This window comes from Diadema setosum, chromosome 12, assembly GCF_964275005.1.
Source record: "Diadema setosum chromosome 12, eeDiaSeto1, whole genome shotgun sequence".
NCBI lineage: Eukaryota > Metazoa > Echinodermata > Echinoidea > Diadematoida > Diadematidae > Diadema > Diadema setosum.
Window position 1 is genome coordinate 16,424,402 of NC_092696.1, and position 144,179 is coordinate 16,568,580.

Here is a 144,179-nt window from a genome sequence, read left to right on the forward strand (position 1 = left end):
TGTTTGTTTGTTTGTCTGTTTGCAAAATAACTCGAGAAATTGTGGTTGGATTTGGATGAAACTTGCAGGAAAACTCCATAATGACACAGGGAACAGATGTTTAAATTTGGGTAGTTACCCTGGAATTTTTATGAATTTTGAACTAGTTTTCTATCTTAAAGAGTCAATGAACGTGGGAGTTCAAGCAACATGTATTCCAGGTATGCATATGTGCACTATAGCGCACATGCTGCTCAAGGCGGTGCTGCACAACAGGAATTGTGAAGTCGATGACATAAATAAAAGGGCTTCTACATTGGGAAATTGGGCGATTTTAAGCACGAGTACTAGTATATGGGTGGACACGAGTTGCTTGGTGGAGGTATGTGCTCTCTGTGTGCTTTTAGTTATTATCTTTTCTTTTTTTTTTACTACCTCTGCCATGGCAGGTGGTTATGTTTTCGTTACCGTTGGTTTGTTAGTTAGTTTGTTTGTTTGTTTGTCTGTGTGCAAAATAACTCAAAAAGTTGTGCACGGATTTGGATGAAACTTGCAGAAAAGGTTGAGAATGACACAAGGAACAGATGACTGAATTTTGGTAGTGATCCAGAAATTTTTATGGATTCTATGACGGATTTTCAATATTTTGGCAGGAAGGGTCAATGAACTTGGGAGTTCAAGCTGCGCATTTTTGAGGTTTTCATACGTGCATTAAAGTGTGTGCTCTAGTTTCTGCTAGGGCGAGGCGCGCTGCGCAGCTGAGGGTTTATGACGTAACAAAGACTTCTATATTGGGAAATCGGACAATTTTTCAGCACGCATACGTACGATGGATATCACTGATCTCTATGGAAGAGCAAGATCACTGGAAAGTAGCTGCTTGGCGGAGTTCTGCGCTCTCAGAGTGCTTTTCTAGTTAATTCTTAATTTTTTAATTTTAATTTTGTATTTACACGGAGCCTTCAGCAGAATCAAGGAAAGATGGCTGCTGTGTGAAAAAAAGTCTTGTTCTACCTCTTTATAAAGTTTTCTTTAAAAAAAGTTTTCTTTCTGAAATTTGCAATGATTGCTCCAGTAATTTACACTGAAATTGACAATGAGATTTAAAATTGAAACAGGCATTTCACAATACAGTAGTAAGAAATTAAGTATCTACTGCTTTAATACATGTATTACAAATTTTTCTCTCATTTTGCTTAAGTTCATTTGTTTGCTTAAGTTCATTTGTTTGTTGTTGTTTTTTTCCCAAGTGCCAGTACAAGAAAATTCATTCAATTCACAAACAGGATTGTTATATTGCAGAGTACTATCTCTTTCTTTTAATGTGCATTTCATCCACATTCACTACCTACCACGAGTTTTGCACCAAACTTTGCTTTACAATCTTGCGTAAAGCAAAGAGAGACGTTGCCCACTAACTTAAAGCGAAATGAAAATTCACGGTTTGAATTACTCGCGTGGTCACATTGTAGAAGTCTACATATTACTAACTGAAAGTGTGCAAAATATAGGCAAAGTGATAGGGCAGTTTCAGCTTTTTTACAGAATACTAGAACAACCAAAGGGAGTGATCAAGAAAATTTGTTACGAGCTGTGAACAAAATTGCACCCGAAATTCCTCTATTGTTGAAAGATTCTCAGATCTTGATATCTAGAGGGCATTTCACGAAGCCTGTTGTGAGATATTTTTTCTGACAAACTGTTATAAGCGACTGAAATCCTTGCTTCAGAGTGGCTGAGAGGAAATTTGTCAGACAAGTTTGTTGGACAAAACTGTCAAAAAGTGCAATCAGGGAGGCAAAATGCATTCCTTCATGCCATATTTGGACTTCAGAGGAGGTATGCTCATTATTGAGAAAATCTGAAAAATGTGAAATTTGATGAGATGTATTACACCTTGGAGACATGTCCACAAATACATTACAAGCTGTCTGCTGCCCTCTACTGACTGCTGAACTTTGCAAAGCTGGGATTTCCTTAAATATTCCTCGTCTGTTTTGGTTCAAACTTGCAGTGATTAATTCAAACATATCAAGCATTTGAATAAGAATAACTTCACTTGAAGGTAGTGGTTCCCTTTAACTTTCGCTTGTGAAGACCGGCAGGATACTGAATATCATGCAAGTTGCAGGTCTCCCAACATTCCCACATCCAAATCAGGCAGATTCTGTGTGTTACATGCACTTCAATGGGTGAAAATAACTCCCAAATCAGGGAGATTTTAATATTCTCTCATTCAGACATGAACGGATTTTGACATTTTCAGGGAGACTCCTGCAGAATCAGGGAGACTTGGGAACTCTGCTTTTGCAGCCATTGTGCTGAAGGCCCCACGATGGCGTTAAAGGGAAGATAAACCCCAAGAACAATGTGGATTGAGTGAAAGCAGCAACATTAGTAGAACACATCAGTGAAAGTTTGAAGAAAATCGGACAATCGATGCAAAAGTTATGAATTTTTAAAATTTTGGTGTGGGAACCGCTGGATGAGGAGACTACTAGAGGTTATGACGTATGAGTGGACTACAATATCAAGAAAATATAAAGAAAATACTACAAAAATCCATTTTTCATGAAAATTACAAATTCCATCAACTTGATATTGACATATGTTAAGGGTAGCAATTATTCCCCCTGCTTTCTGAAAGCGGTTGGTCCACTGCTCTTTCATAATTCTAGAAAAGTGAATTTTTGTTGAATATCCTTTATATTTTCTTTGTATTGTTGTCCACTCATACGTCATATCCTCTAGTAGTCTCCTCATCCAGCGGTTCCAACACCAAAACTTTAAAAATTCATAACTTTTGCATCGATTGTCCGATTTTTCTCAAACTTTCACTGATGTGTTCTACTAATGTTGCTGCTTTCATTCAATCCACATTGCTCTTTGGGTTTACCTTCCCTTTAAGTAAACGTGGGAACCACCTAAGAATCTACAGTGAGGACTTCCAGGATGTCACGCATAGTACATCCGCTGAGGCATGGTGATATCACCTTCAAACAACTGTGCATTTACACCTTCACCTACGTGGAAAATGCATGTCATCCCGATTTGGTTTGTTTGTTTGCTCTTACAGTAGGTTGTGCTGTTTGTGCTTTAGTTAGGCACTGGACTTGTCAGAAATGATACCAGCAAGGGGGAAGTTGAAACACCTTTCTGGGATCATATGCCAAATGTGACAATTTCAAGATTCCCATGTCTGACGCCAGGAAATCGCACATAATCATTGCACTTGGAAAACATGCGACTTCCCCCACTCGCAATGCGATTCAGCTAAAAGGGGAAGGGGTACTTTGCATATAGAGTGCATAGCAGGAAGCTGGCCTATGAATCGGGAAACAATCATTAGTATACTGAAGTATGTCTACGTACCTTTCAGAAGTTTATACAGTTTGCCATTCTTGGGGTGCATTTGTGACTTTGTTCCTTAAACCCGTTGAGGACGAGTCCTAAGTATACTTGGGCAGGTGTCTATGGGAAATGCGTGTTGCAGCAAAATCAGTTCGTCCTAAACGGGTTAACCTCATCTCTTGGTTTGTGAAAAGGTCCCTCCCCCCACACAGTGTGGGTGTAGTAAGGGAAGTAGGTAGCCCCATCTACAGAGACATCTGAGACTAAGGCTAAAAAGTCCATAAAATCCCACGGACTTATGAAATTCATAATCCTATTCCCCCTGGCAAAAAAAAAAAAGTGGAATAGAAGAAATATACAAATAAAACTCATTCACATGCAGCGTCCAGATAGCTCCTGGTCAATTTGGCAAACATGATTTTCATCAATCCACTCAAAGTTGCTTACATTCCTGACGAGCGCTTGTGAAAAATACTACGGCTGCGTGAGATGATTGGCAAAACTTGGGCTACTTGCAGGACATGAAAGGGAAATATTGCAAGGCAATATCACAGACATACATGTACTCAGCAAGACTCGAGTTGATGAATGCAATCATTATGTACAAGACATTTTATACATGAAAAAAGAAACATCCTGCTCTTTACATTACTGTATTTGGTCCAGGCTGAGCTGCTCCATGGTTCGTTGTATTCATAACGGTTACTTTCTCCAAAGGTCTTTGTCAACCACGAGAAGTTCGAGTCGGGGCGTGGCAACATACGATCTCTCCCAACACGAATGAATAATGCCCAGGGAGGATTTGAACCTGCGACCCTGTGATTTTGGAGCAAAGATGAATACAAGACGACGTATGGCCCACCACGATTTTTGGCAAAATGTCCGCTCATGAACAAGACGAAGACGTCAAGACTGCAGGAAATCTCTGCCGCTATTTGTATCCCTATAGCACATTCATCCATCCTATATACACGCGAAAACGTCATACATTGGGAGCAAGGTGCACTTGTGACAGGAATTCAGCCTTGTCGAATGGGGAAGGGGGGGGGGGAAGGGTTATCCCAATGGCTGGCAAGAATGCGTCATCGCTGGTTTAAAGTCTGAAGGTGGGGAGTGGGGGCTGGGCTGGGGAGATCGCTACTTGATGTGTATGATAGGGGTGGGGAACTCCTGTTTTCGTCGCTTGGCGGGCCGGTCCTGCCCTGACCCTCCTGCGGTGGTATGGGCCTGAGCGTCGAGGTACTCTGGGAGGAACCGCCTGGTGAAGCGGGAAGCGTAACGCTGCAAGTGCTGGGCCACCTGACCCAGGGTGGACGATTCCTGGAATACAAACAGGCCAGAGGAATTGCAGTGATGGCTTCCTTACGACTGACTATTCTGAAGAAATACCAATCAAATACCAATCAGTCTACAAAGACTGGTCTTGTTGGTTTCACTTTTCAGAGTGGATATTATATGCATCTACAATGTAGCTTCCCATGTTATAATCACATTTTTAGTCAGAAAAACACTTGCTTAATATCAAAATCAGGTTTCTATAGCTGACTTGTACATCCATGAAAGTGTAAAGGGTGATTTTTTTTTTTTTTTGTAATCTATCCTTGCTTGATAAAGCATTTCTTTGATGGAAATTCAGTGAGCAAATTAAGAAGATAAAACATATGCAGGGAGTCTTATGTGGACCCTTGCAAAATCATGGGTATTCAACTGTTTGTTAATTTCATCTCAAGTTTCCATTGAAAATCAGAGGCTATCAAAAGATTGGTAACCTTATTACTAAATTTCTTGTCAAAAATTGTTATTCACTTTTTTTTTTTCAAGAGTAAGTAATATGGGGGCACCATCCCCCACCCCCTCCATGGCTCTGATTACTACTATGAATATGTATATCCTTTCCTCCCCGGCTACCACTACAATTAACTCTTTCTATCTCAGGGAGTCGAATGTGCACAAATTTTACACACAAACCGACGGACAGAAAATCAATGTGGCACACTTACGGTTAATAGTCTCTGGCTTCAATACTACCATCACTTTATCTGACCCAAAGCAATCCCCATTATCCATCATCATCATCATCCATCATCATCATAGTCATCATCCATCCATCATCATCATCATCATCATCATCATCCATCATAATCATAGTCATCATCCATCCATCATCATCATCATCTGTCATCATCATCACCAACACCATCATCAACATTCATCATCATCCATCATCATCATCATCTACCATCATCATTACCTGTCATCATCCATCATCATTATAATCCATCACCATCATCCATCATCATCATCATCACCATCCATCATCATCATTATCCATCACCATCATCACCATCATCATCTGCCATCACTATCACCATCATCTATCATCATCATCCATCATCATCATCATCCATCATCATTATAATCCATCACCATCATCTTCATCCATCATCACCATCATCACCATCATCATCATCATCATCATCATCATCATCATCACCATCATCATCACCATCATCATCACCATCATCATCCATCATCATTATAATCCATCACCATCATCCCCATCCATCATCATCATCATCATCATCATCATCATCACCATCATCATCACCATCATCATCATTATAATCTGCCATCTTCATAATCATCATAATCATCATCATCATCATCATCTCCTCCTCCCCCCTCACCACAGCCCATCATCATCACCCCCCTTCCCCACCTCACCCCACGGAAGACTACTCACCCCGTTATAGAGGTAGCAGTTGGTGAACATGACGCGCAGGTCCTCCATGACCTGGGAAGGGGTGCCATACTGGCAGTGGGGCAGGTAGCTCAGCTTGACCTTAATGGTAGAGAGGTCCATGGGGTTGGTGATCAGCTCATGGTAGCCCTCCACCTGCTCAGGAGAGGGGGGAAAAATAGTTGGTGGGATCAACTGGACAGGTCAGAGCTCTTCACGATAACGAGAACAGACACCTGTTAAAAACATGTACAGACGTGTTTATGTGTGTGAATACATAAAAGCACATATTTCATAGAATTGTTTGCTTTTCAATATTCAAGAAAGTGGTTTTTAAGTATCTCGGCAAAAGTTAAAAGCTGTATTCTCGCCTCAACCAATACTATACCATCCCTTTAAACCCTCACAAAGATAATAGTGTAAACGCAGAAATTTTTGTGGTACATTAATTTTTGAGTATTTTGCGATACTTCTGTATAGCGCGATCTAAAACCAGCGAAAATATCTTCACAATTTTCTCTGCACATTGCGAACTGTTTGACAAATGCGCGGCGCAAATCAAAAAGCCCGTGAATAAGTTTTTGAGCCGCTCAGCGCGGAAAATTAATCATGCGAAAATATCGGCGTTTACAGTAACAGCTTTCAGAGAAACGTGGGGAGGTGACATACGTCTGGTCCGACAGGCTCTAGGAAGGGGTCTGAATCCTCCAGACAGTACATCTCCAGCAGCAGACGCTGACAGAGCTGAAAGAGAACAAAACAGAGACAGACAGGCCCTTTTAACTCCTTGCATGCATTGAGTGCCGATTGGCACTGAAAACCCCATAGCATTGTACACACTGTCCTATGTCCCTGGTACAGAAAAGGGTTAAACTCTACACCTGCAACTGGGGACCACTGTCTCATTATTCTACTGCACTCTATGAAATCACCACTTGTCAAGATACCATCAAAGTGTGGCCCAAGGCAAAGAGTAGGACAGGCTGCTTGATACCTTGAGTGGAGATTCTCGTTACCAAGGTTTCAAGCTGACTCAAATTATACTGTAAAACGACTACACTATATGCATTGAACGTTAGAGGCAACTCGCGAAAATTTCATGCCGCGAAAAAGGCCGCCAGCTCCAATTCGCGAAAATTTCATGACGTGAAAATATTGTGTTTTACAGTAATAAGGAAGTCAAGCAGAGGACAGAGAATAGGCACTCATTTTGCACCTTACAATCAAAGTTTTGTGAAAACTTGACCTGGACTACGTTCAAGTGCAGATAACACCTTACTCCATGTACCCAAAATCAACAGTAGAGCGGGGGACAATGCTTTTGTGACGGCTGCACCGCGATTGTGGAACGATCTACCTCGGTTCGTTCGCATTTCCCAATCCCTTGATGTCTTCAAGAAGAATCTGAAGACTTTCCTTTTTGATGCTAATCTGTGACTGAATTTTGTTGTAAAGTGCTGTGAAACCAGTCACTGACTGTGTAAGAGCACTATATAAATGATCCAATTGTATTGTATTGTATTGTATTGTAAGAAGGGAATACTCTAAAATTCTCTACATTTCTAATTTTCACTTAATACTTTGATAAAACCTCTACCATTCTATTTGTCTGAATCTGTTGATTTTACTCTTTTACATTATATCGTCGCCTGCCTGGCCTTAAGAGCCCGAATGCTTGCGCACTCGAAAAATCACTCCAAAATCCAGTTACATCATGAAAGAGCTTTCAAAACTCGGTCGAATTATGTCACAAACAAAAATTTGGTCTCGGGGTCGAAATTTCATACTAGAGTCCTTCTGCCGGGCAGGTGGCAATTAGCCAAACTGAACAGGGTCTTGAACTGCACCTGAAGGCTTCCTTTTTATTGGGCATAATAATGAGAAGGGAACAGGATTTTGAAGTTCACATGTTGTCTTAAGATAGGCATATTGAATACAACCACTGATGCAAATAAAGTGTCATCTCGTTGGGAGAATTCTTGTAACAGATCAGGTGTTAAATGAAATCCCCTTCAGGTTCTTCTTTTTAACACTTAACTCTTTATGTGCCATGGTGTAAACCTCCTGTGTGCCACATTTTTCTGAGAAAGTAATGCAGTCATGCTTTAGGAAAACATTCAGTTTTCAAATCTACATGCATTAACTTTCATAGATTTTTGTTACTATGGACAGAGGGAAGCTGTAAAGAAACTGCCAAGCTTTGCTTAGATGTAAATTGTGTGACAAATCTATGGTTGCTTTTCTTTCAAAAGACCAGTAGCTACATTATTATAGAGCCATAAATTTAGCATACAAAACAGTAGCAGAAGACTAGAATTTACTTGCTGATCCAGTAGGAAGCACGGCTTGATAGTCAATCACCACATAAAAATGCAAGCTACCTATGACAGGAATGAAATCGCGAGAAACACTTTCATTGTACTGTGGCATTAGGCAATTCATTGATTGGTATGGGGCGGGTTTGTGTGTTTGAGCAGAATACCGTATTCGCCGGCGTATAGGCCGCAGTATTTTTCAGAAAAATAAAAGTGAAAAGTCGGGGTGCGGCCTATCTGGCGGCAAAACCAAAATTGGTCTCTGCAACCCGGCAAATCGGGAGTAAAAACTAACACATTTATGCATGTATGGGACTACACAATAGGCAACCAAGGAGGCAACCATCCCCCGATGATATGAATACCGGTATATAAATCTTACAAGCAAAGCTGCATTCTGTGTTTGTTCCTCATCAGTATGTCCTCTTTGTCTTTTCTATGAAATTTTGATGAGGCAAAAATAAAACTTAAGCTCAAAGCGTAGCGCTGTGCTAACTAATAATGAGTAATAAAGTGTTTGTCAGAACCTGTCTATTACGTGATTACCTGTCTATTACAATGAACCTGTCTATGACAATGTACCGTAGTACCTGTCTATACATGATTACCTGTCTACTATATTACAATGTACCTGTCTATAGACTGGACAGACAACCACCTGTCTATTACATGAATACCTGTCTACTATATTACAATGTATCTGTCTATAGACTTGCATGTACAGAGACAACCACCTGTCTATGCTATTACACTGTACAATGTGACTCGATCGACTAGCAACTCACACACCTGTGGTGTATGTTCTCTAGCGTTAGATTTCCTCCTGTCCCTTTCCCTCATTTTCTTTCTTTTGCTTTTGTATCATTACACATTATTTTCAGAGTACAATCGTACTTTTGAGCGTGTTTTGTTCATTTTTGTTAAGTTATTACCTCACTGGCAAAAATTTGGAGGTGAGTTTTTGTTCGAGTGTTTGTTCGAGTTTTTCGATTGAACGATGTAGTTTATCTACGTGTGTGACAATCGTGCGAGAACATCGTATTTTGTATGGTACCCACTTGTTTATTTCCGTGAAAATTTAAGTATTTTTTTACCGTAAAGTGTCTTCATCATTCGTCCTCAAGCATCAGGTTTTCACGTTTCTTTTCAGTATTTTTTTTTTTTTTTTTTTCGTTGCACAAATCGGGGGTGCGGCTTATACGGCGCTGTGGCCTTTGCGCCGGCGAATACGGTACGCAAGCTTGGCGTGCTGTCGACTGAATTGGGCGTGCAAACGTGGCACATGAAAAAGGGTTAACAAATCAATGAAAGGACCAACGGTTTCACTGCTCTTCCTGTGTGCGACCCACCTTGTACTCTCTTGACGTGAAGCCCGGCGGAGCCTCCACGTCACGTGCGTATTCTTCCTCATCCGCGTTCACGTCGAAGCACAGTGTGCAGGACCAGGCTCCGCTGCAAATTTGCCCAAACAAAAAAAGAGAACGAAGGAGTGAGACAAAGAATAGTATTCATCTTTGTGAGCACAGCACTGAACACTCTCATACTCTAGTTTTTATCATTATGCATTGTATTTGTATATGTTCTGTAATCCTGCATTTTTGTGTATGATTCTGACTGAATATTAATGATTTTGTCAACTCGTTTTTTGGTAGGTGCTGTTAATCTTATTGTTAGTAGCATTCACTAAATACCCATAAATATTCTTCATGTTATCATAATTATTATCACCTTTTTATTATCATCACGACTACTACTACTACTACTACACTAATATTACTTTTATCACCATTACTATTGTAATAACATTTTTATAATCATGACATTTCATGAAGCTTGGGAAAAGATAATCATTTGTCTCGTGAAGAAATATTAGGTAAGACAGACGGCTCAAGCATTGAAATCATTACACTACACAGGAATAAACATATAGAATGATTTAAATGAGAAAATAAAAGCATGCTCAACTTTGACAAATTTGAAATTATTATGTAAAAGGGAAATATTTAACAAAATGTGAATTTGGGAAGTGATATTTTGATTGTTTTGTAATCATGTCGCTGATGTTTTAATACATTTTATCTACATTTTTTTAGAATAAACTGTATATGTATGATTTTTCGTTCAGTTGTAAACTGTTGGAAAGTGCTTGTGAGTGAGTGAGTGGGTATGTCTGTGTAAAACTTTTACTTATTTATTCATTTTTTTTTGTATAATATGAAGTTCGATTTGTGTCAGAATAAGATTTTGTTACTGGGCCCGATCGATACAAGCCCTGCTTCACAGTGGTCCATGAACTTTCAATGTTTTTTTTTATATATATGTACACTTTCACATATAATTACATGCATATTTTTGCTTGCATGTGTATACGTATGTTTTCACTAAATGGTTGAATAAAACTGAATTGAATTGAAACTGAAAAATCAAAATTGGTTCGCTCACAGCTGCTGACCTTCGTAAGGTACAAGACACAATGGTGCTTGCACGTAAGTTACCAACATGTCTTATCGTACTTCACAAAGATCCACAGAGCGAGCAAAATGTTGTATGTCTGCCCTAGGATTTCTTCGCGAGACTAACGATTATCTCTATCGCAGCATCATAGGATCCACCACAGTGGTCAATGTTTTCAAAAGGGGATTTCATCATAAATGATTATCTTTATCGCAGCATCATAGAATCCACCACAATGGTCAACGTTTTCAAAAAGGGGATTTCATAATAACCACGTACGTTATGGGAGTGCACTGTATTATGTGGTGACATTCATGGCTAAATTCTTGGGATGGGTCTCACCCTGGTAATTCTTTGAGGACTGGGATGTGGCAGTCGAGGTGAAACACGCGGGGGCAGTTGTCGCAGCAGATGAGCTCCCCGCCGTTGTTGCAGACGGCGCACCAGTCGTCGTTGGGGTCGTCGGAGCGCGAGCACTGCGTGGGGTTGCGTAGCTTGTAGCCGTGCCGGAAGCTGAGCGACTGCGGATCGGAGCTCCCGCTGCTACCACCGGTATTGCCACTACTGCTACTTCCACTGGTTGTGGCTGCCTCCTCGGCCGGTCGCTTGCGGCCAGAGAGGGATGCGTCACTTGACACCAAGTCCGGATCGGACTCGCTTGCAGACTGGCATTTAGGATCACTCTTTTCTGCCTTTGAAGTGTAAAGCACAACAGGAGATAAATTCAGTGGTTGCAGCTGTGTTACAACCATAGATAAAACACAACAAAATATTAAAGAGCACGCAGATAAATGATACAATTATCATTCTCTTTTTTTCCGTTCCTTTTTTGAACATTTGAAAACAGCTGGTAATCAGGATTGTTCTTTCCAATAAGACAGGCATCATTTCATGGAATTCATGGAGTCATGAATTCTTGGAAAATATGGCAAATGGAATGGCATATTCAGGTGCCTTTCAGGTTACAGAGATCAGCACTTGAGGCCTTATTCTGAAAGACAATATTTTTGTTTCTCTTTCTGGCGAGCATTTCTGACTATGATAGCATCCACACTGATCAGGAAACGATGATGATGTCTATTACACAAATTATCATCGACTGCAAGGGCGATGGTGCAATCTAACATTGTTGAGGTGATCCGCAAGGTGTCTAATCTATCAGCCCTTGCCTTCGGCTCTGCCTCAAGGATCACCAATGCGACGTTAGATTGTATCCATCGACAAAAAATAGGAAAAATACATGAGCATGATTAACAAGCAACAATTTTTATTAGTACTAAATGTTTACATACAGTTCTTTCTTGTACATGAAAAAGTAGTGTGTTCTGCATTCAACATAATCTAGTAGCTTGTTGCAATGCCTCAGATATCTACATCATGGCGCACACAGCGTCGAGATATATTTACGATACAGAAGTTTTGAATGGTAGCACACAATCCAGTGCTGGCTTGATTCTCTTTTTTTTTTTTTTTTTTTTTTTTTAGAAATGGTGTTTGTTGATTTTGCGAGTTGTTATTTTTGTGGTTCAAAGGCCATTTGTTACATTCACATGAATAAAAATACCATGGAAATTTCAGCTCGTACAGTATACAAAATTTCATTACATTTCATTTCACTGTCTGTTTTTATTCCTGTTATTTTTCCTTCATTTTACACCTACCTTTGGCTGTCGATTATCCTTGGGGAAGTAATCAATGATGGTACGCCGGAATTCTGCCAAAAAACGCTCACTCTTTCGCGGGTAGAGCAGGTAGAATTTTCGGTGCTTGTTAGAATAAATCAAGACTGTTGTCACGTCCGGCGTCAGGTGGAATCGAATCGCACCAAACTGGGTTGGGGGGGGGGGGGGGAATTTCAGAACATACAAAAAGGAAAGTCAGTAAAATTTTAAAGGCATAATTTACCATTTGCAGATGAAACAAAAACCCAGCATTATTGCTTTAAAATAGTTTTAAAATGTGTGTCAGGGATAGAAACAACCACTGTACAAATTTGAATCTGTAAAATCGATGGTAAGTATTGTTAAAAAAAAACAAAATGTGAACAATAGTTATACTTATAATAAAAATGTTTCCAGACTAAACCGTCTACAGTTATGGTTTATTGAGAAGTTAAGAGTGATATCTCCTTATATTTGGGGCTTTATTGCAAAATTTTTATATGGTTGGATGTTTTGTGATATAACTGACCAACACATATGCATCAAATGTGATATCTTGAACATTTCTAAAATCACTGCTCCCAAAGGTAAACAGGACCTTTAAAAAAAAAGCCAAGAAAGTACCAAGCATAGTAGCAGGCCTCACACTACTGTTGATTAGTATTTGCACGATGAAGAACTAATGAAAATACTGCCTAATTTAACACAAGTCTGCTGTACATCGCCTCCACTGTAAGAAATCGCTAACTTTTCTCTTGCAACAAATTTTAATAATATTCTTTTATTCTGTCAATGTGGTTCTCAATTACACATTTTTTTTTTTTTTTTACCACTCGCAAACTTGTCTTACACATATCAATACGCATCATACTTTACTTGCAAAATGGCATTTGCGGAAAGGAAGGAGAATGTCCGGGGAAACTTGCCACTTCATTTTTCCGGAAACTGGAGACCAGCTTCTTGTATGATTCCTTGGATGCTGGATCCGCCTCGAGAAGGAACATGTGGTGGTCACGAAGAATCTCCACCAGCGGTGACTGTGGAACAGGCAAAAATGTAAAGGGACTCGTGAGCACTGATCAAAATGCATTTCACAGACTTTGTTTTTAAATTATTATTTTTTTTTTAAAAATTGATGAGGTGGATGGGAGAAAATATGGGATGCAGCAAAGACTGACATCATCCAACGATAAAAATGCACGCATCTGCCTCAATAGTTTATAAATTGTTACAGTGGACATTTTTGCCCGAGCAGTTTTTGGCGCTCGGCTGGGAAAGGTGTTTTTTGCCTGCTTTGCATACCGCAGAATCACAATGTGAACTGTTATTAAATATTATTACAGGCAAAAATATTTGCGTGCTACATTTTTGCACTAGTTGTGTGTCGCAGAAAATGCGCAAAAATTCCCGCCTTTCCAGTATGATATGAACATTAATTCCTGAACTTTTGCCCTTTTGGACTTTTGATAATACAGTTCGACCTCGATTATCCGGCCATGTCGGGACCGGCGCTCATCCGGATAAGCGAATTGGCCGGATATGGGAGACACAATGTTAATGTATATAGCTGCCGTCCAAGCTGCTGTCCCAGTGCATTGGCAGCTAGGCAGGTAGCGTACCCCGCAACGGTGGTGTAATCTATGCTAGCCTGCGCAAAATTGTAGTCCCTTCTTCACAAAAATAAAGTATATCTTTATGTGAAAATCATACAAGTTTTACGTCATTAGATATTGAGATACCTATCATGCACATCTTATGAAATTAGTGAAATAGATCCATGAAAGTCACTGTTTTTTCTTAATTTTTGGATGAAAAAAAAAAGTCCTTCACTGCGTGAACGCGTCCGGCTAATAGAGATTTCTGGATAAAAGGAGGCCGGATAATCGAGGTCGAAATGTAACAAGAAAATATGCTGCATGCTACTGGACTTGGGAAGTGCAGAAGTGAATGAGAATGACGTGAAGTTCCAAGACAGAACGAAAAGGGACTCACCAGAACTTTCAGCGACATGATTTTGATGGTAAGACTGGTGGGCCATTCAACTTGTGGCTGAGGCTGGCTTGCTATCCGCAAGAGATTGGCAACAATGGACACGCAGACTTGGCTCTTGGACTCGGACATCTGACAGAGGAAAATACACGGATGAATATAAGAAAGAATACAGAGTGGTGACAATCAACTAAGACAAATAAAATGCTATAGATCAATGAATGAATAAATACACAACTAGGAAAACCATCATGCTCATGAACAAATACACGCATCATAAGCATACACAAATCATGCAAGAGAAAATGAACAAATGAACGGCAGTTTTAAATTTACATTCACACATGTATATTCATACAATCGTACAATGAATGAGTCAATCAACTGTTCTGTGATGCACTACAATTTATGGATGCCTCGTTTCCTATATTAGCCTAGTAACAATGTGTTTCATTCACCAACTCCAACCAATCAAGCTCCTCAGGTGGGAATTAACTTGATTGTTGCTAGGTAGGGCAAGTCTCTGGCATGCTTTGCAGTTCTCACGGGCAACTTTTGTGAACAAAGCACACAATATGAAATTTGCAGTTGGGAATTGAGGTAATGACTTACTGTGAGATAATAATTGGAAAGCACTAATTGAAAGCATTAGAAAGAACACAATTCTAGGAGGAATTAACATTTATTTGAAGAAAATTGGTTTTGAAATGACTGAGATATCAAAAAAAAAAAGAGTAAAAGTCGTTTCAATAAAAGATGGGACCCACCTTTTTTAAGGACCTCTTTGCTTTTTGACATCTCAGCCATTGAAAAAACGATGTTCATAAAATAAACTTTTAATTTCTTTTACAATAGTACGCTCTTTAATGTTTCATAAGTAGTTTCTAATAATATTATCTCCGAATAAGTTATAATTTGAATCCCCATCTCAACAAGAATTATACCATCCCCCTTAACCCTAAAAGGGCCGGGGGGTTGATTCACCCCCCCCCCCTCGACATTTTTTGTGACTATTCCGCCGCGCGAAATTTTTTGACCGCGCTGTTTGCTGACTTTTTACTTTCAAGTCTCGCACATCTTTTGACACCATTTTCGCGAAAATTGTACATACCATTACGACGCTGCACATCCTTTTATACATGCCTGTCAGATCGAAAATGGCTCAAAAATGTGATTTTGTGTATAAAGTCTATGCAAATGGGGTTTTCTCACCTTATTCATATAGATATGATTATTTTCATTTCATAATAGGCTGAAATCAATTAATCTTAGCATGATTATGCTTGAAATAGATTCTGTCATAAATTTTGTGAAAAAAATGATAAAACAAAAGGCCGAAAAACAAAGAAATATATAAGAAATTCATCAAACAATAAAATACATAAGAAATTAATTTTGATACCAGATTTTTTTTCAAGCACATTGTTAGGATTGCTATAAAGAATTTTATCACTGAAAATTACGATTCTAGGAGCTTTACTTTCTGATTCAGAGCAAAATGTATGATTTCATGCATACATTAGCATAATTAATTAATAAAATGAAAATTTCCATTTCTTTTTGTATAGTTTGGTAGATTACGCCACAGGTAATGCATGTGACAATTTTCATGGTGACTGCGTGATCGACGGCAAATCAACACTCCCCCGGCCACAGAACACCCTAAAAAGCCCGGCCTGGTTAGGGTTAAGGGTCAAGAGCTTATCCTCGAAATTAGCTAACCTTCAAGTTAGGGATCACCGTATGAACTAATCATGGTGTACCTCCCTCAGCGTTCAACATCTTTCAGAGCCCCCCCCCCCCCTTTCCATTCATTCATGTGACTGGACAGTGTTAGCTGGCCTACTCACCTCCAGCCAAGACACTTTACCCTTCCAACAGGTCAGGATGGTCTCCTGGCTAATATCTTGAATGATGTCATCCTGTGAGAAACAAGAGTTCAAAGGTCAAAGGTTAGTGCTTACTCTATGTGTAAGGGTAACTCTACTCCATCTTCTAAACTGACTGAAAAAAAAGGACAAAAAGAATCAAGTGAGATCCAGCAATGAGAACAGCAACCGTGTAGTAAAAAATGGACAAACAGTATGTGAAAGTTTACCAACCTACACATATTCACAAATTAGTGATACATGTATCTACCTCTGCCAGGGAAGGAGGAGGTTAAGAGATCATTGGCATTGGTTTGTCTGCTTGCAAAGTAACTCAAAAAGTTGTGTATGGATTAAAATGAAACTTGCATAAAAAAGTCTATATTGACACAAGAAACACCTCATTCAATTATGGTAGTGATCCAGGAATTTTTACATGGATTTTTGAAGGATTTGTCATCTTTTGGCATATACAGTAAGGTCAACGAGCTTGGAGTTCAAGCTGTGCGTACTGGAGGTTTACATGCGCGCACTAAAGCACATGATCTGCTTGAGCAAGGTGTCATGCAATGACACAAACAAAAGGCTTATATTTTGGGAAATTGCCTGAGTGTAACTGTAAGAAAGGAAATGTTGCTGGCTGGCTTGGGGGAGGTCTGTGCTGTCCGAGTGCTTTTCTAGTCAGCACTATTGACTAGGCAAACTAAATAGATGAGTGGTTGAAATCTCCATTTCACAACACACCTGCTGTTCCTAAATGTCTTCATTTTGAAGTCATCTATCATTGTTTATTCATTTATTTATTTTTTGAATCATGTTTAAATTACCTATTTAGTGAAAATTTCTGATTGGTCAAGTTTGGTTCTTGGGTCCCATGTGGGAAAAACGTGATCAACATTGTAATCAACCTGCCCCTTTAGAGATTTCCCAGCTGAGTCTAGTAAAAATCTCTTTCTAATTCTACACAAGATTTGACTATGAGGTCTGCAGCAATGAAATCATTTGAAATGCAATGTCTTTATCAGGACCACTGCTGGAGTTAAACTGAGTGACCGAGTTGGGAATGTGAACATCAGACGAGAACTTTGTATTCAAAGGACCATTCACCAGGACACCAACAACTGGTAAATTGACTTGGTTTGGACCTACTGCCAAGATACCTCACTCCCAACACCCATACCACACATATTCACACATCTTGAAGACTTTGTGGACAACCTCACTCATATGAAAAGATAAGATCAGGGGCATCCTAGGACCCTGTCCCTTGATGAGGCAGAATATCAAGTCCAGAGTAGGACTGATTGGAGAAGGCAGGGTGCAAAATACTTTCCTGAGTTCCCAGGGCAGGTGAAAATCAAATTGTGGCAAGTGTTTTTGAACAATGAGAGCACTTGCCCAAATTGGGCAAGCAAAAATCAATGTGTGTTGTTTATTTCAATGATTTAAGCCCTGGACAAACACATGATTTTCTATATTATTTTCTTATATTTTGGACTTTCTTCTCGTTAAGTAAAATGAATGTTTGGGCAAGTGTTTGGCAGCAAATTTGAAAATCTGCTTGCCCAACTGGGCAAGTGGCTAAATAAAGTTTGTAGCACCCTGAGAAGGTTATGCCAAGTGAAAGAGAGGTGCCACATTTGGAGGCAGGTCACCTGTCAGAGGAAAGTGATTCAGCAGTTTGGTCATGAGATGGCAAAACAATGTATCAACATGTAACCTCTTTTCCAGTAAATCGAGTGGAAAGTTTGGCAAAGGTACAGCTCTTTTTCTGATTTTGTTGAATACACGTACTTCATATCTTAGCCTAAAGGGACCAACAGCATACCTGCCAACATTTCAAGATGAAATATCTTACTCGTGGATTGCAAAAATCTTATTTTATATGCAAACTGAAGTTAAAAATCTTACTTTCGGTCAAATCTTCAGAAAATACACATGAAAGGTATATCTAAATATTTTTTTAAAATCTGATTTCTCTGACAGAAAATCTGATTTTGCTATTTTTAACGTAAAAAATCTTACTGAATCTGATAAAATCTTACTAGTTGGCAAGTATGCAACAGTTTTAACAATATAATGAATACTAATTGATTTCACTAGACCTCTTCCTTTTAAGAATAATTTGCATAAATCAATGGTGCACGAATGTAACACAATGAAATTCTGCGAGCGGTTCTGTGCTTCCCGCTCAGGCAATTACTGTGTAAACATGTATGGTATACGGCAAAACAATGTATTTCATGTAGATCACCTGTTCTGCCAAATTCAGGTACGCCGTGTCTTGAGAAGGGGCAAGTGTATCGCCACATACGCTGTTTTGCCAACAAAATTATAACAATTTTCACTGGGAGGGGGCATCATATCTCAGTTATGGACTGCGCTCTGATCTCAAGATTTGTTTCAGAGTTAGATTACACTGCAACAAATTGAAATATGTGGCTACGTGCATTAAAGTCAATTTCCATAAATTTTCCACATACATTGTTTTACCACCGCAAGTCCGAATTGGGGGTATCTCCAATGGGAGACACTCACCATATCTCTCAGGAACTCCCCTATCTTGTCCAGTCGCTGGTTGCCGGTAGTCTCTTCTGACCTGCTGGCAGCACTCACGGACGAAAGAGGAGCCGTGTCCATCACCACAGCAACGACGGAAACGTCGCCCCCGCTCTCCGAGGATGCATCGACTGAAATGGCGGGTATGTCGAGCTCCGCGGCGCTGCTGGGGATGACGGCCGTCGGTAAAGAGGTCATCTGCTGGCCCTGCTGATCTGACTTGTCGATCTCGCCTTCAGACAGCACCTCAAGGGCCGGGCTTTGGAACAAATCACGCAAAACCACAAGAAAAAAAGGAGAGAATATTATTAACTGGTTGAGTGCGGACTGATTTTGCTACAACACGCATTTCCCATAGACACCTGCCCAAGTATACTCTGGATTCATCCTCAACAGATTAAAAAACTCCTTCATATGTGTATACCACCTGATACAATTTTGCAGAGGATTCGGACTGAGTTCTACTCACATAAATTGCTATACCACTGAACATTGTTCCAACTGTCTTGACAAGTCCATCCATCCAATTACCCTCCCAACAAAACATGCCAAAGCATAATGACATTCCTGTGAAATTTTAGCATTATTGAAACTTTCCATCTATTGTATGGCAAGTGCTTTACATTCGTCACTGGCATGCTGCTGTAAAAGTGGACATTTTTGAGTGAGCAAGTTTTCATGCTCAATCAGGTAAATCCAGTTCAGTCTTTTCAACGGCGCTGCAGAATCAGAGACCTTAAAAATGTTACAAATATCAAGCAAAAACATTGACACACTCTTTATTTCTGTGCTGGTAAATTTCCACACTGCAAAAATTTTCACTTGAACAGTACACTACAAAGGGCCAGGAAATCCTACAGGTATGGTTCACACCTTGCTTTATCACTCCCAGGTTGCATCTCAAGGCCAGAGGATGAGGGCTGGTTATCCTGGAGTCCGTTTGCACTGCTCTGGTTCTGGAAACGACAGCTGGGCCGCTCCGACTCGTCCTTGCTGGGAACCCGCTCGCTCTTCACGTTCACGATGCGCGGCACCGAAGAGTCTTCACAGGGGGCCGACGCAGATGAGGGCGACGCCGAGTTGGGTCTCCTGCTCAAGGCTTCCGCACTCGTGCTGCTACCGGTGGTCGCACTGCCCAGACTTTCACCATTGGTGCTGGCATTGGTGACGGAGGTGCCTGAGTGGGGGCTTTGCCTCGACTGCACTACCTGCTGTGGATTCTGGTGCTTGGCGACCTTCTCCTGCAACATTTGGACGTTGGTGAGGTCCCCAAACGTCATGAAATTGCTTGGGATGGTGACGTTGGGTGGAGCCGTGGTAGCTGCCTGTGAGAGAGGCTGTTGCATGGCGGCAGGCTGCATGACTCGGCTCTGCTGGGGGCTGCCCTGCAGCAGAACCATTGAGGCCTGCTGCTTGCTCAGCACTGGTAAGATGTTGGACTGCATGTTAGGGCGCACTTGGCGCAGTCCAGGTTGTTGCATGGCCCCCTGGCGCGATGGGTGCATCCCCGGCCTAGTGGCGGCCCGCTGCATCATCTGCGCATTCTTTATGAACTGCTGCTGACTGATGACCTGATTTAGGTTGGGCCTCTGTAGGGGCACTCTGGCACTGGCAACAACATTTTGAGGTTGCGCAACAACGTTCTGTGGCGGCTGCATGACATACCCTTGCCTCTGCTGCCCTTGCATGGCCATCATGGCCTGCGTCTTATCTTTGGTCAGCTTTGACTCGTACCCAAGGATCTCTCCGATTGTTTGCAGGGCTTCCACGCAGGGGACGTTGGTCTGCTTGAAGTTCAGAATCAGCTCCGACACCGGTGACCGGGTCAGGGGTACGCGGAGGAGGGCATCTGCCCGCTGCCGCACTAGTCGATTCTGCTGCAGTGCTGCAACATCGTTTTCACTATTGAGAATGATTTTGATGACTTTGCAGCACTGATGGAGCCATCCTTCCACCATGCTTACTTCTCTTGATTGCATAACCAAGGCACGGTTTTTCACAGAGGTGCTCTCTTGAACTTTTCCTTTTAGCTTGTTACAATGCTCATCCAAAACAGCCTTTATTCTGAAAGAAATAAAAGACACACACAGAGAAAAAAAAATAGCAAAGGCAACGTGCTTAATGGACCCATAAAGAAATTGCAAGATCAATATTTGTACAGAATGCAGCATTTTGCATTTTAAGCAAGTTAAATGCTATTCGCAAAACTGAAAAGTTGCAAAATATTGCCGACCGTAACACACCTCAGATGTAAAATGTAAATGCATTATATCAAAGGAGGAAAATGCTATCATTTAATTTAAGTCACCCAATGTGGTTCTGAACTGCGGATACATCCTCTCACAAAATGGCTTCACAAATTACATATGGTACATGAACAGTAATGCATGTAGATTGCTAATACAATTTCCACTGTTAAGTGGAGAATTTGAAAGAGAATCTCCTTTTACAGGACAATACATTTAACAGTAACATTTCTAAGGCATACAATTTTTCCCCAAAGGCACGAGAAGACATTTACTGAACTGGACACATTTTTTTATTAGACATTTACACATGTATAAATTAATAGAAACTTCACAAAGAATTCAATCTTACTAATAGAGGAAAATTAGATGCCGCAAATAACAGTGTATTAACCACACCATTTTTCCTTGCACTGAAACATGTTAAAATCAAGGTGCGGTTTATACACAATTACAGCCAATATCTTCTGCATATCTGAACAAATGTACAATGCAGTGTGCTGACAATGTTTACATATGTGTACAATCTGTACATTCTCAGGTTGCCTTAATGCCTACAGCATGGATGATTAGGATGATTGAATGTTCAACCTGAAGACACATTGGAGACATTATTAATCATTCAAAATTTAATGGCATTGTGGAATTGACAGCAGTAATACAGCTTGGTACATCCATGGCAAGCAATTCTGCCTACACAGAGCTAATGGAAGAAACATCATGCTGGTGGAATCGATGTTGGTTCGTACTCCCTACGCTAACTACAGTGCAACTACAACTTTTGTAAACCCTAGATATAATCTCTTTCATATCAACTGTTTGTTGCTCATGCATTACCATCAGGTACAAACAAATAAATCACAAAACAGCCACTGGTATCCTCCATTGCCATACCAAGAAAATGAAAAAAAGAAAAAAAAAACACCAAGTAAGGGAGAACAAACCCTTCTTCTCTATTTTGTTAATTTACACAGAATGTTGGTACAATATTTCCCTTTTATGTTGAGCATTCTACTGTACATTTCTTCTTTTTTATGGCACCAAAAAAAAAAAAAAAAAAGAAATCAACCTGTTTTTTTCCCCCGAACATTTCACTCAATTCAGCCAACATGTCAACAGTATCAGCATCCATCAGCGGCCTGTTTTCTGTTTGTTTGTTTTTTTCCCGCGACGGCCAAAAAAAGAGGGTGCGGTTAATACACTGTTATCTATGATAGATTAATGAAATGAGGATGATGGTTCCATTCACCGTAGCAAGGCTCTTTGCTTTCATTGTACTCTGCCTGAGTCACACTTTTTCAAAATCTTGCAAAGCAGAGATTGATATTCTATTCAAAATATCTTATTTATATTGTCTTCAAAGATGCCACAGTGTACTGCAAAGAAATTCACAACATGATCTATCCATACATTCTACCCACACTGGCATTGAATAGTCTTCTGCTAATGAGGACAAATAAAAAAAAAAAATATTGTAAAAGTGGATATTTTCGTGTGACTAATTATTCGCGCTCGGCCCTGTAAGAAGAGTTTTGCATGTTTTTAATTCCGCAGAATCAAGCCAGTAAGTATGGGAACAAATGGCAAGTAAAAATATTCGCATGCTTTTATTTTCGCGCTAGTTTCTGGCTGCACAAAATGCACAAAAATTTCGACAGCGTGAAAATTTCCACTTTTACAGTAATAAGTTCAAGAAACACAAGAGGGCAAGAAGAGGATCCTCTTTATCACTGCTGGGTCAAACTTACCGATCGAAGAGGTCAACTATTTGGGACAGAACCAATGTCTGCTGCTCCTTCATGCGCTTGTAGAGCACATCGATCTCCTTGCGCATGTCGCGAGCGCTCTGCCTCTTCACTAGCAGTTTCTGGAACAGCTGGCGGAGGACCTCGCGCTGCGAAGCAGCAGCCTCGGACAGGAAGTGGTACCTGGGGGGGGGGGGCATAATGAGAGTGGGAGTGGGGAGGTATGGAAGGGAGATGACATGGTGTTAAAGGGGAAATCCAGTCAAAATATAAATTAGTCTGATAAAAAAAAGAAGAGTAAAATATTACGAGTTCAACAGTAAAACTTTGATTGAAATCGGTCAAAAAATAAGGAAATATGACATTTTGTGTACAAGTTTTCCTAATTTTTCAGGAAACAGTTTTTGAACGATCAATGTGAATATATGCAAATGGCAAAGTGAGCATGTCATTCCCTCACAACTTTATACCATATATAGTTTGTACAAAATTTTGAAATCTCTAGTTTTCCATTAAAATGCAAATGCCTGAGGCTCAAATCCTGGTATATCTAAATGATCACTTTTCTGAAGTTTTTAAACCAGGAATAACAATATGTTTCAGGCTTCAACGACAGGAATATTGAAGTTTCATCATTTTTGTACACGATCATTGGAAAATTGTGAGGTTACAGCACAGTCAGCCCACTCATTTGCATATTCATATCCATTGTACAAGAACTGTTTTGCAAAAATTAGCAAAACTTCAAAATTTCTTACTTCCTTATTTTTCATCCGATTTCAGTCGAGTTTTTACTGCTGAACTCATAAGATTTTACTCTTTTTTTTTTTTAATGAGACTAACTTATTTTTGGACTGGATTTCCCCTTTAAGTCCAACAAGACTGTAGCATGCACATTCTCTTGAGCACTCCAAAACAAACATGTTACAAGATAAACTAGAAATGTCGCTACGGCGACTGATGCCTCCGCCATAATGCATGATTCTCCCAATAGGTGTATAGTACAATGTCTTGACAATGTGTGATGACAGTTTCACATAACTGGCAAAATATCGAAATAACAGGTTTGTCAGAAATATCTTGAATGTTCACTTTCCACGAACTGGGTTTGCTATAATTGTCTATTAAAGAGTGCAGGTACACATATTTGGGGAATTGAAAATTTTTACTTGACTTCTGACCGACCTTATTATAAGTTTATGCATTGAGTATAATTTTCAAGGTATGAAGAAAGAGTGTAATTACAGTACAAAATATTTTTTTTTTTCATTTAAACCTGACCTTTGACCCTTAACCTTTGACCTTTGACCTTCTGGCTGGAAATTTCCAAGAGAATCTCCATCAAGTAATACATGTACATATATTAAACACTTTTAAAACTAATAATGCAATCATTGCATATACTAGTATGAGGGAAATACAGTAGTAACATTTTGAGGAGTTGACCTTGACCTTTGAACCCCTGACTATTGACCCATGACCCCTAAATTCCCTAGATAATCCCTGCCAGTCAGTACATGCATATGTACCATGTTCCATGAAGATACATTGAACCATTTGCGAGAAAAGTGATATTGCAACATTTTCACCTAACCTTTGACCTTTTGACCTTTGACCTTATGACATGACACTCTCTCTGGAGAATCCTTACGCAGTAGTACATGTCTACACTAAGTTTCAAGAAAATAACTGCGGGCATTGCATAGATATGGGGGAAATAGCAACATTTTCAGCATTTGACCTTGACCTTTTGACCTTTGACCTCTTGCCAATGTCACTAGAATCTACTCAACTAATTGTCCCATCATACATCATCCTTGGACCAAGTTTGGTGAAAGCTGCTTCATCCAGATTTGAGTTATCACATAAACAGATAAATTTTAGGATTTGACCTTGATCTTTGACCTTTGACCTCTGTCCGATTTCACTGAAAAACTAATCAAGTAATTGTCCCATCATACATCATCCTCCAACAAAGTTTGGTGAAATTTGCTCCATACAGTCTTGAGTTATCGCGTAAACGGATACAATTTCATGATTTGACCTTGACCTTTGACCTTTGACCTTTAGCCGATTTCACCCAAAATCTTATCAAATCGTTGCCCCATCATACTTCATACTTGGACCAAGTTTGGTAAAATTCCCGTAAATATTACTCAAGTTATCGCGTAAACGAAAGCGGACGGACGTACGGACGTACGTACGGACGGACGGACAACCCGAAAACATAATGCCTCCGGCACCACTTCGTGGCGGAGGCATAAAAATGTACACCTGACAATAATGCAATATGATGTAACATAGTGTATGTTTGTACTCCAATTTCATTATCTTGATCTTCAAACTAATTTAGTAGTAAATGGAAATTGTATAACCATAGACTTAAAGGATCATTTCCGGTCATTCAGTACATTTGTACATGTCTTGCTTCCATACTATGCAGGGAAGACAAGAATCTACTGAAGAAAAAATGTCTGGTCATAACGACTCTCGAGAAAATGAAACGCAAAAATAAGGAACAATGGCGAGAGGACTCACGGATGTTCTTTGTGCGAAACCAGCTGGCAGTCCCTGCACGTGAGCTTCATGCACCTCTCACAGTACAGCTGAAGCCTCTCATTTGGGTGCAAGGAGCAGAAGGGCGGCTGAATCCGTGGGGCCTCATGCATTGCCCCGTCCCCCTCGCTTCTGGGCTGAATGACATGGTCCTTCAGGATCTTGACCTTGCGATGAAGCTGTCAACAAGTGAGAAATTTAAAAGTTGACAAGGCTTCAAATTCATGAAATTCTTCCGTCGAGATGTTTTCATTGCAACTGATTGACAAATTGCCCCACATCAACGTAAATAAGCACTAAATAAGTCTAGTGGAGATGACGCCTGTCCGGTGATCAGGAGGTCGTAGGTTCGAATCCTGCTCGAGTATGTACGCCCATGATTTGTTATCATGGCTACTACTACTATAACACTGATCAATTCAGTGCTTATTTATGTTGATGTGGGGCAATTTGTCAGTTGACAAGGCTGTTCTATACTCAGAAGTAGAAGAACTCTGCATTCAAGGTAGTGAATTATGGGCAGATTTTATAGGTATCCATCCCCTAAACAACATGAATATTTGAATAGATAATATACTTGAATAAATCAATACAGTTACAAGGAGAAATTATTGCAAAGATGGACAAAATTACTTGAAAAGGATTGACATGAACAGTACAATATTATCATTAGTCGTGAATGAACTCAAGAAAGACATGATGTAACTTGTAAAATCTTGCCTTAAACCCAACAGAACTGAGACAAAAAAAAAAAAATAAAAAATCACCACATACCTACATTGTAACATCTAACCGTCAGTAGCACTATTTGTGAACAATGGCTACAAAACTTAAATTCAGCTACACATTCTTCATACCGACATTACGTTTGGGCATTGCGACCAATGTTACAAAAATGCAGAGTGCAACTTTCCCATGATTGCGATGCCTACTGGTGCATACTGTTTCATGCAGTGTCTGTTTGCCTTCAGATAAATTATCTATGTCTAAACACTCATCATTTTTTTAAAGCAAATCAGCTTCTTTCATACTACTTTGACCTAAACTAAACGTTAGAAAGGTCATTACCTCATGAGAGATATCCTCTATCATGTACACTTCATTGTGAGACACAGCTCCCTCCTACATCTACAACTGGACATCATAAATAAGCGACTCATACCCCGTTTATACTGCTAGCGGGTTTCAGAGCCTCCTCGAGGAAGTTCGAAAACCCACTCCGAAAAGGCAGCCTCTTGTCTGTTTATACTGCTCGCCAAAAGCAGACCCTAGCAGGCCGTAGCAGGCCCAACCTTCTCCTCCCCTCTGATTTATGGCGTTCTTTTGAGTGACAGTGTGCAAGTTGAAAGGCTTTCTGCAGCAGGGATTGGTCGAGATGGCTGGGTTGTTTATGTAAGCAGGCGATGACCTTCAGCAATTACCTCCAGGTTGGCCAAAAAGCGGGTTCTCGAACCCTCTATGCATTTATACTGCAGTCGAACGTCCTCGAGGCGGCTATAGCCGCCTCTGAAACCTCCCCCTGTACGTGGTTTCAGAACCATACCTGATCGGATCGCCTTTTCTGAATTCTGTCTGTTTATACTGAGATGAAAGCCTGCTTGAGGCGGCTATAGCAGGCTTCAGAACCCCCTTTTTCCTTAGTATAAACGGGGTATAAGTTTCTGTGCAGATCAGACACAAATGAGTACCTGAATATAAGAACGACCCAAGTCCAAATTTGGCTATCGCGTTTGAAAGCCATTTACGAAGTCATGCAAATACAGATAATCATTCAAGTGACTGTTTTATATTCAAATTTGAATTAATAACACCCCAATAACTGAAAACACTTAAGGGAGTAGGGAATTTTTTATTAATTTCCAATTTTCCTAAATTTTCTCTAATGGAATTGGGTCGTTCTTATATTCATGTACTCAAATGTTTTCATTGTTTGCTCAGATTGTGTAGAAACATAAATCTTAAGTATAGTATCTGCTCAAAAGTTATGACAGAGAACAAGAAGAAGAAAAGAGAAGAAAACAGACAGACTTACAGTTACACATTGGTCGCATAATCCACCATGACAGTCCACACAATAGTGTGTTGCCGGGACATCGTCATCACAGTTTGTGCACAGCATCTCGCCCCTGGAGCTGCTCTGCGCCGTCCCCGTGGTAACGGTCCATGTGTCCTCCAAGACATCTTCTGGATTCCTGATGTCAATCTTGCAGATGGGGCACTTGGCTACTGTGTGTGAACAAGACAGAAGGTGGTAGAGTATTCTTAATATTCCCCAGTGAACCATTCGACAATGTTTAGCATTGATGTACAAGCCTGTATGATGATCAAGAAGCTTTAATATTGTGTAAACCCCTGGCCCCTATCTGTAGACTTCTGTCAACTGCTATCAATCATGACTGTCACATGATACGACAGAATGCTTCATGTGAAAAGAACATACAATGTACACTGTATGTACAATCTAGTGTCCCACAAGAGGCCATCTACACAAATGTACCATCAAGTGCATACAGGGTGCAAGTGATACAAGCTGTTGGCGGGATTTTCAGAGCGAGCTTACACACAATACATATATGCACGGGAAGAGATTTCTGGTAGCATTTTATCGCATGGCTTGTGCGCTGTCTGCGCTGGATGCCGTGGGGTGCTTTGCAGGAAGGGCGGCGGATTAAAGGCTGGTGGACTGCGGAATTCACGAAGAAAGTGAACCCCTTAAAGGGAAGGTAAACCCAAAGAGCAATGTGGATTGAGTGAAAGCAACAACATTAGCAGAACACATCAGTGAGAGTTTGAGGAAAATCGGACAATCGATGCAAAAGTTATGAATTTTTAAAGTTTTGGTGTTGGAACCGCTGGATGAGGAGACTACGAAAGGTTATGACATATGAGTGGACAGCAATACAAAGAAAATATAAAGGAAAATCAACAAAAATCACTTTTCTAGCATTATGAAAGAGCACTTCCCTTACCGCTTTCAGAAAGCAGGGGGAATAATTGGTACCCTTAACATATGTCAGTATCAAGTTGATGGAATTTGTGATTTTCATGAAAAATGAATTTTTGTGAAAATTTCTTTATATTTCTTATATTGTTGTCCTCTCATACGTCATAACCTCTAGTAGTCTCCTCATCCAGTGGTTCCAAAACCAAAACTAAAAAAATTCATAACTTTTGCATCGACTGTCCGATTTTCTTCAAACTTTCTCTGATGTGTTCTACTATTATTGCTGCTTTCCCTCAATCCACATTGCTCTTTGGGTTTACCTTCCCTTTAATACCTACATTACGTGTACATTGTAAAGTAATCAGTTTGCTGGCAAATTTTAGTAGAACCTACCCACCATGCCCACCTAATACACCTACTCTATCATTAGGGAATATTAAATTTTGAATAGATAGATCCAGGTGCACAAGATCAGAATAGTTTTAGTACTGATATAATTTTATTTTTCTCGTAACGGAATAGAAGTCTACCAGTCCCAGTAGGGCCTACTTGAAAAAAAAAAAGATGTCCGACATGCACTCTTTAGTTTCATGCCTCATGGGGCTAATTTGCGCCTGGAGAGGTGAAAGCGACAGAAAAAAATCCCCCAAAAAATTAAATAAAAAATTGGGTCGATACAGGCCAATAAAGTAGGTGCCGATGCATCTTGCTTTTGAGCAAACACGCTTGTCGCTGGTGCCCGTGCTTCAAATTTTGATGCTGATGGGTCACTTGACCATTGTTAGGTACATTGTATCTGTTGACATGACATCAGTGAATTCACGTTACAACTTGATCGATTGTTCTCAAAACGTACACACAGAATTTTTTCTCCTTTTCATCATGGAGAGTGGTTCAAGTGGTCATGTGTGTGTATCAAAATATCATCCAGCTAACTTGCGACAATTTATGTCACTCAGATGTGAGATGGATGAGAAGTGAAGAGAAGGCCTCCACACGTCCGCATCCAACTAAGACTCGACTCATGAGCATTCCGGGGTGAGGGACGTCACGACATGAGCACATCTCTCAGCTCGGGGTTGGGGTGCTCATGAAGGGGAGCGTACCTTCTCCTCTGACTTGAATTAGAACTCTTGCTCTTCATTAACACTAGACTAGATTGTAGAGTAAAGCAAAACTAAGTGCCAAAGCCAAGGTTCGACCTCGCATGCCAAAATTCAACCACCTACAAACGCATTGGTTTTACATTTAGCAGGCAGTCAAATTTTGGACTGAGCTTGCTTTAAATATCTGTGTTTAGACCATTTCTAGTCTAAATCCTTAGTTCTGTTAATATTTCGAGATAATTTCTAATAATGTCGATGAACCCCATCCACCTCCCCTCCTGAATAATGATGAGCAGGTTTCCCGGACGCAACTCTACCCTCTCTAGTCCCCAAAGTCATTCTGTTTTCTAATCTGTGAGCATTGCCATGGTGACGTGAGTGCGACTGTTCATGACTGTGTTTTTAACGTTAGATCTAACCTGCTACGTTAACATTAACCAATCTGTAAATTTAGCTTTTTTTGGTCTCTCAGTTTTCCTAACATCTAAATATCAAGTGGCTAAAGGCTAGCTACACCTAACGGGCAAAATCGTGAAATAGGCCCCACAGCAGTGTGCGTGCACCCATGCGTTAGCAAACAAGGGTAGGTCCTAGGGTTAGGGTAAGGGTTAGGGTTAGGGTAAGGGTTAGCCTGACCATGCATTAGTGTTTAACCTGAACATGTATTAGTGTTTAAACGTTGAAAACGACCGTCACTATTGACGGCAAAATCACATAAAATGCCTTTTATTTTGTTTGATTTTAAGAGTAAGATAATTTTTACCACTCACCTACAGCGTATTTTCCTGATGGTTGAATTGAATTCGGCGTTTTGTCGGTATCCAAACCTTATTGTTGAATTTTTCGGAATAGATCGTGCGGTGGCATCTTTTCCTTCGAGAGCTTCACAAAATCAACAAACTACCACGCATGCGCAACCGAAGTGGTTGCGTTTTACATACGCCCGTGCGCCCGTGCATTTGTGTTACGTACGTAAAGCTACAGCACTCGTATCCGCGCGTGCTGCGCCGGCAATGATTTGACCTTTTTATGGGTCACCCTAACTGCGACCAGCCCCAACACGCAGTGTTGGGGCTGCGCATTGTAGCAGATATGATCATGACAGGCGAAGTATAGCGCCTAAATATCAATATGAATTTGCAAAAATTCTGTAATATGAAGACTTACAGGTGAAGTTATAATGTTGAAGACTGACTGCGTTCAACTTTTGGTCCTGCCAATATTCCATTTCTGCTCGAATTGATGAGTTAAATACGACTCGGTCGAAAGGAACTTGGGAGAACGACATCTTATACAGTAAATGGATTTGAAACTTGTGCGCATGCGCTGGCCGTCAATTCATCTGTACAGCGGTAGCTTTATGGCAAGGCCGTATCATCATACTGTTGTGGCAAACCCTCTCGCTGTATACTTGTATTGCGTTGCTTTCTGGGTGGGTATGCGCGCGCAGGCCTTGTCAGAAGGCTAAAAGCATTGCAACTCCGCCCAGCACATGAATATTTACGTGCGCAGTGTACTGCATACTGATTTCGAAAATGGTGAATGGGATGGGGAGCTAGGAGATGGACCTGTAAAAAAATTTTTTTTTCAAAATCATTGGACCAGTGTGAACAAGAACAAGGTGAACGTATGGTAGGAATTAGATAAGAATCTTATGTATACTATAAAAGTAAGTTTTTTTCTAGTGAAATTCGAAACTTACGGAGGCGCGAAAATCTGTGACAGACTGTGTATGTTTTTCAAGCTTACCGATATAGCACTCTATTGACTCAGGACGCTCCCACAGTGTGTAACTGTGTACACGGAGCGTCCCGGGGTTAGGGTCACCCCGACTAGCTACGTTGTTATGAGAGTGAATGCCATTCAAATAACACGCAGATGAGGAGTGAAGCAATATGGACGTTTACAGACCTGACTTTAGCCACAGATTTCGGTGAGTTTTTGATGTAATTAAACAAAAAATCGCATACCGATTTCTGAATGATTATCATAGATTACGGGGATTCCTTATAGGCCTAGGCCTATTTAGTTTTCCACAATTAAAAATAGGTTCTATTCATGAAGGAAACGCACACCCACCGCTGAAAAATAACGTCTGCGAAGGAATAGACGTGCAGCCGCTGTCTTAAGTTGAAGCGACAGGCCGACAGCGGCTGCACGTCTAGTTAGGGTATAGCCCGACCAGACGCTGTTAATACGCTACGCGAATACAGCGTCTGACCAACGAGCGGGCACCTACAAAGTGGGGAACCACAACACAACTACAAAACTTATGAAAATTTATGCGTTCTTTATAAACAATGTACACGTTACCAAACGTTACTCACCTTAAGTGCATGCTTGTATTACAGAAGGTTCGTAAGTCCATTGAGAGCCCTCGTGATAAGTCCGTGGAACCACAAAATGATACTTTCTGGCGGATTCCCTAACACCGTCAGGGTTCATCGTTGCAGAATTCAAAATGGCGCCTTGATCTCTGCGGAAATCTTTTGCGTGCGTGCGATGCGCTGCTTGAGTGTTGGTGTAGCAGCACGGTCGACAGCGCGACCTTTTGAAAGGGCATTCAGATCATGTGACCTCCCGGATATTGGAAATGGCCTGGCGTGAAAGACGATGTACCGTTCGTGAACCGTTCACACATGCTGCATATAACCATCATTTTAGGTAAGTTATTAAATCTAAATTTCAATATTCATAGCATAGATCTGAAGTCTCATTATCATTTTGTTCGTCAGATGAGTTTGAAGCGACAAAAAAATGATCTAGGCCTAAAGTATCAAAATTCAATCCGATCGCATGCGATCGTTGGACCCTCTTCGTGTTTGGAGCTTCGTTGGTACAGCCCTGTCGCGCTACGTATGTACAGCGGCGACTGGGCTGTGTATAGTTAGTTAGGGTAGGGCCTAACTGATTAAAGGGAAGGTAAACCCAAAAAGCAATGTGGATTGAGTGAAAGCAGCAACATTAGTAGAACACATCAGTGAAAGTTTGAGAAAAATCGGACAATCGATGCAAAAGTTATGAATTTTTAAAGCTTTGGTGTTGGAACCGCTGGATGAGGAGACTACTAGAGGATATGACGTATGAGTGGACAACAATACAAAGAAAATATAAAGGATATTCAACAAAAATTCACTTTTCTAGAATTATGAAAGAGCAGTGGACCAACCGCTTTCAGAAAGCAGGGGGAATAATTGCTACCCTTAACATATGTCAATATCAAGTTGATGGAATTTGTAATTTTCATGAAAATTTGATTTTTGTAGTATTTTCTTTATATTTTCTTGATATTGTAGTCCACTCATACGTCATAACCTCTAGTAGTCTCCTCATCCAGCGGTTCCAACACCAAAACTTTAAAAATTCATAACTTTTGCATCGATTGTCCGATTTTCTTCAAACTTTCACTGATGTGTTCTACTAATGTTGCTGCTTTCACTCAATCCACATTGTTCTTGGGGTTTATCTTCCCTTTAAGGGTTAGGCAAGGGTTAGGGTTTAGGGTTAGGGAGGGTTGTTCCTGTCGAGGGACATTAGGGTGTCCTGACCAAAGCAAAAAACGGGAGAAAGGGAGGACGAAAGATGCTATACTGTGGAAATCGGCCCCACCGCTGTATCAATCTCGCGTAAACGCCGTTTGGTGGGGCCGCATTCACGAGTATTAACTATTAGGCCTAGGCCTATATGTGGAAGAAAGCCCCATTGAGCTGCCGTGCTTATCTACCGATGAACGCCTCACGGTGGGGCTGAATTCACGACTCACGAGTAAAACAGGCGAGCCGCCGTAGTATACAGTAAGCAAAGTATTTGTACGGACACGCAGTGGTGGGGCCTATTTCACGAGTATGCCTAATAACGTTAGGCTGGGCTTAGGACAAGGTCTAACGTTAAACGTTAAGGTTCTAACACTTAGATTTGTTAGGCCTACCTGATCCGGGCTGACTGCCCTGCTGCAGCTGCTGACCGCTGGCAATCGCAGTGTTGGTCGCTACATTAGCCAAGCACTGTGCACAAACTGTGTGCAAACAGGGCAGCAGTCGCGGCTGAACTTCGGCAGAATACGGTCTGTTACAAGGCCTGCAGACTGTCTCCACGAAATTATTTTGAGGTTCTTGTCCACTTGTGCTAGGCTCCATCCTGACGACCTGGACCGAATGCACTTGATTTCCTCAAAGATGAACAAAACGCAGCCGAAAAGTACGACATTCATTAATCCATAGAAACTCAAGAGACCGTTCTTAGAACACAGTGCTTGTGAGGCGCCATTTCGAGTGCAATTACCAATCACTACTACTACTATGTTATACAGTACAAGTGAGAAAATACTGTGTGAAAACTCTTCGTGTGATAACAAGCTCGAAAACACATTATTAGCGCCTATGAGTTCACGGGTCGTGAAATGCACTTTGAATGGGAGTCCAGTGGTGGATCCAGAGGGGGCGGGCGCACCAAGCGCACGTCCCCGCTTTATTTTTTGATAAGACAAAAGAAATAAAAATGGAAAAAATGGGGGGGGGGGGGGGAGGCATGTGCGCCTCCTTTATCTTTTATTTTTTGTCAAGGCGCCTTCCCTTTACGGAATTCCTGGATCCGCCCCGGAGTCATCCCACGAGCCTGACACCCATGAGTCACTCCAATGCCCTTTGCAAAAAGGACTGGTCCGTAAGTCATACTTCCCACGAGAAAAAAGCCCCTGAACCCGACATTAGGCAGAGAAGTAATTGTCACAACTATATAGGCTATAAAGTATTTAATGTTCACAGTGTTTTGATTCCTTCATGAAGAACGTATCTCACTGAGGGGTGAACGTTTGCGAACGTAACGAATTCTATGGGAAATTTTAGGTTTCTCTGACAGAGTTCGTTGACAGTTGCAATCAAAACTGATTTTTTTTTTAAGACTAATAAAGTGTCATTATTTATATTCAAATGTTATTTTACTGGTAAAGGAAGTTGTTTTTTTTTTGTGGGGGGGGGGGGCGAGTTGATAATGAAATAAACGAGTGAATGAAAATGAATTAAACCAACCGGTTACCTTTTCCATTTTCGATTTAATGAATCCTGTTTCTTTTCCGGATTACTGAACATCTGTCAAGAAGACATCAATTTTTGCATACAATGCCTTTATTCGTAATGTATGTGATTGTCCTTGTTGCACGCCCTCCGAATCATGCAATATTCTCTCCATAAGCAACCATCGAAAGTCACAATGGGAGACATACACTGTAGGTCATCACAATAACTTCTTTCTAGCTCACTCAACCATGACTCATTGCGCAACCACGTCTTGCGAAACATGTCGCAATGATTTTTAGAACCTATCGTGACGACGTCATCGATTCGACACTGGAGAAAAATATCATAATAATGACATCCGTTTCGACATGTGCAATATGTTCCAATGACGTCATGGCTTGCCTTACCTTGGCGCTGTACCCGGATGATGTCATGGTCATGGTTGACCTAAGCATGGTGCAATGTTGTGATGACGACAATGGCCTAGGCATGGTGCAATAATGTGATGACGTCATGGCACGTTGGCCTCAGCATGGTGCAATATTGTGATGACGACATGGTTGACCTATGCATGGTGCAATATTGTGATAACGTCATATCATGGTTGGCCCAAGCATGGTGCAATATTGTGATGACGTCATGGTTGGCGTATGCATGTGTTGCAATATTGTGATAACGCCATGATTTGCATAAGCGTGGTGCAAAGGATCTCATCAACTGACTATTGCAACAGCGGTCTGATAATGTCATAGATAAGTGGATGGTCAGCTGGTGTACTTTTCTTTTTATTTTATTTTATTTTTTTTTTCGTGTGTGGATTTCCTCTTTAATTTTCTATGTGGGAGAATGCATATTTTGATGTGCGGATGATGGGGTCATTTTAGAGTGACGGACGAGTGCACATGCCCAAACGCTTTTAAATTCAAATTAAAATAAATTTATTAGGAATTTTCTGCATCAAACATAATCATATCACAAATAAAATACAGTCATTTCTATTTGTTTATAAGACAATGGAACATACAATGTGTACATCCGAATATAAAACTGAGATAATAACACGTCAATTGGAAACCACTCGGGATGAATCTCGTGTGAAAAGAAGCCAAAATTTTCTTATTATTTTCTTTATTTTTCTTGACCTTTAATCGCAAATATCTCCATTTGGCAAATATGGACTTATCGGTTTTTGCAAACAAACTCTTCATGTATTGGGAGTGTAAATGCAGAAGACTGTAATCAAATAAGCATAATATAAGCTTGAAGATATACGACAGCCTTGCAAGAGAAGGAAAAACAAAGAAAATGGACAAAACATGCTTATCAAAAATGAAAGAAAAGGCAAGAAAGAAAAAACAGTAAAAAACAGCAATAAGTTGGGCTTTCACGTGCCAGTCCTGATAAAGTTTTTTTTGTGTGTGTGTGTGTGTGTGTGTGTGTTTGTTTGTTTGTTTGTTTGTTTGTCCTATACGTGCATAACGAGCTCGTTGTGCAGCACGTTCCTCTGACCATCATATAGGCCTATACTCGAGATCGCGAGCGATGAATGAACACGGACATTTTTTTTTTCCTCGCTGGCCCTTCGGCGACCATTCGATAGGGAATTCAGGGTCATTTCGGGGTCAGGTATAAACGAATTATTTTTTTTCTCTCTCTCTTTGTTCTTTTTTTCTTTTTTCGTGAAATGATATTGTTACTGAAAGGTTGGCAAATGTAAATAGGTCCTATTACCGTATAACCTTTTTAAACATTGCAAATACTGAAGTTAATATATAATCAGAAATACAGAACATGCAGCCTGCGGCCGGTATGGTCACATGTTCGTCAACGAACACCTCGAAAATCTGTAATGGTGAAGTTAACGCTTAATCAGTTAAAACATAGAAGATATCATTAATGTGAAATTTAGTGACTTTATAGCAAATTGAAGGTCCCATTGCATGAAGAAAACTAAGATGAGTCTCAAAGATGTTTGATCTTCACACAATTCTCAGCTCGATATTTCAATAAAATGAAACATTATCAAATATAAGCAACCTTCGCAGGACACAGGAAGAGATCTCACAAAGATCTTCTGTTCTATAGTTTGGGGATAGGCTATTAGCTCACATTAACCGCGCGTGACATTGCGCACCCATGCATGTCTTTCGAAACATGTCGCAATATTACTACTTTTTGTAGTGCATTATTTTATCATGATGACGTCATCGATTTCGACACGTGGCGCAATATTATTATGGCATCATCAATTTTCGACGGGTGGAGGAGCAATACTATAATGCATGTCATGGTTTGTGATACGTAAACATTGGTGCAATGTTATAATGACTGGCGTCATGGTTTATATATAGTTGGCGCGATATCATGATAAGCATAATTAGGATGGCGCAGTGATGATGCCATGGTTTGCATTCTTTTACGAGTAAGTATCATTAGGATTTCATCGACTGTTGGACTGAAACAGGGCGGCCTGATGCCACATGGATAGAAGCCGGTAATGCGAGAAAAAGTTATAGGCTTGAATTCCCCGCCTAAAGATTTATCATTAATAGTCTGTACGTGTGGGGGAACGCGTATTATTATCATAACGTGCGGATGATGGGGGTAAAGAGCGACGGACGAGTGCGCACGCCATTTTACTTTTATTATCTTTTTTAACTGTGTTGGGCATTCGCCTGATAGTAAAGTTTTTGTTTTGTTTTCTTTGTTTATGTCCTTTTAGCCCGAATTCACGGGGTCATCCCACGAGACCAACACCCCGAGTCATACGGTCCTACATGAGACCGACATATATACATAGGTCCATGAGTCGTTGTATACAGCCCTAGAGTTCAACTACGCACAAAAGGCGAAGTCACGAGACGAACACTACGCAAAGAAAGCTCACGAGACCGACACTAGGCATAGAAGGCTCACGAGACCGACAGGATGAACCGACAGTGCCATCTACTTGTCAATTACAAATAATGTCCCTGTACAGGATGTTCCATTAAGAGGGAAATTACATACTTGGCGGGTGCAATTTTGTCACGCTGTCGAGGGAGAGATTGTCACTAATATTGAACGGCACAATCTCCCTATCACCGACATTAAGAATGTATTTCTACACGTGTGGCTTTAAGGAGACTGTTCTGTCACGCTATACGGGGAGCGACATCGTTACCATTTTTTTTTTGTGTGTGGATAAAACTGTCCTCATGGGACCCCCCCCCCAAAAAAAAAAGTATGAAAACATAAGAGAGGACAAGAATGACGTATATGGTTAAATTTTACTAAAGTCATCGTGCTATTTCTAGTAGGCTTTCCTAATTTCTAGCTAGACGGCGGACAGGATTTAGTTTTTTGTTTTGTTTTGTTTTTTCCCTTTTCTTTTTTGCTTCACAAAGTAGACCTTATTAGATATCCTATCCGTCTGATTTTAGAGGTCAATTTGTAAATTTCTCTGATAATGTATGAAATTCAACGGATGACAACGTTTTATATCGCAGCGATTCAACTCGATTTGTGGCTTGTGTTTGTAAAATTACTCTTCTCAAAACGTTACATTTTTCATCAAACAAAATAATAGTTTTTCATGGATGCATCTTCTTTTACCGAATTCTTAACGCTACTTTAATAGACAATTTCATCGTTATCTGTGAATTTATGCTTAATCAGCCCCCCCCCCCATCATTGTAAAGCAGGTGCATGTGCACTGCAGCGGTGGCAATTTGGTGAAAATTTTTCTTGTAGACAGTAAATAGTGAATTTATTTCATGCCTGGGTATCATATACTTTTCTACTTGGCTGATCTGAATGTCCACATCATTCTTTTTTCTTCTATAAGTAGGTGTAAGACCGGTATGGGCTTTGCGGAAAGGGAAACGAGGGTGTTTTGGCATTTTCGAAATGTTGAGGCATGTCATGCACTTTTACTGTTTTTTTTTTTTTTTTTTTTTTTTTTTTTTCAAACAATCACATACACAAACACAATTGAAGATCTTGAATTGTCCAGGGGGTGAGGGAGGGCAATATTGACGGGGCAATACCCTAGCAACTCTCCTTTTCCATCTCTTGTTTCTTCCTTATGCCATTATGTGGGCAGAGACTCCAACCCGAAGCACCTACTGATCTGGAGATTCTCCCGCCTGAAACCCTAGCAAACGGGAGACTCCAAGTTGATGTGTGCGAAGTTCCTAGGGTTTTGGATGCTCTCTGGTGCTATCTAAGGCTTATTTTTTCAACATACGATTGCAATAAAGTATATCCTTTCCAACGGGAGACACAGGGCCAGGGCGGGAGAAATTAAATCTCAAGTGGGAGAACGGGAGATTTTGCAAAAATGGCCGGTTTTCGGCGGGAGATCAACAATAATAATAATGTTATTGTTCTCTCAGTATCAACACTTGAGAAAGGGCGGCGAGACGCTCGAAAATTTGTGTGAAGAAATAAACCGTTGGTGAATACAGCATGAACTTTGTTGCAGCTTTGTTATATATATATATATATATATATATATATATATATATATATATATATGTATATTAAGAGTAAAATCAGTACTAAACACCGCAGGAGCCAAATGACATTTTGGTCAAAGACCTTTATCAAAGTCTTTGATAAAGGTCTTTGATTATTTTATCACCGAATCACATAGGCCTATTGTAAAAGTGGATATTTTCGTGTGACTTAAGTTTTTGCACTTGGGCGGGTAAGAATATTTTTCCCTGTTTTTGATTTTATGGAAACAAGGCATCACGCACAGTAACATATGTCGAGCTAAAAGAATTCGCGTCCTTTTAGTTTCATGCTACTTTCTGGTTGCGCATAATGCGCGAAAATTTCCACTTTTATAGTAATATTCTTTTTCTTCTTCTTTTGTTACCATTATTTTGGTTTTGCATTCTCCTAAATCCATGTGTTTCCTAGTCTTATATGAATAGCATCAGCGCGCTTAGAAACACCATGTATGGAGCACCATATAGGTGCAGTACTTTCTGGTTACGCATAATGCGCGAAAATTTCCACTTTTACAGTATAAATTATTCTTTTTCTTCTTCTTTTGTTACCATTATTTTGGTTTTGCATTCTCCTAAATCCATGTGTTTCCTAGTCTTATATGAATAGCACCAGTGCGCTTAGAAACACCAGTATGGAGTACCATATAGATGCAGATAGAAATTATTATTATAACTAAAATTTCTTGGACCGCATAAGTTGCTCAATCTCCCTCACTTCATATGCCTCATATACCAGGTCAATGTCAGTGTCGCTAACTCTTTCATCTTGGGAGTTTTACTTTCTAATCTTCAAACTTTTTTAAAATATTGTTAAGCCTTCTAACAAAGTGTTGCTAGAGGCATAATGTTTCTCTTCAAATTAAGTGTCTGCAGGTACTAAGAAATAGAGATTACATATAGGGACAGTTTGGGGCCATGGGGTCCATATTTACGGTTTACATTAAATATCTATCATGTACTTGTGAAAAAATGCCTATTGTGAATTACATTGTAACATGCATTAACTCCTTTCCTTTTTTTGAACAGGTGGTGGACCAAGACTCCACTTTCACAAAAGCCATGAGATGGTTCTGGAAGTCCTTCCAGGACCATGACAAATGGGATTCCTTGGCTCCGATTCGGAGGCAGGGAACATCATTTCTCTGGTGAGATACAATGATTCCTTAAAAGTTGCAACATTTAAACATGTGGTGGTGAGGGCAGGGAGTGTTCTAAATCTCTCCAAATTACGAGATCTGTAAAATCTTCTTGTCTAGAACCTTAAGACATAGAACTCAGTTTATATTTTGAGTACGTATATTGATGCCTGTAATTCCAATTTTTTAACCCTTTTTTTCTTTAAAAAAATTGAAGAACTAAGTTAGATTATACATTTTTAGTGAGTATAGTTTCAGATTTGTTAATGGCAGATCCAGGAGTGCCACTCAAACCCTACCCAACTGCTTCCAAGCGGGAGGGGTCTAATTGTGCCAAAATTATATATTTTCATCTTCTTAATGAAAATCCAACCCCATGTCAGGCTATCACCAAACTGTGTATTATCTTCTTTTGGTGTTAGAACATAATTTATATTGACATGAATTTGTAAAGATAACGGGCACCATTTCCCGTCTTGGTTTTTCACCTAACCAAATGCATTACCACAAGGATGGCAATGCATGTTATACAATGACCCCAGTACCCTCTTATTCCCCCTCCCACGGAAAAAATAAAATTCAAAATGGAAGTACACTGACAAAATGTGCTAGTGAGTGCACTTTCAACTTTCTCATAGTACATCATTGGGTTGTGCAGGGATCTAATGGGAGGCAATACTTGTATTAAAATCTTATTATTGGGTTAACTGCACATGCAGTCAAATGCACTGTATTCTATTAAAATGCAGTAAACATTGCAGGTAATAGGTGTTACAAAAACATTTCACAATTTTGATCCTTAATAGTTTGAAAAATAAAGATCAGATAGCACTGTCATTGATATGAGTAATAGCTGAATATTGTAGAATTTATTTTGAGGCTATTTGAATATGAGAGCACAAATCTGTTTCATTATATCCATGATTGATTTTACAGTTACGTTCCAGAATTTGGTCAAATTTGAACCCTCTGTAAAAAAATTGAACTTTATGCAGGAACAACGATGTGTATGTGAGTTTGTGCTTACAATGACCCTGAATAAAAAAAAACATGAATACTTTGAATAACACCTTTTCATAACTTTGCTGACTATACTCTTTTAGACTCTTGCTCCAAGGCACATCACTGCTTTATCAATAGTTCACGATGGATTACCTCCAACAAAATTGTACACTATTCAGCTATTTCACATATCAATGTCAGCGTTATGAACTATTTATGATAAAAATTGGGAAATGTTTTGGTAACACCTAGTATTAATGCCAGTATGATTGAGTTTTCATATGGACAACATGTCCTCATTGAAGCCCTCAAAGTTACCCACCCCCAAATTTGACATGTTCTCAGGAAGTAGTTCGCAAGAGTGCATGGAAGGTGAACTTGATATAATCAGGCGAGGATAGCCCCCTCCCCCATAGAAGAAGATGCCTCTAAAGTAGTTGCATGTTTTTATGACTCCACCATGAAATGTTTTCCTATACCGTAAAACATGACACATTTGGGGCATAAAATTTTCGTAAATTTGAGCTGATGGCATTTTCCGTGGCATGATTTTTTTTTTTTTAAATTGCCACTGGCATTCAAAACATATAATACACCTTGTGTAGACACAAACTTTCATTTGCATTTTAATTTCGCGAATATTTGCTCTCGCGAGATTCATGAAATGAAAATGCATGCGAACATTCGTCGTTTTACAGTAAATGGGTATAATATATGCAGGTACAGAACTCTGGTTCAGCAAACATCCACACAAATGCTTTGTTATGATTGATTTGATTTTTTTTAATTTATTTAGTGAACCCATAGGAACAACAATGTCATTATAATGCTTACCGCAAATAAGTATTTGATAGTGATGTGTGATAACAGAAGCATTAACATAAATACAAATTTTTCCACAATTTTTAGGGATAATATACATTGTATTTCAAACTAGACCTATGGAATTATAGCTTAAATAATGCAGACAATATATTTGAACTGACGTTAGAATTGATGTATTCGCAATTGCAAGTAATATATATATATATGACATTCTAATTTTGATTGCTTTTAATTTCCAGCTGCTTGATAGAGAGCAGGAGCAGCACCTGGATGAAGGACAGCAACAGCAACAAGACCAACAGCTCCCCATGCAACAACCATAAAATGATGTGCTACATCAGAATCAAGAGCAAGAGCAGAGACATCAACAGCAGCAACCACAACAGCTACCACAACACCAACAACAACCACAACAGCAACAGCAACAACTTCACCAGCATCAACACCAGCAGCAAAAGCAAAAGCAAAAGCAAAGTGTTAACAAGGGGAAAAAACGAGGTGTTGAAGAAGAACTTGTCCAAATAGAGACAGAAAAGCTGTCTCTGAAGAAACAGAGGCTCGAGATTGAAAGAGAAAAGTTAGAAGTGTTGAAGGAAAATTTGGCTGCCATCAAGAATGTGTCCGCAATTAGCAATGAATTGTAGATTTTCTTTTCAATTGATCTGTTTTTGTCAAACATTTGAGGTTTTAGATTTTCAATACTTCTGATTTGGTAATTACTTGTTTCAATAAAGATTCATTTTGTGTTGTTCAATCTTGAGCCTCTCTTCCATTCAAAACTCTTAGTACTTTAAATTACAAGAATACAAATGAGATTTTCAATAATTACAGTAATACAAATGTACTTTCACCTAATCCATACAACATGAAAACTGTATTGCATCTGAAATGGATAACTTTGAATCACTATATGATTGCTTCCTTCAATTATCTACCTAAAAAAATGGGTGGAGAGTCAATATTAATCTACAATGGCTGATATTCCATGTGGATCAGTTTGATGCTGAAGACGATGCTGTAATTAAAAAAAGAAATTACTCATTTAGACTTGGGAATGGAATCTGCATCCTTCACATCTTGAGGCATATGCCCTGATAATGGCTGAGCCAAATCACTGCCTCTGAGAGTTGCATTTGCTTTCAAAGTATTTCATGAAACTGCAATACAAATGTAATGCAAATTTTGGGGAATAAATTCTCTTTCATCCAGTAATTTGTGTAGTACTGGAATTTGTGAGAATCTATAGCATAAAGTGGTTAACACAAAATACAACTGTATTCTAATCTGTTCAGAAATTGGTTAGGAATGAATCCGTTATTAGTATTGCAGTCTGGGAAATAAAATCAAATTGTCCCTGAAAAGATAAACATGGAGCAATTCTAAATGTGACCATGTGATACAGCAGTTGTGACCTGGCATCAAGAAACAAAACAACAGCAAGGGGAAAATGACATTCATTGATTTTCAGTTAAGAGCAGATCTGGAAAGAACACACTTTCAGCTTTAATGCTGATGTATTACTAAATTCTAATGGATTCTGTTTATCTTAAAATTTGAAAGAAAAAAGAAACATTGGAAAAGTGTGTACTGAGAAAAGAGGCAATGAAGTGTAGGGTGTATTCAAAGTCTTAATCTAAACAAGCAGTGCTGTGTGCATTGAAGGAACCAACTACAAAGAAAAGAAATGAATACAGGAGTGAAAACTCCATTGCAACAATAGTAAAGGGATTATCATATCAAGGTGCAATAGAGTATGCTCTCTTCACACATTTTATCTCTGACTTATACTGTGAAAGCTATATCATCAACTTTTCAGAAGTTAAATTTCAGATGAAAGAAAAGAGAGTGTAAAACGTTCTTTTATGTAAAAGGGCCTTGACGACATACCTAATGTCACTTTAATATAAAACAAAATAATTCTAGACCATTTTTTGGAAAAAACAAGTCCTCATGTGAAATGAGTGCTTGCAACAGATTGTAGGTTTTGTGACTTAAAGGTAAAATTATTTATCAAATTAAATTTGCACGTTATGACAATACTCTTAATTCTACTTTCATGACATATCATACTTGAAGTAACATTTCAGTATTGATAATATGAACTTTCTTGAGGCTTGCTGTATTCTAGAGAAAACTGAAGTCAACCTGAAGCTTAATAACTTCAAAGTCAGAAGACTGTGACAAAATTCTTGTGGCACATCATTGCACAATCTATGTGAAGAAGTTATTAATGATGTCGTCACGGGCTTGTCTTCCAGACATTGCATCACGCACTTCATCATGCCCCTCAGCTCCATCTTCTTCAGCCCTTTCCTGATGGACATCTGGAGCCCTGTTTTAGGTGCTTGCTGATGTTGTGCAAGCAGGCACATGCAGTGATGACATCAGCAGCCCTCTGCGGAAACATGTGCAAACCAGAGCCAATCAGGCAACGAAATTTACTCTTCCATTGCCCATTCACCTGCTCAATAACCACTCGTGTGCAGCTGTGAGCTCTGTGAAAAAGAAATAGAGTGAATTAGATCATGAATTGTTAAAATGCTTTATAAAAATATTTGTGATCAATTGTAAAAATTTTTGAAACCTGAAATATTTTCCCACTTAGTGGGTCAGATTGCACAGTACGTGAAAGGAGCAGTCATATTCATATTCATAGATGTGAAGCATTGAAGGTTCAAAAATAAGATGTGTCACTGAATGAAAGCTGTATCAACTCTACTGGACCAGTATTATTTCCATTTGACATATTGGTATATCACAGGAGTGTTTTGAGACAAAACACATGTCACGCAATCCTGAAAAAAACCCTGTTGATTTGCATTCGGAAATATAAGAAATGTTTTAAGAAACTCTATGATGATGCACTTCCAGTTTGTAATGACTAAATTGCAAAATATTTGAAAAGGAAAACAGGAATCTCAGAGCAAACGTAGTTGTGATTACTTTGTGCTGTTAGATATTTGACTGGTTTACAATGTATTGGGCTGTAATGGTCGTATACAGTGTAATATTATTGCAAGAGAGTTTCACACATGCACAAGTGAACACATGTCAATCAGTATATCTCCTAGGGCACATTTCCGTCATCACTCTAAAAGCAACATACTACTGATGGACCAACTTGTGAACAAGGAGGCGTTTCAGGAATGAGAGTTGTGATGTATGGATACTGAGAAATATTCATTTTCCAGGCATTTTTTTTTAGTGGACCTGCTATAATGCAAGCATATTGAGAATAGCTTGTGATGATGATTCCTTTTAAAAATGTTAACATTTTAACTCATTTATTTTTCATTTTTCGATTTCTGTACATCATTGGCATATGAAGGTTATTTTTTTTCGGAAAAAATATCATTTTTTTCATATGCTGCTCAATAGGTAGTGCATAAAAAGAGATATATCTCATACTTAGTGTAGTACACAGAAAGGCATGAAGAGTACATACTGGTTATATCTCCTTTCGGCTCTTGTCGTAGGAATTGGCACTGGTGTCATCATCCAAGTTTATGCTACAGTATGCTGTGTTGGACAGCTCGGCAACACAGCACGACTGCAGCATATCGACGACATCTCGTGTGGTGAGGAGAGTTACTACAGCCATCTGTAAGAAGGATGAGGTAAGGTCTTCAAAACGCATAATTTCTATATCTTTCCTTTCCTAATAAAGACCAACTAGGTACTCTCTAAACGGTCTATACTCTATAAATTATCTAGGTACGGTAGTAGTATTGTGTGTTTCTAAGTAAAAGTCTCTAACAATACCGACTCACCACTGACTAGTTATGTAACGTTAGACATCGTCAACTTTGCAAATCAAGAATTTGTGGTTTGCTTTAATTCTCTAGAATATACTGTTTTTCACTCGAGTATTTCGTTCATTCGATTTTATAGTCTATGCCTGTATCTGTTAACTACAAGTCAAATGGGAGCCGATAGGGATTCTGACATGGTCACCACTCGCGCAAGTAGTCGAGAGCGTTTCACATTCCTCAGTCCCACACGTACCCAAAACTGCTGGTTGCTTTTATTACAATAAAGTATGGTAGGTGTTCAACACACCGACCGGGTCCATATGAACCGACCGCGCTCTATAATGGCATTGCGCGTACAGAAAGAAAATGTACGCATGGGACTACGCGCAACGGTGTTCGATTCTTCACTGGGCTACGCTACCGAGTAAAATGAGGCGAAAACAAATAAGTATTCCCTCTAAATAACCGAAATTTAGCAAAATCGAATAAGATTTATCGTGTAACTACATATAACTAGGCCTACCTTTGCTTCCTCGTTGTTAGATGTAGAGTATCCTTCCGTAATGAATTTGACGATTTTGACCGCAAAATTGTCATTATGCCGCTCTCTCAAACTCCGCCGCTTGTACGATCGTGCACACACGTTACATCACATACACATGACATACCATGATAATTACTAGTATTTTGTCGCCCGCTACGGATACGACCGTACGAGTTGAAGCAGAAACGAGAAATGAATGTGAAAAAAAAAAAAAACTCGTCTACAGCATTTATTGTTCAGTACCAAAATTTTCTTACCTATTCCATGTGTCACAATCTGCTTTCCTGCACGTTTTCTTTAAATTTCGTTCAAATTTTCGAGAGTAATTTTGCCAACAGGCTAAACAAACAAACCTACGTCAATAACACCATAAACTCCTTCTTGGAGGAGGTCATCATGTTAACATCATCCATTGAACATTAAACAGTATGTTGTGGTCAACTTCTGATTAAACTTAGGTGAGGTTTAAACTAAGCAAATTAGTCAATTTCCAATGTGTCAATATCATAACTTCGATACAATCATCCATATAGAAGTGGTAATGATATGATATGAATCGTTTCACTCTTTGTTTGATAGACCAGTACAATTGGGGAGGCATTTGCTGCTGGAATCCTTGACGGATTACTTGTAGGTGATTCCGGTTACGGTCTACAAACTTGGATGATGACACCAGTGCCAATTCCTACGACAAGAGCCGAAAGGAGATATAACCAGTATGTACTCTTCATGCCTTTCTGTGTACTACACTAAGTATGAGATATATCTCTTTTTATGCACTACCTATTGAGCAGCATATGAAAAAATGATATTTTTTCCGAAAAAAAAATAACCTTCATATGCCAATGATGTACAGAAATCGAAAAATGAAAAATAAATGAGTTAAAATGTTAACATTTTTAAAAGGAATCATCATCACCAGCTATTCTCAATATGCTTGCATTATAGCAGGTCCACTAAAAAAAAAAAGCCTGGAAAATGAATATTTCTCAGTATCCATACGAAAACCTGCAGGCTGGCTGGCAAGGCTTTGCTTCGTCCGGTGGCATGCTCTAAATCGTCACTTAACGGGTCTATTAGAAACATTACTCCCTCCCGATTAAACCTGTACTTCCGAAACATCTCCCTGTCATAGATATCTAGAGGATTGGTCCAATCTGTAAAAATATCCGCCCCCTCCTCCTAGCCGCAGCTCCCAACACGTTAAGCATGAGAGCCATTTTGGTTGTCAAGGAACCTTCAAAAAGGATTTGTCGGATAAAATCTGCTGTCGGTTGGTAAAAGGCATCTGACAAATACTAGTATGTCGCATAAAATTGATGAGTCTTTTGGTGTTTTTCGTCCGCATGGAATTAATCGATTAGGGAGCTTCAGACGGTACGCGCGGACGTTCAAAGGGGGGGGGGGGGGGAAACATGGTCTGAGCGTGCGCAGTAGCTTGACGTGCGCTATACTACAGTATTAGGGAGCTTTAGATTTTGACGCGCGGACGTTTGAGCCGACGCTTGCGCTGGACGTTCTCCTCTCCCTGCGTCGTGTGGAAAAGTAGCTTCGTACGCTGGGACGCAACGTATAAAAAATAAAATCGCGCCCCCCATTATGATCAGTGCATGAAGAAGCTCTGTACGTCGCAAACTGTGCGGACGTGAAAATACTAGTAGCCCAGTACGCGTAGTGAAAAACTCAGGCGACGCAAGCTAAAAATAGATTGACTTTACGCGCGCTACTGCGCACGCTCAGACCTGTTTTTTCCCCTTTGAACGTCCGCGCGTCTAAAATCTAGCAGCTGCAGCGCGAGCGCTGCATACATATGCTGCTGCATTGTGCTCATTACCAGTGATTGCGCTGCATTATGCACTAGGCCCGCCCGGTGACTAGGCCTAAGCAAATGGAGGGTCAAGCCATTACGGACGGTGGTACGTGTGGGAGTAGCAAACTCTGACTTCCCTCCATAGAGCAGTTGCTTCCCTCCTATCTTCATATCTACTGCTGACAGCACATTTTGGTTATTTGGATGTTTTTGCTCCGTCAAACTTGATGTATCCAATATTTTACTCGCATCAAAGTTTTGTTCACCAATTCTTGTACTGATGACAGCAGTGATAGTCTGCAGCTGCATTGACGTTTTTACTCAAAATTTTACCGCTACGCGCTATCGTGAATCATACCATAGACCCATACTTGCATTTCTGTATTAGAATTGGTTTGAGGTTACGCCTAGCCCTAGGCCTATTACGTTTGAGTGATTTCATCCGTAGGGCCTACAGTGAATTTCTTTAATGAGTCTCATGCATGTTGCCTTCAAATCTACAGCATCCAGTAAGGTAACTGCAACCAGCCTGAACACCCCGGGGTTACCCGTAAGGCAGAATGTCCAGTGGCCCTGCAGCAGAGGATCTACCTGTCGGTAAAAAATGTAAGTGTGAAAAATATACCGGTACTTAGGTAGGTAGGCCCTAACTAAGACCAGCAGCCCAAAACGCGTAGCGTACAATGGGCGTTTGGGGCTGCTGGTCGCAGATAGGTAGGCCCTAGATCTAAAGCGGTATGGTAGCCCTACTACATATCGACCACCCTTATTGAAACGACCGCGTATAATTCGCGCACTGAACACTTAATACGCACTTCTCTGCGCGCAAAGCACATAAAAATGGATTGGCTTTGAATGTAGATTAGGATGGTGTGGGAAAACGCGATAATTCACTCTTCATTAATGGTTTTAATCAAGGACAAAATTTCGAATGAATATTTTCACCGAATCGTAATGACAGCACAATGTAATGTCTATGGAAGTTTCTAAAAGGCTTCTAAAAAGCTTCGTACAACACGGTGTTCAATACAACTCGGTTTACGTGCATTGTCAATGCAAAATCAGCGGTCGATCCTAAAAACGCGATTTACCGCGGGGAGCTGAAACGAGGCCACGCAAGTTCGTCGGCGATATTTTTGCACTGAAACTTCGAATCGAAAAGGGAACAACGGCATTTGATAGAGCTGGATTTTCTCAATCACGTAGGTCAAGTTTTTTACGTGAATTTCAGTGTTAAATATTCTTATCAAGCAAATAAACATTAGGCGGTCGATTAGTAGTAGGTCCAACCCTACCCTTTCCTTCCTTCACTGACTTCGAAGTAGGCCCTACATTTTGTAGGGCAAAAGGGACACCTAAAATCTGTAACCAATACCCCAAACAGAAACAATCACCGATCATATGGGTGATATGCTATAATATACGAATAATTTATGAGTTGTGAGTGCATCAGGGCACGAATATCGCACGAGGCGCGAGATAAGCCACTGGTCTATTCAACAAATCGCGTAGCGCCGCGTTGAATAGACCAGTGGCGAATCTCGCGCCGAGTGCGCAGGGGTGTATCCAGGATTTTTTCTGGGGGGGTCGTAATCAAAATTTTTGGACCTTTACCTTTGCGAGGGAGCGGAACGACCGAGCGGGGGGAGGGTGTGGGAGGGGAGTGTCCCCCCTCCCACGGTAGGGAGTTTTTGAATTTTATATCTTAAAATGGGGCCATTTGGTGCATACAAAAGTGACTTTTTCGGCATGGCAGTGCGGCTTAGAAATAAGGTAAATTATGGCATATTAAAACTAAGTTTATACGAAATTTACGAGGTTTTTGACAATTTGCTGGAACACCGGTCACTTTTTTTTCCCTGTTGTAGGCCTATATAGAGTAAAAAGCCCTCAAAAAACAAAAATGTCTTTTACAAAAAGTGGACCTTTTGAAAATTTGGGGGGGTCGTACGACCCTCCCGACCCCCCCTTGCATACACCCATGGTGCGATATTACGTGCCCCAATGCACGAACAAAATCATAAATTATTCGTTTTATACAACACCTTTTCCACAATCACAGTACTAAATTAGTGACCGCCAACTCATGAAGGCCCAAAAATGTAACAATTAGGCCGAGAATTGTAAACCACCCTGTGTACTGCTTTCAAACACTCGTCATGATTCCACCAAACAGTCACAGGAATCACAAACTCTGCAGGGTCTATACCCATTCTACACTAACGTTAGATCGAGTTAGGCCTGACTGTTAGGCCGATCTGAGATGTCGGTAGATCTAGTAGTAGGTCTAGACTTTGTCTATTTCCGAAAATGATTTTGTATAAAAACACAGAAAAATAATCAAATTACGGTTTCTCAACTTGAAATGAAGTCTTGATTTTGGGATCAATTTGGTCCACGTAGCAGCAGAGTCAAAAGTAAAAACACAACAGTAGGTAAGGCCGCAATACATGCAACTAGCTAGACAAAGTAACTGCGCGTACACGTTTTGCAGTACTCCGTGCGCCGCGCCGCGCCTGGTCTGTGAGACTTACCGGCAGCGCAGCGCAGCCGGCCAGCACGTAGTTTGCTGGTGCCGGCGCTTTCTTAGTGTGAGCCACAGAATTGGAACTCTACGGTGAGCGGCCGTGCAATAGTAGCCCCCTGCGAAGCCGTGCTATAGTACCTTCGAGCCGTTCAATAGGCCCATGCCAGGGGCCTATTGCATGGCTGTCACTCTCAATGAGTTTGATAGGTATTTTCTATTGAATGTCATGTGACATGTTCTTGGCCAATCACAATTCGACATCATTCTGAGGTGTTGTATAAATATTCATTAATTGCCATGAATGACATAGTGCATAGACTCTACGTGATAAAAAGAAATAATCTTACGTAATGGTAATTGGTACGGTTCTCAATATCTTAGTATAGTAAAGGTACTAGGTCTCGCGCAGGGACCTAATGATCGCGCATAGCGTAACTGCGTATTGACCGATTCGGGTTCGTTGAGGGCAGCAGACATTTTACGGCACAGGGCGCAGCCATAGTGGGTGTATCAGCCGACCCCCCCCCCCCCTGCTCTCCCCCACCCCGGGGCAACATGTTTACACGCACTTGTAACAGAGGTTCGCGCACTAAGCAAGCATTCGCGCACTCAGTACGAGACGCCTATTGGCTAAAGCAGTTTTTCATTCTGCGCGCGTGCTAGTGTAGGGAGAGGGATGGGGGAGCGCGGAGGGGGGGGGGGGGGGTCGGCTGATACACCCACTATGGCTGCGCCCATGCCAAAAATACATATAGCGCGTCACAGAATCGGTCAATAGCAAGCGATATTACGCGTAGGACTAAGCGCAAAATTTGCCGATACGCCCATGGAATAAACATACCTGACAACCGCTCAACATGAGACGGAAGCAGGTAAGACATTTTGATTTCCAACAAATTTTCCACTAAATTTCCAATTTTTTACCTTGTAATTTACCTACCTTACCTTAAAATCTGTTCTAAGGATGTTGTAGCCTAAACGTGTTGTCTCGCTTGTCTCGTTCGTAGTCGATAGAATTCGTAATTTGTTCGATCGATCGTTTACCACGTGACGTCATCATACACAAGAACAATGTATGCTGCCAGCTACGCTGAAATACTGTTAATAAATGTTGTTTTAAGTCAAATTTTAACACAACGATTATAATATTACAAAGGAATAAATATTTCAGTCTATCGAAGTTGAAGTGTGATTTCAATTTGAATTTGCTTGTGATTTCTTGCGCTAACTTGTGATATATTTGTGACAGGGGAGGGCTATAATGATACTTGAGAAAACAAATTAGATGAGAGTGTGACAAATGGGTGACGAAAATGAGAGGGTGACGAATGGGTAAGTACACACACAAACACACACACACACACACACAAAATATATGTTCATATTTTACTTTTTTCCTTTTTATATTACGTGTATATTATTGGTTAAAGTGATCAGAAATATTGTAAAAAAACTTTATAAATGAAAATCACTAACGATTATGAAAATATCAATGATAAAAATAATGATAATAAGAATGATAAAATGGTGGTGGAAGTGATAATAATAATAATGAAAATGATGATGATTATGATGATCGATGATGGTGGTGGTGATAATAGTAATAATGATAATAATAATAATAATAATAACAACAACACATATAATAATAATAACAATAATATACCCAAGTTAGGTAAAACTGCTGTTGCTTAACAGGGACAAATTTAATATCAAGTGAAAAAATATTCTACGAAAGCCGGAGCTCGTTACAGCCGCAGAGGGGCAGACACTTTCACGCATGAAACTACAGAGGGCAGCTGCGCGATCTTTACATACCCCGAGAAATTGAACGCATAAAAAAAAAAAAGTCCGACATACAAACGGCGACAGCGCACTACTGTGTCATCGTATCATCAGGAGATTGTGGGAGGTGATTTTTCTGCATTTTCGTGATATTCATTGAGAAATTCAGGTACGATTATGGAATAACTTCGATTATAAGAGCATTTCAAATTTTCGTGCGCGATATCTAGACCCCTCAACCATATATCATATATGTACAGTATAGAATCTGACCAACACAGTCTAAAACCAGCAGGAAAATTTTACAGCTGAAGCGTCTACCGAATACGCACAATCCAACCTCATGGTCTCAACATCCAGAAATGACTTCATTAACTTCTATTGTAGTTTGCCTCTCTCATCATACTTTATGTGCTCCTCCTTCTTCGGAATAATTAATATTCATGTATATCCTGCCCCTCATCACTTCCTCTTACCTTTTGATACTTATGTCTTTTTTCAATGTCGAGTAAATACCATTATGCCCTCTGAAACTCCCCATGCAAATCTTTTAACCAACCCACTCAGCTCTCGTGACAATTCATTTTTATGCCTCCGCCACGAAGTGGTGCCGGAGGCATTATGTTTTCGGGTTGTCCGTCCGTCCGTACGTACGTCCGTACGTCCGTCCGCTTTCGTTTACGCGATAACTTGAGTAATATTTACTGGAATTTTACCAAACTTGGTCCAAGTATGAAGTATGATGAGGCAATTATTTGATTAGATTTTGGGTGAAATCGGCTAAAGGTAAAAGGTCAAAGGTCAAGGTCAAATCATGAAATTGTATCCGTTTACGCGATAACTCAAGACTGGATGGAGCAAATTTCACCAAACTTTGTTGGAGGATGATGTATGATGGGACAATTACTTGATTAGTTTTTCAGTGAAATCGGACAGAGGTCAAAGGTCAAAGATCAAGGTCAAATCCTAAAATTTATCTGTTTATGTGATAACTCAAAACTGGATGAAGCAGCTTTCACCAAACTTGGTCCAAGGATGATGTATGATGGGACAATTAGTTGAGTAGATTTTAGTGACATTGGCAAGAGGTCAAAGGTCAAAAGGTCAAGGTCAAATGCTACAAATGTTGCAATTTCCCCCATATCTATGCAATGCCCAAAGGTATTTTCTTGAAACTTGGTGTGGACATGTACTACTGCGTAAAGATTCTCCAGAGAGAGTTTCATGTCATAAGGTCAAAGGTCAAAAGGTCAAAGGTTAGGTGAAAATGTTGCAATATCACTTTTCTTGCAAATGGTTCAATGTATCTTCGTGGAATTTGGTACATATGCATGTACTGTCTGGCAGGGATTATCTAGGGAATTTAGGGGTCTTGGGTCAATAGTCAGGGCGGTCGTGATTTGGCAAAAAGGTGTATGTCTGCCGTTTTACGGCGACTACAAAGCCGAGAAAATCGCCTTTAAAGTTTTGGCAGTTTCCTTGACCGTAGAAGCCATATAAACTGTGCAGCGCTCAGGGTTTTAATTCCAGGATTTAGTATACACTTCAATTTTTTTTTCCTGATAATTTTCTCGCATCAAACTTCAAAAAATACCTCAGAATTAGCACTTTTAGAGACATACACCTTTTTGCCAAACCACGTTTACAGGGACTGCAACCCACGCTAATTTGGCAAAAAGGTGCATGTAGAGATACACCTTTTTGCCAAATCACGTTTACAGGGACTGCAACCCACGCTATTTTGGCAAAAAGGTGCATGTAGAGATACACCTTTTTGCCAAATCACGTTTACAGGGACTGCAACCCACGCTATTTTGGCAAAAAGGTGCATGTAGAGATACACCTTTTCGCCAAATCACTTTTACAGGGACTGCAACCCACGCTATATTGGCAAAAAGGTGTATCTTCACATACACCGTAAGAAATCGTCCATTTAAGTTGGCAAAAAGGTGTATACAGAGATACACCTTTTTGCCAAATTACGTTTACAGGGACTGCAACCCACGCTATTTCGGCAAAAAGGTGTATCTTCACATGCACCGTGAGAAATCGTGCATTGGCGATTGGCAAAAAGGTGTATGTAAAGAGATACACCTTTTTGCCAAATTAAACGATATAACAAAATACACCAGAGATTTTGTAGAGAGAAGGGGATATGTGAGACTATTTCTATTCAAATGTTAACTGTTGAATCGTGTGCAAGAATTATTGTTCTCTTGGTGATTTAGAAATAATCCAATGAAATTATCACAAAAATATCCGGTGTTTCTTCGGAGGGGAGGACTATGGGTGCTTAACATCTCGATTATTTGCATCACAACAAAATCGGGAAAAATTCATATGTATTAATGAAGAAGGTGATAATAAGCGCAATGAATATACTATCACATTAATGTTGACAAGATTGAAGATTAGCCCGTGTCCTGAATTAAGTGTGAAGAAAAAAAAATGATGACAAAGAAAGAAAAAAAAAGGTATTATGTATATGTATGTATATATAAAGAGTTTGTTTGCAAAAACCGATACGTCCATTTTTGAAGATTTTGAAGTACGGTCTCTGTCATAAAGTACAAAATAATACCTTTTAAATGATATATTGGTCACTACATATAAAGGTACATTTTTTTTTAAGTTATGGTCAAAACAAGCAAAAATATTCTTATTATTCTTTTTATTTTTCTTGACCTTTAATCGCAAATATCTCCATTTGGCAAATATGGACTTATCGGTTTTTGCAAACAAACTCTTCATATATGTATATATATATGTATGTATATATATATGTGTGTATATATATATATATATATGCATGTATATATATATGTATATATATATATATATGTGTATATATAATATATGAGGACAATGGAGAAGAAAAGAAAAAGAATTCGCAAATACTTGATTAAAAAGATTATCAATTTCAAATTCTTTATTTCAAAACATCAGTCAGAAATTAGATGTATACATAAATGTACATGCATTTACACTCACTAGAGTCAGAGTACTGAATGCACACAAATAGTCTATGAATGTGACACCATTTCACTAAGGACAATAAACAAGTCAAGAGTTGACGAATCAAAACATGCAGTAATCAAACATTGACAATGATGCCTGAAAGGCTAGAAGACACTTATTTTCCTGTTACTAATACATGTATCAAGCCTATCAATTTTAAGCGACGCACAAATTGATAGAAGTAGCAATTTACATCCTTCAAATTACCGAATATTGATAGAATTACGAAATTTTGATGTAAGAAACATCTGGCTGTTCATGTATGAAGCAGGGAACTACATACCTGACTGTGTAAAAACATATTTTCAATGTTGAAATTAATGTTTCTTTACAATACTAAGACTTGGCGTCTTTATGACACATGAATAGATTTTTTCAAAATACTTTGTAACTGAATTTGGACGAGTACTAATTAAACTTGAAATTCATTGCAATATCTCATTACTTGGTTACATAACTATTCGTAGAAAGAGGCAGCAGTTCATTGATGTCATTATAAAGTGGCCTTTGGAAATTTGTACAAATTCATCAGAAAACAATGACTTCATTAAAAGAATTGAGACAAACTAGTACAACGGTGATGATGACATTAGGATAAGAATGAATTGACGTACAAGATAAAGGTTGTAATAGCAAATGATATACTTTATCCTGCATATACATATTCTCAGCAATCTAATATTCAGTTCGTGGATCAAACAGAGTAGCTCAAATCAAATGGACTCTCCTAACCTATCTAAATATTGGAAAGAAAGCACAAACTCAGGAAAAGTCTGAACTGAGAAAAGAGGCTCTGAAGTACAGTGTCTATTCAAGCGCTTAATCTTTACCAAATCGTGCTGGCTGTGCGATGAATGGGACAAAAAAAAAAAAGAAAGAAAGTAAACCACCAGAGTAACAACAATGAAGGGATTATCAGATTAAACTGAAATTAAGCATGCCCTATTAAAACATTCTGTCCATAATTAATGCCAACTTTCAAAGCAGTAGTACTATCCTTTCAAAAGTTATCAGAATTGAAAGTGAAGATGTGGACAAGGTTTTTCAGAAATGAAAAAGGGATTCTAAAGACACACCTAGTCACACTATTCTACCAAAAATGTTCGAGACAAACTGCTAAAAAACTTTCCTGCCCGTTTTATGATACCAAATTTTAGCATAATGTAAAAGAAGACCCACTCTTTTAGAAAATATGAGAAAATCAGGTTCATTTAGGTTGACCCATTTCACTTATTTTCAGTCCTCACGCAAAATCAGTTAGTGCGACTTTGTTCATTTTGAGGTGCACGGTCACATATACTGTGCGTCTACATCCACGATGCATGCACGATGTACAGTGTAGTATACAACAAAATTATCTATATTCCCACATAATCATACACTCGTAGCTAACAACTTCTTGAAATATCCAGTGTACTATTATCACTTGTCATTTAAAAATATGGACAAATGTTTCTTCTGAGCCCTATTTAAAGGAAACCGGAACACAAACATGCCAATGCTTAATACCGAAAACAATGACACAGTAATTTACAGGAGAGCATATAACAGCCAGTCTCAAGTCTGTCAGTAATACAAGTCATCAAATACCGGGTGATGCTCATCATCTGTTATTCTGAACACACAAATTCTGTGAACCGGGAGGCCTGATAGTCCAATTGAATCCAAGACTTTTATTTCCGAGACTTGTTGCATCGATGCGCGTGCTCATTATTCCAAAGGTTGTTGTTGTTGTTGTGTTTTGTTTTTTTTTTTTTCAAAATATGAAATACATGTAGGGTTCAGTATTCTGAAGTTTTGTTTCTCCGAAAAGCCATGAGAGCAGGAGCCACTAACAGTCAAAAGAAAAAAAAAAGAGTATCATTCCGTTCTCCAGTTACCGGATAATTGCTATTTCATTTGCAGACTAAAGCAGCAAAAGGCAACAATTCATGGACAAGAATGTATTGTTGTATCAGTGATCAAATTCGACTTCCAAGTCAGCTGCTTGATCATTTACCGGCAGATTTTCAAAGAATCTCTTCTTGTGCTGTGGCACTGCTCTGACCAACTTCAGCAACTCGTCTTTTTTCGACTGTGAAATGCCACGGGGTAGTGCCATAGTGGTCACATTGTCAAGTAGGCTTTCTCTCTGTGTCATGATGGCAGTCATTTCTTTCCTGGGGCCCTTCTTCAGGAAGTCAATTTCCTTGAAGCATAGCTCTTCATGAGAAGACTTAGCAAACAAGTTCAGTGAGCCCCTACGGAATTGTACAACACGTGCATCCCTCAAGCGAAATTTTCCAACCTTTCGGGACTGGTCCTCGAAGAGATACATGGATGTGTGATCAATTGCCTGACAAGTCATGTCCTTTCGTGAGGACTGCATGACATCCACAAAGTCTCCAAAGTCGTGGATAGCAGAACGATTGTTAAACTTCTTCGTTATGCTTCCATGAATGCTGTCAGCCGCCATGTAAGTGTGGCCTGGTTCCAAATACTTCATTGTGAGCACCTGCACCGCAAGGCTGGGATCATTTACTACTCGTACAAATGCAGAAAACAGAGTCCAATTCTTATTTTGAGAGCAGCAGTTATCGCTGTAGATGATAACATGTTCCTTGTCTCTGTTACCTTTGATGAAGTGCAAATACGAACTAGCTAGATTGCTAGCCTTTCTCCCAGCTTCTCCCTCATGCCACACTATGCATGTCTTTGGACCTGTTCGTGTTGGAGATGCAAATGTTTCATTAAACAGGACTAACTTCTTGGCAAAGAAATGATCTTTAGAGGGTAATTTAGGCATAGTTATTGCTTTCTGCATATCTGCAGTGACTACAAGAATGTTGTTGTCTTCTTCCATTTGGGCACAGTCATCTTCCATTGCCTTTCTTGCTTGGTTTGCTCGTTCTCTGTGTTTATGATACATCAGGCACTCCTCACAAGTGCAATCTTCGCATTGGTGCTCTTGTGGACCATCTTTGTGGTACTGTTTGTGCTCTTCACATTTTTGACATAGGTCACTACTGGGTACAGCAAACGATATATTACAACTCTTAAAAATTGTCCTGTAGTAGGTGTAGGAGCATGTGTGGTTCACTTGCTCACAAAAGTCAAGATGCATATGTCTCACTGTGAGTTCTGAGGGTAGGTATCTGCGATGAGGCGCATGATCACACTTGTAGTGGGATACCTGCGGACGAAATGACTCAATGTGATCAATAACTTGCTGTCTGTACTCTTCTGAATACTTATTGGACGGTTCATGGAGTCCTCTCTTATCACCTTCTGTTCCAATGATGACCCCCGAGGTTGGAATCTCATTAACATTAGAAAGTGCAAATTGCACCACTTTATCATTTCTGTAGCCAAGAGTACTAAGGAAAAATGATTTGCAAACCTTAATTTCACCAATCTTCCAAAGTAAAGTGCAAGTGCGGCGTGACTCGCTTTCACTGTTCTTTATCACGCTTTTGGGGACCCTACGGACATTATTCGAAATCCAGTCTCTTCGTCTATTGTACGACAGCGACCAAAATTTCTCCCAAATTTTGGTCCTTTCTTCGTGGCTAATCTTGTCCTTGCACCGTGCCCTACAGCTGCAAGGTGGGAGCATAGGATGCTTGTGGATGCTGTTTCTGGTCTGTGCCTCAAATGTCTGACGTGTCTTAGCTGGAAGTAAGAAAGAATGAAGAAAAATAGTAGGGTCTACCTGCTTCTTTGTCATTTGATTTCATATATGTTGAATGGAATATGAATGCTCTGCAATGAGACAAAAATGTGAAAATACACTTCTGGATTTAGATGCGATATATATTGTGAGACCCTCAAGAATTAGACCCCCCCCCTTATTCTTTATACATTTTATACATTATGTTAAGCTATCCACACGTCTAACATAACTCCTCATGTAGTAGTAAAGAGCACACCCCTCTTTTGTGAATGGAGTGCTCCCTTTGGGTTGTACCATGATTTTTTTTTTTCACCCAGAATGACATCAAGCATACAATTTTTCACAACTACCATGGATCCTTCTAAATCTGATGAGGCTGTTTCAAGCTTTAACCTCCGAGGAAGCCAGGATTTCCTACCCCTAATTTTCCATATTACAGGCTCTACTCCATGCCACCCGGGTGCCACACGCATCATACAATCATTTTTGGATTCCTAACCCCCATTAATATAAGTTTGGTTGAATCTGCCCACAGCCTCTGGAGGAGAAAATGTATGGACAACACACATTGCACAAAACCCAAATCATTTTAACCTTCTGTGCATGTGAGCTAAAAAGCCAGTCAACAGTTACTGGTTATTTGCATATTTAAAAAAAATGATATTTCGTAATTATCATAAATTCAAAGCATGAATTGTAGCATGTTGCGGCCTGAGTGAAAATTGAGTGAGCTTCATATATAAAGGTGGAAGAAGAACTGCAAAGAAAATATGAAAGGAAAATAAGTTGGAGAATTGAGGATATGAAAAGAAGGGTGAAGATGAAAACAAGAAAAAGAAAAGGAAACTTAATTACCTTTCATGGGACCTTGTTGCTCTTCATTGCGGGGTGGAAAGTTTAGAGGTTGCTTGTGGTTACCCTCAAGGGTAGATAAGGAGTCTTCTGGGGGAAAACCAACACAAAAGCACCACATTCATTAGTGATAAATGCTACACATTATGGGCTTGAAAGGGGGAAACAAATGAGGCTATTTATTGCCTTCTGGCTCCTCAATCTCTTATCACTTCCTGCAAGCAAAATATGATCTCATGCACTCCTCACTATAGTGTTTTCCTACGCCCTTTCCATTCAGAGCAGTATTTTCATTACTTCAAAATACATGTATAGTATACACTTTGCAGTGCTTATTGAACGTTTGCTGTGAACGTTGGTGCAACTAAAATACGTCTCTCAAATTTATTAAGAGTAAATTGGGCACACATACATTCTAAGCAAATAGCATGAGAACTTAATTTGTGACCTGAGCAAACATGGATTCCCAAATAGCATTATTACTTGAAATATTATTTCATGTGATATATTGAAGCAGTACGTGTACTTCCACATTGAAAACAAAAAGACAAGTTAACTACAACAAAATTGATCAAAGTACCTTGAGATTGTGCCACGAAATTGTCATCATCACTTGTGTCCATAGGTTCTTCTTCAAATGTGACAAATTCTTCTGGTGTTACACCAATTCCTGAATATTGAAATAAAAGAAATACAGTAAGACAGAGTTGCTCTTGGCATTCTTTTCCCCTTCGCAAAAATATGTCACTCTTATACGCAAGGACATGTTCATCTGCAAAGGACATGCAAAGTGTGTGTAGTTAGACACAAAGCTCTCTCTGCATAAGAAAATAGTATAGTGACTTCTAAAATAGAATAGAATATGGCAAAATGGTCCCGCTTTGAGATATGACCGTTTTACCATATTAAGCAATATCATCATCATTAACAATATTCAAAACATCATTACAATAAACATATTCCTGTATGGATATTATCGATCGGTTCAATACTAGCAAATTTTGTCTACTACCAGTTGTGTATACAAGACATACAATGATTTTGAAGAAGAAAATTATGATAAACATTCAGGGATAAGATTAAAGGCACAGACTACTATGTTTTGTTTTGTAACTTAAATAAACTATTAGAGCCAAATGCCTGATTTGTCACCAGTCCAAGAATATACGCAAGAGTTAAACACATGTCTAGACAGAGGTTTAAAATGGAGTTTTGGAAGACCAGACTGATTTTATGTGTCGTCCCCGTTCGCTACACTTTATTTCTTACAAATATCTCATCAATTTATTGTAGGCATAGTTGTATAAGTAGCTTCAATATGAACTTCTTTTCTTCTTACAAACCTCTTGAAACTGCTATGTCACCTGGATCAGCTTCCCTGTCATTTGGTGTGGCTGCCATATCCACCTGTCTTGCTTCCATGTTGTCATCTGTTGCTGCTACCATCTCAAGTATGGCTGCATGTAAAAAAAAACAACAAACAAACAAAAAAAAAAACAAAACAAGCAATTTAGAGGTAAATCGTTTACAGGCTCAGCTAGCAAGGACAAAGCATTCAACACAAATCTTACTGTGGTGTCATAAGGCCGTGCAATGGTACATCTTGGATGGTACCTGTGCAATGGTACAAATGGTGCAATTAAGTTTCACTAGCTCTCATAGGCTTGTGCATAACAAGCTGTGAAGGCATTGTAAAACACCAGTAATCATGAATACCTGGGCCTTAGAATACATGTAGTTTAAAACATAAATGCTTTGTTAATATCTCTTGTAAAATTGTTCAAATTGATGTTTAACTTGTCCAGACGCACAATGTCAATGTATCATGTTGGTAGAATGCTAGTTGGCCCTTTACATAAACATGTTAAAAATAAAATTAGATGGCTTCTTGATTGCACGCAGTCAAAATCTATGCATCCTCCATTGCAAGATCAGAAATATATATTCCACAGCCAACTTCCGAAAAGCTCTGACCTTTGACCTTATGGCCCCCAAATATAATCAGATCATTGACACTCTCATATGCAAGTAGTATATGAGGTACCTTTTCAAGAGGTCCAGGAGCAGGAGCAGGAAGAGTAAACAATAGAATATGAAATATGAATAGTTGTATTGTTCTTAAACAAAGAAAATAATGATATTAACGATCACAAAATTAATCAGATTTGTATAATTAGGGTATTACTCGATAATATTCTATTGTTTACTGCTGAGTCTATTGTCTTAGATCACGCTCATAAATAATATTCTTTTGTTTTAACGGTGTGCTATTTGTTCGCAAGATGATGGTTAATAGTTCTAGCAATATGCTATTGTTTTAACGATGAGTTTATTGTATTAGATCATGCTCATGAATATTCTTTTGTTTTAACGATACACTACTGTCGACAACGTGCTACGATGGTTGATTGTTTTAGCATTATCCTATTGTTTTAACGGAGATGATGGTCGATGGTTTCAGCAATATCCTATTGTTTTATTGATATGTCTGTGTGTTGTTGTTTTTTTATTACGCTCATAAAGATTCTTCTGTTTTAACAGTTTTGTTATAATAGGTAACATGATAGTCCATTGCTTTAGTTATATATTATTGTTTAAATATGCAATCTATTATCTCAGCGTGATCTTTATTATTCCTTATAGATATTCTGCTTTAATGAGACACCGTTGTTTTTAGCAAACCCCGGCTGTGCTGTGACGTGTTGATGATGTCTATTGTTCATAACCGTGACAGTATCGGACACGCTTGGATAAGATGGTGAATTCGATGGAAGTATATTGCACCATCGTGTGAAAGAGAACAAGGTAAACTGTATCTTCTCAACAGGTGTGAGACGAGGTCTCAATTGTTATGTCTTAACCGTAACAGCGTCGGACACGCTTGGATAAGATGGTGAATTCGATGGAAGTATTACACCATCGTGTGAAAGAGAACAAGACAAAATTGTATATTCTCAACGGGTGTGAGGTATTGATCTGTATAACTCGATACAGATGTGAATGATGTGAAAAGCTGATAGGTCAAGTTTCGGATGCTTTAGTCTATCCGTATGAGACGAATATAATGCTTTGGTAGCTGTTGCGTTACCATGCAGTTCAAGTCATTTACCCCTCCCTATTCTAGAGTCTATGGAAAGATCCTGTAGCCATGTTATATTATTTTGTCTGCATCTAATAAAGTACAAGGAAACGAGTATATTACACTATCAGTAGCCTATGGCAGTACTATAACAACGCATACAGTTGATATAAAGTAATGGCATCGCCTTCTTACGATAACCGCAATGAATTGTTTTCTCTCTTTGCTAATTTGCGTCAATTTTCATGAAGAGGATAAAAGTAGTTTAGTTTAAATAATACTAACAATTGGTAATGAGGCTGTCAATTTTTTGGTCCTTCTATACGAATATATTGTCATGCAGGAAGTAATATTAAAATATTTCTTTACTTTTCAAATTATACCTATTTAGATCTATTATACTATGAGTGTAAGTATCATTTGTGTGCACGTTGTAATTGATAAATAACATCTATAAATATAATATATCGAATAAATCATACGAGGTTTGTTTAATTATACAAGGGCCTAGGCTGGTTATGTTTCCTTTATTTTCTAATGATCACCATAGTGATTAAAGGAAAAACAAATCCGTCCACTCAGAAAAGAAAATCGAAATGATAAACCCATTGCTTTTTAATGTGAGAAAAGTTGCTTTTTTTTATGCGGAGGTGATTTCCACTAATCTGTATTCGTACGATTAAAAGCTGAAAAGTGCAATCATTAACGGTTGCTACTACACACATATGTTTGATATTCTCCATCCAAACATTTCATTTTTTTTTTTTTTTTTTTTTTTTTTGCCGACAATGTTATACGATACCGTCATTTACGGTTCGTGGTTCACAATGTTGTTTTCCCCCTTATGTTTACGTTGCTTACGTTGCCATTAGCTAAAGATTTGGGGGCTAAACATTCTAGTAAAACTTGTTTCTATATCTTACCCATCCCCTCCCCCTCATTCACCGCATGAGTTTATCCTCACTGTCGATGTATGTGCAAAAAAAAAAAAAAAAAATGAAACGAACCCTGCTACTAACTTAAGTGCATCCTAAACACTAGAGCGGGTGTCATGCCGCTATACTGGCACTGACCAGTGGAGATCGCGCGTGGCTACGAACAATACCCTTTCCCTGACGTCATATGCTTGGACAAAAGGACCGGTCTGCGTATCCCAACGAGTTCAAGAAATCGATAATAGAAATTCCCCTCTCTTGATATCCCCGACAGTGAACATGCCTCTTCTTCATTCTTTCTTAATAATTCGTTTAAATCATTATCTTCTCATAAAAAAACTTGGTCGTTACAGTTTTGTTCTCGTTTTTTCGTATTTCTCTCTTCGTAGATTTGCATAAATGTGGTTTTGTTTTTTTCAGCCATCACACGTTCATATATCTTTTTTTTTTTTCATCGTAATTTCATAACGGTGAAAGCATAAAATATAATACCGATACATGTTTTGAAGGTCAATCATTGAATTGAAATAATCTTTCTTATCAATCAGAAATAACAGAACTGAACCTCTCTTGGACAAACGGAAAAAAAAATCACACACACAATGTGTCATGTATTGTTATGCACATAATCTGGTCAGATACATACACATACACACGTTAAATATATTTATCCTCTTCACTCGTTCGCACAAAGATGTGAAATGTTGTTCCACTTCTTCATTCGCATCGTACAATGACACTCACACGATTATATTATGACACCCCCATGATTTATACTCTTGATACTCAAATATGACTGCAAAAAAGAAATTTGGATGCGTTACATGCACAGATTTAAGACTGCAAATGGTGAAATGATGAAACGATGAAATGATGAAACGATGAAAAGATGAAACAATGAAACGGTAAAATGATGAAATGATGAAACGATAAAATGATGAAATGATGAAAAGAGGAATATAATTGTCCTCATTCTTTCTCACTTTCGATGCCAAGTACTCACACCGTAATGATATTAGGTCAAGCAAAGTCAAATAAGATTTCCATGATATATTGCAAACGCGCACAGCTCCACCACACCATAACCTCCACATAGACCCCATTTCCCTGACGTCATATAATGCTTGGACAAAAGGACCGGTCTGCGTATCCCAACGAGTTCAAGAAATCGATAATAGAAATTCCCCTCTCCTGATATCCTCGACAGTGAACATGCCTCTTCTTCATTCTTTGTTAATAATTCGTTTAAATCATTATCTTCTCATAAAAAAAACTTGGTCGTTACAGTTTTGTTGTCGTTTTTTTTTTCGTATTTCTTTCTTCGTAGATTTGCATAAATGTGTATTTTTTGGAGCCATCACACGTTCCAATATCATTTTTTCTTTTTCACCGGAATTTCATAACGGTGAAAGCATAAAATATAATACCGATACATGTTTTGAAGGTCAATCATTGAATTGAAATAATCTTTTCTTATCAATCAAAAATAACAGAAGTGAACCTCTCTTGGATAAACGGAAAAAAAATCACACACAATGTGTCATGTATTGTTATGCACATAATCTGGTCAGATACATACACATACACACGTTAAATATATTTATCCTCTTCACTCGTTCACACAAAGACGTGACATGTTGTTCCACTTCTTCATTCGCATCGTACAATGACACTCACACGAGTATATTATATTAATACTCAAATATGACATTGAAAAAATTGCATGCGTTACATGCACAGATTTAAAACAGCAAAGTGGCGAAAATACGAAATGGCGAAACGGTGAAATGGCAAAATGGTGAAATGGTGAAATGGTGAAATGGTGAAATGACGAATCGACGAAACGTCGAAGTGGCGAATTTTATGTACAACATGCCCGTCTTCATAGAATTGACTTTGAATAATGTATCGCATGAACCAGGATGGCCTGGACTATTACTTCGCTTCATGATATAATGTACAACTACGTCAGGAGAGAAAATGAATGACACATCATTCGGTGAACACCACGGATAAATTCAAACGTCACGCAAACCTATGTTTACAATACATAGCAAATTATATAAATATTCAGACGATGAAACGTTGTAGTGGAGAAACATTAAGATAGTAGTGTCAGTCGTTATATCGTGAGGATAAGTTCAATAGAACGGCTAGCATTTAATATTTCGAATGCATTCATACAGAATATTATGTATCATGTACAGTCCCTCACATCTGAACATAGACCGTACAATCAGTAATCAGCCGATGAAATGACCGGCTGGGGATATGTAACGATATTAGCGTTAATACAATAAAAACAAATTAACATTTGTAGAATATAATATTATGCGTGTGTACATACTTAAATAGCACCCCATTCATACTATTTTTCTCATTCGCATCGTTTCAACAGACAACCGTACCAATGAAGTAAACACGCAATCTCAACCACATTCACCAACTCGAGATATCGGAATTGAAACACATGGAACTTTTTCCTTCTTTTTGTTCATTTATTCAACTATACTTACAATCATGCGCAATATCCATATATTCGTTGATATCCTCCATGTCCTCACTATAAAGCTTTTGTCATACTCCATTACACGGTAAAATAGATATCCTATATATTTCAAAATTAATACACTGCATATCATTATGTCGTTTACCGTATTACTTTTAAACCGTTCTCGTGATATATTTAACGTGGATATACAGACACCGAGGAAGTCCATGTTAATTTGATTATATTTATTTCACTTATACGTTAAGTAACATTGTACTTTACTGGGTCAGTGCGTGAAACGGTGAAACGTTGAAATGGCGAAACCGTAAAACGGCGAAACGTTGAAAGCGACAAAGGCACTGGTGAAAGTGGTGAATATGGTCAAACGGTGAAAAGACGAAAGTAATAAAGGTAGCGAATGTGGCAAAACTTGCCAATGTGGTAAAGAATGTAAAAAGTGTCGAGCGTGACGAAAGTAATGAATGTGGCAAAAATTGTGACATTTGTAAAGGTGGGGAAGATGGCGAAAGTGGTGAATTGTAGACTGGTAAATGCATGGTATCTTTAAATTCATGGACTCGGGTAGACAGGATGTATGGTTAAGTAGCTGCTTCATGTGACGTACGCTTTAGTTTATTTCATCAAACATCAAACGCACGTCGAGCCTCGAAATATCTCTTACATCGGATGAATTAACATTGAATGAACAGTTGATTGTGTCTGTATAGTTGATCATTATTTTTTTTTGTATTATTTACAGAAACGAGTACGAAATCCCTGGGACTGGTGAGGGGGTTCGGATAAGTTTGACAGGACTGAGTCACAGTTATAGCCTTTCATGTTCACGAATAGTTCTTAAGAAAAATACATCGATCTGTTGTTGTTTTTTTTATAGTGGTGGTTGTACATAATTAATTACACTTCAATGAGTAAATGTGTTTGATTTTCAGCAATCGATGAAACATGTGATTTGAAAAAAATATATATACTCCATCTCCTATTGCGCAATCAGTAACGTAATACTCATCACAGGTTAATATTTACAGTCATTTTAATTAAGTCATTGAAAACAGCATCGCTATTCCAACAGTGATGTATTAGTTTGAAATTGAAAATTTCTCTAATCTGCAATGACATGGGAATATGTCAAACAGAAAAGATATATATATATATATATATATATATATGTATTAGCGCGTTATCCGAAACAAGAGCAGTGTTACAATCGGATCTCTCTTATTATAAAAGAACTTATTGTCACAGTTGACATCTAAGTTACAAATATTTTTCATAGATACAACATGATGAAATAAACTGTCGAATATCCATACAAAGTTCAAAAACTGAAAACAGGCGCCAATCTACCAAGTACAATTTAATAATACTCACATGTCTTATGGAAAATAAATCAAAGTACATATTCCAATGGCAAGTTAGGGAAATGACAATAGGAAACTTTAAGTTTTAAATTTCACATCTGTGGCAAAGCGACATTCAACCAAATTCAAAGAAGTATAATGCCATCTCATATACACTTTACACATGGAGCGCCATGCCTTGAACTCACATGATTCAAAAGAAATAGAAACTGAATAAACTGGTCAAGAGAAATAACATATGTTAATGTTTTTTGTTTTTTATATGTCTAGATACGTGGTATTAATTCCATCTTCTGCCACTTTGCGTTTGGGGTAGAAGAACGTGAATACACTTCGTTCTTGTTTGTACGTAAGTATGTGGTTGTTTTTTACTCGGAATCCACGATTGATTGCCGAGTCTGTTGTTCGATCTTGCAATACTCGCTTGTATTTCTCAAAGGTAATGTTGTTATTTCTTTTGTTTGCTCCCTTACAACTAAATTTGTCTTTGGAACCAAAGCCATACCATGTCTTACTGCACAATGCTACAATACCTTGGCCTTCCCATTCAAGTTTGAAAAGACCCGGTGTTCGTTTATCATAACGTTTGTGCTCCTCCGTGTCAGTGCGAGGAAGCCAGTGATGTTTCTCAACTTCAAACTGTTGTCGAAGCTCAGGTCTGACCAGATTTTCAATACTCGAACCAGTTAAGGCAAAGTATGCCGAATCTGTGTCCATTTGAACATATTCAAAGTCGGATCTATCCATGAAAACATCGAGAAAGTCAAAGTAGAATTGTAGCATTCTCAACTTTGCATACTGGTAGACGAAAAAGCCAATCTGTATCGGTAAGTCGTGCGCAATTTTGCTTTTGGACAATTCAACTTCATAGCAGTCGTCAGTGATGGCGTTCAGGTCGCGAAACAAAATCTCATTGACGAGGCGACTAGCTTTGGAAGAATCGGTAATTTTATTATTCCGAAATCTAGTTTTCTTAGTAATGGTTTTCCCGTAGGATGAATTTCCCATCAACTTCATGGTGTCCGCTATAACAGACTTTGAAAGGTCGCTATCCCCAGCCCTACGCGCATCAGACACTGCATCGGCAAAATCAGCGAAGCATGGCATTGGTGTGTATTCTACTACTTGGTACACACGAGTGATTACTAAGCCGTGTTCCAGGTACCATTTTGCGAGTGGTGTAGCGAGAAAGATTTTCTCGCCAAACATGCTGCCTATCAAACTCCTTCTGGGGGTACTCATGATATTATGGTCTTTCCCGTAGGTTTTCATGTATGATCCGATGTCATCCCGAGAAATATTGATGTTCTTGAATATGGGTGTCATTTCCGCAAAGTATGGTTTCAGACGATCGGGAACATGAATATCACATTCAATGCATCCAAACAGCTTGCCCTCTAGTAAGTCCTGAATGATTTCGTCTAGGGATAATTTCGATTTGTAATCGAGTGGTTTCTTTCTCTCGCAAAGAAAGCGCCTAAGTTTGGGATCAACCTTTGACATGTCATCGAACTGACATTCCCACATTTCAATAAATTCGTACCCCAATTCTTCAAGATACTTTCTCTTCTCCACAGTTTTGACGTATTTTTGCCGCATCTCGTCTTCGGCATGACGAGGATTCTTTTCACAAGCGTGACCGTGGAAATAGCAGCCTTGAAATTCGAAGGCTTGCTTAGTCTCTGAGCACCAACCATCGACCGGTAGCATACGCGGACCTAAGCGTTTTTCTGAACCGTTGCCTTCGTGTCTTATCTTTATTCCACGTTTCTGCGCCTCCCAATCTAGCCAGTCTTGAGCCTTAATCGAAAAAGGCTTTCTCTCTTTCTTGAAGGAGGTTTCCTCCTTCCTACGCGTTGGATAACCAGTGGGCATGTCTTGGCTCAGAGCCCAGAGATATAAAGCATTCGCGTCGTAACCCTGTATCTTTTCACAAAGTTTACCACCCCGTATATGCGTTTGACCCGCTTCGTGATATCGCGTGAATACGATAGAGGGACCACCAACAAGATTTTGACGGAAAGTCTGGTACAGATCTTGGTCTTGATTGCCAAATAGGGCAAAGTTGGCAGATGGACTAATGTCAAAGAGATATTTCAACGTTAGCCCAGGAACAGAAATACCATCCTTGTAAAGATCGATTTTTCTTTTGCGGTATGTTTCAGCCATTTTTTCGACGGCTTCCACAAAGGGCTTGACATCTAAGTTATTATACCATACTAGGTAGTCTCTCATCGTAGACATTCTTTCCCGTTGCCAGACATCTTGACAATGGACATAATCTTCTTCGATAAGAGTGGTACCTTTGAGGGTGCTGCTGAAAGCTTCTCTGGGTGGAAGGGACGGATAGTCAAGTTTATCAAAATGCATCCATTCATATGGAAATGTACCCTTGTACATGGAGCAGTCATAGGCACGGAGAAACTGATCGTACGAGAAACCGGGTGCTAGAAAGTTGGTTATGTCTAAAAAGCGCATATGTTCGGTGTCAATGGACATGTAATTGTTATTTCTTTTGACCAGATGTTTGATTGGTTCATTTTCAACTAGATATGGTAGTAAATATCGCTTTACCAAGTTAATGTCATAGCTTCCGCTGTTAAATCCAAAAACAGGTATCTGTTTTAAATGACTTGTTAGAGTAGATAGCACATTTTCTAGGTAAGACTTTTGTTTTTTGCTTTCGTCATGACCCCCTAATGTCTGAATCTTTTCCCTTAACTCGTTTATAACTCCATCAAATTGTTGGGTTAAGATTCTGTAGCTCTCTTGACTTATCTCAATGAGATATCGCACCATATCCCCCACTATTTCTTTTGGTTCCCCTCCACTAACAAAACAACAAGGGTCTTGATAATTCGGCAAATTGCTGCAGACGCTGACACTAAGTGGTATGTGTTCGCGAGTCCACGTCAATTTATCACCGCCTGACTTCTCAGCTGTCATCTCTGAATAAGATTCAAAGTCAAAGACGGCAAAATGTGGGAAATAATCCCACTCGTTCGGAATCGCTATGCCTTCCTCTCGAATCTTGTCGAATACCGACGGTGGATTCACGAAGACTCCTCTGGGATACACATTGGTGGTACCGTTGCACACGCAGGAAGCTTCGTGACGATGTAGCTGCTTCGCAGTCTTCCACAACTTCAAACACTTGCGACACTGAAACGAGTGAGTATATCTGTCGATATTGGTAATATAGCTGAAATGACCTTCGTGAAGATTGACGTACAGAGTAGTCTCGTGTTTCTTCAAACTCCGTCGGACGAGCCTCGCTACTATTTCTCCGCCTTTTCTCTCCTCATCAGGTTCCCCCGCTTGAATTTCATCGTTTTTTCTATCTCGTTCTACGAGTTCATATACCATGACGTTGATTTTAAACAGATCCTCGATGTGATGAAGCTCACTCAGTTTAATTCCTTTAAAGCTGCTGCAAGACTGTTTTGTGTACATCTTGAACAAATCTAGTGTGGCATTTTCCAGAGCCTTCTGATGATGGCCTAGGTGAAGGGCTATGCAGCGAAATAAGCACAAGTTATCCGTGTAAGTTTGTTTAGTATTAGGGTTTTTCATCAGCGACACAACGTTCTTGTTTTCCAGAATATAAGGTGGTAGAAAAGAACAAGTCTCAATGGGGTGATCGCAAAGCTTGTAGACGAAAAATGTCACGTTGCTTACAGCATCCACGATCCATTTTGAATCGGGACGCTGCATCTTTGCGTATTCAAGCGGATCCATTTCTTCCAGTGATTTGATAAAAGCGTCAAATGTGGCACGATCCTTTATCAAAAACGGTGTTTCAAATAGTCGCGTGTTCCCCGATGAGTAATAAAATCTCCGCTCGTTTGTTTCACTGTTCAGGAGAATAAATCCGAAGGCCACATTGATTTTAAACGCGGTACTTTGCTTTGAAAACACTTCTTCGGCACAGCTTTTGAGGTTTGTTATATCCAGCTTGGGCAAGAAGCAATTGTACTTGGCGAGTATCTTGCCTTCTTTCATCGACGATTTGATATGCATCCAATTAGCATGGTAAACATCGACTAGGTTTGGTTCCAGTTCCTTGATGATCTCATCTGGCAGTTCAAGTCTAGATGTACCCACTTTCTGTGCGGGCTTATCAGTTTTATCGTCTGTCCGCTGTCGCTGTAGCTTTCTAGACGGGAAAAAAATTTCCCGCAGACATCGCATACTGCAATCACTCGTTCCTCCTTCCAATGCTTTGTACGTTGATGTCTTTTCAAGTTGTACATGCGATTAAAATCCAATCCACATATAGTGCAGCTGTATACCTTTTCCATGATACCATAGGTAAGTGAAAACTTGTAAGGAAGAACTCTAAAAAGATGTTGCTCCTTAGACGGTCAGACTGCAGATGAATGACATTTGGTTGTTGCTCCTATTTTCATAGAGCGAAAGAATTGATCGAACTTTACAAAGGATGAGTCATCTGGGCAAGGTAGAACCTTTCAGATATTGCGACATCATTGCGACATCAGGAAGAAATGTAAACAAGGGGTACCACGGATGAATGACTCTCACTCCAGTGTAAGAACTTTGAGTTTTAATTCGTTAAGTTTTCGTAGAACCTTTCAGATATTGCGACATTATTGCTACATCAGGAAGAAATGTAAACGAGGGGTACCACGGATGATTGACTCTCACTCCAGTGTAAGAATTTTGAAAGCACAGTGTTGATTCGTTTAATTGATTATGGTCAAAGCATCTTATATTACTCCCAAGTCGTTAGACCATAGGAAAAAAAAAACCAAATCGTGGAAGATGATTTTTGTAATTATATCCCAGCGAAAGCATATTCAGGCATCATAGTTTATTGTATTACAAACCATTCAGCAATGCCACGTACAATTCTGTACCACACGATCGAAGTGTAACCCAAATGGTATAGCCAAAATTCATTATAGAAGCCGGTTATGAACTTGAAAAACAACTTGAATCCGATTTGATTAGCGAGCGAACGAGGCCCAGCCTGGTGGAATATCCACGATCTATTATTGAAGTCTACTAAGAAGTTAAATCCGATTTAGCACACGATCGAAGGTCAGCCAAATGGTGTAGCCACGATTCTTTATAGAAGCTCGTTCTGAACTTGAAAAACAGCTTTAATCCGCTTAGATCAGCGAGAGAACGAATACAAAAGTAGCGAGAACGCAAGTGTGTAAACTATTAGACTTCACATGTTCAAATCAATTGGTACGGTTGTTACTCCTGTTTTCATAGAGCGAATGAATTGATCAAAATTTACAAAGGATGAGTCATCTGGGCAAGGTAGAACCTTTCAGATATTACGACATCATTGCGACATAAGGAAGAATGTCAACAGGGGCTACCACGGATGATTGACTCACTCCAGTGTAAGAACTTTGAAAGCACAGTGTTGATTCGTTTAGTTTATGTAGAACATTATTGCGACATCAGGTGGTAGATTGGCGCCTGTTTTCAGTTTTTGAACTTTGTATGGTTATTCGACAGTCATGAAATTAAAGATACCGTATACCAGTCTACAATTCACCACTTTCGCCATCTTCTCCACCTTTACAAATGTCACAATTTTTGCCACATTCATTACTTTCGTCACGCTCGACACTTTTTACATTCTTTACCACATTGGCAAGTTTTGCCACATTCGCTACCTTTATTACTTTCGTCTTTTCATCGTTTGACCATATTCACCACTTTCCCAACATTCATCGCTTTCACCAGTGCCTTTGTCGCTTTCAACGTTTCGCCGTTTTACGGTTTCGCCATTTCAACGTTTCGCCGTTTTACGGTTTCGCCATTTCAACGTTTCACCGTTTCACGCACTGACCCAGTAAAGTACAATGTTACTTAACGTATAAGTGAAATAAATATAATCAAATTAACATGGACTTCCTCGGTGTCTGTATATCCACGTTAAATATATCACGAGAACGGTTTAAAAGTAATACGGTAAACGACATAATGATATGCAGTGTATTATTTTTGAAATATATAGGATATCTATTTTACCGTGTAATGGAGTATGACAAAAGCTTTATAGTGAGGACATGGAGGATATCAACGAATATATGGATATTGCGCATGATTGTAAGTATAGTTGAATAAATGAACAAAAAGAAGGAAAAAGTTCCATGTGTTTCAATTCCGATATCTCGAGTTGGTGAATGTGGTTGAGATTGCGTATTTACTTCATTGGTACGGTTGTCTGTTGAAACGATGCGAATGAGAAAAATAGTATGAATGGGGTGCTATTTAAGTATGTACACACGCATAATATTATATTCTACAAATGTTAATTTTTCTTTTTTTTTTTATTGTATTAACGCTAACATCGTTACATATCCCCAGCCGGTCATTTCATCGGCTGAGCACTGATTGTACGGTCTATGTTCAGATGTGAGGGACTGTATATGATACATAATATTCTGTATGAATACATTCGAAATATTAAATGCTAGCCGTTCTATTGAACTTATCCTCACGATATAACGACTGACACTACTATCTTAATGTTTCTCCACTACAACGTTTCATCGTCTGAATATTTATATAATTTGCTATGTATTGTAAACATAGGTTTGCGTGACGTTTGAATTTATCCGTGGTGTTCACCGAATGATGTGTCATTCATTTTCTCTCCTGACGTAGTTGTACATTATATCATGAAGCGAAGTAATAGTCCAGGCCATTCTGGCTCATGCGATACATTATTCAAAGTCAATTCTATGAAGACGGGCATGTTGTACATAAAATTCGCCACTTCGACGTTTCGTCGATTCGTCATTTCACCATTTCACCATTTCACCATTTCACCATTTTGCCATTTCACCGTTTCGCCATTTCGTATTTTCGCCACTTTGCTGTTTTAAATCTGTGCATGTAACGCATGCAATTTTTTCAATGTCATATTTGAGTATTAATATAATATACTCGTGTGAGTGTCATTGTACGATGCGAATGAAGAAGTGGAACAACATGTCACGTCTTTGTGTGAACGAGTGAAGAGGATAAATATATTTAACGTGTGTATGTGTATGTATCTGACCAGATTATGTGCATAACAATACATGACACATTGTGTGTGATTTTTTTTCCGTTTATCCAAGAGAGGTTCACTTCTGTTATTTTTGATTGATAAGAAAAGATTATTTCAATTCAATGATTGACCTTCAAAACATGTATCGGTATTATATTTTATGCTTTCACCGTTATGAAATTCCGGTGAAAAAGAAAAAATGATATTGGAACGTGTGATGGCTCCAAAAAATACACATTTATGCAAATCTACGAAGAAAGAAATACGAAAAAAAAAACGACAACAAAACTGTAACGACCAAGTTTTTTTTATGAGAAGATAATGATTTAAACGAATTATTAACAAAGAATGAAGAAGAGGCATGTTCACTGTCGAGGATATCAGGAGAGGGGAATTTCTATTATCGATTTCTTGAACTCGTTGGGATACGCAGACCGGTCCTTTTGTCCAAGCATTATATGACGTCAGGGAAATGGGGTCTATGTGGAGGTTATGGTGTGGTGGAGCTGTGCGCGTTTGCAATATATCATGGAAATCTTATTTGACTTTGCTTGACCTAATATCATTACGGTGTGAGTACTTGGCATCGAAAGTGAGAAAGAATGAGGACAATTATATTCCTCTTTTCATCATTTCATCATTTTATCGTTTCATCATTTCATCATTTCACCGTTTCATTGTTTCATCTTTTCATCGTTTCATCATTTCATCGTTTCATCATTTCACCATTTGCAGTCTTAAATCTGTGCATGTAACGCATCCAAATTTCTTTTTTGCAGTCATATTTGAGTATCAAGAGTATAAATCATGGGGGTGTCATAATATAATCGTGTGAGTGTCATTGTACGATGCGAATGAAGAAGTGGAACAACATTTCACATCTTTGTGCGAACGAGTGAAGAGGATAAATATATTTAACGTGTGTATGTGTATGTATCTGACCAGATTATGTGCATAACAATACATGACACATTGTGTGTGTGATTTTTTTTTCCGTTTGTCCAAGAGAGGTTCAGTTCTGTTATTTCTGATTGATAAGAAAGATTATTTCAATTCAATGATTGACCTTCAAAACATGTATCGGTATTATATTTTATGCTTTCACCGTTATGAAATTACGATGAAAAAAAAAAAGATATATGAACGTGTGATGGCTGAAAAAAACAAAACCACATTTATGCAAATCTACGAAGAGAGAAATACGAAAAAACGAGAACAAAACTGTAACGACCAAGTTTTTTATGAGAAGATAATGATTTAAACGAATTATTAAGAAAGAATGAAGAAGAGGCATGTTCACTGTCGGGGATATCAAGAGAGGGGAATTTCTATTATCGATTTCTTGAACTCGTTGGGATACGCAGACCGGTCCTTTTGTCCAAGCATATGACGTCAGGGAAAGGGTATTGTTCGTAGCCACGCGCGATCTCCACTGGTCAGTGCCAGTATAGCGGCATGACACCCGCTCTAGTGTTTAGGATGCACTTAAGTTAGTAGCAGGGTTCGTTTCATTTTTTTTTTTTTTTTTGCACATACATCGACAGTGAGGATAAACTCATGCGGTGAATGAGGGGGAGGGGATGGGTAAGATATAGAAACAAGTTTTACTAGAATGTTTAGCCCCCAAATCTTTAGCTAATGGCAACGTAAGCAACGTAAACATAAGGGGGAAAACAACATTGTGAACCACGAACCGTAAATGACGGTATCGTATAACATTGTCGGCAAAAAAAAAAAAAAAAAAAAAAAATGAAATGTTTGGATGGAGAATATCAAACATATGTGTGTAGTAGCAACCGTTAATGATTGCACTTTTCAGCTTTTAATCGTACGAATACAGATTAGTGGAAATCACCTCCGCATAAAAAAAAGCAACTTTTCTCACATTAAAAAGCAATGGGTTTATCATTTCGATTTTCTTTTCTGAGTGGACGGATTTGTTTTTCCTTTAATCACTATGGTGATCATTAGAAAATAAAGGAAACATAACCAGCCTAGGCCCTTGTATAATTAAACAAACCTCGTATGATTTATTCGATATATTATATTTATAGATGTTATTTATCAATTACAACGTGCACACAAATGATACTTACACTCATAGTATAATAGATCTAAATAGGTATAATTTGAAAAGTAAAGAAATATTTTAATATTACTTCCTGCATGACAATATATTCGTATAGAAGGACCAAAAAATTGACAGCCTCATTACCAATTGTTAGTATCATTTAAACTAAACTACTTTTATCCTCTTCATGAAAATTGACGCAAATTAGCAAAGAGAGAAAACAATTCATTGCGGTTATCGTAAGAAGGCGATGCCATTACTTTATATCAACTGTATGCGTTGTTATAGTACTGCCATAGGCTACTGATAGTGTAATATACTCGTTTCCTTGTACTTTATTAGATGCAGACAAAATAATATAACATGGCTACAGGATCTTTCCATAGACTCTAGAATAGGGAGGGGTAAATGACTTGAACTGCATGGTAACGCAACAGCTACCAAAGCATTATATTCGTCTCATACGGATAGACTAAAGCATCCGAAACTTGACCTATCAGCTTTTCACATCATTCACATCTGTATCGAGTTATACAGATCAATACCTCACACCCGTTGAGAATATACAATTTTGTCTTGTTCTCTTTCACACGATGGTGTAATACTTCCATCGAATTCACCATCTTATCCAAGCGTGTCCGACGCTGTTACGGTTAAGACATAACAATTGAGACCTCGTCTCACACCTGTTGAGAAGATACAGTTTACCTTGTTCTCTTTCACACGATGGTGCAATATACTTCCATCGAATTCACCATCTTATCCAAGCGTGTCCGATACTGTCACGGTTATGAACAATAGACATCATCAACACGTCACAGCACAGCCGGGGTTTGCTAAAAACAACGGTGTCTCATTAAAGCAGAATATCTATAAGGAATAATAAAGATCACGCTGAGATAATAGATTGCATATTTAAACAATAATATATAACTAAAGCAATGGACTATCATGTTACCTATTATAACAAAACTGTTAAAACAGAAGAATCTTTATGAGCGTAATAAAAAAACAACAACACACAGACATATCAATAAAACAATAGGATATTGCTGAAACCATCGACCATCATCTCCGTTAAAACAATAGGATAATGCTAAAACAATCAACCATCGTAGCACGTTGTCGACAGTAGTGTATCGTTAAAACAAAAGAATATTCATGAGCATGATCTAATACAATAAACTCATCGTTAAAACAATAGCATATTGCTAGAACTATTAACCATCATCTTGCGAACAAATAGCACACCGTTAAAACAAAAGAATATTATTTATGAGCGTGATCTAAGACAATAGACTCAGCAGTAAACAATAGAATATTATCGAGTAATACCCTAATTATACAAATCTGATTAATTTTGTGATCGTTAATATCATTATTTTCTTTGTTTAAGAACAATACAACTATTCATATTTCATATTCTATTGTTTACTCTTCCTGCTCCTGCTCCTGGACCTCTTGAAAAGGTACCTCATATACTACTTATGCATACATTAACCTAGTCTGAAGTTATTCCCTCATTTTTTTTTTTATTATTATTTTTTTTTTTTTTTGGGGGGGGGGATTACCGTTAAAACAGACACAAATGTAAAGACCTCTGTTACCTTTGACCTCCCGGCAAAAAGTTCTTTAATTATTGCAAGAACAAAAAAAGGACGGATGGACGACCTGAAATCATAAGTCCTCGATCCAGCAACCACTTACAGTATTTGCATGGAGGCATAAAAACTAATCATGGTTGATTTGTTTCAGCTCTATATCTTTCGTAATTATCATGATGATAATGATTTTATGTTGTTGCTTCTTTATGAAATTAGCATCTTATTGTAAGGAGTTCCAATATTAACTTCTGTGCATTCAACAAACCTTGCGTAAATGCCACATCGTCTGCTTTGGCTGCCACGTCATTTCGTGTGGCCGTCACACCCACCAGTCCAGCTTCCACGTTGTCATCTGTTGCTGCTACATCATTAAATGGCGCAGCTACTACCATTTCAAGTATGGCTGCAACATAAAAAATAAAGCAAAAAAAGTCATTGATTTGTTAAAAGGGGATGGCTAGTAAATGATCAGTGGGAATCAGTGGGAATGCTGCGGGGTGATTGTTCCAATCCTTGAGGGATTCATTTAAGAGTACATTATACATCTATTGTTGTGTGAAAATTATTTGCTTCAGAATGGTCTCATATTCAAGTAATGTGCAATCTAATGTTTCCAGGTTAGCATGCCTTAACATTACAGGGCGATCGTTAACATTAAACTGCACATTACTTGAATATGAGACCATTCTGAACCAAATAATTTTCACCCAACAATAGATACATAATGTACTCTTAAATGAATCCCACAAGGATTGGAACAATCACGCCCCAACATTCCCACTGATTCCCATTGATCAGTTACCAGCCATCCCATTTAAACTCTATATCTTTCATATTTATCACGATTATTCTTTTTGTTTCATTTTAAGTATATTATCTTATAGTACGTAGTTCCAATGTGAACTTCTTTTCATTCAACACACCTTGTGCAACTGCCACGTCATCTGGCTCAGCTGCCCTGTCATTTGATGCTGCTGCCACAACCACCTGTCCAGCTTCCTCGTTGCCGTCTGTTGCTGCCACATCATCAAATTGCACCGCTGCTACCGTCTCCTGAATGGCTGCAATAAAGCAAAAGAAAAAAAAAAACCCAATCATGCTAGATATGTTTGACCTCTATATCTTTCATAATTTTTATGATGATGATTATCATTTCCAAACAAATTATATCATCTCATTGTATGTCAAGTTTTGTATTTAAAAAAAGTTCCATCATGAACTTCTTTTTCATTCTACCAACCTCTTGCAACTGCCACGTCACCAGGGATATCTGAGTGCTACAGTAGGCTAACATATCATTTCTTAAATGTCATTAAATATTAGAAATTTAAGTCATCAAAACGGCCTTATAACACTCTTCTAGACTATTGATTACACCAGTAACAATTTCTAACATGTAAAAGAAAGGAAAAAAAGCAATATGTGAAATCAAATGAAACAACAACTGATGATTTATAAACATACCCGCCTTCTGTTTGAACTGCTCTCCTCCCTTGACAACCTGATCATTGCCCTCCTCCGTCATTCGCTCGATGGCCTCCTCCGTCATTTGCTCGATGGCCTCCTCCATCACCCACTCGGTGGCCTTCTCCGTCACTTGCACGATGGCCTCCTCCGTCATTCGGTGAATGGCCTCCTCGGTCATTCGGTCAATGACCTCCTCCATCACCCACTCGATGGCCTCCTCCATCACTCGCTCAATGGCCTCCTCCATCACTCGCTCGATGGCCTCCTCCGTCATTCGCTCAATGACCTCTTCCATCACCCACTCGATGGCCTTCTCCGTCATTCGCGCGATGGCCTCCTCCGTCATTCGCTCGATGGCCTCCTCCGTCATTCCCTCGATGGCCTCCTCCGTCATTCGCTCGATGGCCTCCTCCATAACCTGCTCGATGGCCTCCTCCATTATTCGATCGATGGCCTTCTCCGTTATTCGCTCGATGGCCTCCTCCGTCTTTCGCTCGATTTCCTCCTCTGTCATTCGCCCCTTGGCCTTCTCTGTCTTACGCTCAATGGCCTCCTCCATCTTTCGCTCGATGGCCTCCTCTGTCTTTCGCTCGATGGCCTCCTCTGTCATTCGGTCGATGACCTCCTCCGCCATCACCCACCCGATGGCCTCCTCCATCACTCGCTCGATGGCCTCCTCTATCACTCGCTTGATGGCCTCCTCCATCACCCACTCAATGGCCTTCTCTGTCATTCGCGCGATGGCCTCATCCGCCATTCCCTCGATGGCCTCCTCCGTCATTCGCTCGATTACTTCCTCCTCCATCACCCACTCGATGGCCTCCTCCGTCATTCGCTCGATGGCCTCCTCCTCCATAACCCGCTCGATGGCCTCTTCCGTCTTTCGCTCGATGGCCTCCTCCGTCATTCGCCCCTTGGCCTTCTCTGTCTTACGCTCGATGGCCTCCTCTGTCTTTTGCTCGATGGCCTCCTCCGTCATTCGCCCAATGACCTCCTTCACCTGCTGTCTCTCAACCCACTCTGCAGTTCTCTTGACCGTTGGTACCTCTGCAATAAAGAATTGATTAGCTTTTTTCACAAATCATTAGAGCATTCATATGATATAAATCTCTCCAAGGCCAAGCGATTATTTTGGTGTTATTTTCATCAGTGCATTATATTAAAGACAGATAAAGGAAGATTAAGAAAGAGGAAAGGTGAAGAAAAGAGGATCATACAAAAGGACCTGGAAGTAAGACAAAATATGAGCCTAATTTATATGTACGTTAAAGATGTCTTCAGTAAAAGTTGTTGTATGTTCAAAAAACTGTTTGATATACAGCTTCTAAAGATTAGATGATGATAAAACCAAAAAGTTTGCCAATATATGCATTATCAGTAGATTTAGTCTACTTCCTACCTTCTAGTTTGAAGAGTAACTTTCTCTTGACAGGCATCCTCTTTGTAACATCATGCTTCTTCGGTACTGTCGGGGCCGGCACTGAAACTAAGTTATAAGTCAATTTGTTAATATTTCGGTACTGAATAGTCTAGTCTGCAACACACAAGAAAGGGTTTTCTTAGGCCTAGGCTGGACCCTAGGCCAGGTCTATTTTGACGAAAAGAAAAAAAAAAAATCCACTGATGCCCGAGCCAAAACAGAATGCCCTAGATTTGGATTTAACTTCTACATCATACATATGATGTACTACTGTACAATGTAGATACTTGTTTAGTTGGTCCAGCAAACTAGGCCTAGCCTAGGCCTAGTCTAACTCTGGTCTGGAATCTAGGTCTAGATGTTTGTCAACTAGGTTCTAATTTGACCCAGATTTAACACTAGCAGACTCTTACACTAGTAGTAGTAGTAGTCTACAGTACAGTACACAGATAATACATGTAGGCCTACACTGCACAGAGTGGAACAGGGTAAATGCCGTGCATCACGAGGTATCTTTAGATTGGTGCCGCACCATCTAAAGATACAAAGCGCCTGCGGTATTTACCATATTACACTATGTGTGTGTTATATCTGTTTTATAAAATTGCGGCGCACACGTACGAAGCTAGCTATGGTGTAAAGAACTATATATACCGGTACGTAGGTACACGTACGTGGACCCGTAATCTATGGAATCTAAATTGTCTCTAATCTGGCTAGAATTAGATCTAGATATCTCTAGAGTTCTAGGCCTAACTTTAGAGTTCAGAAAATGGCAAGTACGTACTAACTAGAACTCTACCAAGCTTCCATCGGTTTCCACAAGCTGTAAGTTTAGAATGCTGTAACAAGTGTTTGATAGTATTCTAGTAATGTAGAATCTAGCCATAGAAAAATACTCTAGTCACAGGCTCAGGCCCAAGCTTTTTAACGTTAGGTCTCACACTACATTAAGGGTCTACAACTGTACATCTAATGTAGCATAATGAAGAGCAAAATGTCATATTACACTCTCGACTGTGCAATATGACGTGGGCTGACTAGGACCTACGTTCAGATAATATGGGTTGTTTTACAATCAGGGTACGCACTTCTGTCTCACGGGGGTGAAAAAAAAAGTTTTTTCGTATTCCCTGATTTTTTGTTGCTGCATTGTAGGATAGTTGAATTTAAATAATCTAAAAAATTGGAGCTTAAAGTCATCAACTTTTCTTTTTATTGCATGAAACATGTAAATATGAAAGTCATGTTTTTAAGTTTCAAACACTTTTATTCTAGAAAATTCATGATTTTCATGGGAAAATCCCCAAGGCAGTCATCATGACATTGAAGAATTAATGATCCTAAACTCCACAAATCAGTTATACCAGATTTGTTGTATATCCCTAATAGGCATATCAAGGGTGCTTTTACAGGCAAAGTTTGAATGTCCTGTGGTTAATGGTTGCTGAGATAAGTAGTGTCAAAAAAATCATTCGGAGAGGACATTTCTTTTTCGGAGAGGACATATTTTTTGACATATATAGATAACAACATAACAAATGCTTTAAAAATGTTTAGCCCGTAAATGATTGATGAAAATCGTGATAATTAAGTTCAAAAAGAACATTTCCTTTGATATGTTTTATCGAAATGTAGAGCAATTTCATATCATGTGATAAACAAGCCATACCAATGCCCCCATAAAGGTTGTGACAAAAAAAGAAAAGAAAAGAAAAGCGCAACCCATAATTTAGACAAGCAGTTGTGCCAGATTCATTGGACTTCACAACACTTTTAAAGAGTGGTTTTACGTGTAATCTTTGAATGTCCTTTGATAAGTGGTAAATGAGATGTTAGAAGACCAATGTACATTGTGTATACCTGTACATCATTCGGAGAGGACTTTTTTGACACATAAAAATACTGTATGAAAACATGATGCTCTTTCCCCTTTTCAATTTATGAAAAGTAGCATTATTTATTAAAAAACAAGGACATATTTTCAATATTTTTTTCTATGAACTTCCATAAAAATCAAAGAATTGGATGATACAGAGAATCCCTGAAGAATACTTAGATTGGGCTACATAAATTACAAGTCCTGTAAATCCTCAAAGAGGCGAAAGTTTAAAAAAGTTTGTATCTCGGGTTAAGTGTATGTTGTTTAGCACCAGAGGTGTTTTTGTATGCAAATCTTAAATGCACTGTGACATAATGTTTACTAAAAGCATTTAAAATGTCACTTTGGAGAGGATACCTCTTCTCAAAGAGGACATATTATTGACATTCACAAAAATTGCACTCCAGATACTACGTATAGAATGGGTGCAAATGTGGCTCTTCATTAAATCTGCTGTGTAAAAAGTGTCAGTAAAAAGTGATGCTTATGACTTTCTTGATTATCAGTATTGCATCATATTACAAATTAAACCCTATCGTGGTAAAACATGTTCACATAGTGTAAATTTACATTGTATGGTGTGTTCCAAGCATGATGTGACAAGGTTGATTAGCCGTATCTGACTTCTCTTATACTTTTTGAAATCCAAACAGTTTTTTACATGAACAAGTAACTTGTACTACTCTTGATATCAATTATTTGAGATGCCTGCATGAACAAGTAAAAGGTGAAAGCATTTTTGTTTCATTATCTAGGCATTAACATTCATTTTTTGTGTGTATATTGTATGTGATAAAAGCATTCTTTATTATGTCTAATTAGTAAGTCTTTGAATTAAATCAGCATGTACTACAAATAAGAATAATCAAACAGGTCTAAAATCCAAAATGTTTTGGACCAGTTTCCACAGAATAACATTTTCCTTCTAATAGTTTTATGGTTGTTAAGGCAGAAGGGCTCCTAATGCACTATGAGGGCAGAATTCTCAATTCAAGTTGTTTGCAATGTGAAATAATGTAACCTATTACAGGAGCTTTTGTTTCAGATTTTACATCGCATGGATCATACTCAGTACATTTTCGTTTTTTGGGAGCACACTACATTGTGCTGCAATGCAGAGTATTCTGCATTTATACAACTGTACATGTGGAGTTTATTTATGATCCATCTGTTTTGTTGGGGGGGGGGGGATAGGGTAATTAAACCATAACCACTGTAATGTGTTTTCTGTGTGCTTGTGCATAAATCTTGGTGACTGTGTGTTTTCATTCATTTTTCTTGTTCATATTCCATTCATATGGTGAATGTGTCAAAGTAATTGTCCTCTCCGAAATAATTGATTCTGTGAATATAAATGTCTGTACAGCGAACCGAAGGACTCTGGTTATGTTCAGTGTGTGATGAACATCATTAAATATATATGTACTAATAGAAAACAAAGAATGCTGAATGTTCCTCACTTCTTCTTTTTTTATTTGCAGTTTCATCAATGGGAGTTTGAAATGATATTATAAGTCAAAGGGGCATTTTCATTCAAAAGCATTCATATTATGAAATATGGGGGCAATATGATTGCAAAATGTTTTCAATAAATCATAACTCACTTTTTAGTAACATTTTGTAAGTTTGTTACCTTTAATTCTCATTGTCATTGATGTGCAACTACCATTCGGAGAGGACATTTTTTGTTTGACATGAGTTAAATAAATGAAGAAAAGCATATGAATAAGTCTTGATACATGTAAATGATAGACAACTATTAGCACTGATAATAACATAACTAGGATTTAAAACGTACATATTCCTGTGGAGTACTGAACAAATATGTCATTTTTCGGAGAGGACGCTTTTGGACGGAATTGAAACCATCAAAATTCAAATGTGCACTGCCTGAAAATTAAATGAGTTTGGGTTACACAAATACCCTGTATGTGTAGGGTATGAGTGAGACTTTGCAGAGGGTATGTAATTGTTTGAATTCTGAAGTCTTCAAAAAAGTTATTAAACTGTTTTCGGAGAGGACATTTTTGGACGGAATATGCATATTAACCATGCTTCAAACCCCAATTTTTTAATTGCGTCCTAGATATCATGACACACACAGTTTTTAATATCCACATTTCATTTGTTCATTCTGATATCGTATTTCTGTGTTATGGTCATTGGTTTCATAGATGTACATTCTCAAATTTTGAAAAAATCAAATGAGACTGTAAAAACTGCCCAAATTGGCTCATTTTGACATATTTTGAAAATTTTGTAAGCTTTATCAAATTTTTTTTTCGCTGTTTAAGGTTGAGGTAACTAGGCCTAATAACATGCCATACCAGATTTTGTATTAATGTTCACTGTTTTTTCGCTGGACGCTGATAATGTCCAAATCTGAAGTGCGTACCCTGATTGTAAAACAACCCATATGAATAATACTACTACTAGGCCTAGGCCCTAATAAAGTAGATCTAGATCTAGGCCTATATCTAACCTGTTACAGGGTGCCTAGTGTAAAGTTAGTGTTAGTTATACTAGATCTACTAACGTTAGTGATCAGCAGTGCCAGTAGAAACTACTCAGTAGGCCTAACGTTAGAATAGCCACTAGCTAACTGTTAAGCCCTAACGTGTTAGGCTCCCTAAACACTCTACAGACTAGGTTCTACAGACCAAAACAACAATACGTCACGTAAAATGCTATTGACCAATTAGAGTCTACAATGATTGAAATATATCAGAGCAATTTTATGCCGTAGGCCTAATTAGTTTAGCGTAGGTCCTAGATCTTTTAGTCTAGATCTAGCCTAGCCCTATTTGGATTATTTATAACTAGGGCCTAGCCCTATTTGGATTATAACTAGGGCCTGGCCCTACTGTACTAACGTTCGTTAGTTAACCTACTTAGAGTTAGACTCTCAGAGAGCTCTCTAGACTAGAACTCTTAGTCTTATTTAGGCCTGGGCCTAGGCGTCTAGCGTTACTGCCTTAGGACCTACTGGCCCAGAAATAGCCTAGACAGAAGGCCTAGAGCCTCTTCTAGTTCTATAACGTTAAGTATGAAATTAAAAATCTAAAAATTCTTAAATCTTAGGTAGGCCTAGCCTAGATCTATTTGCATTCACGTCGTCAGATGAGGCCTTGATTGTCAGTTTTATGTTCATGTTCACACGTCCCACTCAGTCGACGGCGTGTCAACTTCGCATATTCCGCTCGAACGCACTCATCCGCTTAAACCGATCAATAACACCATAACAGAGGTCTAGCCTACTCTACGTATAAAGCTAACATTAGGCCTACTGTTAGATTGGAAAAACAAAATTCTTTCACAAAGCATGACTACGACTAGGCCTATGACGTTCTACCTAAGTTCGTGTCTCAGTCTAACGTGGCACACATGCCAGGGGGTTTTCACCATGGGCATGGCAAATAAAGATTTAAAACCTGGATAGTATTAATTAGGAATGTTGGGATTTGCTATCAAGTATCACTCAGGTCAGATATGCTCTGCTTCCTTATTGGCCGGCAGTAACCGCTAGCTTGTTTCAATGTTACGCCTAGCGTTAGCCTAATTGTCTGAAAAAGCCACAGATGCCCACATGGTTGGAAACAGCTTTTGCTGGGTAGGCCTATAGGCCTAGATCTGTGGCATTTTTTTATTACGGCCCATGGCATCATTTATTGTCTCATTTGAATTAATACGTTACCTAACGTTAGGTCACCCGGCTAAAATCGCCTAATCCCGCAGTAGGCCTAGGCCTACAATGAAAGCTTTTCTCGAGCTTTTGTTCCTTGTACATACAGCTTGAATTCTAATGTGTTGACTATCAAGCGCTGTTCCCAACTAACGTTAGGTAGAAGTCTCCAAATTTGTGCATAAATTTTAAGTTTCTTTCTCTCATATGGTTTCAAACTGCGACCAGCCCCAACACGCAGTGTACACAGTAGGTTTTAGACTAAGTGTGTAGGCCCTAAACGGAGCGTCCCGGGGTTAGCCTTACAGTAATGTAGCAACTTGTCATGAAAAAAAAAATGAATAGAAATGGATTTGTCATACAATTTACATCAAAGCAAAGCTGGCATTCCTCTTCAACTCTGCCCACTAGCGAATAATGACCAGCGTAACAGAAATTTGTAACTAGATTTTACTATGTTAGAAGTATTAAAGTAAGAAGCTCTAGACTTCTCTATATCAATAAGAGTTCTAACATTAGCGTAGAAAGTTATTGGTAGACCTCTCACTGTAGGCCCTAGGCCTAGACCCTTACGTAGGACGGTTACAATGTGGTGTGTTAGGCCTAACCGGTTAGGCCCTAGATAGAAAGTGTTACTTACTGTTGTTAGATCCGCCACTGACTGGCTAACGTTATAGTCGTTAGTAAAACTAACTAGTAACAGTAACGTTAGGACCTACCGGTAGATCTAACAGTAACACTTAAAACATTACGATGATATTTTTAAATGTTTTTGTGCCAGCTACGCTAGCCTAAGGATGTACCAGTTAGCTCTATTATTATGCAACCTTTATTCTATATTCAACTTACCTGTCTTTAATCTTGAAAGCCTTTGCCGCGATAGTTCCAAAAGCATTTTCCCCCTTGAAGTGGGTACGGACGGTCCTGGTAAAAAGGACGCCATTTTGCCGCCTATAAATAGCACTCGCTGCAGCTCACTATTAGCTAGCTGAGCGCGCCACATTCACCTACATTTAGTGCGCGCGCTCGCGCGTCCATTTCTCTTGCAATCAGCGTGTTTCTACAGAGAATCCGATAGACCTAGCATTTGCAAGCGCGTAATCAAACAGTGCGCTAACGCAGAACCGGGTTGTTTCTACAGAAAGCGCATAATCGGATTGAATCCGATTCTCCACCTGAATGCAGGTGTGACCGGATGTCTGGAAAGTTGGCTGGTGCATTGTGGGCCCTAGCCCGGGTCAAGCATCTACTGATGATGCGGATGCGATCACCGATTGAACGAAACTGAGCACAGGGCTAGGGCCTGCCGGCCCTGGGCCGGCCCGGCGCCGGCCTAGTGTGGGTACAAGTACAACATACTTACAAGTTACAACCGGCTGCTGGACGAATTTGTTTTCATCTAACTTAACGTTAGGGCTTCTACTCTAACGTTAGCTCTTCACAGCGTTTATATGGATTAGAAACTAGTTTTCTACCAATTCTTTGGTTCGTCAATTTTTCACGGATTTTAAGATTGGATTTTTGTAACTGGATTATCACATGTGACGAGACAAAATCAGTTCACAGAGACACAGCTTCTGTCGCGTCTGAGTTCTGTAAGTTCTATCTAGATTCTAACGAGGCACCTAGTTCTAACAAGTTAGAGTAGGCCTAGAAGTAGTTTTCTAGAACCTCTACTCAACAGTTGGGCTAGGCCCTACGTTAGGCATATTTCTAGTCGCTAACATTCAACGTTAACAAGTTCAGATAAAAAATTATTTTAGATTAGGGCCTACACGTTTTAGGTGTAACGTTGGATAGATCTATCTAACAATTGTTAGATGATCCCATAAATAGGCCATAGCGCCTAACTTAGAGTCGTTAGGTCTACTGCGACTGGATACTAGATATCTAACACGTTAACTTGTTAGCTCTAATGTTACTTCTACTTGTTAGACTAGAGTCTTTCTATTCATGTTACTAGTTAGTGATTTCCACATAACATTACTTGTCATTAGGCCTAACGTTAGATTCTAACGTAAGGCCTACGAGTAGGCCTACGTACTTTTACTATTACTAACGATAAAGGGGCCCTGAAATCCAATTTTATTTGAAAACATCACTTTTACCGTGAAACAAATATCTCCATTGTTACAAGGGGGTTCTAAGAAACATTCCATAGGCTCTAGCTTAGGCCTACTGTAAAACGGGGTGAATAGGGACAAATTTAAAGTTATTATGATTGTATTTTTTTTTTCATGCAGCCCAGAGACTCAATCTTATGTGGGGATTTTATGTCCACCTAAAATACCTTTAATTTGGTATTGTGAAAAAAAAATAAATATTTGGGGAAAAAGTATGTTTTTTGATAAAATGATGCTGTCCCTATTGACCCCAAATTTGGGGTCAACAGGGACAACACTATTTTTGTTCCAAAAAAAGCTGTTTGGAGGTATTTTTTTTTTTCAATCCATCCAATGAATTGGATTAAGGGAACAACTACAGAGTTTAAAAATTATATACAAACATTTAAGAGCAATCTATTCCATTGATAAATCAATCTTTAACAAAAATTGCAACAGCCCAACAATATGAGCTGATATAAAAAAATGTGACCCATCAGGTCAAAGGTTAAGATTTAAAAGTAGGTCAAAACTTTACTTATCCATTGAATTGCACTCAAATATTAACCCACTTCTTCTTGTAGTGGCAAATCATGATGTACAATCTTATTCATACACTCTAAATTCAGTGTAACTTGACTCTTATGATGTCGGGGATATTTTGGGAGTTCTTACAGCAATTATAAGCTGGCACCTATAGTATGGGTCTGACCCAAACAGATGTGTTATTGGCATTAAAACATGCAGAAGACAGAGAAAAGGGTCATGAAATACAAGTGGAAAAGTCCTAGCCTGTCTTAGGCAGTGAAAAAAATTCCCAAGAGGGTGGGTGGGGCCGGGGTTCCCAGACCCTTCCTCCCCAAGTTAGGGTTACGACAGCAAAGTTCACTCTCATCTACATACAAAAGTGAAGCCACATATCCAAAGATCTTATTGCTCTCTTGTCAAGAGATTTAGAATAAAAATTCACACTTTTGGAAATAGCTGGACATAACAAACATTTCAGAGCAATTTATGACATTGTAATAGTTAATCACACAGAAAATTTAAAGGGCCAATCAAACGACACCATGGTGTCCCTATTCACCCCAGTCTAACTGATTTTTTGCCCAAGAGAAGAAAAAATGTGCTGTCACAAATTCCTGTAGGAATAATTATTTCATATTTAAAGGTGTGTTGTAGGACCTAATAGGCTAGATTCATGAACATTTTCAGCGAATTTCATTAATCAATGGCCACAGGAGCAGAAAAGTTTTGACCGCCCTGATTTTTTTGTGATTTTTTTGAAAACTTTTTATTTGGACCTCCTGTACCCTTTAAAAAATTTTTCACATCAGGAGGACCACTTTCTGGACACTGTTGGATGGTCCTTCCGTCCTGTGATAAAAGTAAGAAAAAAAGTTCAAGCAAATATGAAACATGCACATTCAAAAAACTTTTCTCGGTTTTGTCCCTATTCACCTCGCCGTCCCTATTCACCCCGTTTTACGGTACTACTTTTTAACATTTTTTTTTTCTTCTATTTTTCTTGAGATTACTTGGGAACGCCCACAAAAAAAAATCCTTCAAAACTAACATGTTAATCAATTGTTTTAACGTTAACGTTAACAGTTAGAACAAGATCCAGTCCAAGTATTATTCTGATATAAATATTCTTGAGATGACATCACCTGTCAATCATTGCTGAAGTAGTTTTTTCTACAGAAAATGAGAAATGTTTAACAAAAGACATTTGGAATGCACCTTCCTTTCGACTCAGCATAACTTAGATTAGAAGTTGCATGTTTCTATCATATATCATTGGGACTAACAAAAAACATGGCGAGGGAAGGTGTAACTGTTATTCTAAATCTAATGTATTTTGTTAAATATTTCAGTACTTTAGTCTTTACCAATGACTGACAGATGAGGTCATCTCTAGAATAATATTGATTAGAAATGTCTTAAAGTAGATCTAGCTGTTAGCCCGTTAGAACTAACATGTAAGTTTGAAATGTGTGTGTGTGTGTGTTTTTTTGTGGGCGTTGCCAAGTAGAACTCTAGAGTCTAATCTGAAGAATAAAAAAGAAAAAGTCGTTAAAAATAAATGGAATGTTTATAACGATAGAATATTCGTTTCACCAATAAAGTGATGTTGAGAACTTGAGGGTATTTTAAATCAACACAAATCAACATGCATTTGAATTTCAGGGCCCCTTTAAATTAGGCCCTAGACCTAGAGAACCACTCTAACTTAACAAATTAAAATGTTCAGTAGTCTAACTGTTAAGAGTATTAAACACAAACGGCCTAACGTTACAACTAAACTAAGAATCGACTGTGTGTCATTGGATAACGTTAGAACAAAGGCCTAACGTTATGGCTAACGTTAACTGTTAACTGTGTTAGACCTCTTTCTTCGGGCAGGTAGGATTTAATTCAGGTAGAAACTCGGGTCTATGGAACATCTACTACACTAGAACTGTAACGTTAACGTTAGTTATATTCCAAGTCAACGTTAGATTTTAGAATAGAAGTAGCTGTTGCTAGGATGCCTCACAAAACAGTAAACGGTTATCGTTAGATAGCGTTGATTTTAAAGTCTGTTAGTTAGGCACCCTGCCTCTAAATCTAACGTTAACTAGACATCTAACGTTACACCCCAAGTGGACTCACTTTTTCCGTTATTGGATTGACAAAATGTGCTTTAAATGTTTCGATAAATCAATGTTTTAATTTCCTTTCATTTTCGGACTAACGAAACGTCGTATTTTTATAGGCCCTACCAAGATCCATATTTGATTCTTTGTCGGATTAACAAACTATAAAAGACCCTAGTAACGAACCTCTAGAATAATGACAAAAAGTTCGTAAAACAAACCTTAACACTAGTTTGCTAGTGCTAGACTTGATTAGAGTTTGTCTTTTCCGAACTAAAAAGTATTACTAATTAGGCCTAGAATATCTATTTAGACCCCAATGTGCATCTCACACGTATTGTTAGCGCTAGTCAGTATTGTCAATAATAGAATGTAACAAGTTAGTCGTACTCGTACTAAGTCGTAGAACTAGCGATAGGTTCTAGACTGAGTAGACCTAGTCTAGTAGATCTAGCTCGAATCTAACGTTAACTGTTACTAGTGTTAGTTGCCTTGGTTTTAAAATCACAGCGCAACGGTGTTAAAATAACACACCTGCCCCTGTTCGTGTGTCTTTTCTTTAGGCCTATGCTAAAATTCAGAGTATTTTCTTTACAAGTTTGTCAAATCTGAGGCAAATTGTGACTAGTAACGTTAGAACCTGATACTCGGCCGTGTTGGAGACACCCAACTGACGTTAGATAATAGCTGCAGCATGCATGCAAAACATAAAAGTCATGGCCACATTACCGTACACGTGTGTGTCAAAAACTGGTGATTGTCTTCCGGGTCAGTATCGGATTACTGAACCTGGCGTGTTTCTACAGCGCTGACACTGGAAACTGCCCCGGAAAGAACTACCTCATTAGACGGTTAAGTTAAGCGGAATCGGTATCGGAATCTGCATCGGAAAGAAACCGTTACTGGTGTGTTTCTACAGCCCCCTCTATCGGATACAATCCGATAGACCCGGAATTTGGGGTTCTGTAGAAACACGCTGAATGAATACAGTCAAGCGCAGTCCCGTCCGGGGAGAATTTAGAGAAAAATTTTAATGGGTACAGTCTGCAAATCTGGAGCTGGTCAAACTCGAACAGCGATGATTTAAAAAAAAAAAAAATCAATTAAGAAAGCGAAAAGGTTTATCTTTATAATATTTACTGACAATGGGCTAACTAACGGTTACATGAAAACGAAGGACCGTTTTACCATCAAATCTGAAGGAAAATACCAAAAAGTACCCAGATACCGGAAATTAAATCTCTATAACAAGACATGAATGTATCTAAAGATATACCTTTTTGCCTGATCATACTAAGCAATATACCTCATGATTAATTTGGCAAAAGGGTGTATCTAAAGATACACATTTCTGCCTAATCATACTTGTAGCAATATGTGTCATGATTCATCTGACAGATGGGTGTATCTAAAGATACACCTTTCTGCCTAATCATACTTAGCAACTATAATTCGTGATTCATTTGGCAGATGGGTGTATCTAAAGATACACCTTTCTGCCTAATCATACTTAGCAACTACAATTCGTGATTCATTTGGCAGACGGATGTATGTAAAGATACACCTTTCTGCCTAATCATACTTAGCAACTACAATTCGTGATTCATTTGGCAGACGGGTGTATCTAAAGATACACCTATCTGTCAAATCTTTACACGCTCCCCAGCGTGCACGGCTAGAGTGTATCTAGAGATACATCCTTTTGCCAAATTATGTAGTTCTCTATCCAGGTACGTCAAGGGTGTATGTCCAGATACACCTTTTTGCCGAATCACAAGCAGGAAATCTGATAAAATGATACAGAGATAGCCCCAAATATCTCAGAAACAAAGGCTCGATGACTTACGAAAGTTGGTCACATGAAAATTTCGGCATCGAAAACCCCCCAAATGGTGAAAACAAAAAACATGATATTTTTCAGACATACACCTTTTTGCCAAATCACGACAGAGGGGTCAAAGGTCAAGGTCAACTCCTCAAAATTTTACTATTTCCCTCATATACTAGTATATGCAATGCTTGTATTATTAGTTTCAAAACTTAATACATGCATTACCTAATGGAGATTCTTCGGGAAATTTCCACCCAGAAGGTCAAAAACACACACACACACACACACACACACACACACACACATCTATTTTGTACCATCATCACACTCTTTCTTCATACCATGGAAATTACTCAATGCATAAACTTCCCTAAAATTCCCCAAATATGTGTACCTGCACTCTTAGAAAATTATAGCAAACCCAGTTCAAGACATTTCTGACAAACATGTCATTTCAATATTTGGCAGTTATGTGAAACCGTCATGGATCACACATTGTGAAGACATTGTACTATACGCCTATTGGGAGAATCATGCATTATGGCGGAGGCATCAGTCGCCATAGCGACATTTCTAGTCTTTCATTGTGTTATCGATCCTTTGATACACCCTCTGAGACAACTCACCTGCAGAGTGTTACATCAGTGATCATACCTCACTTGTGTTGTCAGTGTACATCAAGCTATCAGAATGTGTCCATATAAACGTGTGTGTGTGTGTGTGTGTGCGTGTTTGTCATTTGCACTTGAGTTATGCTAGCATCAAAAGCTTAGGCCCCAAGCAACCTTCTACACTTTACCTCCATGAGATCTCAAGATATGTAACTGACACATTCTTATGTTTTCCTATAATTAGCTAAAAAGAGAATAACGAGGAAATATGCGCTTTGCTATGTGCAAACTGATCGGATGTCTCTACACCTGAAAAGGAAACATGGAGACCTCAGCGAACAGGAAAGGAAAGATGTCAGACAAAAGATGATAGAGAGGTATGAAACTTCAAGCATGCATTGTGAGTTTAAGAATATTTCGTGAAAGCTTTAAAGCACACAAACAGAGCACCATCATTACATGTCCAAATGCCATATTTTTTTTTCAGTCCATAAACTCTAAAAAATTCATAATGTGTTAGTGTATTAGAAAAAATTCTGAACAAGTAAATGAAGTACAACTTAAGTCGTATAATCATAGGTCATTATATCAAACCATATCCACACGGCACCCTGCTTATGGCTTTGCTGGTTTTTTTTTTTCATAATATTCCCCCCCCCCCCGATCTGTGGTGTAATGTCATGAGTGAAACATTAAAACTATAATTACATTTATGTGAATGTACATGTATTAACAGAGTGTAGGTCAACTACTCTGCTAAGCCTTGCAGGCCATGTAGCTCTCACTTTGATTGGAATGAAAGTGATTGTTGTGTATTATTTGTGTTTAATAACTATTTTTGAGTATTGGGTAGCTGCGTATATTAAGCATCGAGTTTCCCATATGGGGGCACTGTGGCATGGTGGATAAGACTCCCGACTCCCGATCGGAGGACCCGGGTTCGAATCCCGCCCAGTGCTTGCGTCCTCAATTGGACAAGATGTTTTTACCCACCATGTCCCTCTCGACCCAGGTGTATGAATGGGCACCTGACAATGCTAGGGTAATGATAATGGCAGGGCCCTCTGGCAGAGCAGTGGCAACACTGAAGAGGCTACACTGGATACATAAGACATTATCATTATTATTATTATTATTATTATTATTATTATTATCATTATTATTATTATTATTATTATTATTATTATTATTATTATTATTATTATTATCATTATTGTTATTATTATCATATCCGGCCAAATCCCTAATTTAGATGACCAGCAACGGTCCTAACATGTACGGATAGGAGAGGTACCTGACTGTACTATGTACAGGTTAATACAGTACAATAGTCTCATACCCTTGATGTGCATTCATTATAAATGTTTGCTTTCAGCGCACCTATCACTAAGAAGATGGAGCCCCCACAGCTGAAGAAATGCCCTTACTGTGGAGCTCTGGTGCAAAGAATTGACTGCCACGTGGCCCGTAAGCACAAGATTCCCCGGAGATCAAGCGAGATGGAGGCATTCATGAAGTCGTTTAAGTCGGCAGACCGCAAAAAAGGTAAAATTTCTAGTGGTAGTGTTGTGAACTAAATTGGTAAAGAGCCTATCTCCCTAGAGGAGATGCTATCACGACTCATACGACTCAAAATACTAAAAAATGGCCTGTGCTGGTGCTCTCGCCAGTGTCTGCCCTGTTTATGTGAACAGTAACCGTTGATGATGTGATCCAGATCACAGTGCTTTCCCACTTGGGACGACGGACTGTCTTTCACATGCACTCCCATAACCCCAAGATATTAATGTCCTGAAGCAACCCAGAGGAAATTATATCTTTCAAATTCATGAAATTCTTCCGTTTAGATGTTTTCATTGCAACTTATTGACACATTATATACAGTGTATTCTTTAAATTTTGATTTGTCAGGAGGAAATAGCTTAGAAACACTACAAACACTGCATGTGACCTTTACATCAGAAGTTCAATCAGATATCACCTTTGGTATAACAATAGAAAAAAAAAAGACATGTACATGTACTGTATACATATACATATATAACGTGGCTCACAGACTATACCCAGTTTGCAATTAATAATAAAAATAAGGAAAGTTGAACCACAAAGAATGAACAAAACAGCAGATGAGTAGAATTCCAAAGCCAATCATGTTTCTAAACATTCAGTTGCAAGAAGAGCAACATGAGTGAATTTACTTTGGTACAATGTTGTGAACAATACACAGTTGAATAGTTTCTCAATTACTTACAGCATTTTCAAATATTCACATACCTTAAAAGAATGTTTTGTATGTATCAAAGTTTTCACTTTCAATTTGTTTTCATATTTCTTGGTGAAAAATACATCAAATATAACAAGATGAAATAATACATGATATCCCGGCAGCGATTTAAGCTGCATAATAGAATACAGGATAGTGGTCAATCTAAGAAAGTCGGAATCTGAGAATAGTAATGGTAATGATAGTGGCTACTTGTATAGCGCACAGGTCCACCTTACAGTGCTCCCAAATAGCTAAATAGATGCTAGAGAAATATGACTGAACCTACTTGAAAGCATGCTTGTTGAGTGTAGGTCCCTGTATCAAAATGGAGTGTAAAGATTAATTTGAGAATCATGAGTACAACAAATGGACAAAACATTAAAAAGAAAGAAGATAAAAACACTTTAAGATTGTACATGTTGGCCCGAAAAGAACGGAACACCGAAGATCTTTAATTACTGCAATATTGTTGCAAATATTTTGTGTACCATTGGAAAGGCCATTTTTTTTTTCCAATAGAATGACACCAAGTTCTATAATTTTGGTTCATGTGTTAGGATTTTAAAACCATTTTTGTCAACCCTTGCAATTTTCAAAATGTGATCATTCTGTACTCTCAGAGATACCGCAACCAGCGAGAATTCGGCTTGCCATAGAACAAGCAGCATTCACAATTATATTTACAATGACATTCACAATGGTAACGGACAATAACAATTACACATTCCGCCCCACATTTCACACATTGTGAACGCTACTGGTTCTATGGCAAGCCGGATTCTCGCTGCTTTCGGTATCTCTGAGAGTGCAAAATGATCACATTTTGAAAGTGGCAAAGGCTGACAAAAATGGTCCTAAGATCATAACGCATTAACCAAAATTAAACAATTTGGTGTCATTCTCTTGCAAAAAAGAATGACCTTTCCAATAGTATGAAAAAAATTGACATATTTGCAACGATATTGCTGAAGGGATCTTAGGTGTTCCATTCTTTTTGGGCCATCCTGTAGAGCAAATTCTTCTCTAATGCAGGTTTGGAGGTCGGACAAACCGGTTACATGCTGCAAGCTAATGAACAGTTGTTATTGATCTACAGTAGGGGTCCTATAACATAATGATAATGATACTTATATCAATATTGATATTAATAATACTTCATATTTATTTTAATCTTATTCAATATATTTTCTTTTTGCTGCTGCTTGTTTTCTTTTTTTCTTCAAAGATTTTGTGGTCCCCCTCTTTCACAAATTCATGGATCCACTCTCGTCTTACCTACCACAATACTGACTATTTTGTTAGTTTTTGCACTGCAAATTGCTCTGAAGTGGTTGAAACATGTAAATCGCATGAATGGAAATCTTAGATAAGCACTCACCCGTGATTGGAATATGCAATTGAAGATTTTATCACAATTACAATTTCTTCAATTTATGGATTCATTACAGAAAAACAGATCTCCAACCGCATGAGCAGCCAGAGAACACTGCATGGCCATCTCTGCCGAGCACCCCCAAGTGGATCACCAACGAAGTCATACACCCTTCGACAAACACTGCTCCCAGCAAAGAACCTGGCTTTTCTGGATGAATACATGAAAGCACAGACCTCCCTTTCAAATGTGACGGTGATTGTGCTTTTAAAGGAATCTTTATAAACAATAATGAATATAAAATGCGACACTAGTATTGGCATCAAAATCTGTGAAAGTGCAATTGTGCAGTCATAAGTTTTATTTGAATTAAATTAAACTAAGTCAAATAAATTTGTTGTCCGATTGAAATGGAAATCTGTAGCTCACTAAAATTATAATTAATGTATTCTATTTCACCCATGTCTTAACAGTTACTCATTTTTAGATACACTTCATGAAGTGTATAATGCCTCCGCCACAAAATGGAACTGGAGGCATGATGTTTTTCGGTTGTCCGTCCTTCCGTCCGTCCGTAATCAATTTTGTGGACAGCGTAACTAAAAAAAAAAAAAACATTTGAGGTATCCCAATGAAACTTGGCGTGCATATGCATGTGTGAGCGAAGTTGTACCCATCAAATTTTTTGGTTGCGCATGCTCAAGGTTAAAGGTCAAAGGTCAAGGTCAAATTCTAAAAGATGTCACTATTTTCCCCTTATCTATACAATGCGTGAAGGTATTTTCCTTTAACTTAGTGTACATGTATTACCCAATAAGGATTCTCTAGAGAAGAAAGTTTCGGGTCAAAGGTCAAGTGAAAATGTTAAAATTTCACTTTTTTTCTCCATATCTCGGAAATGGTTCAAGGTATATTCATTAAACTTAGTAGGCCTATAATATGCATGGACTGACTAGCAGTGATTGCCCATCAATTATTTTGGTGCACATGCTCAAGGCAAAAGGTCAAGGTCAAATTCTATGCAATGCCTGAAGGACTTTTTTCTTGAACTTTAGTGTATACAGGTATTACCCAATAGAAATTTTCCTGGAATTTTTGTGTGAATTTTAAGTGAATATGCAATGTTTCATTTCTTCCTTCATATCTTGAAAGTGGAACAAGGCATCATTATGAAACTTTAGTATTTATGCATGTACTGCCTGGCAGTAATTCTCGTGGGAATGTAGGTTCATAGGGTGAAAGGTCAGGTTAGAATGCTTATATTTAACTTTTTATACTGAAATTACACTTTTTCTCCATGCCTTGGAAATCATTCTGTACATCTAGTTATGAAAGTGTCAAAGATCCAGTATGAAGCTTCAAATTCCCAAATACTTGCTCTCTTAGACGATACAGTCATTAATCCAATTAAACCTATTTCAGGTAAAGTGAACACGACACATTTGTGACAAACATCATATTAATATTTTGCTAATTATGTGAAACTGTCATCACACATTGACAAGACGTACTATAGACCTGTTATGAGAAGCATGCATTATGGCGGAGACATACCAGTCGCTATAGCGACATTTCTAGTTTAATTAAAAAAGACCTTTACATTTATTATTTCTAATAAAGGAACAACAATAATCAGGAGGAGGTGGCTTGAGCCCACTTCTTTTCCCCTCCCCCCCCCCCCCCCATCCCCCGGAGAATGTGGAATGTTCAACAGGTCTTGAAAATGAACGTCCTACGTTGCCAATCTATCTTCTTTTGTTTTTGGTGCCAATAAAATTGGTCATTGATTTTATCATTCCTTTTTTCCCCTCACATGTACAGATCAATGAATATGATGAATGCATGGAACTCAGTGATGAACAGCCATCGCTAAATGAGACCCAAGTCGAGCAAGCTGCATCTACGAACCTTGATGTAGCCACATCACAGACTACTAGCAAGACTATTGGACACGGACCATGCCCATTGGACCAGCCCAGCTCTCCATCAACAGATACCCCCGAACAGGAGAAGAAAACTGCAGGATGTATGGGTGAAGAAGCCAACCCAAGAATACAAGATGCTCTCAATTCATTGGAGAAGGAAAATGATCAAGACAGTCTTTTTGGACAATACATTGCTGGAGAACTGAGGCAAATCACTGATCCAAGGGTGAAATTGATTCTGAAGATGGCAATCAACAACAAGATTGCAAAAGCAAGACTTGCCCTCCTGCAGACTGCTGACAATGAGTCGTGAACTTAGTTTGGATTCACTTTAAGTCAGCTAATTCTAAATTGATTTATAGGGTCAGAAACAGCACACTGCTGCTCTCAATTCTGCCAACAATGCTCATCAAATATGGGTCCATGCAAATATCAGTTTTCAACAATATCTAAATTGGCTTGGAACTTTGCATGCTTGAAGCAATTTTCAAACTGAAGCCGAATAACATCCAAAGTATTTGTTTAATTGTCGTTGGTTCATTTATTGAAAATGTGTAATATCAGTAATGATTGTAAATAAATGGGTTGGATTCATTGTTAACATTTCTTTGAGAGGCATTGTATTCTATTGCGTTGGATCCATTAATTCACGAATCGGGTATTCCAATATCAGTTAGTGTAGTCATGGAAATAGGCCATTTATTGCCTTGAATTTACTTTTTTCTTCGCTTAAAGGGGATGGCTAGTAACCGATCAGTGGCAATCAGTGGGAATGCTGAGGGATGATTGTTCCAATCCTTGTGGGATTCATTTAAGAGTACATTATATATCTACTGTTGTGTGAAAATTATTTGCTTCAGAACGGTCTCATATTCAAGTAATGTGCAGCTTAATGCCCCGTCACTGACCAGGCACGCTAACCTGGAAACATTGAATTGAACTGCACATTACTTGAATATGAGACCATTCTGAAGCAAACAATTTTCACACAACAATAGATACAGTGTATATAATGTACTCTTAAATGAATCCCACAAGGATCGGAACAATCATCCTCCAGCATTCCCACTGATTCCCACTGATCAGTTACTAGCCATCCCCTTTAAAGTTTTGAGAAATGTCTGATGACTGAATTAATATGAATCGTCTTGAGATGTAATGTAAAGGAGCGTAGAAGAAATGGAAATGATAAGGAAAAGGAAAAGCTAAGGCAACTCTGAAAGAGAAACAGGTTGATGTTGAGAGGAAAGAGAAAAAGACGCGGAGAGACAGAAGAAGACAGGAAAAGAAGAGGACTGAATGCAGTACAGTAGCTAAAATGATCAGAACTTACACTTGCTGTCGGGCGGAATCTCGGTGGTCTAGTGGAGATGACGCCTGTCCGGAGATCAGGAGGTCGTAGGTTCGAATCCTGCTCGAGTATGTACGCCCATATTTCTTTTTTATCATAGCTACCGCCAAAAACACTGATCGATTCAGTGCTTATTTACGTCGATTTAGGGCAATGTCAATCAGTTGCAATGAACACATCCCTACGGAAGAATTTCATGAATTGGAATGATTATAATCATTGTAACCTAATTGAATACGCAACCTTCTCAAACAGACAAATACACCGTAAGCATCCCCTTACAGGGTTTGTTTCATCTCACTCTACTTAAACTGCACACCGGTCATATCCCTGTCTTTTTTAAAAGCTCCTGCGTAAGTTTCAATGAAAAAAAAAATTAAAGATATGGAACCTCCACTTAATCTTGAAATTAAATTCCCCTATTCGTGACACGCATGAATGCACGCATGATGGCATTAAAGCACGATATCCCTCAAAATCTCACACAGTGACTTTCATGATAACGAAGTACTTAGAATAGTCATAATTTCCATCATGATCTGAGTAACAATTATAATATTGTTATATGGTTATTATTCTTGTTCTTGTTCTTACTGTTATTATTATTATTATTATTATTATTATTATTATTATCATCATCATCATCGTGATTATCATTTTGACTACCAGTACAATGTATCATCATTATCTTTATTATCATTATTGTCATCATCACTGATCCATCATCATCATCATCATCATCGTGATTATCATTTTGACTACCAGTACAATGTATCATCATTATTTTTATTATCATTATTGTCATCATCACTGATCCATCAATGTCATTTCATTAATATTCATCGTTGTCTGTAATTACCTTTACAATTTTTTAGTTCTAAATCCATTCGCTCTTTGGCCACCTCTTGTATAGTATAAGTTCTTCTTCATGCCTTAGTGATCTTTTCAGATAACTAAATGTTGACATCGTCTTCTTCTGTTTCCCTCCCTTTCTTTGCCATGCCTATCTTTAGTTTAATTTCTGTCTATTCCGTCCATGCTTTTGTTCTTGTCCCTGTCATAGTCTTTTTTTTTCTGATTATTTCGCCTGACATCAGGATATCAAAATCTTATACATGAAGTCCTTGACGGATCTTGTTATGCCCTCACCTTCTACAGTAATTCACAAATTTTACAAGCTATGCTTTTCTTGTGGATTCCTCTTTTCCATGTAAAGTTATAAATCAAGATTGTATTGCCTACTTGTTTATTTATCCAAACCAGCGTTAATACCATTATGATACTTGTATTCATGTTTTGTTGAAGATTACGTGATTGAAAGTTCCTTTTGATGTTATGTATTCATGTAAGCGTTATGTATATTACTTTAGGCCTATATGGAAATAAAATCATTTTGAATTGGAATTTGAATTTGAATTATAACAACTATACTTGCGTACCATTGAGAGTCTCAATTGGCCACAGTTTGACCTTGCATTTTGTTTGTAGTTTTGTTGATTGTAGTGATTAATTCCGAAATAGGTAGATACAGTTCGTTATTTCGAAAATCGTTCATCCGAAAATGAAACAAAATTCGTTATTCCGAAGGTTCGTTAATCTCAAAATTAATAAAGGTTCGTCCATCCGAAGGTTAGATATAAATTTGAAACTACAATAAGATTCGTTGTTCAGAAAGTGGGGGGGGGGGGAGGGGAACTTCATTTAATGACAAAATAAGGTGTTGTATCAAAAGACGACGTAGATAGGCTATTACGCAGTAAAAATTGTATAAAGCATGCGCGCACGCACACATAAGTGTATAAACACATACAAACGCACTACACGAGATACATCACACTAACTGTCAAACTTGAATACAATTGTAATTTATATGATGTCATTGCGTTAAAAATCGGCATTCCTCCTCCTATCCTGCCACTCTGCCCCCTCTTCTACATGATCATCAGGATGAGTTATTCTTCGCCACAGATTTTTCAGTTTTCCGCACATCGAACCTTTTTAATTACTTTTGGCATTGGCGAACCTCATATCATTTTCGCATAATACGAACCTCTATTATAGGTATAGCTAATTTGTGTATTTCGAAGTAACTAACCTTATGCTTAACAAGCATGACCCATTCAGGAATAGTCAAATCAGAGTATCTTTTGTCATAATATAGTCCTACATGCACGAGAAACTATATAACCAACATCATGTTAGAGTGCAAAACTAATTTTCGATTAATCAGAAAGATGACAGCATCAAATTCTGATCATTGAAGGCAAAATTGCACATGTAGAATTCTTATGTGCATGCCTGAGAAAATGACAGTTGTGTGAATGATTATAGCCAATTTGATCTCCCAACTCTTGCACCACTCTTGTTCCAACAAATACATAATGGTATTTTTATAATTTCCCAACAATTCATGTTGACAATACTCTCTTATGTCATTTCAGTTTTTAAAATCTGGTTAAGTGAAATGCAAATTATAGATTTTAATCGGGATGTACCACAAATTAGCCAAGAGAAGGCAATTCGAAATTTTGATATCATTATAGCATTAATTACGGGTGCACGTCACGAGTCCGACACCCACGAATTATACAGCCCACGATTCATACTGACCCACGAGTGTTCAAAACTAAGCTAACAAGGCCCACGATGAAAGCTATATACGGAGACATGATGAAGACATGTCCCGAGAAGTTACACTAACAGGTCACTGGTCACTTTTGTTGGGAAACTCTCATACATTGGAACAATAGAACAGTTTGGATACAATTTTACAAGAATTAATTATGGACATACACACACAAAACAACAAGAAGAAAAAAACAAGGAAAGTACGTCAGGTTCACAGTCACCACAATGAAAAAAGAAAAAAAAAATAGTGTACATTTAAAATTCCAGGACTCCATACAATAAAATCAACGAGTAGGACCTGAGGGATCATCTTTCCAAATTCGAAGCTTTTTCCACCGTGTAACGATAATTTCACTAAGCAACCTGACTATAATGACGTCCGATCTCTATTAACGTGAATAGAAGATTGCAGTCTCTTGAAATTATATCCGATTCACAGCTGCAAGATTTGTTGATATACTAGCAAGAATGAATAAGCCTTCCCGCAGACAGATCGTCAAATATTCAACGAACTATTTCAGTTATCATGGTTATGATGAATAGGCAAAGGGCCGCAACTCCCATCAAATCCTCGAAGTTAGCTCATCTTCGATGATCGACAGAATTAAGCCTTTATGAATTCTTAGTGCTCACTCTTTGTGACGGAAATGTGACGTGCATTTCATGCTTACAACATGCAGTGTTCGACAAGCGTAAAAATAATTCTAAGCACCAGATGGATAATTTTAAGAACTTTCTTGTTCAATATCTTGAAGAAATATACAAACTGTGCGATATCATAATCATGGCTAGCCCCTCGATATCGATGTGTTTGTTAGCTTTAAGCTTTTGACCAAAACAAACAACAACAATCCTGAAAACCGAATGAGTACGAAATGGCATGAATTTAATAGTTCACCTTAAAAAACCCCACAAAAACCAGGCATCTTGAATGTACTCACCCTGATGAGTTTTCCTTGTCCCATACCGGAAAATTCGAATGGAAAATTTTTAAAGCTGGAGCTTTCCTTTGAATGCCAAACCCTAATGCATTTGCATTATAGAGTATGGGATGTTTATTTTCTGGTGGACAAAGTTTGTTCAATGGGCAGGACAGCGAAAAAAGCCCTTATCTCCAAACTTTGAACTCCCTGATCGGCTGATAAAGTACTTCCATTGGTGGCACCTGCACGATGGTATATCCGATCATTTATTTTCGTAAGCTTTCAACCAGCCTGGCCTTGTCAAGAGATATGGGTCATAATGATATATAATTGAGAAAATAAAAACAGTAGATGTCCCACGATGCCGGCTGGTGGTAGAAGCTTTCGACCTTAGGCCTTCGTCAGCTTTATATTCTGTTTATATACAAAAATAATGGAATAAAGGTTTTGAGCATAATAAACCATATATGGAGTAATGAACATGATGCATTGAGCATAGCTTAATCATGACTTAACGGCGTCAGAACATATTACTTGGCAACATACTTAGCTATTACAAAATATTTCACAATATATTACTGTATGTAAGTAAATGATAATGGGTATTACAATGAAAAATAATAAACAGAAATAAACATATAATTAAACTTAAATGTATTTACCTGAAGAGTATAATAGGCAGACGCGTGTGTTTCTTGGATTGTATCGTGGGTGTCTGTGGCGGGAGGAGAGCGATCATCCTATGCTTAAAACCTTTATTCCATTTTGTATAAACAGACAATAAATCTGACGAAGACATGAGATCGAAAGATTCTATCACCAGCCGGCATCGTGTGACATCTGACTATCTTAATCATCTCAATTATATAATTCTTCATAAAAAGAAGCGTTCGGTAAGATATCAGCATCATCCAACTATTCACTCTCTCTCTCTCTCTCTCTCTCTCTCTCTCTATATATATATATATATATAAATAAATAAATAAATATATATATATATATATATATATATATATACATAAAACACTCTATTTCCAGCCATAAAGGGAATGCGGAATAAATGATAATTTGGGGAAATTTTGATAAAAAGCATGAAAGTATTCAGAAAAAAATGCAAATATTGATTTTTTTTTTTAAATTCTGCACTATGGGCTCAATGCAGAATTGAACTGACGAGAGCACAAAATGCATCTTATACCACTAAATTCTCTATGTTAATGAGAAAACACCACCCAAGCTTACGTGCGAGACCAGACCTATCGCCCCCCCCCCCCCCCTCCCCATCAGCCTGCTGTTCTTCCCACGAGTGCGAAAATTCAGTAACAGTTTTCGTGCTTTACTTATAAGAGTACGTTTCGCTGTTATATGCCTACGTTACTCGCAAAATTCAACCAGTCATCTGAGCCGGTCTATTTTTCTCACGATTTAATCGTGTCGTTTGCTAGTTCAAGGAGTTCACTGAGAGTTGGACCGAACAGCAAACAGTGACAGCGTAAAATACTATAAATCAACCAGTGCATGCGATGCGTAATACACAACGCGCCGCGCCGGTGGCAACAGTGTACAACACTTAAAACTTGAGTGCCTTTTGTACCGACGTTAGCTTGGACCTGAAGAGGACCTGATTCACCCTCCTAGAGCGGCCTAGCTCGGGCTAACTATTTTTCGACCTTTTATACTGAGAGTTTGCTCGCTTCAGGTACGGACCTGAAGCGAGCTAACGCCCAGTATATAATTCTATATTCCTTTACTGGCCCCAACCTTTGGAATTCTCTCGATAATAGTATGAACTCAGTAGTAAGTCTAAACACATTCACATTCAAATTGAAGAAGTTGTTCATAAATTCTTATATAACGGAATGAGTTACATTGTAGTTAGCCTGAACTTTGAGTTCTTTTTTTTTTTGTTCGTGATACTCATTCTTCATATATATATATATATATATATATATATATATATATATATATATTATACCTCGGTGATCCATTGCATCTTGTGCCTTGCGTGTGCTGGAAAAAAAAAATCTGCAACCTCTCTTCCTTCTCACCTTTTCCCTGTCCTTTTCTGTTCTCATGAATTGTCTCTTTCTGTTTCCCTTTCGAAGATAATTCCTTCCTTTCCTTCATTCTGTTTGGTTGTTTTTTTTTCTCTCTCTTTCTCATTAACAAGACAGCTTGTGTTTGTCTGTCTATCTGTTTGATTGTTTGTGTAAGTATATATAGTAAGTTCTTTCTTATATCTAAGCAACTTGCTTCTTTGGTATTATTAGCTTTGTTCAGCATTTAGTTCATTATTGCCAACGAGGAGACTGCAAAATACAGGCTTGGCTTTTCAGCACGTCGCCTCCATTTCCTACAACTTTAATTTTGATTCAATCTCAGCTGAAAATGATCGTAGTATCGTTAGATTAACATATTTTTCTTCGTTTCTTTATTTCATCGATATTGTGTTATTTTGTGTATGTAAATGTTTTGCATTGTTGGAAATGAAATAAATGAAATGACTTAATGGAAAAAAAAATCGGCGAGGAAACCACATTCTTTGCCATTTGCTTATAAATAGGATGCAGAGTGCTCCGGGCACACCGGGCCCGTTTCATAAAACTTATCATCAGTCACAACTGCCAAATTTCTATGACAAATTTGCTCTCAGCCAATCAGATGCAAGGATTTCAGTAGCTTGTCACATCTATGACAACTTGTCACTGATTACAAGTTTTATGAAACGGGCCCTCAGTGACTATCTTACATCTCACATCTTTCCCTCTTCTTGTGCCCGCTTCTCCTCTCAGGGCACCTTACATTACTAATTGATAGGCAAACGCTTTAGAAAAAGCGCAGAAAACGCGTCTCCTAACAACCATCATCTTGCGCAGGCACCATATTTCCTATCCGGAGTCACAAAGTGTATACTAGAAAGTATACTAGGAATGATAACAGATTTAAAAAGTCCATAAGCAAGAAAAGAAAGGATAATGACTCATCAACTAAGAAAGAGTCCCCAGAGGCTACATGAAAAAAAAAAAAAATCTCATTTCTTGATGAAAAATGTTTTGGAATCCATACCCCCGCTCCACGGGGATTTTTCTTGTCGGTCACTCGTGGGAAACAGTTTTTTTGTTTTGTTTTGTTTTTTGGTTTTCTTCTTTGTTTGTTTGCTTCCGTATCTTTCTTTCTTTGTTTTTGTATTTTTTTTTTGTATTTTTTTTTTTGCTTGCCTGCTTGCTTGCTTGCTTGCTTGCTTTTGCTTCCGGCAACCCGGACCGAAGTGTATCGCATGACAGTCTGATGAATTCGACTTGTGTTGGTCACCTTTCATTTCAGTGTCAGACATGTCAGGCGTGATCCGATGAGGCAAGATCGTCCGATGAGGATCACGCGAGCAAAGTCTGACACTGACCTTGTAGTCGACCAACACAAGTGGGATTCATCAGACTGCGATCCGATACACTTCTGTGAGTGGCCGGCAGCAACAAAGTTTGCTTTCGACGAGTGACCGATGAGAATAGAATAATAATCTCTGTGGAATGGCGGTATTAAATTTTAGCTGCAAATGTGAAGAGCAGGATCAAAGAGTAGGATCAAGATTCTCAGGTTTCCTCACAATATGTATCTCATACAAAATCATAGCTTGTATACTAAGGAGATACAGGGTGAGAGTAATACCTCCTTGGCTATGGAGAATACACTCGCATCATTAAAAAAAAAAGGCTCTTTCAGCAGCCGAAACCAGCCCTGTAATCTTGTTGACCTCTTATGCGGATTTAATCATGTTTATGGGTCAACATGTACACACATACACAAGCACACACACACACACACACACACACACAAGCAATAGAAACGTCTTATTTGGTAGAAATATTCTATAGAATATGTGAAAACAATCCATGTAAAACTCGATTTTATATCTATCCAAATAAACATGAAATTCGCATGATTATACATGCTAAAGGGCAAAAATCTGTATTTTTAAAAAGAATGTTTATTTTTCAAGTAATTGCACATTGGCTTACTTTCGCATTCATAAAAGAAATGTACAATATCTTCCAACTCTTCTTTACAAAACGAACATTTATTACTACTGGCTGTTTTCATCTTATACAGTTGTTTAATTAAAAACAAAATGCTATTTCCTATTTTTATACCGAAACATCTCAAGCCAATGTCCGCAGTTACACAAAATAATTATCATGGTGTGATACTTTTCCATTTTGACAGTTTCAGGGGGACTATCCAAATTTCGTTCCTATTAAGAGCCTGTCAAAGATAGACATTTTGTTTTTCCAAGAAGAGCTTTGTGAATACGGGTGCACGTCACGAGACCGACACCCACGAGTCATTCAGCCCACAAGTTATACAGCTCACAAGTCATACAGCCCACGAGTCATACAGCTCACAAGTCATACAGCCCACCAGTTATACAGCCCACGATTTCGACACTGAGTAACTAAAGCCCACGAGTTCGACATCAAGTAAAATAAGCCCAGGAGTTATACGGCTCACGAGACCGACAGTAAGCAAACAAAGCCCACGAGACCGACACTACACTTAAAAGGTCCACGAGACCGACGCTACGCGTACAAGGCTCACGAGACCGACATTACGCTAAAGAGGTTCACGAGACCGAGACTAAGCAAAGAAGGCCCACGAGACCGACAGGATGAAAAGCGCCAACTATAGGCCAATAAATTGTATAGGGTGTCCTGATAATAGCATAGGAAGATATGAGAGATGGAAAAGAAGAGTTGCCATCTCCGGCAGGGTGTAACCCCATCAGTTGCCCCCCCCCCCCCCTGAAATGATCAGGATCTTTAATTGTGTTTGCATGGGTGTTTGTTTGTGAAAAAAAAATGAACAAAGTACAGTAAAAGTGTGTATTTAGATCTTTCCACAGTAAACCTGTGAGGGTGTTGAATTATAGTATTTATTAGAAATTAAAAAAACAATAACTTAATCGTCTATTAAGGTAGCGTAAGGGATTCGGAAAAAAATTAGATGCATCTATTAAAACAGCTATTGTATTTCACGAAAAAATGTACTGTTTGGAGGAGAATAACACAAGCCACAAATTGAGGTGAATCCCTGCGATATAAAACGTTTTAATCAGTAGCATTACATTACAGCTACAGAGAAAATTACAAATAGATCTTACTGCAAAACTTCCAAGCAGGAGGGTAGAAAATCTAAAATAGAAAAAGTAACTAGTGAATCGGGAAAGAGAAGAGGTAAAAATTATATCCTGTCCATCTTCTAGCTAAAAACTGGGAAAGCCTATTAAAATAGCACGATGGCATTATCAAAGCTCTAAAATTAATCCGAACATCGTTCTTGCCCTCTTTTTAATTCATTTGTGTGTGTTTTTTGTCTCTTTTTTTTGGGGGGGGGGGGAGGAAGGAAGAAGAATACTAATTCTTTTATTTTTTTTTTTTGGGGGGGGCATGAAGAATACAATTCTATTTTTCTACTTGATAACTATGTCGCTCCCTGACACACTTGCCCCCCCCCCCGAAGTATGTAGAAATACATGTTTGATGTCGTTCATTAAAATTTACAAATTACAACCACCAGTATGTTATTTTTCCGTTCGTGGAACACCCTGTACAGGTGATTGATATGTAGATGGCGCTGTTTATCCTGTCGGTCTCGTGGGCCTTCTTTGCCTACTGCCGGTCTCGTGAGCTTTCTTTGCTTAGTGTCGGTCTCGTGAGCCTTTTTAGCTTAGTGTCGGTCTCGTGGGCCTTTTTTGCCTACTGTCGGTCTCGTGGGCTTTCTTTGCTTAGTGTCGGTCTCATGAGCCTTTATTGCTTAGTGTCGGTCTCGTGGGCTATGTCTGCTTAGTGTCGGTCTCATGAGCCTTTTATGCGTAGTGTCGAACTCATGGGCTGTATGACTCCTGAGCCGTATAACTCGTGGGCTGTATGACTCATGGACCTATTATTGATGTCGGTCTCGTGGACCGTATGACTCGTGGGTGTCGGTCTCGTGGGATGCCCCCGTGAATACACCTACATCCTTTTAATTCTTGCAGTAGTATTTTAATATGTGATGGCAATTACGGATCTACAATATTTTGTTCACATATTTGAAAATAACCACCAAACCGACACTTAAAGATAATAAAAAGTTTTGGTACCTCAAAAGTTTCCCTGAATTTCCGTGTTTCAGGTTAAAGTACCTTTCAAATAACTAACACTGTGAGACTTACTCGCCCCAAAGTGCTCTCATTTCTTAGTAATCATGCAATTAACTGCGACCAGCAGCCCCATACGCATAGCGACCAGCAACCCCATACGCATAGCGTAATGGGACTTCGCATTGTAACATATAGGATCATGACAGAGGTAGTATCGAGGGTAAATATCAACTTAAAATCCAAAAAATTCTTCAATTTGAAGACTTACCAATTAAGTTGAAGTCTTGAAAATAGGCTTCGGATAACGTTCGGTTCTGCCAATAGTCTCTTTCTGTTCGAATTGATGACTGAATGTGACTCTGTCGAGAGGACCTTGGGAGAGCTACATACACTGATTACTACGGCCAGCGCATACGCACACATCACATGCGAACAAATTTCAAATCCACGAACGGATAAGATGTTTGTGTGCGCATGCGCTGGCCGTCAATTCAGTGTAGCTCTCCCAAGGTCCTCTCGACCGAGTCACATTCAGTCATCAATTCGAACAGAAAGGGACTATTGGCAGAACCAAACGTTGCCCGAAGCCTGTTTTCAAGACTTCAACTTAATTGGTAAGTCTTCAAATTGAAGAAATTTTTGGATTTTACGTTGATATTTACCCGCGATACTAAATCTGTCATGATCCTGTAGGCTACAATGCGAAGCCCCATTTAGCTATGCGTATGGGGTTGCTGGTCGCAGTTAGCTACTCAGTATGCGTATGGGGCTGCACGCTGCTGGTCGCAGTTATTATGCAATAATGGTTTCGTACAATACGTGTACTACCTCGCCGCCGTACGGCGGCGGCTCTGGTACGAAACCATTATTACATGATTACTAAGACATGAGAGCACTTTGGGGCGAGTAAATCTCACAGTGTTAGTTAAATGAAAGGTACTTTAACCTGAAACACAAACTAAGACAAGGAAGTTCAGGGAAACTTTTGAGGTAATACCAAAACTTTATATTATCTTTAATTATTTGACATAACGAATAATGTTACAGGTAATTAAGTTTCAAATAAATTTCCATTCAAAACCTTCACGGGTCAAAAATTTCCCATGTTATCAACCAAATCGTTGATATACCTGATACTTTTTTCATGCCAACATTTGAAAAATCCAGTTTTATGCACGATTTGAATAGAACTATTTCTCCACAATGGATAAGTTAAAAAATCAGACATGGCATAAAATACATCTTTCCAAAATGGATTTGCAACTTCGTGTGATAAAGTCAAAAAATGTTAATGGCCCAAACCCTACTTCAAATGGTTTTGTTATATTAAAATGACTGCATTCAATGACTAAGATCATTACAGATTCCTAAAACCATTCTTCGAATCAATGTCAGTTTTAATGACATACCAAAATAGCCAACATCTGGTATTCAAAGGCCCCCCACTGTATTATGTACCAACCCCTTGTTTCCTACTCATTTTATCTGGCTTATTCTCCGATATAAACTGAAGAAAACTTTGATATAAAAAGATGATTGAAATGTGGCAACAATAATGATTTAACAACTCTTACTCTTCCCAAAACCGTAATATTTCGTTTTATCCAGGAAATCATCTGACGTTTTACCCTATCGAAAATCATATCATATGATTATAACCCGGTATTTTACCATTTACAAGATGGAAATCTGTACCAAGATAACAGAAAAAAAAAATCAACATGCACAAAATGCACTTGTCTTTCGGTTTTAAGTCATCATTACCTTTTGATGCACCAATCCAAATTGCATTTCAGTCCAAGAGCATTAGGTCAAAATAGACTTAAACCGAAACATTTTTGTCACAAGCTGATTTTTTTTTTCTTCAGGAAAGGTCCAGAAATATGTCTAAAATAACATACTGAAAGTCCTCCTCTTTGGGCGTTTTCCGCAATCCAAGATGGAGTCCAAAATGGCCGCCTTTTCCTGAAATTCTTATAACTTTTCAACCAGAGAACCAAAATACAAAATTTAAATGTCTGAATATATGTTTTTGAAGCATGAAGAACTAAAAAAAAAAGTACAAATACAGAGAATTGAGGCACATAGATTACGTACACAGAACTCTAGAGTTCTGTGATTACGTACCGTAATCCAAGATGGCGTTCAAAATGGCCGCCATTTCCTGAAATTCTTCTAAATTTTCAACCAGGTAACCTAAATATAAAAATTAAATGTCTAAATATATATTTTTAAGGATAAAGAACTCAATAAAATACATATTTTTCATAACCTTTCATCTAAACTACCAAACGTCGCCGGAACCAGTTTTCTAAGCTTTTTCAAAATTGTGACACCCTGTAGCTACATGTACATTAAGATTAATTGTTTTTGTGTAAAGATGTTAGAGGTAAAAAAACAAAAAACAATTATACAGTAAAAATGTAAGATATAATAATGTAAGAGGTTATTGTGTGCATGAAAAATACCTTTCATGCGACCCTTATGAAATGCAGTGACTGACTATATACCAAGTCGCTGAATTCCTTGTCCCTTCCTACGTATCAAAAGGAAACAAAAACACTAAAGAGGGGAGGGTTTGGTTTTAAATCCGATTATCAACTTATCAACTTATGTTTTATGTCATTTTCTTTCATTTATTTTCTTTTTCAAGAGAGCGTGGCGAACCTTTTATTTTTTGTGAAAAGGAAGGAAATTAGATATTCCGGCAAACCACTAACCAATGGGTATGAGGAAATTGTACTCCTTACAATATTACTTGGCAGTAAAAAAAAAAGGTCTTTAGAAAAAGGGGGAAAAAGGTCTTTTAAAAAAAGGTCTTCAGCGCAAAAACAAAGGCCTTATCGCGCTCACAATTTAAGGTTTCATTTACCCTCGTGCCACTTCCGGGATTAAAAGAAAAGTGAGTGTATGTGTGTGCGTGTGTGTGTGTGTGGGGGGGGGGGGATGGCCAAAGTGGTGACGTCCTGTGTATTCCTATGTATGGTGCAAAAAAAAAAAGTTTTTTTTTTTTTTTGGCGGGAGGGGGGGGGGGGGGCAGCCCACCGTTCCGCCGGCCCTGGTAGTGTAATAACAAAAATGATGTGGATGTTTGTTGGATTCCCCTGAAGCTTTTCTAATCAATGTCTGTGTGTGCTTTTTCCCCCATTTTTTCATTACATTATGTTTGCACATGTGTACCTGCATGTTCTTCCAAAATATCCTATTGTATTTGTGCTTTTTATGAAGCGAATGGAGAATGTATGGTACAGCAGATTTATCGTGAATACCGCCACCTTGTGGACTGATCAGTAGCATCATAAACCGTATTCTACCTATATGAAAAGGCAGACAGAACAGGGCTGAAAGAAGAGAGGAGGAATGCTTTGACCCGGAGGAGGCGTACAATTTTTTCAACATACCACTATTCTATTCCTTTCTATTCTATTGTACTCCTTCTGCTGCCTATACTGTCTTCTTGTACTCCTAGTTTGAGGCCATGTAGGCCTACAATTTGAACATCAGTCTTATGAGGTGAGAAAGTCACACAGTACTCATTTGGTGATGGAAATGATTCAGTAGTTGAGGAAGTGTTATACCCCGAGGTGTCAAATAATCTTTGCAACGTTATAGAGTCAATAAAGGAAGGTCATTAATCCAAAATGGACGGTATTGATCCCACTGCGAGTTTGTGAGTACGAGAGTATGTGTGAATAGAAATGGAAATCGAGAGACGGAAGAGTAGTGTGAATAGACTATCGCCTAAGAAGCCTTTGTATCATAGCAGCACACAGTATAGCCACTCTAACTAGCAGCTACAGTGTATAATAACAAAAACGAAAACATTAACTTTTTTTTTTTCGTTTTTGGATGGAGGGTAAATTTGAGAAAAATGAATAATAAGATCATTAAACATTCAATAAACCACACATGACTATGTGGTAGGTAGGGCTATGATAAGTGCTTCTATTAGGTAAGAATGAAAGATTATACTAAAATGAAATCTGTTTGAATGCAGAATGCTTAGGCAGAATAATTACACGAAAAGAGTGGTTAAAGATGTACGTGTATGGTTAAAAATGATATCCATGTTCAGTAAATGTGATTGTGACGTACAATGAGCGTTGACAGATTATCAAATTATTTTTTTGCCTTTTTTCTTAATCAAAAGGTCCGCCAAATTCATCTGTTCGATTATAACTCTGACGATGATAAGACCGTCAAGTATCCATGTCTCCAAAACCTCGGCAGTTTTTTTTTTTTTTTTTTTTCTCAAATGAACCCTATCTGTTTGGATATAAAATCACAAGGTAGAATAATCTGCCCGGAAATGAAAGGAGCATTGCACGTGTATTTCACTTCATACAAACCCTAAGAAAATGCCATGTTTTCGCAATTTTCCTTTTTTTGTGTGTGTGTGTCAGTACTTCCAAGGAGGTTTTGGAGTTCCAACTGGCTGTAATTTATTCAAACAGTTACACTATTGATGTACAAAAGAATTCCCCAGGTGCACTTGTGCCTTTGATGATCGATGTTCCAATCCGCCGTCTTGCTGAGCAATGTGAAGATTCATTTTGAACGTTATCATAATGTTAGCCATATTTTGCTTATCTATCTATTAAATGAAATGAAATCTCACTTGATAATAAAGCATGTAAAACAAAAGTCAATTCCGTTCAGAAATTTGTTCAAAAGTGTAAATCAGAGCTGTATTATGTGAAAATGTTTAAAACTGTACCATCCTGGAAAGCCGGTTTTATCACTTTTCCACTTAATTCCGACAAATAAAACTAGCATGGAATAATCTTCAAGTATAATTCTTCATTGATAGATATATCAGATTAGTGCCCGGGTATGCCCAGTCGAGTAATTTTCATCTTTATTTCAGCATTTTTTGCGCAATTTCTATTCGCACATCCTCGTGTCTGTACCACCCATCTTTTATAAGAAGGGATAGCGAAAAGTAATTACCATCACAAAGACATCTTCCTTAGAAAGTGGCTGGTGATTATGCAATGAGACACGAGTCTATCTGCGTGGCAGATCCTGTTTTGTGCATCCTTCAAATATTTTTGAGCGGCGGCATCGAACATCTAGTAAAGGAAATAAGACGGTTGTGACTCCATTCTCTTGAACCTCCTTGGTACTTCAAACAGTTTGGCATGATTGTGTTATACCGTAAGGATCATTATTATGTTTGGTTCATAGCCTCACCCGCTGTTGGGGCAAGCCTTGACTTTGTCCTCCCGTAGGACAAAGTAACGTCATATCTAATTTTTATATGGGTATGTTTCCTATAATCCCTGTATTGGATAAATTATACCACAACCCAGTTGTATATAATGTGTTGTTGTTGATAACCCTGACAAGAGTTAATCAATTCATGTGCATGATTCCGTATATAGCATTACTGTTCAACACTTTTCTTCTTTACTACTTTTCTTTCTCTTCTTTTTTTTTTCGCGACGAAATTGATCGGCATAAACGCGTACTATTGTTTGATATAGGTGATACATTTCAGGAAGCATGCCAAACTTTCCTTTCTATAGAAAATCTGGTCTGATATGAACTGGCAGTGAAAAGTACATGACTCTTGACATCATTACATTTTTTTTTCTTGATAGGAGTATTATTTTGTCTCGTCCCCCGAATGGGATGGAGTCGAGGGACCCCGTGCTCCTGCACTCAGCTCTTTTCCCTTTTCGTTATCTTCACTCTTTAAACGAACGTATTCGTAATTGCATTCTTACACCTTTATTGTTGACGATAAAGTCGCGGAGTTGTTGTTTTTTTTTTTTCTATGCACAAACTCCTGAAATTAAGATTTGAATAATTTTACGTGTGAAGCAATGCATCGCTTTATCCACACCATGTATGTGATGAGACATGCTCCTGCACCTGTATGTACTGGGTCTTTCTGCTCGCTTTTTATTTTTTTTTTCTTTCTTCTATTGCAACCAAACTTATTTGTACAACACACAACAGGACCTGGTGATCCTTCATTAACCTCAAGGAGGCACGCTTTGCACCATTTGGGATGACGGAGTAGACAATTCAATAGGTTTGACTCAAATTTACATGTTATGTAATCCCGGGTCTGATGGAGCGGGGTATAGATAGCGCCCTGATTGGTCTTATTTTGCTTTGTTTGTTTGTCTCTTTTACCGGGTGTAATTTTCAATCCCAGCAAAACGTAACTAATTTGCATCGGCATTATTTGTTGTTAGAAGGTGCCAATTACCTAGAAGTCACGCCGTATATTTGACAGATGATCTACAGTTCTGTTATCTTGATGGGTCAATATCACTAGGACGTTTTCTTTTCTTTTGGTGAGCAATGTGTAGTGCATAATAATCCAAATACCTCTATGTTTGTTCGTGTTTGTTTTTGCTTTTTTGAAGATGGTACTCTCAATGTAGCGTGCTATGTTCGTACTTTCTTTCTCTCCTTCTCCCTCTTTTCCTTTTCTTGAGGAAATAGCTGACAATCTGAATGTTTTTTTTTTTTTTCATACCGTGTTATGACCATGGTCTGTGTAACGATTACTTATGACACCAGATAGGAATTTTTCTTCTTTGTTCATCCTCCGAATGGTGACGTGACATCGCCTGTCAGTTCATTGAACTGTGTATGAAGTGTACAACGTATGGCACGTGTATTGTAATACGAATCTTGGAGAATGGATGTTAGCAGTGTTGCGTTTTGTAATCCCTTGTTCAATTTGAGCGGCGTTGTCTATGTACCAGGTGTTACTTATTTTCCCTCTTTTCTCCCAACAAATTAAATTAGAATTGCAAGATGTTATGGAACGCCACATATTTGGTTTCATTTTTCCCTTTTCTTTTGAAAATAGGATAACCCAAACTGCTGGCCTTGTTTCATAATAATTATTATCATGTCATGTCGTCAATGGCGTCACTTTTTGTCACTTGGGTTGTTGTTTTTTCCTCTTTTTCTTCTTCTCCTTGTTCTTCCTCTTCAGCAATTTCTAATTCCTGTGTCATCCCTAAGATGGGTGGCGTGACATTGACTGTTGATTGCTGAATTGTTATAAAGTAGAATAAATTATGGCATGTATATATTATAAATATATATATATTGTTTTACGAAAGTGAAAAGGGGTATGGTCATGACGTGTCACTTAGCGTCGGCTCTTATTTCAGGCTCTCCACCTGGTGGAGTAGCGCCAGTCTCGTGATGAACTGTAGGTATAATGATTTAATGTCATGGACAATTTGTTTGAAAAGATTTGGTAAGATGATGTATTTTCAGATTTTATTATATCATAATGTAATGGATGTTTGTTCATTTGATTTGCGGATCGGTTTCAATTGTTCCTGCTCTTTTATTAGGAGAGTTCTTGTTTTGATTTTTTTATTTTCATGGAATTTATAGTATGGGTTCTGCAAATTTCGATGGGGGTGGGAAGGGCTCTATCTTTTGCATGTTCACTACTCATGAATAGGAGCTATAGAATTATATGGAATAGGCTGTATATCTTCCTTATCTTTCTGTTGTCCCTGTTTATTGTCGGTACTCTGCTCTCTTGTAACCCATGCACCTGGCTTACTTCGTTCCATCGGGGGATCGCGTTCGCGTCGGGTGGTCGCGTTACCCAACATTTCGTAAATAACATGCCCTAATATACGAAGGGTCGGGTAAGGAGGGGTAAAATAATCACAATTTAATACAGATAATCCTTGACATAAGGCTGGTCGTTTAACGCGACTATATGTAAAAAATAGTGTCATTCAAGTGATGAAGTATCGGGTGAAACAGGGACGGCGAATCCAGTGAATAAATCAAAGCAAAAGACATCAAACAAGCCACAAAATAGCAAAGAAAAAAAATAATAATAATGGCAATAACAAATAAAAGAGTATCATATCCTCAGAAACATAATTCTAGGGCTAAATAAAGCAATAGCATTTTAGGATGGAGAATATGATGCAAAAATATTGAAAAGTTTGAATGTAGGCCCTATACTTCCCATCAAAACAGCAAATTTTGAAGCGTTAACATAATTATGAAGAGTTTTATTGCGAAACGCGCTAACTCCATTCTTGTTAATTTGATTGATTGATTGATTGATTGATTGATTGATTGATTGCTTTATTTCTGGAAATTCTTTGTACATCGGATGTCACAGCAAAATAAACATTAAATATATCACAGGTACACCACAGATGTATCACAGACTACGAGTGAAACTAACTCATTACTAACATACAATATATAGCATATGCAGGGCTCCAGACTCCACTTTCATTTTTGGTGGCCCGATCGGATAAAATTGTCCCAGTGAAACATGGTAAGATAAGAGAACAAATAATTCGGATAAAATTGTCTAAGTGAAACATGGTTAGGATAAAAGGCTATTTGGATAAAACTGTCCCAGTGTAACATGGTAAGATAGGATAACATTACATGCTCGACACATGTCCAACAGAACAAAAGTCTATAAAAACGTGTGTGGTGCTTTCTCAAACCATGCCTATATTGCAGTCTCAGAATAATGTAGCACACACGGAGTTTACACAGTGGCACATAAAGAGTTAAAGGCCTGAATAGTTTCTTTCAATCCAAGAAAACAAATGCAAAAAAGGCCTCAAATAATTTGAAAACTACATTCCTCCTCTTGAGTGTCTTTACAACAATATTTAGTTTAGAACATTTGAAACACATTTACCAACTGCATTTACTTGCATGAACCTCCTTCTCGCTCAAGCATTTTTGTCTAGCCCACCAGTGGTGGAGTGAAGAGATCACTTTGATGTCTGTCCGTGTGTCCGTCTGTTGTCCCTCCTTCAATCTGTTACGATTACAAAAACTAAAAAAAACAAAAACTGTGTGCTTAATTCTCCAATATCCAATCAAACTCAGAGGGAAGATCGATCATACTAACAGATTTTTGAAGCATTCAGAAGTCACTACAAGGGCAAAGGCCACCAGGAGGGTCAATGACCTTTGTAACCCAGAGTTGAGTCTTTTTACAAGTTTCTGTTATTGCCCCCCCCCCCAAGAAAAGAAAGAATGCGCCAATTTGCCCCACCCACAAACCAGGAATGTGAAAAAATGCTAATAACTGTGCATTCTTCTTCTTTTTTTTTTTTTTAGGTGGGGGGGGGGGGGGGAGGGGGATTACCTGTTGCTTCATTTGAACTCTGGACAGCTAATTCTGTGCAGCTTGATTTTGACATGTACATTTTAAACTGTTTGTGCCCATTCTCATGCCTGATCATGCTGTGATGTATAAGAAGTCAAACAAAAGTTGAAAAATATATTTGATTGTTCATTTAACATTTTTCCCAGGGAAAAATGCTGTAGAAATCTAGTTTTTTTTTTTTTTCGATGATGCACTGTACATAACTTTGTGAAGCTACAGTAATCACATATATGACAATTTATATGCATTATATCTCATTTTTCATAGGCATGGACTTCAAGAAGGCGATCCCAAGGGATTTCTTTAACTATATGTCCAGGAAGCCACACAGCCAAAGACAGGAGTAAATGCCAGCACATCATCCACATTAAGAGAATCGCCTGTCCGCCTCACCATTCTTGAAGTGGTAGAATGAAATACTTCAAGACCTTTCCATTGATTGTGTTCTAATCATGTCTAGCTACAGCCGGGCCAGGGAGGGGGGGGGGGGGGGGGGTATGCATGATCTAGGTGTAGCAAATGCTATCCCAAAATGTGAAATACTTTTTTTCCATTGTTATATTGTATAAATGGATTAACTAGGTCAGAAGTTCGCAGTCAAGGATAAAAAACCCAGAGCAGTGGCAATGCAGAATAAATAAAGCATTCGTCTGCTCTCTTCATTGTCCATGGTCATTGGAGCACACACTCGCATACACGTCCATTTGCTGCTGTACAGATTTTAATCTTAAGTTTGTGCTTTGAAGCAGAAATTCTGATTTCATGAATTAATCAGCAAAATTAACATTTTGGGGACAATGAACGATACAGGATTGGATATAATGTCAGACGCTATGTGCATGCCTGTTTTCATTGCATTTGCACATTCAACAGCAAAATCTAAGCTGATGTGAAACTACCCTCCCATGCAACTACATGTGTGTAATTTAAGAAAGCTAGGTGGCTACTAAGGGTCTTTGCCTTCTCGTTCATGTTGTTATTGATGTTGTACGTTTATCTTGCCTGATTTCAAGAAACATATTAGGTATGTGTATCAGATGTTGTCCTACCATGTATCACCAAAGGAAACTAGATGGACCAGATAATGAATTTTAAAGGCGACAAAGGCTTAATGATAAGACTGCATGACATACATGTGTAGTCCTGTAAAATGTCTGTAAAATTGTATGCTCTATGATATTACAATAAGAAAATTTAACACTGTTGAATTGCGTTTTGAGTAGATTTTGTGCGGCATACAGGCAGGTGGGTTCCATTCCTGGATCTCTTTTATTTTAGATGGAATGCTGGAAGTAATTATGCAAATAATTTGACTTTTCTCCCCTCAATTATTTCCTGTAGTAGGAATATATTAATCATTCATAAAATGTCATAAAGACTGAATTCAAGTACAATATCATTTTCTTAAATATACCAGGATCTTAACTTCAAAATGCTATGTAACCCTTTTTCATTGTTTCCAGGATTCAACAACTAACATGAGCAAGGTGAGCAGAGAGCTGAAGGATGGCTCTGCCAACGTTATCGTAATTTCAGATACCATTGCCATTGCGTACAAATGGCAGCAGCAACTGGAGAATCAAGGCTTTGAAATATGTGGGGAGAGTGTTGTTGCTGGAGAAAATAGTGGTAAGTTGGCTTATATGTTGAAGTGCAGTATGTGTAGATTATAAGTCAGCATTTCTGTTGCTCCCATGATATGAGATAATTTATTACATGCTAGGCTACTATATAGATGACAGGGTTTTTGCGTGGTGGGGATAACATGAAATCCCCAAGATTCTGGCCTTTCATCATTTGGCATGGAAAGATTACATTGTTGTAGTTGTTTCTTTTTTCTTTCTTTCAGTTCAAATTACACGGTGATGCATATCTGATTTGTTGATAATTTTCCTAATTTTGACAGAACATTATAATAGGGTTATACAGCTACTCACAAGGTTCGGTGTAAAAATGGCAGAGGTAAAAATGGCAGGGGTAAAAATGGCAGAGGTAAAAATGGCAGAGGTAAAAATGGCAGAGGTAAAAATGGCAGGGGTAAAAATGGCAGGAGTAAAAATGGCAGGGGTAAAAATGGCAGAGGTAAAAATGGCAGAGGTAAAAATGGCAGGGGTAAAAATGGCAGGGGTAAAAATGGCAGGGGTAAAAATGGCAGAGGTAAAAATGGCAGCGGTAAAAATGGCAGCGGTAAAAATGGCAGAGGTAAAAATGGCAGCGGTAAAAATGGCAGCGGTAAAAATGGCAGAGGTAAATAATTATGTGTTAAAAATGTCAGAGGTAAAGTTGTCAGTTGTCAGTGGTCGCAATACGCGCTTTTCGTGCCTTCTCCTGAAATAAAGCACGGGGGAGACCGGGGAGAAATGTCACACGGGGAGAAATATACGACACTCATGTAACTTGAAAAATGCTCGGCCAGTCAACATTCCAATTATATATCAGTAAAAAGATGAGCCTCGGTACACCTGAAAATGAACATATTAACTACAGGTATCTTGTCAGTAAAATATCGAACTTACTTTAGATCTGGTAGGTCGTATACTATGTTGATAAGTATTTTAAAAAGTGTGCAAACTTCTGAAAATAAAATTGCTTGATAACAGACATGCAGGTATGAAGAATTGGCAGGGATCTTTTACTGTTTCTGTTACCACTGGGGAAAATTTTATAGGGCAGTGTTACATTTCTCCCCGCGGCACATGTAAAGAGAGTCTTGCAGAGCTTCATCGATCCCTGTGTAAATTGAATCGCGATCATATGGTAGTCATAGGCGGTGATTTAAATCTACCTGGATGGGATTGGATTGTATTTTCTTATTGTTGTTGTATAACGAGGGAACAACGTTATTTTCGGTGGCTGAATCTACCAATCTTTAGCAACACACCATGTTGATAACATAATGGAATCTGACTTTGGAGCAACAGCTAAGTTTGAAAGGCATCAAGCATTTACATTTTTTCGCCTGCGGATTCGTTCAACAATGATTGAAAGAAATCCCATGGCAAACTATCAGTTTTTATTCTCACTAGAACAGTTTACTGCTAAAGTTCGTCTACATTTTTAATAGGCATAAGTTTGTAAAGTGACCACAAAGACAAGTGTTCATTAAACTTCGAGATATTTGTTTTTGCGCCATGTGATACTTAAACAATGTAAGAAAATATTTTGCAAGAGCTTACTTATGTCTGCCGATACATCTGCTGTAGTTTGTTTTTTGCTTTTTGTAACTTCTACATTATGTCGTGATCAGGCCTTATGAGATAAATAGGCTCCTACGAAACCTGATGGAGCAAATAATATTGAACAGGTGAAAAATTAACGATTTGCTTCGACTGTGTCTCCTTCACTTCTTTACACTAAACAGACCAAAAAATGAACAATAATGACAATATACTTGCCTGGACGTGAGCGGAATTCGTTTGTATAAGAGTGTGTATGTGAGAGTATGTATATCTGCGTATATGTTTATACCAAAAGTGGGTTCGTATGTGTGTGTGTGTGTATGTGTGTGTGTGATAACTTCATTGGGCGAAATAACGTAGGATTATACTGTTTAAGGGCTTTGCAGCATTGTTGGAACCCCCTTATAATGATATATAATAATAATAATAATAATAATAATAATAATAATAATAATAACAATAATAATACTGAATAATAAAAATAATTTCCCATAGGCCTACTAGGCTCTTAGCTGGTTTATTATTTCTCTGCACACAGACAGATTACGCCACTGCACTTGAATCAAACTCAGAATAATGAGAGTGCTCTAATCTTTTTAAAACATAATTCTCTCAATATTCTTCAAATCTGCAATTTGGATTTGATAATTCGATAAATACAGTTTGCTCTGGCTAGGTTATCATTCAAAACCTCTTCATACGTTTATATCTGACGAAATCGCTCTCATTACTTCTGACAGTTTACTTCTGCCATTCTTACCTCTGCCATTTTTACCTCTGCCATTATTACCTCTGCCATTTCTACCTCTGCCATTTTTACCCCTGCCATTTTTACCTCTGCCATTTTTACCCCTGCCATTTTTCCCCCTGCCATTTTTACCTCTGCCATTTTTACCTCTGCCATTATTACCTCTGCCATTTTTACTCCTGCCATTTTTACCTCTGCCATTTTTACCTCTGCCATTTTTACCTCTGCCATTTTTACCTCTGCCATTTTTACCTCTGCCATTTTTACCTCTGCCATTTTTACCCCTGCCATTTTTACCCCTGCCATTTTTACCTCTGCCATTTTTACCTGGCACCACTCACAAGACCATTACACACATAAAAAAAAAAGATCTGTCACACTTTGCTGTATACTTTATATGCATGGCCAGTAAATTTGGTTATGTATTTAATTACTCTATTACAATGTGAATGCCAGGTTTAATCTTGCCTTCATGTTGCATGAATTAAGTCATTGTTTTATAACAAAATACTGTTTCTCATATTTTTTTTTGAATCCTCTTGACAGCAAGGTACATAACTGCAGCTTCTAGTGGAAGGCGGTATTACACATTGAGGAGAGTGGTGACAGAAGAGGACATGGTGCAGTCAATCCTGTCTACGTTTTCAGATGCCCAGGACCAGGTCGCACTTGCAGTGAAGGAGTATGGTACGTAAAAATAGGAAGCATGAAGTCAAGTAGGCCTCTATATATTCATGGTTGCGTCTTATATGCGTGCTTGCATTTGAGTATCTGCTCATGTCTTGTCATTCATCTGTCTGTCTGTCCATTCTTTCAGCCCCAAGTTAGTTTCTGTGAGATAACTTGAAAACATGTTGGCCAAATTTTGATAATTTTTGGTGTGTAGTTATATCATTCTGCGTGCAGGTCAAGTTCTAATTCGCAATGTGCTTGCAGAAAGTCACGTCTCCTTACATGTGCATATTGGTTTCCAAAAGAAAACTGTACTGACATTTTCTAATTGTCTGATAATTCTTATCGACATTTTTTGATGCCTACTACTGGAAAGAGAGGATTGTAAAACCCAGGATAAGCCTGTAATGATTTTTTTTTTTGAAAAAAATGAAAACGAGCAAGCCATGGAACGATCCACACAATTTGGCCTACGTCACAGGTGCTCTTGGTGCACAACTCCGACATTAGCAAGACGAACTACATAATGCCAATTTACTGATGAAATCTCACACGAAGTACTGCAAAAGCTGTTATTTAGTATAATTGCAATATGGAGCTGTAATAAAAATGTTAAACAATGTCTATTAATCTCTAAAAGCAATCTCTTCAACAGCTTTTTATTTAGATAAAACTTGTGGGGAAATTCCAGAGTGCAAAATGAAATTGGCATCGTTATCCGAACGTGCTGCCCATAGAAGACTGTGTGTAAGTAACGTTACGCATTGATGATCATGATCGAGCGATGGTTCGCCAGTCCAAACTATCTAACGTACCGGTAGATGAGGGCTGAGTGAATCTAAATCCAAATGTAGATAGACTCTATTCAACGGCACGCACGATTTACGCTTAGTAAGATGAAAACGGTACCCAGTATACACATAGACTCTGAAATACTAGAACTAGGACTAGGACTACTGAGCAGTCAAGGAGTAGGTTCTACGTGGCAGTCAAAGTTTTGATGAGTAGACCCTACACTCACTCACCGTCGACATTGCAGCTGTAGGCCCTATGTGCACAGCGCTAATAAGGCACAGCGTAACGTTACATACCCCATACCCCTGCTGCCAGAACTTGAAGAAATGCCAGACGAAAGTCCAGACTCCTGGGGGCATTTCATGAAGGAACTTGTCGGATAAAATGTCCGACAAGTCAATTGTATCCGACAAGTTCAGAGAAAACAGCCAATCAGACTAAAGAATTTCTCAAAACTTGTCGGATATAATTGACTTGTCAGATATTTTATCCGACAAGTTCCTTCATGAAATGCCCCCCCAGATCTAGATCTGGACACTTGTCCTGCAGGCACTGTTGTTCCTGTGCTGGATTTTTCAGGTAAGGTATCTGCTTTATGGATTTCCGATGTTTTGTAGTCGAGATAAATCTCATAGTTAGTGGTGTTATTTACACCAAGGACTAATGTTAGATCTAACAGTCTGTTTCAGTAGGCCTACTAGGACCCATATCTCGGAAGAGTGGCCTGACCACGTAGATTCTAACACAGTGTCGCCGCTTCGCGATCCCAGCGCTGGTGTAGACGTCTAGGTATAGTGCTAGCGTACTTCCGAATCCATGTAGGTATCTCAAAATTCACCTTGCCAAATGGCACCAAACTCACAGGAAATACTTTATGATTCATATCCAACAGCTCACATTAATTGGAAACAAATCACATGTCGGGAAGCGTAAGTGTAGATGTCGACTTTCCTGTTGGCGTCGCTACAAATAATCTGCTCTACGACTAACACGAGTGATTGCGGCCAGGCCCTACCTACCTGCTGCGCACGCACAGACTGAAGTTAGCCATAGACTTGAGACAAATCTTTCAAGTAATCGGGGGCAATAAATAAATTTACAAATTATTTGTGGTAAGTTGAATGAAAAATGTAGTTCCTATATCACACAAGTCGCAAAAATCATTACACTTTTGAGTTTAGTTATCGCGTAAATTCCCCGTTCGCACAGTACTAGTCGGCTAACTTCAGTTCTAGATTGTGCATCTTGCGTTCGCCAAGATCTCTCGCGAAGAGTGATTTTTTTTGAGTGACGACTTGAAAGTCGATGTCAATATTGATACTTCTCGATTACTGATTTCGTTCAAATATAAGAGAATACTTTGAAATATGCTATGAAGTATATCCTGTAATTTTGGTGCGATTTGGTTTAGTGAAATTTGAGATATCTACATGGATAAAACAGTACACAAGCACCGCCTGCTAGCTAATTTAGGCCTAAGCGTCGTCTGCTACTCGATACGAATTAACGCACGCGTATGCAAGCACTTGTAATCAGTAATAGTGAGAGCACCTGTGACATCATAACATCCGGGCTCGTTAGCTGATTAGCATAATTAGCATAAGTTCCATTTTTAACATTAAATTACGGACTTAATCGTTATGAAATTCTGATTCTGTTTGCACCGCTGGGTCTTTTAGAATTAAAAGAACAACATATAAAAAAAAATGAAAAACCGGTACAATGCCCTTTTAATCAATTGAAATATATCAAATGGATTTTTATTTTGTGGTGTGTAGGCATTTCAATTAAAACTTTACTTCATACGATAACTTGAGAAATGGCTAACTGATTTTACTGTTTTGTTGTTGAGGTACATCACACTAAATTATACAACTTCCTGATCCCAATCAGCAGGGGCATCCATTTACTATGGACAAACAACATGTCTAGTTTGTTTGTTTGTTTCTTTCTTTCTTTCTTTTTTTCTTTCTTTCAGAGAATATGAGAGATGATTTCTACCCCTCACAAATTCTACAGGAATAGATAATGATAAATTTGAGTACATTTATGATTCTATTGAATGTATTATGTTCCAGATCTTATAAACACTAGCAATGGTAACAATTTTTGAATTTTCCTAATTCAATCAGTGTTGTTTGTCATTGAGTGGCCGAATGATTTATGGAATGCTTGTGAAGCATACACAAACACAGAGTAATTAAAGGGTGAAGACAGGTAATTCCATTTAGCTTGATTAGTGCATTTCCTATGTAGAATAGAAACTTGAATTATTTATTCAATCACTAAGTTAAGGGAACTCTCATCATATCATTCATATGCAGTTTCTTACTAAATGTTCTCCATAGTCTAAGCTAAGAAATCATTAATTGCAAACAAAGATCTGAGTCATTTGCAGGAAATTAAAGAATGGAGTATGTGTGCATTCTAAAACTATTTCCATACCTCCATTTCAGGTAGCATGCTCTCTTTCAATATTCCATTTCCTGTTTTCATCTCTTTTTATCTATTGTGCAGATGCCATTCAGGATGAGACGATCCAGCTCGGGAGGATGCCGAGGAGGCTCACCTTATTCAACCCAACAACCATCCATGTAGATTCTAGTGGGAGCGAATACGATTTTTCCGAATTTGACTCAGCAGAATAGAAGGACTTCACCTGAACCAAACACTCATTATCTGTCATCATACATCCTGTCTTACATTTTTTTTTCATTTTTAACTTTTTCTTGAAAACCCGTGCCTGAGACAGATTTTCACTAAACTTGGCAATTAGCATTACTACTAGGATAGGATCTCCATTTTTTTTTTTCAAACAGGGACCATGCTCCCCTGTGGGCCCCCAAACTCCTCTATTTAGGGAATGTTTGAAAATCTTCTTTTCTAGAACCAGAAGTTATAGAGCTGAATTGATGCTATGAGTAAGTACATTGAAGACTGTAGTTTAAATTTTGTTCATGGCCGATCTAGGGGTGCCACTTTGGGGTCTTGGGGTATTCGAATTGGGGACTAACTTTAACATTTTTATCTCTTTCTTGAAAACACAGATGTTATCACTAGAGGTGATATGGCAGAGATACATTTGAAACAGGCTCCATTCTCCAACTGGGGATCACCTTGAGCTAAAGGATGGGGGGGGGGGGGGGACAACACCATTTGTCACATCTTAAAGGTAGCCCGTCCCTTTTGCATGCCTTCCCAAATAGCACAGAACATGATATATTCCACCAGAATGACAAGACTATTGTAAATCTATAACATTTCTGTGATAATTGAAGGTTGTTTGCCGTTAAAATTCAAATAATGCACCAAACGCTCACCGTAACGTAGTCTGTGTACTAGACACAGCTGCAGCACGATGTACATAACACATGGCAGCATAGCAGCGAGCACCGCGATTGATCTGAATGTAGCTATCTCACAGTGACCTGTGGTTGTAATCAGTGGCGTATTGTGGGTCACGACGTTGGGGGGGGGGGGGGGGCACCTCGTGGAATTTTCATTTCCATGGATTAACGACAAATAACTGGTAGCAACATCAGGAGAATTACATACACTGTAACAATTAAATGCGAGCGAGCGGAGCGAGCGAGCTTGAAAATTTTGACATCTTACTGTCCAAAAACTGCCGTTTGTAGCTATATTTTTTCGCTTTGGAAATTAAGGGGGGCTCACGGAGGGCGCAACTTCTGGCAATTGCTGGCAGCAGCATTAGGAGAATGGCATAACGATGAAATGCGAGCGAGCGAAGCGAGCGAGCTTGAAAATTTTGACATTTTACAGTCCCCAAACTACCGTTGTACTTATATTTGTTCGCTTTGGAAATTAAGAGAGGGGGGGGGGGGGCGCACCGGGCGCAACTGCTGGCAATTACTGGCAACAACACCAGGAGAATGGCATAACGATTGAACGCGAGCGAGCTTGAAAATTTTGACATTTTACAGTCCCCAAACTGCCGTTTGTACCTATTTTTTCGCTTTGGAAATTAAGGGGGGGGGGGGGGGGGGGCGCACCGGGCAAAACTGCTGGCAATTATTGGCAGTAACATCGGGAAAATGGCGTAACGATTAATTGCGAGCGAGCGAAGAGAGCGAGCTTGAAAATTTTGACATTTTATAGTCCCAAAACTGCCGTTTGTAGCTATACTTTTTCGCTTTGGAAATTAAGGGTAGGGGCGCACCGGGAACACGTCCGGCGCACCGGCGCACTGAGTGATTGTGACTGGTCTCATGTACATGATGCTACTGATGTTGACGCTAAATGTGAGACATTTTATTCAACCCTCCTGCCGCTGATTGACACATACTTCCCCACACGTACCACAAGAACGCATGACAATGACAAACCTTGGATCACGCCTAAAATCCAATCTCTAATCAAGCAACGTCAGAGGGCATTTGCCGCTGGTAAAACAGCACGCTGGAAGCAGATAAGAAACAAGTTAACCAGATGTATAGCCTCTGCAAAGTCTTCATTTTATGTGGAACTTGTACAAAAAATGAAGAAGATAAACAAGTGGCATAAAAATATAAAATCTATGACAGGAACAACGACTAATCAGACTCCTGCAGTGATTGAGGGATTACGTCAGGGTGACTTTGCAGGAAAAGCTGGGTAGATCAACGAATCTTTCATCAAGGTCGCCAAGGACATCGACAAACTCGACCTCACTTCCCTCCCCTCGTTCCTACCAACTGCCCAGCCTATGTATCCCACTCGTTCAACCATGGGAGGTACACAGGGAGCTTCGCTCTATCAACCCGCGGAAAGCCTCTGGCCAAGACGGCATTCCTGCCAAAATCATCACGGAGTTCGCTTATGAACTGAGCAACCAGCTTACCCACCTCATCAATGTATCTTTCAATGAAACTACCGTTCCCAAACAATGGAAGCGCGCGATCATTGTGCCAATCCCGAAAAAACCTAAGCCGTCCATTGAAGATCTGAGACCAGTCTCGCTAACGGACCACTTCTCAAAAATAGCTGAAAAGTTCATAACACGCTGGCTTACGAGCAGCATTAGCACCTCTATTGACCCTTCTCAGTTTGGAAATAGGAAAGGTCATGCAACGGCGCATTATCTCATCGACATCCTGAACACCATCTTTCGCAATGCTGACAAACCCCAAACAGTATCAACACGGGTAGCCGTGGATTTCAGCAAAGCGTTTGATCAATAACCACAACATCGCGATATCCAAGATGCTCGAGATGAATGCCCCGCCCGCAGTAGTCGCGTGGATATGTAGCTTCCTCTCCAGCCGCGAGCAGTGTGTTAGATACATGTCCACGTACTCTGATTGGCTGGAAGTTTCCGCGGGCGCGCCTCAAGGGATTTTGCTTGGTCCGGTCATATTTTTGTGTATGATCAACGACGCGTGTCGTGATAGCGACCACCCCAGTTGGAAATATGTCGACGATCTGTCATTACTGGAATGCAGGAAAGTGAACGAGACGTCAACTCTTCAGAAGCAAGTAACAATATGAAATTGAACCCCAAGAAATGTGTTGCAATGAATGTCAGTTTTGTACGTACAGAAATGATTTCGCCAAAAATAACCATTGGAAATCAAGAGGTAAAGGAAGTATCAGTTCTAAAACTACTGGGAGTTTTGATCCAGAATGACCTCAAGTTGAATTGTCATGTTAATGATATTGTCAAGCGAGCAAGCATGAGGCTGCACATGCTTCGAATTCTCAAGGGATTCAATCTTCCCCTGCGTGACCTGTTGACAGTCTATTGCTCGTATATACGGCCCGTAGTAGAGTATCGTGCACCAGTTTGGCACTCGGGTATAACCGAAAGTCAGAAGGCTCAAATTGAGCGAATCCAACGAAGGGCTTGCCGCCTCATGCTTGGGTCGCTCTATGGTCACTACAGACATGCTCTGGACACTCTGTGTCTCCCAACTCTAGATAGCAGACGTGAAAAGTTGGCTCTCAAATTGGGTAAAGGTTTGACCAAAACACAGTCACCCTTCCACCATTGGCTCCCTCCCACACGAGCCGCCATAACTTCTAGATCTTTACGTAAAGGTCAAGCTTACTCAGAAGTCCGCTGTAAAACGGAACGATACAGGAAAAGTGCTCTTCCACACATCATAAGGCTGCTCAATACTAACGGTGTGTGAAGCTATGCACCAGGCAAGATATAGCAGGTTGAATTACATCCTTCCTAGTTTACATTTTTGTTTTTCACTGTTTCTAAGAGTACCCATAATTATATGATCTAATTTATTGATGGTGTTGCTTTTTATATGAATATTTTGTAATGGTGCAATATTAAGAAATTTCACAGTAATTCATTAGAGTGATAATAATTACATTTTAAGTTGAATTAATTTTTACTCCATACAAGTCAAAACTTTTTGTCATACAGTATACTCAAGGCAGTTTCAATAGAAGCAAGTGATTAAATATGTATTATTTGCAAATCAATTGTTATCCCGGGGAACTCGTATACTTTTCACTGGTATAATTTTATGGTGCAGATGTCAATCGTTTGTCTCGTTATGGAGCCTATACTGTCTCAGCTCTTAGGCAGCAATTTCATTCATACATAAACACAACACACACACATACATACACAACGCATGCATGCACACACATACACACACATACACTCACGCACACACAGACACATAATCATACGTGTACAAGTATCCCATGCCTTTGCACGCACTTCAACAGAGCGTTTGTAACAACACCGAGAGGTAATTTCCTCGTGGTAAGAAATAGATTAATTTTCTGGCAATTCCATTTTATACTTCCAAAGAATTGTTGTTGTTGTTGTTGAACATTTTCGTTTTTACTGTTTCCAATCACACCCACATCACATGATTTAATCTAGTGATCATGTTTTTTTTTTTATATGAATATTTGTAAGGTGCAATATTAAGATATTTCACAGTGATGATTTGTTGTGGCAATAATACATTTACATTGAAAGTTGAATTTACAAATTTATCTTTTATACTATGTATTTTTAAAAGCAACGGGTGATTATGCATCATTAGTGAATCGCTTGCTATCCCGGGAACTCGTACATTTTCACTGATATAATTTTATGGTGTATGATTATAGAGGTCAATTTTTTGTCTCGTTATTGAACCTTCTGTGTCAGCTCTCATAGCAGCAATTTTATTCATATAAGAACACAACACACACAGCACACACAACACACACACACACACACACAACTTACGTACACATACACACACACACACACATACACACGCCCACAAGCACATGATCATTGTATACGTGTATAAGTATTCTACGCCTTTGCAAGCACTATATAACAGAACGCTTGTGATACACCTAGATGTAACTTCTTCGTCGTAAGAATTTGAATTTTGTATATTTTCTGATAATTTCGTTTTATATGTGCAATGAACTGTTGCTGTTTTCAGGTGATATATTCGTGGTGGAATAATGGACGATTTTGTTATGTTTTTATGACTGCATGTCCGTCATGTATGATTCATAAACATTAGGATTGAGAGAATGCAGCAATATTAGTAGAACACATCAGTGAATGTTTGAGGAAAATTAGACAATCGATGCAAAAGTTATGCATAGTATCCTGTAGTTGTGCAAAATGAAATAAAATAACAGCATTCGTTGTTTTCATTTGGCGAACTGTACGTAAATGCCCTTAAGTATGACCGCGCCGTGTATTATATGAGAGCCCGCACGGAGTAGTGTTTCGTGTAACCATCGTCAATACATACACAGGCACAGGCCTGTATATCTGATATGGAAGGGCACGATCGGCAAGGACAAAATTTAAGTGGATATTTAGCCGTCGAGATCACTGCTAAACAGTCTGAGTACAATGATACCCGACTTGAGAGTAAACTAAATGACGTAGCTGAGCTGCACAGGATCCTGTAGTTTCGCGAAATAAAATGCGGCATTCGTAGCTTCCTGTGTACCGAGAACGCATCATGATATGCAATGCAACACAGCGACAGACTCAATGCACACACACCACACTGTCCGCGATATATTGTCCGCACCCGGTACCCATAGTGCGTGTATCATGTCTCCGCGAACGATCAGCTGGGCGAACGACCACAGATTGTATAGAGTTCTGAGTGTGCGACCTGAGCCTGCCAGCTGGCGCGAGCTGTATATAACCCGTATGCATCGTGTGCGTGTGTGTGCGTACGCGCAAACGCTGCATGTTGTTGTTTGTCTTTTGTTTGTCTTTGTTTTTTGTACCGCTCTCGACGTCGACACGGAGGAGGAGGAGGAGGAGGAGACACCCGGCCGACTGAATAGAAGAGACCCTCCCGCTGCCGACGACACCGGTCTGGGGGGCCCGTAACTGCGACCAGCAGCCCCAACGTACAACGTACAGTGTTGGGGCTGCGCCGTTTTGGCCTCGATATTTTAATGTTGTACCAAACGGGTGCCGTTCCGGCGCTGTATTTCCTTAATTTTTCAACAAAAACTACTGGGAATACTTACATGGGTGGACTAAACCTAAATGATTCACATCGGCGACTGTTTGATGCATTTCATTGCTTATGATGCAGAAAATGCTGTCTTATAAGGCAAATATCTTCAGCTCACCGATGCTCACTAAAACTCACAATCACTTGCACATGCGCACACAATGCATTCAGTGCAGTGCATTGACAGCTGTATTACTCGCTACATGATGCATATTCACCGTGCGATGATGCATTATTCATATCCTTTTGCGTCCGTAACGTTGACGTCATTATTTACGCATGCGTAGATGCGTACTGATGGATATACACGTTCAAAATAGCAGCAAAGCTCTCCACTAGGGCAGACCGCCTACTCCTAAAAAATGTGGAAAATTATGCAGTTTCCAGATAAATTGATGAGAAGGACCAAGGCAATGGGGTAGTGTATATTTCATTTTATATTGTCACTGTGTTTATGATGGACATTTAGCCATGGTTTATTTGTGAAGTTGCCGTATATGTGGCAATAGGGAGTTGTTCGTGATTCTCACTTGAACGAAACTCCGGGGTAGCCGCCAGGACCCCGCCGCAGGCGGGTCTCCGGGGCTAGGGGGCCCGGAGCCGACGGCTTCGGAGGAGATAGCTCTACAAAAAAAAAAAAAAAAAAAAAAAAAAAAACAGCTCTCTCGATTACTTATAAAGATTAATGTGTTGAATAATTGTATAAAAGTGATATATATTAAACGAAGTATCTTTTCATATGGAATGAATTTTAGTTCATTTTTAGTAGGTTTCAGGTTTTAATGAAATTGTTAAATGACTGTGAAATAATGATACTCAATAAAGACAATTTAAAAGGTAAGCTATCTTGCAATAGTCAGTAAAAAAGAGTGATTAAGAATTAGGTACTTAAATTTTTAAATATTTTTAATTTCATTCCTTTGTTACCACATATCTCAACCTCTTCTTATTCATTTTTTTCTTTCTTACGTTCCCTATTTCAAGGCCGTTTCAAATTCTTCAGTTTGTTTTCTCCCATGTCACTTCACCCTCTGCTTACGCATTCTTTATTTTTCAGACTTCTCAGTTAAGTCTAATTCCTTTCATTTTCTGTCGGCAATCATCATACCCTCTACTTAAAGGACAAGTTCACCTTCATAAACATAAGGATTGAGAGAATGTAGCAATATTAATAGAACACATCATTGAAAGTTTGAGGAATGTCAGACAATCCGTTAAAAAAATATGAATTTTTGAAGTTTTTGTGCAGTCACTGCTGGATGAGAAGACTACTGCAGCGTATGATGTCACACCAATAAAACAATATGAGGAAAATATAAAGAGTTTTTCACAAAATTTCAACTTTGAAAAAAGTACACATTCCCTTGTTACGACCAAAATCACTCTGAGAATGATCGCACAAAAGAAACAATCAACTGATGTTCAGGCGGTTTATTAACAGTGATATTGTGGGTACAGACTCGTAATCGGTTTTCACATCAGTACAATAATGATCACTATAAACAAATATAAGTCAGTAATGGAATCACTTACTCACTAAATCACGAAATCCCAACAGTTTCCTGGTAGTGTCCAAATACGATGCTTGATGCACAAATGAATGATCCGTGATGCACCGATGAATGATTCCTTCGACGTAAATCCAGAGGAACAGGTTACAATAGTCCGCGTTATAAATCCAGGGTATAGTCCACGATAGATATTCACGGCGAAACGCGCAGAATCCAAACGTTGTGACGACCACGTCCAGTTGATGCGTTTAATGATGATTCACTTTATAATGTCCAGCAAGGAATCCAGCCCGTCACAGCTTTGCCGTAACAATGTCCGTTGACATTAAAATATGGAGTCTATCTCCAACGTAGGCAAATTAATTCTCTGCAGGCAAAATGTCTCCCAGGCCTTATCTCCACAAACACAGTTTGTATAGCAGGTCAGCGGGTAACACAGGACTGACTATAACAAGTCGCTTCAGAGCCAGAAGTGACGTAACTCTCAGAGCAGAGGTGTTGGGTACTCTGCCTACTGCAGAATTTCTCCTGCTTATATACTATCCATTCACCCCTTTCTAGTACATTCTGTAATTTTCTCCAACCTGGGGCCACATACCTGAACATACTAGCAAGTCCAAATTCCAGGAATCCTGGATGACTCACTGTCTAACTATGTGCATAACATCATTGCCAAAATTAACTACCAATCACATTGGGCTACAAGGGCAGTGCCTCACTCAGCCAGCACTTCCTAGAATTTTCTGGAATGGGTTAAATCATTCTAGATTGAGTGAGCTATAATGTATTTCCTGTCACATGCATACATGTACTGTAGCTACATTGTATACCACGTAGAAAATTCTCCACTGATCTGGTCAGCCTGTATGTACTATATCTATATCATATAGAATGTTCTCCATTAATCTGGTCACCCTGTGTACATACACATTAAACAACCATGCATACAGCCTTGATACATGTACATAACTACTTGTGTGTACATTTGTGACACCATCCCCCATGGGAAAAAGAAAGCCTTGCCGTAGCAAGGGTTTCTTTTACCTTCACAATTTCTTATTGTTATTTACAACGAATGTGAGGTAAAATCCAACTCAAACAACCATAATCACATACTATCACATGCCTTTTGAAAAGCTGCATTGATTCCATGTTCTCTTTTCATGGATACCAGTTACATTGATATTGCTTGGATTCTCGGAGCTTGTACAATCATGTCAAACTGTTTTGCATACATTAATGGATATGCTAAACATATACACTGTAAATGAAATGTGGTGAAAACTTTTCACCCTTAACTTCTACTGTGCTATATCCACTATCTATGTCACACCAACTGACTTTCGGTCATAGCACTCTTTCAACATATTGACATGACACATTCTCTGATCTGTGCTCCTGTCTGGTGTACTGATGATCACATAGTTCACCTCATTGAGTTTCTTTTTGACACAGTACGGGCCACTGAACTTGGCTTTCAGTGGTTCACCTTGTATGGGCAGCAGTACAAGAACTTTGTCACCTGGTTTGAAGGTTCGGGCTTTGGCATTTTTGTCTGCCTTTCTCTTCATTGAGTCTTGTGACACTTTCAAGTGTTCCCTAGCTACCTCACAAGCCTTTGAAAGCCTTTCATGAAACTTTGACACATAGTCAAGTAGGTGGACCTCATCATCCTCAGTCATGAATTTCTCTTTGATGAGCTTCAATGGGCCCCTAACTTCATGACCGTACACCAACTCAAATGGGCTGACACCCGTCGACTCATTTGGGGAGTCCCTCGTTGCGAACAGCAGGAAAGGGATGCCCTTATCCCAATCCTCGGGATACTCCTCGCAAAATGCCCTAATCATTGTCTTTAGGGTCTGGTGGTAGCGCTCCAACGCACCTTGGGATTGGGGATGATAAGCTGACGACTTCAGCTGCTTCACACCCAAACGATACATCACCTCTTGAAATATGCCTGACATGAAATTTGACCCTTGGTCAGACTGCACTTCCTTGGGCAACCCATACCTAGTGAAAAACTGCACTAGAGCATCTACCACAGTCTTGGCAGTGATATTTCTCAATGGGATAGCCTCTGGAAACCGTGTAGACATATCCATGATTGTCAAGAGGTACTTATGACCCGACCTAGTCCTAGGCAAAGGTCCAACACAGTCAACTAGAACCCGACTGAATGGTTCTTCAAACGCAGGTATCGGAATCAATGGCGCCGGCTTCACTGAATGCTGTGGTTTACCAGCCACCTGACATGTGTGACAAGTCTTACAGAACTCAGCCACATCCACATTCAACCCTGGCCAATAAAAATGCCTCATGATCCGATCCTTTGTCTTTCTGACGCCTAAATGGCCGCCAACAGGTAACTCGTGAGCAATCCTCAAGATCTCACCGCGGTAACAGGGAGGGACAACAACTTGACGGACCACCGTCCAATCCTCATCAGCTGGCCTATGGGGAGGTCTCCACTTCCTCATCAAAATGCCATCTTTGACATAATAGCACTCAGGGACCTTTTCAGCCTCAGCCTCAGAACACGCCGTCTGAGACAAGCCTTTCAACTCAGAGTCTGCCTGCTGTGCTTCAACCAAGGAAGACTTGCTAAACAGCCCATCACTGTTAGCCTCGGAGCCTAATACAGCAACCCCATCATTCAAATCCTTGAAAAAGGTTTCTGCCAACCAAACACCGGAATTCTCCTCCACATCAACAGAATCCGCATCATCTTGAACAGCTCTACGAGCCCGAGACCTAGTCACAACACAATCTGGAAAAATCCCAGGAAACTCCTCCTGCAACTGCTCAGTTTCAGCAACCACCACTGGTTTATCCGAAACAACTGGAGACACAACCACCTTATCCCCAGCCAAGTCATTCCCCAACAAGAAGTCAATGCCTGCCATGGGCAACTCAGGAACAACTCCAACAGTGACAGGACCAGAAACTAGGTCACACTTCAAATCCACTCTATACAGTGGTACTGACATAAAACTGCCATCAACAGTCTGAATCAAGACTTTTGCATTCACTGCACTATCTGGTGGAAAAGTCATACCACCATCCACCATCAACGACTGAGAGGCCCCCGTATCCCGCAGGATGACTACTGGCTTACCTGCCTCACCAGAAGCACATGGGGTCACCTCACCATCAGACAAAAAGCTACGATAGCTCTCATCCACCTGCTTCAGCCTATCTTTGAATTTGGGAGATCGACTTTCAATGGCCTGTGTTTCACTGAATGGGACACTATTTTCGGGTAGGACACTTTTTGACATAACAAATCCTACCTCCTTCGTTGCACCATTTTGCAACTTCCAACATTGCGACTTTATGTGCCCTTTCTTGTGACAATGAAAACATCTGATGACATTTGCACTTGTACTGGACCCTTTGTCAGATTGAGGCTGTGGTGCCGACAACATTCCTGAACCAGCATTCTGTTGTTTGCTCGACTGATTTTTGTCTCTCTTATTTCCAGAGAAATTTCCGAAAGGTGGTCTGGTTTCATGTCTGTGAGTCAACTCATACTCATCAGCCATGAAGGCTGCTTTATGCAAACTTGTCACTTTGTGATCTTCCAGGTGCAACCTCACACTGAAAGCAACACTCTTTTTGAATTCTTCCAAAAGAACAACCTCACGTAGGTTATCAAAATCCTGATCCACTTTCAGGGATCTGTACCACCTATCAAACATCATTTCTTTTTCACGAGCAAACTCAACATGTGTCTGGCCTGGTCTGCGGTACGAATTTCTGAACTTGTGTCTGTATGCCTCTGGCACCAACTCATAAGCATTCAACACTGCCTTCTTGACTGTAGCATAGTCACGTGATTGCTCTTTTGAGAGAGATGAGTACACATCAGCTGCTTTGCCGACAAACACACTTTGAAGGAGCAAGGGCCAAAATTCCTGTGGCCAGTTCAAACTGTCAGCCACCTTCTCAAATGACACAAAATATGCATCGACTCTGTTTTCTTCAAACTTTGGCACCAATCGAATGTTCTTGGCCAAATCAAATTCAGGGGGAGCCCTTTCACGATTTTCAGCAATCTGTGCATGAGCCAATTCCATCTCACGCAATTTCACTTGTTGCTCCACCTCAAATTTCTGCTGTTCCATTTCCTTTTCAATTTTCTTCATTTCTATTCTTTCCTTCATTTCCATTTCTCTAGCCCTTTGCTCTCTTTCTATTTCTAACCTCATCTTCTCTTTCTCCAGTTCCATTTTAGCGAGCTCAAGCCGTGTTTGATCAGACATGTGAGCTTGATTTGGAGTGTCAATTTCTTCTTTGAGCTCCATGTGACCAGCTACTAAGTCAAGAATTTCTGCCTTTCTTACACCTTGTGGAACATCAACATTTAAGTGCTGTGCAATAGCAGTCAAATCACATTTGCGTAACCTCTGCAAATCTTTGAGGGACAAATCTGTCCTCTGAACAAATGCCTGAACATCCATTGTACTGATTGACATTGTCACAATGTATTACACACAATGTACAATTGAACAATCAACTCACTGGTATTTTGTCTGCACCAATATTCTGGATTCCGGAACGTTCCAAATTCTAAGTTTTGGCTTTAAATTCACTTCTCGGACACAAGCCCCCAATTTTGTTACGACCAAAATCACTCTGAGAATGATCGCACAAAAGAAACAATCAACTGATGTTCAGGCGGTTTATTAACAGTGATATTGTGGGTACAGACTCGTAATCGGTTTTCACATCAGTACAATAATGATCACTATAAACAAATATAAGTCAGTAATGGAATCACTTACTCACTAAATCACGAAATCCCAACAGTTTCCTGGTAGTGTCCAAATACGATGCTTGATGCACAAATGAATGATCCGTGATGCACCGATGAATGATTCCTTCGACGTAAATCCAGAGGAACAGGTTACAATAGTCCGCGTTATAAATCCAGGGTATAGTCCACGATAGATATTCACGGCGAAACGCGCAGAATCCAAACGTTGTGACGACCACGTCCAGTTGATGCGTTTAATGATGATTCACTTTATAATGTCCAGCAAGGAATCCAGCCCGTCACAGCTTTGCCGTAACAATGTCCGTTGACATTAAAATATGGAGTCTATCTCCAACGTAGGCAAATTAATTCTCTGCAGGCAAAATGTCTCCCAGGCCTTATCTCCACAAACACAGTTTGTATAGCAGGTCAGCGGGTAACACAGGACTGACTATAACAAGTCGCTTCAGAGCCAGAAGTGACGTAACTCTCAGAGCAGAGGTGTTGGGTACTCTGCCTACTGCAGAATTTCTCCTGCTTATATACTATCCATTCACCCCTTTCTAGTACATTCTGTAATTTTCTCCAACCTGGGGCCACATACCTGAACATACTAGCAAGTCCAAATTCCAGGAATCCTGGATGACTCACTGTCTAACTATGTGCATAACATCATTGCCAAAATTAACTACCAATCACATTGGGCTACAAGGGCAGTGCCTCACTCAGCCAGCACTTCCTAGAATTTTCTGGAATGGGTTAAATCATTCTAGATTGAGTGAGCTATAATGTATTTCCTGTCATATGCATACATGTACTGTAGCTACATTGTGTACCACGTAGAAAATTCTCCACTGATCTGGTCAGCCTGTATGTACTATATCTATATCATATAGAATGTTCTCCATTAATCTGGTCACCCTGTGTACATACACATTAAACAACCATGCATACAGCCTTGATACATGTACATAACTACTTGTGTGTACATTTGTGACACCCTTGACTAGTTACTGACGTATGTTATGGGTAATAATATTCCCCCTGCCTTTAGAAAGAGGCAAGTCAAGTGCTCTTTTATTATGCGAAAAAAAGTTTATATATGTTGAATTTTCTTTACATTTTCTTTATACTGTTGTACGCATATGACATCACAAGCTGTAGTAGTCTCCTCATCCAGGAGTTCCAAGACAAAAAATTAAAAAATTCATAACTTTTTCATCGATTGTCTAATTTTCCTCAAACATTCACTGATGTGTTCTACTATTATTGCTGCATTGTCCTATTTCAGATTATACGCGCCGCTGTCCATTCGTTTACTGCATAACTGCTGTAAACATGAATATTCATAAGACACGTGCGGACGTGGAGGAAAACCTCGCTTTGCCGACCGCCTATTTTTGAAGTTACAAGTGAAAATAAAATGGGTGGTTCTATAGTCCAACCAAGTTTTGGTGATAAAAATAAAAAAGAGGCAGCAAATGAAGACAAAAATATTCTTCTTTCTCCCATAACGTGGGAAAAGAAATATTAAAGAAAAAATACGATGCCCTGAGACCCATGGATTCCCACGGGTGCCTACGTACTTATTAAACCTAATGACTATGATCTCCCCCTCCCCAATTGATATTGATTAAATGATGATGTAATAATAGTATTCATAATAATAACAATAATGATAATGTACAGTCTGAAGCACATAAACGGGTGAGGATATGTAAACATATTGTCGTTGTGTGGGATTTTTTTTTATGACGTGTTAAAAAATGTATATTATTCATGACATACGCCACTTTTCCGCTTTTTCATGAAGAGAAAAGATGTGTGTGCGTTGGTGGCAGAGAGGGCTCATGTATTTTTTTTCAACGGGCGTCGAGACATGAGGGCGAATGGCATGGGGAAGGGGGAGATATGCAGGGCAAAATGTCAATGTCAATGAAGTTGGGTGAAATTGACAAAAAGTATATAAGATGGTACACCTTTGAAAAATGACGTTCTTTTCCAATTATCTCTATTTTACATCTATTGTTTGATGCCTACATGTATGTCACATGGAAAATAAAGCAAATAATGAAAAAAAAAAAACATTTCAGGGCCATTAACAGCAATATTTACTTACTATTTTGCTAATTAAGCACATTACAGCCAAGAAAACCCCATTTTCATCCTCTATTAGGTCCTATGGAACAGTAAAACACGCAAAAACTTACAGACATGGTTGTCAGTGTACGCTCGCTATGGCAACCAGAATATGGACATGGCTAGAAATATATGTTAAAATGTTTGCAACAAAATCACGTACACAGAATCTATGATCATTCAATCCCAAAGTTTTCTCGAAGATTCGGGTAAGCTGTACCCGATACTTCGTAAATGATAGGGGTCTAACTCTCAAATGCTCCACTCGACCCTTCGTATATTAGGGCATATAATCTACGAAAGGTCGTGTATCGCGACCACCCGACCCGAACGCGATCACCCGATGAAACGAAGTAATTAAGCCCATGCACCTTCTCTTTTATTGCCCTCTTCCCCTTCTACTATTCCTACTTCTTTCTTTCCGCAGCGATGCTCGCATTCTTATGTTATCCCTTTTCTTCTGTTCTTCGAGTCATCGCCTTGTGCACTCGAACGCATGCACTCTGCATGGTTCTCGCTGAAACTCGAGTTCGGTCTTGCCATTCATCCTTTATATTTTTGATGATGCGGATTGAAAATTTCGCTGTCAATTCACTAGATAACGACAAACTTTTTGAAATGTTTCGTCGAGACCCAGTATCAAATGCAATTAACGACCCCAAATGATGAGTATCCTGTAGTTTATGATATTGATTTTTATGAAACACATGTATAGGATAATAACGAACAGCATTTAAGTTCCAATTGTTATACTATGAATCAGTTCAAATCTTCATTCAGAATTAATGATTGTTTTTCATTAATGCATTTGAACATAAGGAGTGGGAATAAGAATTTTGATAATTTTTGTTGTTTTCTACATAACACTCACGACTTATCTTTTTCCATAGGTCTTAGTGAAACATGGATTACTCAGAGTTCTGCTTCCACATATTCTCTTCCAGACTATGATTTCATAGAAAATAGTAGATACAATCAGTTGACGATAGAATGGGGGAAGGCGTTGGTTTATACGTCAAACAAAACCTTGACTATATTATACACAATGTTTTGTATGAATGAAGTCACTGAGTCATGTGTTGAAATCAAGGTCGCTGGTGCTAAAAATATACTTGTATTTACAGTCACAGCGGACAGGTGCAATCAACTCGCTGTTTTCATTTTGACGTGACCTCGCCTTCCTCTTGAATGAACACGTTTCTCACGGAAACGGCCAGCAAAACTGCTGTAACTTTACTATTAATTCATATTTTTTGATAATCCAAACGCTTTTGAAAAGTAAAAACCTCACTTCTATCTGCCATTATGTTTTCTTGTTAAAATGACGACGATAAAATATTCCAGAATGGAGCAGAACTTCACTCTCAAAACGGAAAATAATTGTCAGAAATCGTTGCTAAAATTTCAAATTTTGACTTCGTGAACAACAAAAAACTTACAAGTATGTTACTAAGTATGTATTTCTGTACGGAACTCTAAAATATATCATACGAGAAGTCATGCGTCCGGATATGTCTGGAAATAATCGAAAGAGGTGCACTTTCTACCTTCTTTCCGAGCACGAAATTTCATAGTCTTTCCCACACGGGGAGACAGGGTACACTCCCACGTACGTACCACATCTTTGTGGCGCTCACATCACATGTGCTCTGATCGTAACTCGTACCGAGAACTCATAGTTGTATTGTTAGTGCAAGTGTTAGTGCAAGTCCGAATAATCCAATGTCATGAATCAAGTGGTATCATAGCTGGTAAATATTCACATTTTTGCTGCTTTCTTTAGGCCAGTTCTGATGAAGTAAGTGTCTGTTTATGAGGTGGCGAAGTCGTCAGACACCTACCCCGCGGCCCATACACTCATGTATAAAGGCTTTTTACACTTGTAAATTTTTGCTTAGTCCCGTACCAACGATGGGGCTAAGGGGAGGGGGGGGGGGGGGGGCTTAGCCCCACCGTTGGTACGGACTATCCTTAGTCCACTTTCTGTTTACACTCGTTTTTGCCAA

At 38.9% G+C, this 144,179-nt stretch overlaps 5 protein-coding genes across 9 annotated transcripts; 1 reads left to right on the plus strand and 4 right to left on the minus strand.

Annotated features, from left to right (window-relative positions):
- Window positions 1–3,971: 3,971 nt before the first annotated feature.
- Window positions 3,972–33,657, minus strand: LOC140235758 (transcription intermediary factor 1-alpha-like). Its single transcript, XM_072315769.1, has 15 exons — window positions 33,442–33,657; window positions 27,496–27,689; window positions 25,446–25,642; window positions 22,911–23,090; window positions 19,790–20,980; window positions 18,896–19,175; window positions 16,340–16,411; window positions 14,493–14,621; window positions 13,427–13,537; window positions 12,501–12,668; window positions 11,182–11,531; window positions 9,735–9,837; window positions 6,740–6,814; window positions 6,074–6,226; window positions 3,972–4,650 (listed from the first exon to the last, which is right to left on the minus strand). Exons 1-15 carry the CDS (start codon window positions 33,647–33,649, stop codon window positions 4,468–4,470), a joined length of 3,594 nt encoding a protein of 1,197 aa, XP_072171870.1. The 5' UTR covers window positions 33,650–33,657; the 3' UTR covers window positions 3,972–4,467.
- Window positions 33,658–48,130: 14,473 nt separating this feature from the next.
- Window positions 48,131–100,457, plus strand: LOC140236076 (uncharacterized). Of its 5 annotated transcripts, none has more exons than XM_072316047.1 (6): window positions 48,131–48,202; window positions 48,600–48,702; window positions 94,407–94,539; window positions 95,538–95,707; window positions 97,877–98,055; window positions 99,622–100,457. In XM_072316047.1, exons 2-6 carry the CDS (start codon window positions 48,657–48,659, stop codon window positions 100,036–100,038), a joined length of 945 nt encoding a protein of 314 aa, XP_072172148.1. In that variant the 5' UTR covers window positions 48,131–48,202; window positions 48,600–48,656; the 3' UTR covers window positions 100,039–100,457. The 5 variants fall into 5 exon arrangements, with proteins under 5 accessions (XP_072172148.1, XP_072172151.1, XP_072172150.1 ...); XM_072316050.1 differs by having other exon boundaries at window positions 97,877–98,049; XM_072316049.1 differs by lacking the exon at window positions 48,131–48,202 and adding an exon at window positions 48,236–48,291.
- LOC140236245 (uncharacterized) lies at window positions 57,166–78,802 on the minus strand. Its single transcript, XM_072316209.1, has 5 exons — window positions 78,794–78,802; window positions 61,274–61,387; window positions 60,511–60,600; window positions 59,934–60,020; window positions 57,166–59,077 (listed from the first exon to the last, which is right to left on the minus strand). Exons 2-5 carry the CDS (start codon window positions 61,374–61,376, stop codon window positions 57,381–57,383), a joined length of 1,977 nt encoding a protein of 658 aa, XP_072172310.1. The 5' UTR covers window positions 61,377–61,387; window positions 78,794–78,802; the 3' UTR covers window positions 57,166–57,380.
- On the minus strand, window positions 68,073–68,831 carry LOC140235982 (uncharacterized). The gene has a single exon (XM_072315969.1). It carries the CDS (start codon window positions 68,829–68,831, stop codon window positions 68,073–68,075), a length of 759 nt encoding a protein of 252 aa, XP_072172070.1.
- LOC140236246 (uncharacterized) lies at window positions 77,549–81,477 on the minus strand. Its single transcript, XM_072316210.1, has 5 exons — window positions 81,395–81,477; window positions 79,993–81,042; window positions 79,452–79,589; window positions 78,794–78,931; window positions 77,549–77,568 (listed from the first exon to the last, which is right to left on the minus strand). The coding sequence occupies exons 1-5, from the start codon at window positions 81,429–81,431 to the stop codon at window positions 77,549–77,551; spliced, it is 1,383 nt and encodes a 460-aa protein (XP_072172311.1). The 5' UTR covers window positions 81,432–81,477.
- Window positions 100,458–144,179: the final 43,722 nt, after the last annotated feature.

Bases quoted from the DNA above. Each gene is read 5' to 3' on its own strand.
- LOC140235758 (XM_072315769.1), bottom strand. From the start codon at position 33,649: ATGGAGCCTAGCACAAGTGGACAAGAACCTCAAAATAATTTCGTGGAG. The intron at 27,690-33,441 runs GTAGGCCTAACA...GTTCACACACAG, and splicing joins GGGCAGTCAGCCCGGATCAG to TAGCCAAGTGCCCCATCTGC. The intron at 11,532-12,500 runs GTAGGTGTAAAA...TACACTTCAAAG, and splicing joins AGGATAATCGACAGCCAAAG to GCAGAAAAGAGTGATCCTAA.
- LOC140236076 (XM_072316047.1), top strand. From the start codon at position 48,657: ATGTCCAGTGGCCCTGCAGCAGAGGATCTACCTGTCGGTAAAAAAT. The intron at 48,703-94,406 runs GTAAGTGTGAAA...TCCTATAATTAG, and splicing joins TCTACCTGTCGGTAAAAAAT to CTAAAAAGAGAATAACGAGG. The intron at 94,540-95,537 runs GTATGAAACTTC...GTTTGCTTTCAG, and splicing joins AGACAAAAGATGATAGAGAG to CGCACCTATCACTAAGAAGA.
- LOC140236245 (XM_072316209.1), bottom strand. From the start codon at position 61,376: ATGGTAGCAGCAACAGATGACAACATGGAAGCAAGACAGGTGGATATG. The intron at 60,601-61,273 runs GTTTGTAAGAAG...TTCAATATTCAG, and splicing joins TGACATAGCAGTTTCAAGAG to GAATTGGTGTAACACCAGAA. The intron at 60,021-60,510 runs GTACTTTGATCA...GTTTTCCCCCAG, and splicing joins TTTCGTGGCACAATCTCAAG to AAGACTCCTTATCTACCCTT.
- LOC140235982 (XM_072315969.1), bottom strand. From the start codon at position 68,831: ATGAAGTTGATGGGAAATTCATCCTACGGGAAAACCATTACTAAGAAA.
- LOC140236246 (XM_072316210.1), bottom strand. From the start codon at position 81,431: ATGCCTGTCAAGAGAAAGTTACTCTTCAAACTAGAAG. The intron at 81,043-81,394 runs GTAGGAAGTAGA...TCTTTATTGCAG, and splicing joins GTTACTCTTCAAACTAGAAG to AGGTACCAACGGTCAAGAGA. The intron at 77,569-78,793 runs GTTTGTTGAATG...TAACCGTAACAG, and splicing joins CGATGTGGCATTTACGCAAG to CGTCGGACACGCTTGGATAA.